General features: G+C 38.3%; 1 protein-coding gene and 1 long non-coding RNA gene across 2 annotated transcripts; both read left to right on the forward strand.

The window, feature by feature from the left end:
• The first annotated feature begins 42,906 nt into the window (after positions 1-42,906).
• On the forward strand, positions 42,907-99,018 carry LOC141748385 (uncharacterized). Its single transcript, XR_012588976.1, has 3 exons — positions 42,907-42,992; positions 43,254-43,333; positions 98,822-99,018. It is a non-coding gene; the product is annotated as an uncharacterized LOC141748385 (long non-coding RNA).
• A 42,463-nt stretch (positions 99,019-141,481) lies between these two features.
• On the forward strand, positions 141,482-143,661 carry LOC141748364 (transcription factor SOX-3-like). Its single transcript, XM_074600314.1, has one exon. It carries the CDS (start codon positions 141,879-141,881, stop codon positions 142,833-142,835), a length of 957 nt encoding a protein of 318 aa, XP_074456415.1. The 5' UTR covers positions 141,482-141,878; the 3' UTR covers positions 142,836-143,661.
• Positions 143,662-144,179: the final 518 nt, after the last annotated feature.

A 144,179-nucleotide genomic window follows, 5' to 3' on the forward strand; every position in this document is an offset into this window, starting at 1 on the left:
TTTATATAAACTAATTTTCATTTCCTTGAATACAGTCACAAAGATATTCAAGGTCAATGACTTGTTTTATGTTCCCTGATAGAATATTAAAAAATTACTGCACAGCCTAGAGTCTCTTGCTCTTCAGCAAAAGGATAATGTTCAGAAACATACAGAATTATTATTCTTATCACCTGGAAGGTCCCTGGCTTCCTCCTCTTTTCTTTTTTGATCAGAATTATACATATTATACAATATATTTATATTGTATATTATACAATATAAATATTACACAATATATTTAGGAGACGGATTGCACTGGCTATTTGGTCATAGTCCGTGGGGGACTCTCTTGTCCCCAGGCAGAATGGAAACAATCCCCTGTAATATTTAAGCGCAAGTATTATTTCAACACAGTTTTTGTAAACAAAGGAGTGTAGAGAAGTTCAAGACCTGGCTGAGAAACAGGAAGCCAATAGGCTCTAGAGGGAAAAAACACCACACTGCAGGTCAAAAGACACAGACTTTGTTCTTGGATCTTCTTTTGGTGTAGTGGGTGCTCTAGAGTAGTCATTTGACTGTCTCCTTTTCACCATCATAAAATGAATAATATCGATGTCTTTAAGATGACTGAAGGTATAATACATGATGGAAGAGAAAAGCATTGTCCTGCTCTTTCTGTTCTGTCTTTAAAAGCTATGTATTTGAAATAGTTTCAGTTAACTCCTCTAAAAGGAAGCAAATTTTCCCGAAGAGTTGGTGTGAGGCTTTATGTGTGAGGCTAGTCCTTGCAGGACTAGACTTTATAAGGAAAAATTGCAGAATAGGTTCAGTTTCAGACGGCATGATTCTGCAAACACTAGATTCCCTATTTAGCTCCACACCTCTGCAGCATCCAATAGGCATCAAGTGGAACACCCCTGTTCAGCAGATGTCTAAGGATTTACAAGACACAGGTTCTTAGCCTGCAAAGCAATTTGTTTTAAGAACAAAGTAACAAACAATTTTGTTTTCTACTCATTTATCACTTTTCTTCAGTACTGGGAATTAACAGAACTTCTGTGCTTTATGTTTGATAGTCACGGTCTTTTCTTGCTGCAACCCTATTATGTTTAAATCCACTGAATTTCATATTAAATGCTTACTGTATAATGCTGCTTTCTTAACAGAGTTATATTTTACAGAATAAGTTAAATATTAATTCATGGCCTAATCTTTTCATTTTAATTCACTTACAAGTTCAAATTTAGTCTCCAAAATACAGTCATTTTATCAAACACCTACAATTTCTGCACATCAACCACTAATATAATGTAGGAGTTATTTGAAAATATGCATTTTTTCCCAGTGTAATTTTCAAATGACACTAGCACATTTTGACTAATACCTAAGAAGCATGGAAGTATTATACATATACATTCACAAATGAGAAAATGTAATTTAATGACTGTATTACTTCAGGCTTCATTCATGAGCCATTTCTGGCTATCATAATTGAGATTCTTACCTTGGCATTTTTTTGGCCAAGGACAAGAGTGCTAATTCTAAGTCCCTGTGACAGGAGGTGTCTGAAAAATAGGAAGAAAGAATATTTCCCAGTAGATTTGGTGATAAAAATATCTGACATTATTCCATTCTTAATTGGAGGACATCAATATGTTTGGTATTCTAGGTCATGATGATAGAATTTCCCAACTAAGAGGAGGGGAGAAATGCCATAGATGTTTACATTCTGTGTAAATCTCACAAAGAAAAGGAAGTTGTGAATCTATTAAGAAGCTTACATGCATAATTCTCTTCAGATGAAATTTATAAAGTTATAGCACTGTGTCGTAAAGGGCCTGTAAGCAGAAAGGTTTTAAGCCCGTAGCTCTGGATGTGATGTAGGTTTAGAACGCAATGGATACATAAACCAAGAAAGCTAAGAAAGAAAGGAAGCAATGTAACTTCCTGAAGTATTGCGCAAATCAGAAAACAAAGAAAAGGATGCTTACCTTTCCTATAAATATTCTAAACATCTTTTAAGATACTGAAAATAAAGATCTGTGATGGAGGAAGAACAAAGTAAAGTTAGTTCTTTAGCTCCCTCCTTTAGGAGAAGCAGGATTTCTCTGGGGCCTTTAAAGCCATTCTAGAAAACAGAAAGAAATTGTGAATGCAGAATGTGAATGCAGAAGAAGCTCCGTAAGTTGACTAACCTTTGGGTGAAGAGGATTTGCAGGTGCCAGCTGCTAGGCCGGTTAAATTACTACCATACCTTTAGGTCTTGATGGAAAGCTGGTATGCCCAAAAGCTTCTCTACTTCATCCACCCCCATTAATCGGTGTAGTAAAAGACCTTGCCTATAAATCCTGGCTGCCCATAGGAGACTAGATACACTGTGAAGATTAGACTCATGCTATGCCTTATCAAGGGCAGTTTCCTAGTGGTCACCTTGATGAAAAGGATGCAGACTGGATTCATGCTCAACATAAATGACTGTATTCTGAAGAACATTCCTGAAAGGAGGAGTGATAATAATTAGCTTTTTAATCCTTTTTTAGTAAATGTGTTACCAACATTCCAAGTATATGTTTTAACTCTAAATTTGATAGAGCAGAATAAAGTTCTACTTCTATTTCTATTTAGAGATGTTTTGGAAGAAGTGTATGGTATTTTTGGTAAATAAAGTTAAGTGTGTGAAATATCATATGACTATGCCCTCTCATTGCCTGTAGCTTCCAGCTACCATTGATCTTGATTTGCAATTACTGCAGGAATGTTGGGTTAGCTATTCATACCAGAAGTATGCTGTAAACTCCTGCTTTAGTCATCTAACCTCTGACTTCAGCAGTTTTGAGCCAGTACTTTGGACATCAATGACACTGAGAGGGACTCAGCTTTCTCTTTTAATGTATATTTGGAATGGAAGAGTCAATAATATAAACAAACTGCTCATTAAAAACTCAAGTACACCCATCATGTTAAGGTCATTACAAAGCAGCAGTCAAATATATTGACCTAATATCTGAGCACTCCAATATCCCATTTATAAAGCAATGCATGGATTTAGGAACAGAAATATTAATAGGACCATAGAATAGTTTGATTTGTATGGGTCAAAAGAGGCTATTAGGATTTTGCATACTCCTGAGCCCTCCTTCTTTGTGAATATGGAATGTGTGACTTTGACGAGTTGCCTACGCAGACATGTCTGCAAGATCACTGCTTAAAATAACTTCTGGCAACTGAAAGGCTTTTCCTGCACTGAGACCCACTGCTGGAACAGAAACTCAATAGATACATAGATGCTGAACATCAATGGCTGTATTATGCAAAGGTGCTGCTTACATTATATAAACATGCTCTGTTGTCAACCTCTTTGTAACCACGAATACCTTCTTATCCCTGTAAGCTTTAAGTTTCCGCAATTTATTGGTAATAAAACTTTCTTTGGATAGGTAATATGTGCCCCACCAATACAGAGAAAGAACAGGACAACTTTTATAAATAAGCAGATGTTCGTTTTTTATTTCTCTCCTGCCAAAAACTGATTTACTGTAAATTCCCTCCATCTGGCAGGAAGCTAATCTGAATATGAATCAATCTATTCAAAAATAACTTCAAAAATTTTAGGCATTCATAACAGGGTTTTTTCTGTACAATAACATTTTTCAGTCATTCTACTCAGACAAGCAAGCTTTTCAAAGTAAATCAGGCAGAAATATTTTGAGAGGATTCTGCAACTTACGTTTTTCATGAATTCCATCACAGTAGTACCAATTTATTTTGATTTTTCTGCAGTCCCTAAATAAATATTTTCAGGGAAGTAAAGCCGAGTATTCCAAAAATTGGGACGTAGTAATAATTGTCTATATACAGTGTACATAAAGTAATGTGTAGTAAAACTAATTTAAAATCCCATTTTAAATATCAGTTTTATAGTTTTGGTCCCTCTTTTTCAAATGCTCTCTTCCGTCACTGAAATAGAAAGACATACACACACTCACTTTAATAAGAGCAGTTCAGGAACTGCTGTTGGACCATCCAACAACAAAATAATGCTATAACTAAAGCTTAGCTGACAGTTCTGTGTAAGTATAGGTTACACTTGTATATGCTGGGCAGGAATATCTTGTCTACGGAATCTGAGAATGATGAATAAATGCTGCCTAATGAGAAAATAGGGAAGTGAACTAGTACAACGTCCTCTCCTAATTATCTGTAAAAACACAATATCTTTTTCTGGTCAGTTACTGGAGGTAATTAGAAAAACAAAAATATGTTTCTTGTTGGAAAGAACTTAAAATCAGGGTTAAACACCTCTATTATTTAAACACATACATGTTACAGATTTGTGCTCAATATTCACTAAAGGTTTAACGAAATTTATAAACCTTCACAATCAGGCTGTTGGCCTCCTATTCAGGAAAATGCTAAAGGTACAATCCATTCTGAATTTTGAAAAGCATGTGTTTAAATTTTTATAGTTTAACTACTTGTGCTTTAAGTTGAGCATCTGCTTAAGCACACTGGAGTACCAAGACTAAAGCACTCGGCATCAAATTGAAAGCTTGTGGGGGAATACTTGAAGGGCAGAAGAGAAATGTATTCCTGAGGACCAAGAAGTGCATACCATTCCAGACAGAAACAGCAACATAAGCAAGAAGAAAAGAAAAAAAAAAAAAAAAAAGGACTTAAAAGGCAAGAAGCGTTGTAGAACCCAAGTGGGCAACAAAAGGAAATGCAGATGAAATGAACAGCACTCCTAAAGGGAGCTGCAGTATTGTGTGGGAGGAATATGATCACGGCAGGAATAAAGAGACACATAAATGAGAGTGGTTTTACTGAAGGATGGCAGCATGGGAGGTGATTGCCTTTCCATTATCTTGAGCCAGTGATATGGGCTCATATCATATGGCTGTGCAAAAAGAAGCACTGCTGAATCTTCCAACAAAATGTCAGAAGCGTTGGTAACAGAGGGGCCGGTGACAAGGTGATCACAGAACTAAAAAACATCACAAAATGTTTTTACTATATAGATTGGAAACTAAGTGCTTAAGAGGACCCAGAAATAACAGGGGTTTAAAGAATCATATATAAAATAACCTCCCTAGGATGCACAGTGGAAGCTACAGCAGTTGAGACTGGGGTGCTTAGGTACCTGTTTCTGTCATCCAGCAGAAAGAGTCATACAAGAGGCTGGAAGATTCTCTAGGTAATTAGGATACTCCTGCTTTGAAAGGCACTTGCATTGTGACCGGTATAAGCACAAGAGTAGAGGAAATGATTTTGCTCAGTTGGTTTTTAGCACCAACTTAAGTCATTTTTAAAGAATTGGGTGAATGTGTACTTAGTGCATAGAAAAAGCAAAAGAAAAGAGACCAGAGTGCTCAAACAGCCTTCTGTTTAGAAGGCTTAAACAGCCAACGTTATAAAATCCATCCTGTGACAATCCTTCCGTGACTCTCATTTTTCATGCACATTTTGTGATATGTCTCAAAGGCCCCTACATTCCTTCCTCCCAGACCATATTCTCATTTGAGGAAACATTTTATCATCCTAGAGCTGCAAAGAGGCATTTTCACCCTAGTGTCCCTATCCCTGTAAAGGCAGAGCTGGATCTCCTACTATCCAGAAAGACGAGCAGAGCAGAGAGCTGAAGTCACACAGGGCAGCTGTCAGGCAGCTACGAACACAACTAGCTCTGATCAGAGCTTTAAAGTTTCATGCTGGACTTCCCAGGCTAATGAAGGGATTAAATGGCTCCTATATTTGCCTATTCTTTTTGTTCAGGGCAGTTCTCACTCTGACCTGCTCGTGATTTCCATGAGAAACACAGAATTTGCACTTTCTTGCTCCACAGTTTCATCAGTTATTCACCTGATTCACCTGTAGCTTTGAACTATTTTGTTAACTAAAATCTAATCAACTAAAAGCACATTTGCAGAATCTAAACCAAAAACCCCCACCCGTTAAATAGTGGCAAATGACAAAGTAGAACCCCCTCTCCCATTAATAACTGTATGCAATTAAAAGATATATACTACAAAATCCCTGATGAACTATATAAAGGAGATAAATTTTCATTTAATTATTTTATTGGTGTAATATACTGTTGATTAGAAGTACTTCACAAACCACTGTACTTCACCTAGAGGTTTTACGTGTGCAAAATGGATTAATTACTTACTAGCTTTTCATGTGTTTTAAGACATTACATAACTTTGGATGAAAATGCAGGGATAAGCTAATTTAAATTGCAAACCCTATCATAACTCAAGAAACTCCTTAAAATATAACATAGGTTCTGATTTTTCAAATGAAAGTATTGCATAAAGGCATGACCCCAACAGCCATATTGGCTGTTCCTTTCGTGATTTTATTGGCCTTAGACGATATCCTGAAAAAATGAAGAATCTCCTTGGATTAGACATTCAGTAGTTTAGATTGGATAGCACGTTTCACTAAAAAAGCAGAAAAGTGTGAACAGAAACCAGATATTGCAACATTGTCTAGTTATACTGTCTCCAGAAGGAAAATACAAATCAGATTTTAATATAAACTTTATAGCAAAAGGATATTGTTAAGTTTTTAAATTCATATTAATATCTTTAAAGAAGTAATCACAATTCACATATAAGCTTTATCCCAAAAATTTTAATCTGCAAACCAACCTTTCTTGTAAAATAGAACTGGTACATTCAATCTGCTTGCATACTTACCCAATTTAAAGACTGCTCTATCCAGCTAAAAGTAATATCAAAATTTTAAACAGCTAGATGCAGCTCTGGTCACACCAAACTACAAACACCATGAAGCAGATGTGGGTTATTTATTCTAGAATGTAATTCAACACAGAATTATAGTTACATAGCATAACCCGCTATCTGCATGGCTTTCTCCTATACATTTTCTGTGTATTTTCAAGGAGAATGCTAGCTGAGTTATCCTTGCTCTTCTCTTAGTCCTTGAACACCTTCAATTTTCCCAGTTGCACTGTAAGACCTCTGAATTGCTGCCAACAATTTATGAAACAGTGGAATACTAAACACTTGCTGATTTTGATTAAATTCCTCACTAGCAGGAGTACAAACATGGTAATCACACTTAAATATGCCATGTTTGAAAAACACCGGTCAATCCAAGACAATTTGAAACAGCTAAAAGAAGAGTTTAGTTGTAATAGTCAACACCTTGAAAAAGAAAGAGCAGTAATGCACCAGGGCATTGGGAGATGGAGCTTTGTTCATAAGGTCTATTCCCGCAGCTGCTGTGTGTGCTGAAGAAGTTACCCTTCCCACCCTATGCCAAGACCCATCATTACCTTCAGCCGGCAGAGCTGCTTATACGGGCACCACCTAACACACATCAGTCGCAGTCAGCGATGTTAACATGAGCTATGCCAGCCAACATCAGGATTCACACAGCGAAGGCTAACTAAGGGCATTCTAAGTGCAACTGAAATTCAGCATTTCTCTAGAATATTGACTTTCCGCTAAAAGGAGCAACATCACATTGAAACACTCACATTTGTAAATACTAAAATTATGTTTGGAATTTACAAATCTGCTCCCTTGTGTTCCCATTCTCTTTGAAAGACCAGACTCCTTGGTAAACTATACATCTTGCATATAGGCATTCAAGTAAGGTTCTCCTTTCCCAAAGAAGAGCGACTGTAACGCATAACGTGTTGACCAATAGGCCTACAATAAAAGAGCTGATCAGAGGGACTCTCAAATCGCAACGCTTCTACAAGATGCAAGCAATGATGTCAAAATAAGCATCTTGTTTTCAGTGTGTGTGTGTGTATATATATGTATATATATATATAAACCAAAGCTAATTAGAATGTTTTAAAATAGGGAGTTTTCATTACTGCTTTAAAATTTTCCTTCCAGGAAGCAAATTACATCAGCTCTTGCCACAGCTAATACATCAATTGTCTCACTGTTTTGCTGTACAGGAAAAGTTGCACAACCTCAGACAGGTCAGATGGGATGGTTACACTTTGTTAAACTGCATGACATTTCTTTGGATTCAGTCACTGGTCATTCTTTCCTATTTAATTCTAAGTATTTACTGGTCAAATTCTACCTCATCATTTCACAGAATGCACATACAGTCTCTTTCATGCTTTTCATCTAGCTTCTACAGAATGATGTGGAAACTCCAAATACAAACTCTGATACACTGTCATCCCTTAGGAGTTTGGAAGATAATTTAAACTGACATATTCAGTGGGTATAGCAATGAACAAAAAGAATGAGAGGGGAAGCAGGTCAGGATAATGGTCAAAGAAGCAGATGTCACACAGCCCAGCTATGCACACAATTGAACGTTGGTATTTGTAAAGGCAAATTTAAACTAGGAACTTGAAATAATAAAGGCCTTAAGATTTGGTCCTGTGTGATCAATTGCAGAATGTTTAATCACATACATTATTAATGATAATTGTACAGTTTTGTGTACTTTGGAAGAAGCATAATCATTCAGTGTGGGTCTTCAGGCAATGTAATTGATTGTCCTTATCCAGGAAATCATTTCTGTATTCCTCACAACACACTGTGAGCCACAATTTTTTCTGCCTCTCTCAGTCTCTGTAACTAAAAGCTCTAGCTCTTCAAGCTCTTCACCTGACCCACTAAAACACAGGGAAGAAATCTGAGTCCCATCAATACCTAAATAATAGATGAAGTTTATTTTGAGCAATACTATTATGAATATCTCGACAAGCCAGAACGTAACTTCACAATCAGGATGAGATTCAGAAGCCCAGAAGCCTCCCTTATAAATCCCTTCTATAAGTGAGAGAACATCTGATGCTCTGGAAAAAATGTATTTCAGAAGCCTTTCCATGGCAAGGCAGGACTTCACTGGCACATGAAGGAGATCGTATAGCATCGCTGTCTGTGACAGAAGGAAACAATCAAGAGCCCTCAAAGCTTTTCTTCCCCACTAAGACACATCTAGGACTAGCAGAAACACAAAGATTTTTTACTGTAAGAATAGCTCTAATAGCTGGAATTATAACTAGTTTCTGCATGTAATGGTATGATTTGCAAGAATGATATGATAAATGCAACAAATTACCCATAGCTTTACAAATAGACCCGGTCTTAAAAGTGTGGCAAATTTTCTTCAGCTTTAGTACAGATTCCTCTCTTTACTAAGACTGGAATTCTAGTGAAACGGGCATTAGATGTATTTAAAATAGGAAAATTTCAGATCAAATTATTTAATTATATATTTTCTTCATTTTCATTAGATCTCATTTTCTAAGCAGATCTCACTTTTTATGTGTAAAAAAAACTTGCTGCAACATTAAAAAAATATAACAGATATCTAATCTGGGGCTTTTGTTTGGACAAATGGACAGATTCATGCATAGTTAGAGAGATATTAAAAGTTGTTTTATCCCTTTGAAGAACTGTAATTGAAAGGCCTAAAGGAACATTTTAATGTAATTTAGAAAAAATCCCAAAGTAAAAAGTGGATGCACACAGAAAAGTGCAAGAACCAAAATAAAAAGCACTTCTTAACAATCATGGCAAAACCCCCAAACTTTCATTTTCAAAATCTTGTGTGTTACTTTTAATAATGTTAGACAAACACATATCAGACACGAGTCTAATGTTCCAGTTAACACTGTCCTAAGTAACAAAATTTAGGAGGAAATGCACGTTTATAGCACCCAGAAATGACTACTGATGCAATTAGTCTCTAGCTGTTGGGTAACTGTTGTATCTAGCATTATGGAGAAAAAGTCATTGCAGATAATGACACATTTCTACCATTAGAGCACCTGATAGTTACACTTCACTATGGCTGTATTGCCGGTATTCTGATTAAAAATAAGTGAAATATCTTGCAATTACACTGTGTTTTCTTTGCAATTACACCAGACATGCTTTGCAATGCATTTAAATAGACTGTGTTGCAGTTGCTCTTGAAAATACAAGTGAAGAAACTAATAAAGAAAACAAGAATTTCTCTTGCAAATACATGAAGAGACAGAAATGACAAGTATTTTACATACAAGCAGAATCATTTTACCTTGTGTTGATCTTAAATGATGTAGGTAGATCTGTAAAAGTATAAGGGGGAAAAACATACATTCATTAGGTTAGCTTTTATAAAGTGTGACTGAATTTAACTGAAGTCATCAAGAGCTCACCCTGAGCATTCCCTATCCAAAATTATCTTTTCTTTCCTCATTGCATCCATAATATAGATTAACTCCTGTTGGGATTAAAATACCCCTTGGGCATAAAGAGCCTAATGTCACTCCAAGTCATTTCCCTCACCTGGGTCAGTTTCAGAATGTTCTCCTCACGCAGAATTCTGGCTGTTTTTTAAATGCTAGCTTTTTCTCAGAAAGGTCTGTGGAGGTTCATTAACTCTTTCAGATGATGTGAACCGATTCCCATTCAGAAAACTCAAAATGTACATTCCGTGTATCTACCTGTCATTTCTTTTATGCGCTTGATCTGTGCATACATTCCTATTATCATGTTAATACATGAGCATACAGTCCAAGTGAAATCTTGAGCAGTACTCAAACAAAAATATTAGCAATATTTTCCAAACACTACTAAATATTACAGCTTTGCAGCTCCAGGCTTGCAAGGGCAAGTTTGTTTCGGGGGGAAAAATATATTTAAAAAGTCAACAGACAATGAATACTGAAGTCTAATTATTCACTATATGCATGTATTTAAATTGGAAATATGCTCTATCACATGAATTACAAGTGTTTTTCTTCCTGATCATAGCTTGTCCAACCCTAGCATGGGAAGATGGCTCACTTATAAGATGTTTAAATCTTCCCAATGAAGCAGTGTCCAACAGCTTGCTAACAGTACATCTGTAACATTGTTTAGAATAAAAAATGCACAATTTTCAGAACTGCACTGAAACAGAATATCTAATGCAGTTTAGCGAGAAATTGCAGGTAGAAGTCTCACAGGAGAATGAAGAAAATAACTGGACTGTGGAAGAACAAAACTAATAATAATGAGCAACTTTACATACGTCTGGAGTCAGCTGAAGATTTATGTTAAATTGTATGGCTGTGTTATTTCTCCTGCGAGGGAGAAGAGTTATGAATGCTTTATTGTTTTGCTACATAAACCATCTCTGTGACTTTAATATTCAATGTCAAAATGTAGCATCAGTTAAATGGTCCATAGAGATAAAGAAACATATATCTGCTCCTTTCCCACTATAGAGAGGACAATCAGAACACACAGTGAAAAGGGGCCAATTGAATCAGTAATAGGAACAGAGAAGGCTGTGGCTCCTTACCGAAATAAAGCTTTTCAGAAGACTCACATAACATCACAGAGATAACAGCATGAGCCAGGAAGTTCATGATTCTCAGTACTCTATACCCCAGTAGCCCTGGGACCACTGTACATAGACATAAATTTAAACAGCCTAAGAGATACTTTAAGTTGCTTAAACACATGAAATGACATCTGCTAGAAGAATGGGTGAGCAGCAACCTCTTTAGTTTCATCCATGCAGATCCCAGAATGAGGGAACACGGCCTAGGAGTCTCCAGACCAGCAGGTAATCCTGTTCCACACAGGGAAGGAAATCTGCACCGATCTTCCTGTGCCAGACACACTGGGTTTACTGCCAGACTCTGCTGGCAGGAGAGGAGCAGATGCTGCATTCTGGTAGTCTGGCAGGAACACAGGGCTCTGTCCGTAGCGTTGGGAATTGAGTAGCTATATAGGAAAGATACTGTTACATAGCAAATACCAGAAATACATTCCATGCAGGCAGCTGGCATCATTAATTTATACTCTTTTATGAACTCTAGAAAAACAGGGTACCAGGGTGACTTAAGCAGTGAAATGGCTGCCATCCATTTAATTTTCATGCCCACATTTCCGCATAAACTGCTGCGCTTTGGCCACTCATTTTTTCATTTTGATGTCATCTCTTCTACAGTGCTGAATTCCACGCTGGCTTACAAGCTTGCTCCCTTGGCTGATCAGTGTACTCAGGATGCAGGGATCTAACTGCACAGATAGTCAGCCAGGATTGCATGTTAAGGACATTTCAACACTGTGCAAGGATGCACCATGCTATGATATCTCAGCTAATTCTAACACAAACCTCACTCCAGAACTGAAGTCATAACACTATCAGGATGGCACTGCCCTGGGGTAGCACGTTGGGTATACTGGATACAGTACACTGATCCCAGGATCGAAGCCAGTGTCTCTGCATGAAAGCGGACTTTGCTATGCAGACCTGGCAGCTCTCCCAGGGGTAGCTTAGGCATGAATCTAAGGGTGCACCCAGTGTAGACATCCCCAAATTGACGGCAGGTCTATCAGCATCACCAAGCTATGCCAAATCTTGCTGATTTATCCTACCAGCACTACAGTAGGTGAGTCACTCTGCTGAATCAACTCCACCCAATCAGACAAACTCTCTGAAAGTGGTAAATTCTGGCAAAATTAGGTATTGTGGGTAGAATACCTGAATGTGTAACTTCATGAAGTTACATCACCCTGATTTCAGGTATATTTTACTGAAATAACTTCTATTTGTGCAACATTTTTACAATATCATAGAATAATAGAAAAATACAGTGTTTTACCTTAAAGCTAGTACATAAAATACATGCAGAGAAGAATCAGGATGGTTTTTTTGCAGAGATATTTGCCTTTTTTACTTATTATTTTGAGTAAAATAGTGCTTCATTTCTCCTTACAACTTCTACAATTGGCTTTTTCCTCACATTCTTCATGAGGTATTTAATGACCTTTTATTGTAAATGGTTGTTCCAAGGCTAAGAAACACACAATTTGTTATAGCCATATCTGCCTCAAAAGCAGATACACAAATCAAGAATGCCATTTTTGGGGGTTTATCACTAACGTGAATCTTTGTGATTTTTTTTAGGAGGGGTAGATAATCATCTCTGACTAGCAATATCAAGAGCAGACCGATTCAACTTTTTGAATTGAAATACCTCCTATCTATCATGTTTAGTCAGGCCCTTAAATCATTCCTTCTCAGCACCTTGATTGTATTATTGAATTTTTCCTCCAAGGTAGAGCTTTTTTTAAGCCCATATAAAAGTTCTTATGGATACAGGAGCTAAATCTATCTTGCTGCAGACCATACTTTCCTCTGGCCTCACCTAATGAGTTTTACTGCATCAATGTGGAACTTCCCCTGGAATCCCCCAATCAAAACCAAATTTCCAAGTGTTCTCAAGACAACAGCATTGACAATCAAACACCAATTAACAACATTATATTGCTGCAAAAGAAAAAAGAAAGTCTTTCCTATAAAACATGACCTTACTAAAAGACAGACAACTGAAGCAAAATAGGTTGCCAAATATATTAATTTACTACAAAAAGGAAGGGAAATGTTATCCTTAGTACTTGGGTTAATGGAATGAAATAATGCATTTAAATTGAAACAGAAAGATTTATATTGAACATTAAGATAAGCTTTCCAAAGGTAAGGTTAGTAAATCACCAGACTAGAGTGGCTGGTCACTGTAGAATTTCTCCTACTGGTACTTTTAAGAACAACTTTAGTAAACATCTGTCAGGAATTATTTACATATCTGCTGACTCGTCCCTGCAAATGAATGGACTAAATGGCCTTTCAGGGCATACCCTAGCCCTTGTCCTTTTTTTTTTAAACTATCTTAGTAAATAGATTATAAATATTCACAATTATTATTTTTAGAGATATAATACAAGGACTAGTTAAGCTGAGAGAACAAATTATTTTTTTTATCCAGAAAAGAATCTGTCTAGTTTTTGATTAGTTTGTGATTTGGCCAACAAACAGTATCTTCTGCCTGAAAAAAACAAACAAACAGAAATCACACATACAGCTGAGTCTGACTATCACTGAATTTACTTCATTAATAGGGGAATAGAAAGCTAACCAGACTTCTACTCAAACCTAGCTACTTACTGAAAGCAAAATATTGAAAATTGTTATTTAGGGAAGGCTTGAGAAGTAATCATGCAGAACTCGTTGCTGTTCTTGGAACCCTTTATAAGTCCATCCTTTCATTAAATGACTTCTGAGAAGGTTTGTGCAGACCTCAGAGCTTTTAGTGCTTTTCTACGCAAGAGAAGTGGCAACTGATTTTGTTTGAGAGTGGAAATTAGGCCCATTGCCTGGTATTCTTAGGTAGGAAGTCCTTGACCAGCAGGGTTTATACTGCAAATAAAACAAGGCCTGACAGCTTTCTGAACATCATTGTGGTTCTTATTCTCAGTTTCAGGCTGATTGTGATGAAGGATTTACAGTAATGCTTTCAGAGTCTGGCAATATTATTTTATCCTGATACAAATCCATTTACAATATTGCTGTCTGCTTTCCCCTACTCTGACTTATAAGAAGTTAAAACATTCAGCCTTTGTACAGATAAAGTCAGAATAAGTGAATCTGGATTTTGATGTTAGGATGGCCCACCAGAGCTAGCTCAATAACTACACGAAATGTTCTTACCGCAAATTTAATCAAAAGGTCACACAAATAAAAATTACTAAAACTCGTGTTTTATAAAAGGTGGTCCACATTCTCAGTTAATGAGAAACAATTCTTTTATTTTTCATACTACCTATCAGCAGCGACTGCCTAATCTGTTAAACAGTGCATTTCTCCAGGCATTTACTGATGGCTCACAGGTGTGTAAGGAAATGAGCAAGTCCAGTGAGAACAGTGCAATGCTGTCCATCACACCTTCAGCACTTCCCTCCTTGGCATCACAGAGTGCAGCTCCAGTGGAAGAACTGAGGAGGACACACACCCCTGGCCCACCAGCTGCTCACATGCCTTCAGCAGCCAGCCCAGCACCTGTACAAGAATGTTCAAAGATGTACGTCCTTCTTTCTTGCTCTTCCTTTTGAAACTTAGAGAAGTAGATTTGGACTGCTTCTTTACTTCACTGTCCTCATCTCATTGAGTTTATCCCTACTAATCCTTATTCTGCTCCCTCTGGAAGGCTCCTTCATTTTCACGTAGCGCAACAGCTTGAAGGTAGGTGGGGAGGGTCCATCTTTATAGCTCATGTGACAAAAGGAGAGGACACTGTAGGATGTTGTAACCACAATGCTGTGGGTCAAAGAGTTTGAAAAGTTCAGTGAAACAAAAAAAAAATATTATTCGTCCCTATAAGACACAAGATTACAGGCCATTTTAAAAGTGAATAGCTTGTATTAAAAGATGATAACACAGTCTGAATGAATCAAGACTTTTCACATCTTCACCACTCCACTGCAAAATTTACAAAACGTAGCTTGCTGCAGCCCATGTTTTGGTGCTTTGAGTACTTGTTTTATGACCTTGGGCTGCACAGTTGTTAGACATGAACGCCACTTTAATATTTTTCTCAGTTTGGATTGTTCCTCGTATTATTGCTGTAGGCTGCTTTATGGCTGGGTTTAGGGACAAATATCATGCAAAGGGAAAGAAAAGATAGTGATAGGTGACACTGATTTTCCACGTTGACTTTAGAGTGGAAACGATTATCTTTAGCAATTAATTTTTTCTTCCAATAATGCATGGATGTCCCAATGAGACAGAAAAAGTAGGTCAACTCATTATCCCAGCTGCACTGACTCAGCAGCACTCTAGCCATTTTCCTACAACTAAAATAGGCACTGCACAGAGAAACACATGCAAATTAGGGTAGAAATATCAACACTGCATAGGTCAGCAAAACCATATGGTGTTTAGATAAAACACATGCATATTCAGAAATGGCTGGTATCTTCAAGCTGCATATAAAAAGTCAAAGCACAGATAACTTAGTTTTGCAGTCCTTGCTTCCTTTTTCTATATTCTGAAGTGAACTCAGAGCTCCTGGAAGATTCCGGACTGACAGCTCTGGATACCAAAGTGTTCGTGCTGCGGGCAGTGGCAACTTGAGCCTCGTTATGCTGTTCTGCCAGTTCTACCTGATTTGGAAAGATCACCTGTCTGGATCAGAAGGTATTTCAGTCTCTCATTGACCCACTGGCCTCTCAGTTGAAGCTGACGCAGGACACTACAGTGGTAGCTTTTGAAATGACAGTCACTGGGAAGTGGAATGAGACCAACCATTCAAAGAGCCTTCAGCAGGATTTCACAGTAGGTGTGAACAATGGCCCAATGGAAAGACACTAAAGAACGATAGAAATTGAAATACCTAGAAGCCCTTCTCTTATTTCCTTAATGACTCTCTAATAATCTTCTCACGACTGTAATATTAACTCTTCAATTCCTCAACATAAAACCACATTTTGTTGCACAGCTATCACTACTCCCAGTCTCAAAGGAAAGTTGGTATAGAGTCCATCAGAGCTAGGTTATTTCTTGTCACTCTGTAAGTCTGAAATCCTGTTTCTGCTTTTGTAGCACGCTAAGTGGTAGAAACACAAGAAAATTCCCTGTCTTCCTTTAAGCTGTTTCATTGCACCTCTTCCATCAGACATAAAACAAGACCCTCTTAACTTTTGTTAAGAGGTAACAATGTGGTTCTGGAAGGAACTCAGTTTTACTCTGGTCTGGTTGAAAAGCATCAAGTATGTCAGAGAACTGGGATAAATTTTGGAAAACATATGGCGCAGTCCTCAGTGTTGAGCTGTGAGTTAACTAAGCATTCTAAAACAGCTTAGAGCTGCAGTACCTAAATCCCTTAAATTCCTCTGAAAACCACACCTGAGCTCCCAAAGGAATCTAATAATATATTCTATAAACTACCAAACTACAGAAAAAGTAGCTACAGAGATGGAGGGCAGGTATAATACGGTGTCTCTGAAACATGGAGGTGCTCCCCTCTTTCTTCTGAAATTCCAGATGCAATTTCACTGTCTCATATAAAAAACAATGAGAAGCTGTAACTTTTCATTGCTACATAACCACATCATCCCTCAGAGCCATTAAAAAAGACATTGTGTACTTCTACTGCTTTTAATTTCTACTTGTTATTGTTTTACTTCTCCATCTCAGTATCTTTTAAGTACAGTGACTCACATTGAATTTTTAGTGTTGATGAGCAAAGTACTATAAAATTGTTTTGAAGACTGAGGAGCAGTTTTTCTTGTAGAAATATCATTAATCACTGAATGTAGGAGATAAGAGAACAGTTATTAAAAGAGCCAAAATTTAACAAGCTATCCCAGTGAAGGCAGCTGTGTGGTTTCATTCAGTAAAACCAGAACATATCATCCAGTAATGATATTGTTCATTTGAATGGTGTGTGACAACTTTTCAATCCCATAGAAAAAGTTTTAATTTTCTTTATCACCTTCTCTTTTTGGAGAGAAAAAATTACAGTGGATAAACTGACAAATTCATTGATGTCATAAATTCTAGTATGGTTTTATTTCCCTTTGATGTACCTTGCTTAGCATATAGCTACTAATAATGTATACTCACATATAGTAATGTTTATAATATCTGCTGACTGCGCAGGATCATACAGGACATGGACTGATCTCATGCAAAGCACCAGGGCTCAGTTCCCCTACTTCCACTCTGTGGGTCACAAGGCAAACCAGCAGAAGCAAGGAAGCAGCTTACAGGATTTTCAACAGGTATTAGCTGACTTGCTTGGAGTATCCTAAAACCATGCAATCATCCCTGCATCTTTGAACTGGGCTGTCAGGGGGAAGGAAGTCATCCTACAGCTGTTGGCATTAGCAGAATCAAGAAGAAATTGGACAAAGCAACCCACGATTTGCTGCATTCTGAGTGTCTGCAGAGGAACTGCAACTCACAAAGTTTTGAACTACTCGCATTCATTGCAACTGAGAAAGAGTAGGGCCCCAGCAGCTGGGATCTACATTAATACAGTGTACCATTATTTTTCCTGTAGATTGAAGAAATCTGTCAGACCCTGAGATGTGGCTCATAGGAACAAACTGGGAGGAGTGCTTGATAAGCTGGTGACCTTGAGAAGCTGCAGTTCTGGCTTGACAGGAATCTCATGTTGGAATATAGACAAATGCAGAGCTCTGTGCTGAGGATGAAAAAAAAATCCATCAATAAAGGCTGGGGGCCAAACAGCTGTTGAGCAGTTCCGCAGAAAGGACCTAAGGATCCTGGTGGAAAGTAAGGTGAATGTGACTAACCACACATCAGGCTGTGCTACTGGAATATAATCAGCAGGTCTAGAAAAGTGATTATTTGTCATTCATATGACTACATCTGGAATACCGTACCCAGTTTTGGTCTTCCTAGTACAAGACAGACATTTACAAACTTAAGGGAGTCTGGCAAGAGGCTAAAAGATAGCTAAGGACTGAATGTCATTCCGTAAATTAAAATATCCTAAGTAAAGTATAACTGAATTTTTGAAAGGTCAAATCCTGATACACTCATTGGCTTTAGCTACAGAAAATGGTTTGGCTTCAAATCTTCTGCTCAGAAAGCTGCTTCTCTGAAAATGGCAGAGAAAAAAAAAATCAGTTCATACATTATATATGGCGTATCTGGATGGAGTACAATGTAGGTTTGTTGCTTTGGAAAGTTGGAAGCCAAGTATTTAGGAAAAGGAAAGACTCTCTCCCATTACATGACCTGCTGTTCTAAAGGACAAATCTGAAAGAGCTCAAAACCACAGAAAGAGCCAAGATGACAAATGCAGACACCAAAAGGGAAAGGTGAAAGAATAAAAACTAAAAGAACGAGTCTTGAAGAAGAGATGGAGTTAGAGAACAACATGAACAATGCAAGAGCTACTTCAGAATTCCACAACTAACATTCAGCTGGGCATGTATATAAGTACTTTATATGTTATAAGGTACAAAATAGTAGCTTTCCAGGGAAGGATAAAATTTAAAAAAAAAAAAAAATGCAAGTGCAGTTAGTGGATATAAGTTAATTAACCATTTGCTTTATTTTGAGAGGTTTAGACAACTGTTAAGGGCAAAAAAAAAAATCTTTGAAAGCTGTTCTGTAGAACATTATCATTGTTGAGAAATATTTGTTACATACTGCCCTTTAAACAAGGTAGGGAAAATATTTACAAAAATCTAAACTTTCTCTGTCTTTAATAATTGAAATTTCATGTTGCAGAAAATGTTCCTGTTAAGGAAATATTTTGTATGGGAGATAGCAATGAAGAAATATCTATTTTTCCACATTCATCAGCAAACTTCCACTCACAGAAAAACACATCACTCATTGCTCAGAATAACAAGGAGATATTGTCCACATAAATATGCAGAGTCAGCTAGAACAGTTAAGAAATATCAAAGAATGGATAACTGTAATGGAGTCGTGCTTACTCATTCCCAGACAAGTTCAGAATTACTTTGACTGATGGGACATGTTTTTGCATGCCAAAAAACTGACACTGAGGTACTGAACAAGACGAAACTGAGGAGCAACCGCTCTTTCTGACAGCACTGGTGTATGTGGGATGATAATTCTAGGACTGGTTCATCTTTTATCTCAACCACGTTGCAATGCAAACACAGATGCTTCCATATTTAGATTTTTGTGTTTGTGTGGAGAATGAGAGTGAAAAAGTCACATTCCAGTCACCTAAATACTGAACTATTTCAGTGTTTCACTAGTAAGTCAACTGTTTCATCTGTAAGCAACTTTTCTTCTGTAACTCTCAGTTAAGCCCATCAAAAAGCTTTAAGTCATTAAAGCCTGTGAAGAACGTACTAAACCATGTTCGCAGTCATATTTCTTATTCTCACTCCTATATCATGAACAGGTCTTTTCAGGAAGAAAGCCTGTAACTGTGGTATGCCAGCTCTGAGACCCTTAAAATTAAGTACTTAAACACAGGATTTATTTCATTAACAAAGCTATGAATGAAACATCACTTTTTCCCAAATCAGACTGGATGTTTTGTTTTTTTAACTTGGGTCTTCATTTCCATTTTGTTTGATCTCTGTTTAGAGACAGAGGAGAGGTATAGCCACAGAGAATCAACCTTGATTCATTTTTTTGCTCAAGCACAAGCCTGATAGGATTTTGCTGTACAGACAGTAGGGTCCTTCTAGTGACAGAATGGGCATAGCAGAGCTAAACTTTACACGCTCTTCACAGTAACCTTCCTTCTTTTATGCTAGGGAAAATTAAGGCAATCATCACAAAGTGCAGTGACTTTACCTGGTGCTATTAGTGGAAATTCCCCATACGAAAAGACAATTCCTTGCTAAGTCTCAAGCAAGTTTCAGGCACACTTTACCTAAGCACTCAGCCCACACAAGCTCACCTTTTTACATGTTTTTTTAAAAGCTCATGAGAATGTCAGGCGTAATCTTCAGCGCGTTCTTTATCACCTTTCCTCTAGAGATATGTCAGGATTAAAAAGCATTCAAAGTGGTTTTTGTATATGCCACTATACAACGCATCTGTAATTTTGATATTTTAGGAAAATCATCCTTCAAAAGAGCCACACAGATTTTGTTTTTCAGTATCACATTTCAGTAGTTTTTTTATGCAGAGCTATTCAGTTGCCATCAGTGCTTGCTATTAGGTTGGAAAAAAATGCAATTGTGTGTCCTATTCTACTTTTACAGGAAATATAGTATATAAAATTAATTCCCAAATATTAACCTGACTTTTTTAAAAGTTATGCATGTATTATTAAGATTGACAAAAAATTTCCAATTAATGTATAGTTTGACCCTATTCCCAATTTAAAAAGGGGATGCAAGAATTTCAGTATTAGATTGGCACTTGCTTGGCAGAATCCTATTCCTCCCAACAGCCAGTATCTTCAGCCAGATGCTTCAAGGAAAGTGCAAGAAATGCTATCATGACAGATAAAGGTCAAACATCCTTACAAAAGGATTTTTAACCAGTGGCAGTAAGAATAACTGGTAGCAATGGCAGAAAGCAGCAGATTTCTAGCATGGTGCACAAAGGTTCACACATTTGATATTCTTTCTAGAAAACACAGGTATCATCTTGATTTAATTAATAAAAGTGGCTTTACTACTGACCTTGGTATAAGCAGAATTTGGCTCAGTTCCTGCTAGTTTAAGAAACCTTCTCCTTAAGTATGGGCACAGGAAGATTAAATTGACAATTTCATTTCAGTCCAGGCTATGAACACTGGTAATGGTTGCTGGCTGCAGCTGACTGCAGTCATGCATCCCTCCAGCAGAAACAGTTCTTGATGAATGCTTCTTCAGCAGCTCACCACTGTCACTTCTTTGAAGGGTCTTCTGATCATGGTGCACGCTACCATAATGAAAGTGTCTGTTTCCATTACATGCACCTATTCTCAAGATAAGATATTCCAGAGTTCAAAAGTTTTCTTCAGGCTACAGTTTAGGCTATCCTCACAGCATACTTGGTACATATAAAAGCATCTCCCTTGCACTACTAAATACAATGCTAAGCAGTTTCTAAGGGACCAGGATTCTACCTGCTCAGTCTGACAGTTCACCCTACCACGAAGATGAAGAAAAACTATTGGTACTAATTATTTGTACTAATACTTTCTCCTTAGCAAATAAATAGATTGAGTACTACCAAGAAGCACCTTCCAATTTCTAAACATGACCTGCATTCTCCTCAATATGCTCCCTATTATACTTAAATGCTGGCTTTAATGACACCATATTTAAGCTTCTCGTTGCCTGGACTACATCACTATTTCAACTGGAGCTTCCTGGATTCACAGATTCTTGAGGTCCAGAAACCATCAGCCTGACATCATGTGTAATACAGGGTACCGCAAAAGTGCACCCTCTGCTTGATTTATGATACATCTTTTAAAAGGAAATTACTTTTTTACTGACACAGTGAAAGTTCTAAATATAGCAAGTTACATATTGGAAACTGAAAGAAAGCAAGGAGATTTTTCAGGATAACTTGGAAAACTAAAATTATGCCTTATTTATTAGCAAGGAAAGCATAAAATTATCTTTGCCAATTTACAACTATATGGATTTCAGTGTGATGGGTACCATATTTCTGTTTTCTAGTACATTGACCAATATGTCTGGTGGCAGTGGTACATTTTAAAGACCACAGGCAAACCAGTGCAGAGCTTAGAAACGGACAGGAAACTGGGCTTAGGCTCATGCATGCATTTTCAGTACCCACTCAGCAAAAGCTTTGCATTAGTTAGTCATACGAAGGAGTTCGAATTTCAGCTAAAATCCCATCTCTCTTTGTACACCTGGAGGTATTAATCAACACTGATAGAAAAATAGGTCTGACACCAGCAGAAGTAGAGTCTGTGTCCAAATAATTCAGTTATCGATTCAAGCCACCATTCACTACCATGAAAAGTTTAGCACTCAGAGAAAGGAAAGAAGATGGGAGAGAGGTTTCATGACATTATGCCATTAACAACTTTTCGGGTTGTTTGACTCAGATATAGTATGCAAGTTATAGTTCCAGTTCTCCAGGGACTGAGCTTAACTCTCTTTTCTAAAATCTTTTGTGATCCTCCTTTGAAATAGCTGGGCAAATGCAAGTTATGATGCACGGATTGAACACAGTTCAACAGAAAAGAGTTATATTTTTATGTCCACCATCTAACTAAAGTCTGCAACTTTCTTCTCTTGACTTGAATGACTCATACATAAATAAGGTTACCAGGCAGAAAATCCATTTTAGAGAAGTGATCTGTAGGAGATAAGATACAACTTAAAAAAAAAAAAAAAAAAAAGTCAGACACTTATAACCTAGGACACAGAGATATGGAACAGAAACCTTACCTCTGACTCACACAATACCTGAATCTATACTGCAACCCTAGGGAGACTTTTATTTCACCAAAAAGTATAAGAAGAGTTTCTGATACTACTTGCCAGGTTGTAAACCATATAAAAAACTAGTGGACTTAGAGGAAACAGCTCTGAAAAACTGCTGTTTATTTTACACCCATCCTCATAATGTACTCTGAATCCCAAATCCTGTTTATTCATGATAAACAGAGTAGCACAAATTGGCTAAACACCGTGACTCAAAAATACAGAACAGAATTATTGTAAGTCAAGACTGAGATAAACATGAGCAATGCTAGGGGTATAAGAATGAGCCAACTTCTGGCCCAGTCAGCACTCTTCCAGTTTGCATATACTCTGTACATACTCAGATTGTACATATTGACCTACATCACAGCAAAAGCATTAAATAAATAATTTTCCTATAATCTTTATGTGTGTTATATGCATTCATTACATCTAAATGGGTAGTTGTGATAATGGCGTTAAAAATTTACATTAAAAACTTTTTTCAGTGTGAGATGAAGTAGAGATTGAAAGTAACAATAAAATGAAAGTATGAAAATAACATCCTTGTAGTTTGGAGGAGGTTTGGTTTTTTGCTTTGTTTCTATTTACATCCTTCTCTCCTTTTCACATTGGTTAGCTCTACTGTTTTTTCTAACTGTAAATAATTATTTGTAGAGGTTTAAAAATGTGCATCAAAATAGCTTCTACTTGGATAAATAACATAAGGTAAATTTTAGTATTCTCTTAGAAATGAAAGTTATCATTTTGATATTGAAAAATCCTGAACTCTTTTTAAAATAAGGCTCCTGCTCTGACAAATTCACAAAAGCCACAAGGATGCCAAAGCTATGACTAAACTTTAAAAAAATGGAAATATTCACGTCCATTCATGACGGAATATGCTCCCAGTCAAATAGACAAAAAGCCCAAGTCTGTTCAGTTTATCTATAGTAATACTGTTCTTTTCATTTGTTAGGAAAGAAAGCACTCACACCTTTTGTAATTCATTTTGTGAATGGCAAAAGAAACTATGCCTCTATGAAGTTATACAACATTGTAAAATTGCAAAAAGTGTAATTCATGGCTAGTTCCTTCCATCGATATGGCAGTCCTGCAGCCCTTTTAGGAACTTTTATGTATGCTGTTAACCAAGTCTTAGATGTTATTTATAAGTAATAGCTGAATATGAAATACTAATTTTTAACTTGAAAATATTTAAAATATTCAAATAAAATATGTAAGCATATATTCCATTTAGAATGTCAATTTAATGCTGATTTGCATAATTTAGTGAAAGAAAAAAAAAAATACAGTTTATTACAAAGCTTCATGATTCATTTCTAACCACAGGCTTGCTAAGGATATCCAGACCAGGTGCTTGACCATTCAGACCATCAAGTGAATGTTTAAGATTGTTTATCTAATCTGAAGGACAAAATGGTATGTTCTGGAATCCTTTATTATTTAGACATTTATCTTATGTATCCATGTAACTTTTTTTTTTATATATATCTTTTCAAGCTTTTTAATTGTTCATATGAATTTCAAAAGTAGCAATTCAATATAATTTTTCACAACAAAAACTTTACTTTTCATAACAGGCCAAATGTCATGCATTCTATTTAACGTGGCTGTTCCTGGGTTCCATTTGGGCATGCTCACATTTATGGTGAAATCCATACAACTGCAAACTGTCAGACACCTGTAGTGTTGTCGTTTCAGTATCATTATTCAATTAATGTACTTTACTGCATACGAACTATGACTCAAAAGACAGATGCTGACAGTGCCAAGCTCACAATCGCACGTACCATTTGTCTTTTTGCAGATGATATTGCCTTCTGTTATTAAAAGCATATCAGATCAGGGACACAGCTATATTGTTGTGTCAGGCAGTAGATCACAAAAGCTATTATAAAGCTATTTCCAGCAGAACTAGTATGTTTACCCATCTGGTACACCTATAATATGTTATCTAAATTTGAACTGATGCTTCATCAATTTATTTTATGCAAAATTATTTTCATAAATAAATTCTGTAAGGTTAGGAATCCATGTGCTAACTTTAGATTTCCCACACTTTTCACATTTTAGCAGACACGGTCCAGTACTGCTGGAAGAAGGTAAAGACCAAAGAAAAAGACACAATGTCTAAAAATCAAATAAGTTATTTTTTCAGGATGCATCTAGTCTTGTATTTCAATATCTGTATAGAAACAATATTTCAACTTTATTCCAGTGACTCAGAATAGAGGCAAGTGATTTTTTTTTAAGGTTCATAAAGGTATAACTGAGAAGAAAATTTGACCCTTTTATCACAAACAATCAGCCCAGCCTGACTATGTAAATGGAACCAAGCAACAAAACACTTTGTTACTTGGAAGTGCATGACTTTATCTCTTTGCAATTTGAAACTATTATGCTGACAAATACAACACAGTAGGGATCAGGCACCACTTGGAGATTAACATTTTTGAAGGCTATATATATCATAAAAAACCCACACTACCAAATACAGTCAAACAGATGGATCCTGATCAGAGACTAGCAGAGGTTGAATGCAGAAAGTACTGAAGATTGATACCTACTTACAAAGAAGCAATCTGGGCAGAGTGAACAGCAGGTTGCTACAGACATTTGGCATATTTATTGAAGCATTAAGGGAGTTCCGCAGTTCCATTAACATACATACAGGACTATGTAAAAACGATAGTATATTAGGCTTCCCACACACATAGAAATCTTGAATTACAATGTCTAGCCTACGCATAATAAAATTTAAGTGAAACCTGTTTAATGTGGGATAATCCACTGTCAGCACTGCAATTTAACAATACTTGTATTTTCAAAACTCGAATGATGTTTACAGCTCAAAATGCCTGGCCCACTTTTGTTCCCAATAGCAAAATCAACTACAAAACTCCCATGAACTTGGAGAGAAGCAAATCAGACACTGCTGTACCTGTTACAGTAAAGGTACAAAACTTTGACATAAAAATTCACAGTTTAATGCCCTTCTGAAGCAAAAACAATAGCTGAGAGGCAAAACATCTCTGCTGCTTCTTTAGAAACTTTTTACATGAAAACACATCATTTTACATGAAAACACATCATTGAAGAAAGTCTTGAGTTAAAGTTGAAAAATTAAGTAATAGTTATTAGGAGAAAACCAGAAAAAACTAACAACTTCACAGCTTCAAACTATTCAGCTGTGTTCAGAGAAACCTTGCATTCATCATCAACTGCATTGGAAAAGACAGATTACAGCCTTTAGCGCATACTTAAAACACGTTTGTCCTTCTACCTGCAATGGATTTTAAAAGAATTTTTGTCATGTAATTAAGCAGCTGCTGTGTTAGGTTTTTCTTTTCCTAAGCAAGCATCTTAATATCATTCTTGTCTGTTTCTCTGCTGTTCCTGTATTGTTCTACATCATCAACCTTTAGCTGTGAATTAATATTTTTCATCACAGCCTGATCTTGACTTGCCCTTTCTTTTTTTTTCTGAAGATAATCTAGTGTTTTAACTTGTAAACAGAACAGAAGTTTGCTCAAGTCTTACTTCCTTTACTTTGGCTGTTTTAATCTTGTTTGTTGTACTAAAATACCTGTCATGAGTCATGTTATTCTCTTTATTTGGGAGGAGTACATTACACAAAAATCTAAAGTTTGAAGGGGAAAAAAGAAAACAAATATTGGAATAGCAATGTAACTTTTCAGAATCCTCTGGGTTTAGTGACTGTTTCCTATGCTATAAGACTGCACCAAGATCTTTTACCAACCGTTTCATTGGCAATGAAACATAAAAATGGAAATATTCAGTCAAAGTTTTAGCAGCATAAATGTATGTCATCACCTAAGAAGCATGCAAAATCTACAACCAATAAACCAGCAAAGTAATCTGTGTTAGAGTCCTTTTGTGCCACCTTTGAGGTTGACTTTCTTCTTAAAATTGCAGATCACATTCCCTTGAGATACTCATCTTTTCCCATGATGCACTTGGCTGACAGAACAAGAAGCTTAGTGCACAGAGATGCCACTCGGGTTGACAAGCAAATTCCATCAGTATGCAGTGTTTACACAGTACAGTTTAGTAATAGCAGTTCACACAGTCCGTTGCCTTGGAACGGAATTATAATTAAGCCTTAAATCTTCAGCATTCAGATTAATTCTTATCACACAGGTCTTATACATTTTCTTGTGTAAGTCTGAAAATACACTTGTCACTAAAGAAAACGGCATACAACAGTTAACCAGCTTTGAAGATGATGTTGTTTGTAAGATACCCAGGTACAATATTTCTAGGACACGAATACCTAGCATTTTCCTCATTAATTATGAAGTTTAAAAATCTCATCAGAATTTTAATGTCTTTCTGAAGTCCATTTCCCTCCTCTGACGCTTAAGTGTGGTTAAGTATTAGCTGTAAGGACTTGGGAGCTCAGTTCAGTTTAGAAATATCCTCTGTGTTTTATCAAAAAGTATTCTCTAACCATTCGTAAGTTTGCAGCAAATACAATCTAAATCCAAAAGCTGTATATACTTACGAGCTTCTAAGAAAACATGGAGGTAAAATGCCAAAGAGATCCCTTTGAGGCTGACACATTCAAGCGAGACCATGCCATTCTCACACAGATCTAAAAGATAATTGTAGCACATCATCTAGCACAGAACAACCCCATTATATTGCCTTTTTTCCCCCTGGTGTAGTCCAGCCAGCAGACCACTTGGAAGAATTTTTCCCAAGTAGTCACAGGCAAGGGCAGCTGTATGGCCTTAACATGGAGGATACATCTCTCTGTCTCCTTAGACTTTTCCCCTTAGCATATGGGAAACAATCTCCTGTCTCTCCTTCATGCCAGTACAATAATTAACATTTTTTAAAAGTTACAAATCAGGTGGGAGGAAGGAAATCACCATATAAATTTGAATTCTTTATTGGACTCATTCTTTCTTAAATTGCATTTTATTAGCTCAGCAAAAAAGTCTCATGTTGCTTTACTACCCAAAATGCATTATACCAGTACCTCTGATCTTCAGCTATTATTTTTAATTCTTTTCTGCGACATATGCAGATCTTCATAAATATGTGTACACATTTTCCGTTAAACATGCATTACACTTACTGCATAGCAAGTAAATGTATAAGACCTGATATTTCAAAAGAAGAAAAAAAGCAAACATAAATATTTTAGTAACCCTCTTACTGCTCTAACATAGGTTAAGTCTTCTTGGATAAATCCCTCAGTTGTTACATTAAGCAAACAACATCATAGAATCACAGAATGGTTGGGGTTGGAAGGGACCTTTAAACATCATTTAGTACAACCCCCCTGCCATCAGCAGGGACATCTTTCACAAGATCAGGTTGCTCAAAGCCTCCTCTAACCTGACCTTGAACACTTCCAATGATGGAGCATCCACACGTCTGGGCAACCTGTTCCAATATCTCACCACCCTCATCAGAAAAAAATTCTTCCTATATCCAAATCAATCTACCCTCTTTTCAGTTTAAAACACCTTCCCATTGTCCTGTCAGTACAGGCCCTGGTAAAACGTCTTTCTCAGTCTTTCTTATAAGCCCATTTATATATTGAAAGGCAACAATAAAGTCTCCCCAGAGCCTTCTCTTCGCTGTGCTGAACAGAAAACACTGCACGTCAAAGAGGTATATGTTTACTCTGAGATCCAGTTTCTGGAGAATTATTCATACTAGTTGAAAAATCACTAACTAGGGGATAAAACAGGAAAAGGTCACAGATGCAATCAATGGTGAGGGTATACAGCAGATCCTACAACCAGAAAAACCCTGTTGGGCAGGGTCTTTTCTACAAGGAATTTTAACTACAGAGGTAGCCGTTGGACAAGCAATACAGCAGGACACTAATTAGTCAGCAGGTTCTTGAATCCCACAGGTACCTGTTTTTTTGATACAAATGGTGGTGAAAAGGAAAGTCCTTTTGATATCACACCAAGTGCAAGGACCAGGTTAAGGATGTGAAAGTGGAAGGTAACTAGGATGACAGTGATCACGAATAATAATACATTACACCACTAAAAACTAACAGAGAAAAATAACACCACAATAAAACCAATTTGCATTTCAGGAAGGCAGTTCTCATTAAATGCAACTGGAAGCAAGCTTTCCCAGAATGCTGGCAGCTCTTTAAAGAAACATTTTTAAAGGCCAAGTACAAACAATTCCATCACAGAGTAAGAGTGAGTCGTGGCTATCTTGTGAGCTCTTCTCTGATCCTAATACAAGGAAGCATGCTGGAGATGAAAATAAGATCAGATTACTGATGAAGAATACAAAGCTGTTTTGTATTTCCCCATATGAACCTGTAGGGAGAAATCCAATCAATAAAATTACATAGGGCCCTATGTATCTGAAAGTATGATATTAACTGATTCAGCCCTACATTCAGAAAGCAACGAAAGGCGATACAAGTCTGAAGACCCTGTACATCAGCCTGTTAATCAAAACTGAGCCAAAATATCCTTTTTTCATTTTTTTAAAAAAGCAGCTTTTAAAAAAAAATGGGGAGTCATAAAGCTTTCTTCATAATCTTCAAAATCAGTTAAAGCGTTACTACAGAAGCATATCTGAAATCTGAGACCAGAATCTGGACTTCTGAGTCCAGATCTCCCCCTTTACAGATACTCTACTAACCTCATATGCACTTCTGCAGTCAAGCATCCTACTAAGAACATACTGAGATCTCTCATACTGTCGTTTCATTCATTATACAACAACACATGCACACCTCAGTCTATTTGCCTGTTGCGGGATACAGGTGTTTCCCAGGGAGGTCAAAGGGAGTTATTTAGTTCAGGCCTTTTCCATGTGATCGTATTCCGAGAAAGAGATGTCTAAAATAAGTCTCAAATGAGACAATCCTCACACACCATCAGTGCCACCTTGTGGTGTGCAGTTTACTCGGCTATCACTACCCTACCGTTAAAATACTTGACTTGAAAACAGATTGGCAACAAGCAAAATGACGTTAAAACCAAATGTTTTCTTTTTAAATCAACTGAGTGTGCTTTTAGCATTTCCAACTTAGCATCGCTCTAGGGGAGTTAGAATGAAATGACAGCGCAGAGATGCATGTAAGTCTTAAAACTTATTTGTTCTTTGACTACCTAGACCCACAGCTGCAACCATGGGTTAAGTCAGTTTGAGAAATGATAATAGAATCTCCACTCCCTCTTTCTATTTTCGGACAGCCACTGAGGAATAAAGATCTCTTGGATTTTTTTCTTCTTTAAGAAAGTAAACAAGCAAGCAAACAAGCAAGTAAGACAAACAAAAACACCTTGTGATCATGACTCCAGCCTACCTGCAGGCACAAGGAAGCATGTTTCTTGACTGACATTTAGCTAATCTCCTCTGTTATGCCTAACCTCTGACAATTCCAGCCCCAGGTAGTCTGATGAACCAGTTTTAGCTTGCTCCAGAGCCTTGCTTTCTGGCGATAGCGAAGGGGCTTGCTGACAATATCTCTGCTCTCAACTAATCTCTCTGGGCAACCCCTGTAAACTGTTTAACTCATTCTCACAGACTGACGATACATGTTTTATATATACTAGACTTTTTAAACGCTGTTACAAAGTGGATTATTTGACCAAACCAAAAGAAGCTAAATATGGTTTGCTTGAAGTTGTCGCTCTTTACCATCTGCAGAGCTATTTACTCTTAGCTCTGACTTTCTAGGTTTGATTTATATTTCAGTCATGTGCTAACATCGTATGAACTGGCCAGTGACAAGTTAAACAACCTGTTTTGTCCCAGACTGAAAGGCTAGCCAGCAAAACTACATCTACATCCTCATTATGTAAATGAAGATGCAGATAATTTCATGTTTCATCTTATTGTTTTGATGTCTTAGAGCAGATGGCAGAAAATGAACCACACTGGAAGTAACCAAGTGAAATTTTTGCAAGCCATTACTTTCAATGACTTGCTACCGTTCTTCACATTACGGTCCTGACATTCAGTCTGTCCTCACACTATCGGATCGCGTGTGCTGCCAACCACTTCTTATCATCAGTGAGCAGAAACTACACTTTGGCCTCAATAAACTGCCAGTTCTATTTGCAGCCAGATTTTAAAAGAAGCAACTCAAAGTTCCATAATTCATGGAAACAGATGAGCCTCTCCTCCTAAATCAAGATGCACAAAACTGCTGTTCCTAAAGAATGCGTTAAAGTCACATCTTTTTGTTTGTCATTGCAGGAGAGAGTATTGTAATATGCTCTATCTGTAAACCACAGAAGAGATAAAAAATGATTGTAATCTTCAAATAAAGTATTTGTGCATTAACGTTTCTGTTGGTTCTTTCCTTTTGAGGAATTTTCTGTTTAACCTGGTTTACTATTATTATTACTGTTCAATCAAATACAGTATGTTGTATTTGTATACTACACAGAGGTCTTCATGAGAATATAGTTTTCCACTTAAAGGCTCAGATGAGTTTTCATAGCAACAAGGAAAGTGCTTTGGTTTGGAGGGGTGGTTATTAACAATACACTGCTTTTAAATAATACATGACAAATCTGATTACTTCATATACAGAGCTTTGTTTATTTTATTGCTCAAGAACATCTACTTAGAGAATAAATTTCACCAGCCATCCTCAACCAAAACTAAGTAGGCCAATTCCCGTTTAATAGTCCCAGCTATTAGCCAGCCATATGAATATCAGGTTGGTCTCCAAAGCGTGTTATTTTTCATACAGAATATCAAAGCAATACCAACAACTTTTCTGAAGTTGAAACACTGCTAACAGGTTTAATTTGAATTTTCATTTATCTATTTGACACCTAATGTCTTGGAATATGAAATATTTACTTTGCTGCTTCTAGTTCCAATGCTCAGTATTCTCACCACTAGCAATAACAGACAACATTTAAGTGTATATCTCCAAAATAGATTTCATTACTTCTTGTTCAGCTAAGGAGTACATTTGTCAACTTCCAAAAACCATAAACAAAATTTTACAATCACTGTGTGCGTAAATCTGTCAATAAAAGATTGCATTACTTTTTATTGAATTTGAGTCATTCCCAATGAAATCAAGACAAACTCATCTAAATACCTTTATAAAGTTTATACCTACAGATAATACTAAATATCTTCAAATAAAAATTAAAGTTGAAGCTTTATTCAGCATAATCTGTTGAGTCTGTAAGAGCTGACACACTACTCGCAAAGGTAAAAGATCACCTATCCATTCCTTTGGCTTTAATGGGACTTTCCGCAATTTTAATTTAGGATTAATCCAATAGAAGCACTTTTGCTTTTATCTTTCATTGATACATCGAGATCCCCTAATTTCTGATGCTTAGGATATTAGGTTCTCTATATTACTTTGTGGGTCTGTTCACCACACTAAGGTCATCAGAATTTTTTCACCGTGTAGGTAGCTTTATAGCAGGTACTCACAGTAGAAACCAGCGTGATATGAAAGACAGAAAAACTTACACCTCTGAACCACAGGAAATTTTTCTTCCCCAACTTACACACTAAGCAGAAAAGACTGTAGTAGCCATATCAGTGAGGAGGAGAGGCTAATTTTGTTACATCACTAATGCAGTGGAAGATTTCTACTACAGAGAATCTGCAGTATATGCAGAATCTGCTCATGTACAGTCTGTGCTGTATTTATGCAAGGTACCAATATCTTTTAATTATTGGGACGATTCTGTTTGATAGAGACATCTGATAAAGGTCTTAAATAAAGCTTCACTTATTCTTCAAAGTAACTTTTTTGTATTTGGATTGTGATGGTGAGGAAACTTCCAGTTGCTTCCACTTTAGTATACCAGAGTGGTTTTCAGAAGTCCTCCAGAAAATATACTCTACGTTTATCAATGAATTCTGCGTGCAACTGAAAAGTATGATCTTTTATTGGCCAGTATTTCTAAAGTACAAAGGTGTACCTTAACACCAATGATTCAACATTCATAAAAAAAAATTAAGTGTGAGAAAGGGACAAAGATTGGTTCTAAAACAGCTAAAAGCTTGAGGAGAGCATAAAAGTTTGAGGATGATGACATTTATTAAATTTGGATTCAATTTTGTGAAGTTTTGATTCAAGCCATGGCCTTGAACCTGCATCTCCTACGTCCCACAGTTAAGTCTCAACAACTAACCTTCTAGCTATTTTTAGTCACTCTTCCTCTTCTTTTTCCTTATATGAACTCAAGACATCCCAATTTTATTTTCACACAAGAAAACCCTAAAGCCATTTTCTTCCTAGTTCTTAAATTTCCATCTAAAGAATATGAAATAATACTTCAAATGCTGGACTCCAGGTAAATAAACCCTGAAACAGGTAAAGTATATCTACCTACTTACTAATGGTTTGAGCTTTCTTATTTTGTAAAGTATTTTATATGACTAAAATTTATTGCATAAACAAACTGTGCATAGTAATAAGTTCTTCTACAAAACGGGTGGCATTTGTCATGAAAAGCAACATGTCTTGGTGCTGCAGAGCAAGATATGCAATCATTACAGAGGAATAAAGCATACTGTTTGGGTTTTTTTATAAGTTGCACCTGAAATTAGAGTCATAAAATAATTCCACAACACTAGAAAACTGCTATGAATTAGATCTGAGCACAGTGCTAGCATTTTAGTGAAAGCATAATTTCTGTAATTTACATGTGAGCTTAATAACAGTACTTAGAAAAAGCCTCAGTATGGACTTAGACATGTCAGAGTTCAAGCAACAGTTCCAGAGGAGGGGGGTGAAGAAAATTCCAACCAAATAAGACATTGGTCTGCAAAGTGCTCGGACAATCATATTAAAATTCTTCTTATGCATAAAAGCTCACAACCCTAAGGCTGATAAAGCTTTTTTCCCTCCAGAATAACAGCTGTCATTTTGCTATATGTTGGCAAATTCCATAATAGGTAGGAAAAGTAGCAATATGAAATAAGACTTGAAAACAAACTGAAACACGCACAACCCTATGAATACGAATATACATGACAGACAACTCTATGAACTCATATGACTGATGGTTTAATTAACATATTATTCTGCTCTGTCCCCCCAACAAAACCTGTTGTCTTATAGACTTCCAAGCCATGAAAAGCTCCTGCACTGGAAGTACCTCACTGGCATCTAGGTCCAGGACAATAAGGCTAAGAGATGCTGCATGCTCTATTTATTTCTCTGCCCTGAGTTACTAAAAAGGGAGCACACAGAGGACTGGTTTCATACCTTCCATAGGCCCCAGACATAAGAGTAAACATAGAGTAAGACATAGACTCCAGACATAAGAGTAAAGCCAACTCTTCCTTCAAACAGAGGCTGTGAGCCTACTCAGTTAATTAAGTTTTCTTAAGCAAGAAAAGTATAAAATGAGTTGCACAGGGACAGGATTCAGACAGTGCATTGTAAATTATGTACCACCTTGGCAAAAAGTTCCCCACAGAATCACAAACTTCAAGTACTTCAAAACCAGCTAATGGCTGCGACAAGTAAAACAGTCACTGAGAGATGCATGTTTGTCATCCTGGCACTGTGAAGACTATGCAGATACTTAAGACAATTCTCTGTAAAACACTTCGGCAGATCACTGCATAAAGGAGAAGACAAATGTATACAGAAATACTTCTAGGAAGATACAGCACTTCTTACTGAGCGCATGTCATGTGTTTTTAATAAAATGCCAAGTTTAATGCTAATGGCTGTTAATCAGAGCCTTCTTCAATGTAATTTAAATATATTTCATTTCCTAATTTAAAGTTTGGTACTACACAATCTTTTAGATTCAGAACCTATGTTCATCTTGGTATGAAATATTCATTATGTCTTAACAGTATTAACAGCAAGTTATTATTTCAGAGCTTCCCTGGAATATTACTAAGCTTGGGAAATATGCAGACTCGGATATAAAGAGGCAGTTTCTCCTTGTAGCCTGGGAAAGTATCAGGTGGGTAAAAAGTTACATATACTAGCTGTAGCAAAAACAGAAGTCAAGATTCCCCAAAGGCTGGTTTAGCATTTCATAAACGTGTGTGGAACAACAAGGAAGTGACAAGGATGCTTCAGGGAACAAAGCTTTTTCCAGACAGATGCAGAAACCCATGCATTCCAGTCAACTGAGAAAGAACTAATTTCTTAAATATTTGCCTATATATTAGCAAATTTCAGCAAAACGCATAAAATCCAACTGCTGTGACAGCGCCCCATTCTAGAGCTCTCACAAGAGACTGTCTGCAAAGTACATGCACCTCTCTCTCTCTCTACTTTATGGAGGCTGAAAACAAAAGGCAACAATGCTTCTGAAAAACAGAGCGGAAATTTTTGGTTGTTGCCCCAATACAAAAGCAAGACAAAGTTCCACTTCATAACCTGACACAGTAGGAGTAATTGGGGAAGATTATGGGTTTCAAAAGGTTATGCTGAAGTCAGGAATCAGTCAAGTCTATTTCTTCTAGCAGTGCAAGAAGGTTACTTAAAATAACAGAGACAACATATTAGCCGAAAAAATCCCCCGAACCCTAAAATAAGCTTAACGGTCATGGCTCAAAACACAAACCATGCCTGACCCGCTGCCTTTTAAATTATTCTATATTCTCATAGCTCATGAAACAGTTTTGTTGTTTGGGGCTTTTTTAGTCATTTTTGCTGCCATAGCATACAGTTTTTTAGTTTCCCAGTGAAATACCAGCATGCAGAACCTTTAATTAAAAAAAAAAAAGTACTGTATGAAGAGCAGCACAACTGCTTTTTGCGGTCCATTTAGCACAAGTAGATGGGTATCTGAGTACACATGCAGGTAATTGCTTTTCTAGAGATCTGCATGCAAACCTTCAGTGTGTTTATTCACACTGCTGTTCAAACACACACATAATTAGTACACACATTTTTTGAATCTGAAATTTGGTCCATTTAAGATTTAAATAATTTTTCAGCAAGTCCTATCTAAAATACATGTTTCTCTTTAAAGCCCAATACTGTAACATAAATTCCATCATCAGCACTATCAACAAGAGGATCGTACCATTACCTGCATATCCGCACACAAATAGTGCCACACAGATCCACCTGCAAACATATTTGCACAAAAACATAGGTCCCTGTTGCGACACGAGTTTCTAGAGTACACATACCTCACCCACAATCCTCTGCCTACATCCACAGATCTCTCTGCAGATATCTGTATATGAATTAGTTACCTAGGTGAGCCTTGAAGCAAGTAGGGAGAAACATTGCATTTCTATGGCAATGTTCCTATGAGTCCGTGTTAGATATTACCTTTGAATCATGAGTCACATCACAGCAATCCACCATTTACACATCTAAACTGAGACTGACTCTTACACACTGTCATAATGCAAGGAAGTAATCCAAAACCAGAACCAAAGACGAAATTAAGTATATTCTTCTATTATTTCAGTCCTAGTTTCTATCTTGCTCAAAGGCCAATATCCAAAGAGAAAGAATTAGGATACAGTAGTGAATTCCACTGTAATATTACAAATTTGCAGCTTGCATTATAAATACAATTTCTCAAAGACTAAGTTACACAAGATTTGGGAACAGGTCTTCACAGAGTAGCGTTAATCAACAGGATACTGGTCTCTCCTTCCAACAGCATTGCTACTACCGGTGGCACTGTGTAAATTTTCAGTTACTGCTCTGAAGCTTACTAATTATATAAAAGAGACTGAATCTGCAAGTTGCAGAAGGTATTTTTTTTGGTAGGCATTAAATGCTTCTTTCCCCTGACCGGAGCAAAAGTTAAATAGTCTTGGGACCTTGCAGAATATAGACTCAAACACTCAAAGCTGGATTTATTATATTAACATTTTAAGCACATTTTTGTTCATGCTGTAAGACCAGAGTCACAACAGATATCCTGAAAAAGTGTTCTTTGATAGATTATCGCAGACAATATATTCCCAAAATACCACACAAAGGTCAGAGACCAAGCAACTCCTATTCTGCACCCTTTTTAAAGTCATCTTTACTCTCATCAGGAGTTTAGTTTCTTAAGCAAGAAAAAAAAAAAGAGATTGGGGGAAAAAAAAAAATATCTAAGTGGCATATAAGGACTGTATCTTCTTGTATCTTGCTTATCCCATTTTGCCTAGCATACTGGGGACTGTAACTGAAATACATGAATAGTGTTATTTGTGCTGCATATTCATGTAAAACTTACCATGAATGCAGGAATATAATATAGTTTCCTTTGCATGTAAATAAAATCCAAACTACCCTTGTTACCTGCCATTTTGATACACAAGATTAGCGAAAAATGTCAGGATACATGGAAATGTAAATCTTAATGAGATTTTAATCTTATACCCTGCCATACAATAATGCATTTATTAAAAATTTAAAGGAATTCACTAGACTGACCACTAAAAGGTTGTCTTTGTTTTCATACTGACCAGAAGAATAAAGGACAGTATTTTGGTGTGTAATACAACAATTGCCTGTTACACCAGCATAACAAAAGGATATAAACATTTAAAATTTCAGTACACATGCCTGCTGCTTGAGTTAAAAACTGTATATAGATTGACATCGCCCCATTAAAAGGAGACATGAAAAACTTTGCTGATACATTACAATTGTACAATATCTATCAGAACACCCAAAGGCAAGATGCACACTACTTTAAAACTACTAGTGACACAAAATCATATTTCTGCTTAATGAGGAAAATAATATACGACTAACCAAGAATAATGGAAATATTACAAATTGCAAAACAAGTCTTAACACATCTCTCGTCTCCAGTTAATATTTTCCTCTTCTTTTTTTTTCTTAATTAAAGCAAGTAAAGTGAGAACAAATAGAGCTATAAGGAATACTTATTGAATGAAGAAATTTGTCAACCAGTTATTTCTGAGCATGATTCTAGTGAGATAAATTTGCTGCATTATTTTCCCTTTTATAAGATGCTAAAACGAACCTTACCATCACACGTACGGATAAGACTCTCAAAAAAGGCCTTGAGAAGTTTAAAATTCTTCCCAAATTACATTAGTAATAGGAGTTTCTCAAATATACTGAACAGCAAATAGAACTATTAATCTCAGCCACTGACAGCATATATTTCACCCAAGATTTAACAGTCAGAGAGACAGGGCCACCTGGACTTGCTGTTCTAAGTGACCTTGCTGCTATTCTACACTTAACTGCATGGAAAGATATTTCCCTTGAAATGGATGGCTTTACTTCTTGAAAAAAGTTAAAGGCATTTGTTTCCTAAAGAAATCTCATAATAACCAATTAAATAAAGCAGAGCAGCTTTAAGTGAAACATCTAGCAGCTTTAAGCATTACATTACTGCTGTTCTCTGAGCAACATAAAATTAATCATAAGGTGGCGGAATGAGAAGTGTGGTAAACTTGACACCGTCGAAGTCAAAAGGGAACCAGCAGTTTCCGTAAATGGATGGTTTTACCACAAGCAGAAGGATCTAGCATAGTTAAATTAACAGCATAACCCTGAGCCATTCCAGTCATACTCATCCTAGTCATGCTGCCCTTTTCCCAAGATAAAGGAAAAAGCACCATCTTGCTGCAGTTATTCTCATCACTGAACAACTTATGACATTATGGTCAATGAACAGGATACATTTCAGCTCATCTTCTGTTACTTTTAATTATTTTGTTGTAACAGTTTCAGGCTAGCTTTTCTAACATTTTCCTATGCTTTAAGTACAAGCACTACATTAACAGGAGTACAAGAAGGTCAAGTAATGTTAAGCTATACAAAATGAATCAGCAATTCATTCAAAGGAAAGTAGTCAGAATGCATCCCAATCTGCTTCAAATGTTCTACTCATTAATATCATGTTAACACTCACTACAAAACACTACTAAGATTTCAAATGGTGATACTGTATTACAGTTAAATAATATTTTGCTGTGTCATAGCCAGACATGGGCAACAACATTTTTTACAAGCCCTGTCTTAAAAACAAGTAGTTTCTTCCTCCCAAACCCACTGTCCCACAGTGAATCTCATTGTTCTGATGTGCAGAACTCTCCTAATTTCTAGCCAGTTCACACCCACCAGCTTCTGGGCCAACAATTTTCTCTCAATTCTCTTCCATTCCCTGGTATCCCCTAAAGAATGACTATATCTTCTGCTAAAACAAAACAACCTCTTTTTTTCCCCTTTTTTTTTTCCTTTTTAAATAGGACAAAGCCTTCTTTCTCCTGAAAATTCCATGAACTTTGTCTGCCCGTTTCATCCTTTATTCATCATTCCTCAGCATGACTGAGTGGAATTTACAAAGTATCTCAGATTAGATCAGTAATTTTCTGGTAATGTTCAGCTGCAACTCACCTTGTGCTTAAAGAGCAGCAATAAATTAATACATCAAATTTCACAGAGTTTGTTCCAACTATAGGCTGAGTAAGAATAAATTAAGACTCATAGCTCACATCCTGTATTGTAACTTATTTTTATGTTAATTACCATTATCATAATAGCAGAACAATACACTAGTTTCTGTTTGATAAAAAGATGACACATTTCAAAATTATTCCTACATATCAATGACATTACTATTATGAGATTTCCAACTGATGGCAAAATTTTGTTCTCCATAACATCTGTGTGAATTATTGAAGAAGACAAGAGCAGAATATGCCCAGATAAACATTTCCTGAGTTCTAGCTCCATGGTCCTGAAAAAATTCTTTTACTATACAAATTTAAAGCAATTCACTAAATTAGTTGCACCATGAAATAAAACAATTATTTATTTCATAAACATTTAGAACTAAAGCTGCTTGGGACACATCAAAAAAGGAAAAGGTAGTTGGCAAATGCTGTTCAGCTGATGCTAAAATATTTCAGAGAAGTTATCCGTTCTGTTACTGGAAACATTTTTTAAGAAAAAAATTTTGCTATGCCTGTTTCAGCAGCCTGTGAGTTGGCAATGCCAAACTAAAGTTCCCACTCCAGTTCAGTGAACAACTGCAATGGAATACTGCCCTCATTCCATCTGAGCAAGGAATTCAACCTGGCTCTGCCACATTGCAGACTTAATCAATAAGCCACAAACATTGGGGGAAGAAAAAAAAAACCACCACCCCACTTTCTTCCAATATGGAGTGAAAAAACACCTTGAATCCTTTATTTTGAAGGTTTGTCACCACAGAATTATAAATCTGCAATTGTAGAACTACCATCCTGTGGGCAGCTTGAAACTCTGTGCATGATTGAAAAGTCATTCTTCCTTCCCTTTCCCAGTTGTCTTGCATACTTAAATATTATTGAAACCTAATGAAATACATAAAAAGGAAGATATTTTTCTAATAGATTCTCCTTCTAACTTAAGATCAGTCAACAGTATTGCATAAATTACAGTCTGTGGTATCAAAAGTAACAATTGCAAAGTGAAGACACTAATCTTAAAGTGATGTAAACCATTATCTGGAAAACAATAATAAAAAGTAGTTCAATAAAGTTAACAGGAATTAATTGGGAAATTTAGTTTTTCGTATATAAATCTTCTCATTATAATTGAGTTCAAGATATATGGAGAACATTTAAGCAGCCAGTGCTAACCACATAATTTGCTGCTTTCTGGTAAATGACGCAACCCAGAACTTCATCTTGATTATGATTCAAGCAAAATTAGAAGGCCCCTCCTTCATGTAAATGGTGTCACCAGAAATGTCACTGATCAGATAAAAAGACAAAATTCTACAAAATAAGGGGTGACAACTGGTAGAGGCAAGTTTGTGGGAAAATATTAAAAACCAGATCTTTTCATATATGTATATTAGTGCTGAGATATCAAAAGAACTGATGTGCTGAGATTTCTTTCAAGTACAATAGTGAAATCCTACTACCCTAAACTGTGAATTCTGTACTTAGATATTTGTTTGGTATGTGATTGATAGTTCTTTCTAAACTAACAAAATCATCTTATAAATATAGATGAAGTGTTACTTAACACAATGAAGAATCTCTGCAGTGAACAATGTTATCTGCATATAAATGGATACTGAAATATTCACATATCATACAGAAATCATTCATGAAGGTATGAGATTCCTCCTGGTGCTCACCTAGCAACTAGTACCTGAAAATTCATCAGATCTTCAAAGATATACTGTTCATTCAGATAATCAAGAGGGCAAGACAGAACTCCAAAACAGAAATTTTGGAATCACCAATTCCATCGTAAGTTTTAAGTGGGCTACAACATCAAAATCTTGGGGGGAAAAATAAAAAAAAGGGTAAAAAATTACATCAGGAGTTATCCATTCAATTTGGATATAACTCAAGTTCAAGATGCAGCTCAGACATAATACAAATTCTAGACCTGAAAATCAACTTGCATAAAATACTTTACTGACACATGCAATTCTAAACAAAGGTCTGTTGAAATCCCTTTTAGAAATACAGGCATCATACTAATAACAGTCAAGTAAAGAAAAGAAACTGAAGTTAATATTAGCTGACTATAAAATAAAGGATCAATATAGCAATTTCCTGCATATTTGCTCTGGTTTATAAAGTTAAACCAACAGCTGCATTAAGCTGTTTAAAATGGAAGACCTCTTGGCTATGTGATGTATTATGCAACACATACAGTGCTTGTCTCAGAATTAAAATGTGGGTGGAGGGTCAAAGTAAAGAGAAGATAAAATATAGACACTTTAACGAATCAGTGTAATAATACAGTTTAAATATATTCAAGGCATAGTGCATGAGACTGCTTTCTAAATTTCAATTTTTACTAGCTTCAAAAAGACAAAATCACAACTAGTACAAAGACTGTGGTTCTCATACTAATGTGGAAATTGTACTATTTCTGTTTTATACAAAATAAGTGTAAATGTGCTCCTGAATGTATGCTACAGTTTCTCTTTAAATGGAAATGTCATAGAAGAGTTCAGAGATGAATCAGGAGTAATGACATTTCTAAGCCCTAATGTGTTTGTAGGGGGCATAGGAATAATTTCTCTAGATCACAATAAAAGCAACTCAAGGTTAGGTTAACATCAGAGTATGTGTGAATCACATGCCATGAATAATTTATTTGAAATGTAGCTTTTCTCTTAATTGTCACAAATGCAGAAGCAGATTTATTTCTGTATGTAATATTTGCATTTACTGTACAAACATAATTTTGAAGCTCCATAGGTTGCCTGTGACCTTTTGAAAATGTAGGTTTCTTGCCTTGTTGTTATCAGTCAAAGACTGTAAGTTGTTATTTTTAAGCCAATTATAGATACAGAAATGCTTCCTAGATAAATGTTTACATTTCTAAATTTAAGCTTTGCTTTGGCAAGCTACTGCCTGTGTAAGCTGAAAATTCACTTTCCAAAGCATTTATACTAATAGAACTCACTACTTCAGGTAGTCACCAAAAGCAAACAAAAAGAAATCGAGCACAACCAAATGATACTTGTTAAATATCCAATTATTTTGTACAATATTTTCTAAGCTCTAAGTATGAATTAAAAAAGAAATAGCCTATGGTAACTATTTATTGCAATATTAAACTTACCTCTTTCAAAAGTATACACTGATCTCAGAAAATGATGCAGAGGCACACATATTCCAAAATACAAAAATACCACGTTTAAAAGGCTACAAAAGATCAATTAATTTATCTGATTTTGGACCCACTTGAAGGTTGCACACAAGATTAAAAGTAAGTGAAAGCAGCATGTTATCTAAGGCTAATAGCAATGTTCCTAGATAACTACTTCTGAAATAGGCGTTCTTAATCTTCTCATTTAGCATTTTAGAAAATCACCTGACTAGAACAAAATTAAACCTCATAATACTCCTACTCCTCACTCCCCAACCAAGTCACACGTACTATTAATAGCACTGCTTTACTGTTTATTGTTATTATATTAATCATTGTCATTATATTTTTTTGCTATTCGTTCTCCCAGCCAAAACTGCCGAGTCAAACAGAGAGAGGTAATCAGGTTGTTGGGTTTTGGCGGAGTTCCCCTCCACAAGATCTAATGGGATATTAAAGTCCTCTCTTGAAAATACAGCGGGAATGGGTACAGGCCTCCCTCAGCTCCCACCGCCCCAGGGCCCAGCCTCCCGCCTTCTGCCCCAGCTGGGCCTCATCAGCTCCCAAGGTCCTACACCAACCTCTCCCAGGCAGCATTCCGGGCACGTTTTCTGTTAGGAGGGAAAGAAGAAGTTCTGCTATCCTTCAAACTGTGTTAAAAAAGCCCATCAGACACTTACATGGAGGGCAGGCCCAGTCTGCAGGCTGAGGAGGCACAATGATTAGCTGTTAAAAGACGAGAGGGCCGGTAGCAGGGTGCTCTCTCCTCACACTTGAGCAAGAAAACAAAAAAGGTAGGAGACCGTCTCTTTTTCTTAATGTGATCTTCTTGTCAGGTTAGCAGTATTGCCTAATTAGAGCCAGCCTAGAAAAATTAGCACTAATTTCTGCCTGCTTTAGCTGCCCAGTCAAAGAGCTGGGAGTTGTTAGGGGGCTTTCCTCAGCCAGGGCCTGGGCCCTGGCCCCACAGTGGTGCCGGCTGTGGGGAGCTGAGGAGTGGTAGCCCTGAAGTGGTAGGGGTAATACTTGTCTCTCCTCGGGCTCTTTCCCCACAGACAGGGCAGGAAGTGGTGGCTGCTGGGTGACAGACCAAGGAGCTCTTCAGGCCTGTCCTGTTCCTGGGATGGAGTTGGAGGTGAGGAACGTGGGGAGCTGAGGCAGCCAGGGTGTAGGGAGGAGAGGGGCCGGGCCACCCTGTCTGGTGGGGAGGTGTGCTGGGGATGGACGGGCCCCAGAAAACAAGGTGTGAGCGGGTCGGGGTGCCTGTGGTGGTGAGAGTGACTGTGAGGCTTGTGAAGGCCTTCTGGCTGTGCCTCTGCTCTTGGTAGAGTGACTAATTAACTGGTAAAGCATTGGTGAAGAATCTTGGGCTGTTGGAATGCTTTGTTATGGTTCGTGACTGATTTTGAGAAGATGTAGGCACTGGGACTAGTTGTTACCCTGTGTTGTTTACAGACCTGTCTCAGGAGTGTAGAAGGGCTGTAAACTAATTAATCTTATTTACTAGCAAAATGATAAATCTAACAACAGTATTAGGCATGTCTGTATTTATTTTAACATCATCTAAATATTGTTAGTCTAAGAACTGTTGCTACTAATTATTTTGTGATCACATCTGTGAAAGGAAACACTGTGTAAAAACTCTGTCTGTAATGTTTTGACAAAATAGGTTTGGTAGACTATACAAAGGGAGTTTCCTTACAGCCAGTCTGGTTCTGCTGACGCACTGTGATACGTTTGAATCTCAGGTTGCAGGTGGAAAATGTTATGATGAGGCTTGGCAAATCTTTGTGCTTTTCTTTCATCCTGTTTCCTTTACCCTGGGGGTGAATTATATGCATGAATAATGAAGACAAAATTTGGCCTAGTATCTTTTGAATTACCTTTGCTGTGCTGGTAAAGATCTGATGTTTTCATTGGACTTGGTCTCTGCGTTTCATCCGCTTGCACTTTAGGTTGTGTTTTTTGGAAGTTCAGTGGCTGAAATTCAGAACACGCTATGGTGAGATGTGGACGTCTTTTGTGGGCTCCTGGGCCATGAAATGGAGCTAGAATTCATAGCCCCTACTTGTAATCGGACAGCTGATAGAGTTGCATTTACTGTTTTATTACAGTGGGTTTGATTTGGTGAACTTCTTACAACATGTTATTGGAAGCTCATTTCCAGCAATTTGTATTTTTCAGTGGCTCTAAAAATATGTTATTTCTTATATTACTGGAAAGTTTATTACCCTACTTTCATTGTTAATGATAAATACTGTTGTATAACTTGTTTGCTCTGAGCAAGGAAAAAAATTTGGTGGAATATAGTCATAAGAAAAATACTTTAATCAGTAATTTAAACGCAAAAAAAAATGTACTTCACTGCTGGAAAAAGGAAAGATATTTTCCAACTCAAGGACAAAAATGTAACATTAAAAATCATTAAACTAACAACAGGAAGATTTAGCTTACCTTTGTATTAATGTGAATAGCAACTGTAGGGTATTAACAATTTCAGCTATACCAGAAACAATGTAGATGTTTGCAGATATGGGTATAAAACCATCAGGCCTCTGGCTCTCATTATGTTAAGCTGCCTCACATGCCTCTGACTGATTTTCTGTTAAATAAATAAGTAAGATTGCCTTATAGTTTGTGGACTGCAATTAATGTTGGAACACACCAGATGTACTCCGAAATCTTGTGAGATAAATGGGTAGACTTACAAATCAATTAAAAATATTTGTTTTGATGTGTCCAATTATTTCCTAGAATATTAATAAATCCTTATTAAAATGTATTAATGCATAACCAAATATTATATCTGTATCAAGTGCTATTGAAATAATACTGAGTTAAAATTTTTCACTGCAGAATTCTCCTTGCTTTCTGCCTTTGAACTACAGAAAGGCACATTCTCTTCCTCCTGGTTGGTGTGTTTTGGGGTTTCTTTTTTTTGTTTGGTTGGTTTTGGGTTTTGATTTATTTTTTTTACAACTCGGTAAGGAACTTTCTAGGTATTAACTTGTACTGGTAATTGCCATGTTGACCTGTTCAGGTCTGCAGAAATTGTGCATTTCTTTAATTGTAACTGACAAAATAACCTGCAAAGCAGTTATGAAAATAAAATGCAGAACTTAGAAAACACAGCATTTGTTTTTTCTCCTATGTTTAGCTCATGTTGCTGTGCTTAATATGGTGATGAAACAACACTTGTGTCACCAGTTGTTGTAAAGAACATGTCGTTAAACACAGTCACAACTGTTGTAATGTATATAGAGTGTTTGTGTATAGAGTCTGCTGTGCCCCTTTCCTTACTGATTACAGAGCATATCTGTGGCCTCAGACTGGCTGCTTAAACTGAAAACACCACTTCACTCCTGCTAGAGGGTTTTAGTACAAATGAAAAACAGGTTTCAGGAAATTATTGGGTTATATTTCAAAACTGACACAGAAAATACAATTGCCAAGGTCTTAGCTGGTTATGAATGTATATGGAAGATCTCTGTCCGAACGTGATCCTCTTATCATATCAATGGAGTCTTTCTCACAGCATCAGCAGCTAGGATCGTGTCCATCCAGATTTGTTTCTCAAACTAAGTACTTGCATGAAAACTGGAAAGGGGGGAAAAAAAAGTTTCATAATGCTTACGTATTTACTGTCAAGAAAATAAAGGTAATAGGCTACTTGGTGTATACATCTCTCTACATATAAAATGCATAGACTACCATTCAAATCAGGAAGATAATAACAAGATTTTTTTGTGACAACATATCTTCTATTAGAAACAAACCTTTTTATAAAATAAAGATGCCTAGTTGTTTAATCAACCCTTTCATCATTAACTAAAATGTATGTGAAATCAAAATATGCCCTCTGAAAAAGCCAATATTCTGTTTTGGTCAGGTACTGTTGCCATAATAGGCTTTGATTGTAATTTGATGCCTTCTCTTTCTCTCTTTGCTGTCAAAGCATCATGTATTGGTCAGGACTGAGTCCAGTCAAGTAAGCAGAATTGCAATTTTTTCATGGAAAGCTTAAGCAAGAACTGTTTTAATCAGCTTTAGGTTGAAACATTCCTTTTTGATAAAAGTTTAGGAAATATTCTAATCTTGCTTTGACTGTAAAGCAAGCTGTCTTGTATTGTGATGCCAGATTGCTCCTGAATGTTCTGGCTCTGCATGCTGCATAGTTTCAACTGAGATTACTAGCTTTGGTTTTACAGTAGTGCACAGTCAGTATGTTCTTTTTGCACCCGAGATGCTTATTTATACCTGTTGCAGTATTCATGTTGCTTGCTTCTTGCAGTGCAAGGTTATAGAAATTACATTTCCTTTCGCCTTTAGCAACATAACGGCAAGTTCTAATGTAAAAGCTACTTGAAATTTTCTTTATCTTGTACTTGACTATAAAGTAAAAAAATTCTACGTTTGTTTTGTTATCGTGTAACATAATGGTCCTGCATATTTTTTTCCTTAATCATAACTTTTCCCGAAGGAAAAATCCACTAAAGAACCAATACAGTTAGAAAATGTCATTGTTAGCGTCCATTTTGACTTATGTGTAAATTCCCAATACCTGTACACAGGAAAAGCAGAGAGAAAAATCATTCATATTAGATCACTTCCAACTATAGGTCGGGAGGTTCAGAGGTTCTGAGGCTCAGAGAACCTGGGAGTAAACTCTGCTGGGTTTGGTCTGTTTATCTTTCTTAAATGCTGGTATCTCTGAGCAGAACATGCGACAGCTACTCTTTTACCATGTGTTCCTCTTCCGTGTCTTCTTAGTGTTGGAGCCAGTACCATCTACACCTGCCAAGACACATATGCTCTGTGCACTTGTTAAAGTAGCACTGTCAATCCAATTGCATTTTATATATAATCATCCTGTCTTAAAGCTGAATGTTTTATCTTCTCACCTGACATAAATACTGAGACTCAAAGGAAGTTAGGCATATTAGTTTAAGTGAGTCTGCTATGTTTTTCTAACCAAATTTTAATCCTGAGAGAAATTAAGCATTTGCTATCCTAGTAAAATGACTAGATGTTGTTGTAACTTTATACCTCTCCGTAAGGCTAAATCACATTTAATCATGGACGTTTTAAGAAATTTAGGTTAAAATAAATGGTTGCAACACCACTTGCCAAACTATTTCTGGGATAGCCTTTCATCCAAAAGCAGTATAGTGGGATTGGAAATTAAAACAATAAAACTCCAGTTACTATTCTGAACATGAGCAGGATTATTGAGAATCTGTGAGGGTATGTCAGATCATAACCTCAATCTGTGCTGTAAGGACCTGCCTCCATGTCTGTGTTTGGCAGTTAAGGCACGTAGTAATGCTCAGGAAGCTCCATGCACCTCTTCGCGTTGTAAAGCAGATTCGCATTCTGTTTGGCCGCTTCCACGGCCCTTCATGTCTTGAGACATAATTCATGTTGCTGAAGCAGTTTAAGAGCAGTACCAGGAATTTTCCAATGAAAACAAAAGCACTTGATAATACTGTAAAGTAGGCAGCCCAGAGAGCACTTAATCTATTTACGTTCTGACCATAACTAGGGACGTAAAGAGAATAAGAAGAGGTCAGGGCAGTGGCCTTGTTCCTGAGGACAGCTTCTAGTGATTTAACCATCTGTGCATCTGGCTCAGAGTAAGTATGCAGTTGCAGCAGAGCTGTATGCAAGTTCTAGGACTACCTGCTTTTTCCTGCCAAAGACATAGGATTTCTGGCTATTTGACAGTGAACGCCTCACTCGGGGATGCTTATGCTGATATGTGTAATGTTCTGTGCCAGCAAGTGGTACCAGGAAATTTTTCATACAAACTTCAGATCTTCAACAACCTGGATGGAACAGTCTCCTGTGTGCAACAAGTGAGAAAGCAGCTCCAGCTTAGCATCTCTGTCATTTCTTCAAGTAACAGAGAGTTTCATTTCAGGACGTGTGGCATCTTCTCATCTTACTGCTGCCCTTTGTGCAGTTCATGAAAGGGACTTAAATAGGCAATCTTTCAGAGCTAGGATCTTCATCAGTGAGCAAGCCTTTTCAAGAGAAGAAAAGATCCTCCAAATGACAAAGCGTGTTCTGATGTAGGTGACGGGGCAAGCTTTATAGTTTTTCTAAATTACTGTAATGAAAAACAGATATTTCCAAAACATGCTATACTGGAACCTATGTTGCTCCCTTTTTACATATGATCCAAATACCCCAAGCAAAATCCAAAATGAAAAGCACAACATATTTTATACACACTAATTTTGTAAACATATTATCTGTAGTTAGTTGTATATATGACGGTTTTGTATAATTCTTGCACTTTTTTGTATACTATTGACATGACTTATTGAAGACATTGGATTTTTTTTGTAGAGGGTATGGGAGAAATGATACATGTGGTAGCATGTAGCAGATTGTGTTTTAAATAAGGAGCAAACAAAACATGTTTGCAGTTTTTCCTGAAAGAAGACTAAAGGGGTTACCATGGAAATTATTCTAATTTGTGATCCATTACATCAACAAATACTTAACTTGTGGGGGTTTTCTTCTACCTCTAAATATCATTAGAGTCTTGCAAAGGTAGTCAAGAATATTGTAGTATCTTTTCATAGATTGTCAAGAGCTCTATGTAGCACAGACCCTCTAAGGGAGTAGCAGGTTAGCAGTGCAGTTCAGTTTTGCTGTCCAAATTGCATATAAAAAACTTCCAAATTCTTCAGACCTCATTCATAGTAGCTTTTCTACAACTCCTCTGGAAGAGATTTGGTTTTCCTCATTTTTTTTGTTAAATAAAATAGTTAAATTTTGATTTGAACCTCTCTGAAGTTTGAGGTGATTCATGTCATGAGCTGAACTTCATAGCTGAAACCCGTGTTTTATTAAAAGAGGGGTTTGTGCAGTGGTGGGATAAAGCAATACACTTGCAGCAATATGCAGCCAATTTCCACCTTTGTTGCCCTACCATTTCATGTAATATTGATTTAAGAAATATATTAATATTAAATAGTTAATCTTTGATCCTATATTTAAAAAAATTAGCCTATGCTTAAGAGCTCAGATCGTAGCCTAGAGCCACATTTATTATGCAGCCTGCGTACAGCCCTGCATTATTCTGCTTAGGAAAATTTTACTCAAGAATAAAGTTTTGTGGCAATAACAATATTGCAGATTATTTCCAATGAATTCATTGCAAATTATTTCTGTTTATTCACTATGCTATGATAACAACATCATTCCCACTTCAGCAGCTACCTTGGGGCTTTCAAAAATTTTACAGGTTTTTGAAAGCCTACTTTTCGAATTCTTTATACATTATGTCTTCTAGGGTAAGATCAATTGAGAAGTACACTTCCAGTTGACAGTTTTGGGGTGGGTTGTTTGGTTGGTTGGGTTTTTCTAGTAAACCATTTTTAAGCTTTCATTACTGGTTAAATAAAACTTAATATTTCCAGTAGAGAAGAAGAAGGAATACTAGCAAGGAAAGCATTTTGAGCATAGAATTAAAATAGATCAATTTCCTCCTCTGTTTGTAGCTATGAGAAGAATTGATTTTTAAATAAGGGTATTTCAAATGAGGTGGGAACCTTATAACTTCACCAGAAAATGCGGTGTGTTGTTGGAACAATAATTGCAATGTTTGCCTTAAAGTTCAATTATAAAACTAAGCATCAGCATTTTATTTTGTTATTTTCATTAGAAGCCTACTTCACTTTTACTGAAATATTTATTTAAAAAAAAAACTAATACAACTTGTTCATTTGCACATTTTTTTTATTTTATTTGCATAATATTACCTATAATAGCAATTCAGATAACATTCCTGCACTATAAAGTTGGACGTTAAAGAAAAATATCGGTATATAACATTTTCATAAGACTTTAATTGAGCTTTGCTGTGGTAGGGCCTCATTAAAGTCGGTGATGGCAGCATGTTATTTTTGCAAAGTGGCATGTATGAGCTCTGGGAATCTCTAAACCCTTGTTAATGTAAAAAGTACTGTTTTCCCCAAAGAATCTGTTTGAATTTGGTGGATTATTTGTTTGGGTAAATATTCCCACAAGTCCATGGGCCCCTATGGGATGCACCCAAGAGTGCTGAGGGAGCTGGCGGAAGTCATTGCTGGGCCGTCCTCCATCATCTTTGAAAGATCCTGGAGAACAGGCGAGGTGCCGGAGGACTGGAGGAAAGCCAGTGTTACTCCAGTCTTCAAAAAAGGCAAGAAGGAGGAGCCGGGGAACTACAGGCCGGTCAGCCTCACCTCCATCCCTGCGAAGATGATGGAACAGCTCGTTCTGGGCATCATCTCAAGGCATGTGGAGGAAAAGAAAGCTATCAGAAGTACTCAACATGGATTCACCAAGGGGAAATCATGTCTGAGTAATCCGATAGCCTTCTATGATGGCATGACTGGATGGATAGATGAGGGGAGGGCAGTAGATGTGGTCTACCTTGACTTAAGCAAAGCGTTCGACACGGTCTCCCACAACATCCTCATAGGGAAGCTTAGAAAGAGTGGGCTTGATGAATGGACAGTAAGGTGGATAGATAACTGGTTGAAAGACAGAGCTCAGAGGGTCATGACTGGGGGCACAGAGTCTAGTTGGAGGTCAGTGACGAGTGGTGTTCCCAGGGGTCAGTACTGGGTCCAGTCCTCTTCAATATATTCATCAATGACCTGGATGAGGGGATAGAGTGCACCCTCAGCAAGTCTGCTGATGACACAAAGCTGGGTGGGGTGGCTGACACACCGGAAGGCTGTGCCACCATACAGAGAAACCTGGACAGGCTGGAGAGTTGGGCAAAGAGGAACCTTATGAAGTTCAACAAGGGCAAGTGTAGGGTGCTGCACCTGGGGAGGAATAACCCCGTGCACCAGTACAGGTTGGGGGCTGACCTGCTGGAGAGCAACTCTGTGGAAAGAGACCTGGGAGTCCTGGTGGACAACAGGATGACCATGAGCCAGCAATGGGCCCTTGTGGCCAAGAAGGCCAATGGCATCCTGGGGTGCATCAAGAAGAGTGTGGCCAGCAGGTGGAGGGAGGTCATCCTCCCCCTCTGCTCTGCCTTGGTGAGGCCGCACCTGGAGTACTGTGTCCAGTTCTGGGCTCCCCGGCTCAAGAGGGATGGGGAACTGCTGGAGAGGGTGCAGCAGAGAGCTACCAAGATGATTAGGGGACTGGAACACCTCTCTTATGAAGAAAGGCTGAGGGATTTGGGTCTCTTCAGTCTGGAAAAAAGACGGCTGAAGGGGGATCTTATCAATGCTTATAAACGCTTAAAGGGTGGGTGTCAGGAGGATGGGGCCAGGCTCTTTTCAGTGGTGCCTGGGGACAGGACAAGAGGTAATGGGCACAAACTTGAACATAGAAGGTTCCATCTCCACATGAGGAGGAACTTCTTTCCCCTGAGGGTGGCAGAGCCCTGGCACAGGCTGCCCAGAGAGGTGGTGGAGTCTCCATCCCTGGAGACATTCAAAACCCGCCTGGAGGCGTTCCTGTGCCACCTGCTCTGGGTGACCCTGCTCTGGCCGGGGGTTGGACTAGATGATCTCCAGAGGTCCCTTCCAATCCTATGATTCTATGATTTCTGCATCAGGTAACTAGTGTACCATAGTTTGTTTATCTGTTTGTTCTTTGCTTATATATATATGCGCACTATAAAAGCATTTAAATCCATGGATTTTTTTTTAGAGATATATTGATGTTTTACCTTTCTCAAAGGAGCAATTATGTTGCAGCACATTAAAAAAAAAAAATCTACGTTTTTGAAAAAGCTGTTTTCTTTTAAATGCGTGTGCTGTTTGAATCTGCAATCCCAACAATAGATGTAATTTTAATTGTAATGTGCAGAATGTCTCTAAGGTAAATAAAGGTATTGCTCTTTCAAGGTCTGTCTAAGGGTCTTCAAAAGAAAGAAAAAGCAGTTGAACGGTGACATTAGAGGAATGGTATCTGTTGTAACTGTAATGGCATCACACTTCTGTTGCTTGTTTGTTGTCTGTAGTCAAGCATTTTTGGCTGACAGAATCACACTCTTTTAGCCAATAGCATTTCAAAAATAAATTTTTGCCCAGCAGATTCTTCTGTTTGCAGCTCATGGTCAAAGTGTATCTCACAAGGCTGAACCAAATCCTGGTAGTATGAGTGGCTATCTCTGTTTAGAGTACCTGTCTGTATAAAGCACCTAATAAACATCAAGAAGGCGGCCCAGTTGTGGCCCTAAGTGTAATGTTGGTAGCAGAGGGCAGAAGTAGAAGTCACTGTAGGGATAGAGCCAGCACCATAAGGATTTTGCATAAGTCTCTAGTCTCCCCACTGCTCCTTGTCTTAAAAAAGAAACACCACAACCCACCCAACCAACAAAAACCAAAACAAAAAACCAACCCTCTTGCTTTTTCTTTATTATTCAACTTTTTTAATGAACTGGCTTTTTCAAATAGTTAGCTGAGAGACCTGGCATGTTAAATGGATAAACATGTGTAGTTCACCAGGATGAATTAGCCTCTGAACAGGAAAAGTGCAAACAACAAAATCAGCTGGGTAGCAGAGTGGTCTCATGCTGCAATATTCATAGTAGGAATTTTTTTTTATATGTTATATTAGTCTGACTATGACGTTAGTTTTCTTCTCCCAATTAAAGGTGGGCTGCTTAATCAAAGCTCTTTAGTGCTAGAGAAGGGGAGGGGAGGAGAGGGGAACTATAACAATGAATGTGGCCATATCTGACTGCTGGCAAAACTGGACCGTTCCACCTTTTGAATGAGTAAAATCTTGGAGTATTCTTTCTGATAATCAAGAACCCACATTTCTCCACAGCAAACTCTGCGTTGGCTTTGAGTTGGTAATTGGGCTAATATTGAGATGTGACTATTCGGACCCCCAACATTCTTTTTTGTCAATATCCTTTGTTTGTGTTTGCTCTACTATGTCCTAATCCTACGCTATAAGCACTTTAGTGCTCTTTGCTTTGCTCATTACTCAGCGTTTAGATAGCAAGCCTTAATGAGGCCCTTTAAGTTATGCTATAAATGAAGTGTAAGTAGGAACAGACCTAGACCCCTTTAAAACTACACTTTGCTTCCTTTGCTGTGAACAGAGCAGGAGAGAAAAAGTTTACCACCTGGGTTTTGATGCATTTACTAGCTTACACAAGATGGCCATTAGTGCTCATCAGAGACAGTTTTTCTGGTTTTGTTCATTTTCTTTTTAATATGTTGTCATTTACGAAGAGATAAGCAGTCTGTAAATGTAAATCCGTGGGTTTTTTTTAGAATTCTTACATAAACAAGCAAAGCTTCTCAAAGCATTGAAGGTCATTAAAATTTAATGCTGTGTAAAGTTCAATGATCAATGTATCCATTTAGTAAACATACCTTTTTGTACAAGCTTTTAGCTCTTGTCTCTTATTAGTATTCAGGTGGAATCATTACTGAAGTATTCCAAATACATATTTTAAATGAAGCTTTTAAAAGCTTCCTCTGGCTTTTAAGTTTATACTCTTTAAATTACTAAAAGGTTCTTCTGTTATGTGATGTAATATTTTGCAATGTCTGTTTATATAATGTTTTTCTTTCATTCCACTCTATTTTTTTGCCTTTTGATGCAGTTGAAAAAAAAAAGTTAGCTGTCTCTAAAATGGAGAGCTTTCTTTTGTTTGGCCACAATATAAATAAGACACTTATAAAGGGCAAGACGAACTCTTTTATTGCTTAAGTATTCTTAATATTTAAGTCTAATAAAGATCATATTTTGCACAGCAATATTGTCATTAGTTCTGTCTGTTGTTCCCACTAGACCAAACTACTTTTATACCCTGTTGTAATACCCATGGCCTTATTAAGCCTTGCTACATAGACAGTCTTCAGTTTACCTCTTAAAGACATTATCAAGCTTATTCCAGGGTAGATGTTTTCTTCAACAGAGAATTTTAGCGTGATACTGGAGATGGAACTAATGTGTAAGTGTCCATCTAAATCTACCTTATCTCTTTTTCTTGTTTAAAACTGAAAAAATGTTTTGCTTTAGGATCAGATCTTATAAAAGGGTTTTATGAGCAGATCATTCCACTTTACTGGATTCTGCAGGATTGAGGAATCTGTCCGTAGCAGACTTCCTATGAAGAGTATATTCGATTCAGAATTTGCTTCTACTACTAAAACAAATGCTGTTCCAGAATCTTCCTGTGACCTTAAAAGAAGTATTCATTAACTAGACAAGCAATGAATTTAGTTTCCTCACTTGTCCATATATCTGAAAAACTATTTTTACATGTAATGCTTATAGATAGCTATCCATGTATCATTACTGTGTTGAGCTGGATGGTGATCTCGATTTGAACCTTAATTGGAAAGCTTAAATAGAAGAAATGCTAATCAAAAGGCTTGGTAGATGCTGAACAGAATGTGCATACAGAGAGAAATTACCCTCATCACTGAGTCGTTATTTAAGCATATTATGGTTCAGTATAGGTAAGCTGATGTTCTTACTCTGAGGCAAGAGTAATCATTTGGAGTGGTGATATTGGACTGACAGCTGAAAAGCAGAGCTTTCGTATTTCATATAATGTCTCTGAGTGACTTTGTGTGGCTATGTGCATGTATACATATACAAAGATATATCGAGAGATATAATATGCAAATGTACATACATATTTACAAATACCTGTTTTTAAAATTGATCAAATTGTATGTGTATTATCACAAATATACAGACATCATTGTACAAGAATGTATGTAAACGTTAATGAACATTCAGGGCAAAGTGTTCCAGCTCCTCATTATGCCTCCAGTTGTGACCATAAGCAATGGGTGGAATTTGGCAGACTGGCTTCCAAGTATAATCACTCAATCAGTTTCACCATGATTGATAATGAATGTTAAACTATAGGTGAAAATTAGAAGCTATTTTTCAACATTTGGTCTTGAGTTATGATATTATCTCCTATTTTAAATGGACTTTTTCTTTTTAATTAAGAAATCAAACCAGGTGTCACCATTTGAAAAAATCAATAGGAACATGTTTTTTATCACTGGGATGAAATTATTATTTTTCCTCCAGTCAGCCGTATTTTTTTCTGCTCGCAGTGAGTAACAAGGCTTTTTTTAGCCTGTCTCACAAACATGCACTTGCAGTTCTAATCCCTTATAAGAAATTAGCGCTCCGGTTCTATCTAAGTTCCAATAATAGATGTTTTCAGACAGCAGGCTTGGATAGTTAATTTGGCTAATCGTGACTATCTAGACTGTCTATCAGAGAGATTTATCAGTAATTCTTTCTACACCTGAATTACCACATAGTCAGAATTGTTTCTCAGGCCAAAAGAACATAAACAGCAGGGGTTTTTTTTGTCTTTCTCTACATGAAGTATGTACTGACTGCTGGCAGCGATGATCCTTGACATGATACCACCTTTATTTGGGCAAGAGCACAACCTGCTGTTTGAGTTTTGCCAGATTCTCTGTTTTGAAGGTTAAGTTCTGTCCATGGTTAAGGCATTTCAGCATTTGTGATTGAAATGGACTTGGGCTATTAAAAGCTCCATGATTCAACCGATCTTATGATACTACCATGCTCTGTAGAGAGAAAATGCCAAGAATTTGTGTGCTTTGCTGTCTGTGCGCAGAGTGCATTAGGAGTTTGAGGAGTCTTTCATCTGTCCTATAGGATCATCTCCTGTAGGATCATGCACTATGTAGCAATGAGGAATGAGCATCCTCTGTGAGTACATGCCGGTATTCACTGCAGAATGATTTATCATATCAGTAATACTTTCTTTAGGCTGTGCCCAGGCTGCTGCAGGCAATTGTTTATTCTTTCTTCTTCTACGCCTGATTTTTGTTTTGGAGTTTGCTTGTACTGAGATCCTGCATTCTCTTGGATGGGTTTTGTTCAACAGCTCAAAAGATAGTGGGGCCAGCAGTGCCTGGAGTCACCTGAGAGCAAGGTTTCTTTCTTCTAAGCTTTAGAGATAAGCAGCACCTGTATTATATTCATTCACTTTCTTTCATTGTTTTCTAGATTAAAATCAGTGTGCCTGAAGGTCATTGAATTACTCGATGTGTGAATGTGCAGTTATTTCCTCTCACTCTACTGTCGCTGTTATTGCTAAATGAAACACTCTTTTCTTGCTTAAATTTGGGAATTCGTATTACAGTAGTTTGCTACATGACTAGAATTGGATTCCCTCACATGCAGCTTTACGAAAGTATAGACTGGTCTAGAGTCCGATTCACCTGGTGTGGGTATATTCTGTCAGTGGAGAATGCGTGAGGAATCTCGTTCCTATATCTGTTATTGTTATTATTACCTATCTCCCTGGATCTTGGATCATGGATATAACCTTGCATTTGCACAAAACAAAATTTATCTTTTTCTAGAGTAACTGATGTGCAGGCCAACACCTCAAAGAAACTGCTTTGTACTGAAGTTCAAGAACTTCATTCTGAGGCATTTTGTGCTTGAGGCTAGTTCATGCTTTTAAATAACTGCCTGCAGAGTTGTTAAGCTGCGCTGCTGGGGGAAGCAACAAGGAGAGGGAGACCTCAAGAAAGAAGATGTGAGATCTTGTCAAAATTCTATTTTTATGTGTAATTCTCCAGTCAGGATTCTGTTGCACTATCAGAGCACACCCTTCTCTTCCAGTGAAGACTCCTGTGTCTTCATCCCACTGATAGGTATGAAGAGACTGAGAAATTTACGGTTAACACTTTAAAGTTAGCATTAGGATCGTTTTCAAAGAGAAACAATATTTTTCATTTATTATGCAAAATAATTCTTGCAATAATACCTTGTATTTTGTTGCATATCCTGTTGCTCTTGAAGTTGGGGAATAGATTTTGTGGTAGAAAAGCTTTCTCTGAGTCCCCTGTTGCTTTTAGGACCTGTATAAAGACTGCTATTCATGATCTGTGTAAGAACATTTATCACTGGCTCCAAATGAGGTTTGGCTGATTTTTCTGGCTCATCTATCAGGAAAAGATTAGGCTGATCTTGGGGGGGGGGGGGTTACTATAGTTGAAGTTTTCCAAGATGGTGAAATATAAGGCAGGATGGGCTCTCTATAAAATAAAAATGTAAGCACAAATGAACGAGGTGGTCAAAACTTGATGAATTCTACCATTTTTGTTACCTTCTGTATCCAGCTCCAGAACAACTGTCTTGAAAATTTCAGTTAGACACTGGTCAGTGAGCTGTTTATCCCAAAGTGCTTTTCGGCATATTAGAATTGATTATCCAGTAGAGCAAATGATAATCCTTAAACATGCCTGTGGGCTTTTTCATCTACACTTAAAAATTATTTTCCTTTATTATTTTTTTTTTCTCCTGGCATTGATTTAAATAACTTATATATAACCCAGTAACTTTGGAGATCTGTTGGGTGCTCAGGTGATTAGAAAATAAATTATTCCAGATAGGATCCCAGAGTACATAGATGTTAAGAGATCAGGCTCTGCTGGCTGCAGTAAGGAGAAGGGCAGTGCTGACAACAGAATATTACTGGTGGCTTTGATACTGACAAAATGTTATGATATGAGAGGGAACCATGGTGATACTGATGATATTAGGACCTGGCTTGCTGACAGTCACATGTCAGATAGCTCTAAATTACAGATCTGTGCACGCTAAGCTACTTTGTGTGTGGATAAGAGAACCCAAGGATTTTCAGACCAAGACAACCTAGTTTCATCTTTCTATCTTTGGGAATAGTGGTGCTGAACACTACTGGGAGTTCAGCGGTGCTGAGTGAACTCTTGTGGTGTTCAGCTGGTAGTGCCTATAAGGCTGCACTTGCAGCTTGGTTATGGAGCTAACCACAACCCAGCACTCTCAGGCTTTAATACAGGTGCTGGCCTAATGCATTCAAATTTTAAAGACAGCATTCTGTTCTCTCCAGAAAACTTCTGAGGTAGGTAGTGGAGTGGTTGCACTTTAAAAATAGGTGATAAATTTTTATTTTCTGCTAAACCTGAATATTAGTTTTGGCACAAATAGCATAAATAATTTAGCTAATGGTATAGTTAAGTGAAATCAATGATGCCAGCAATCAGGAAGAGCAGGCAGAAAATGGGTATGCAACCCAGACAGTTTTGTCTTATCTAAACTAAAACTCAGAGTTCAAGGATTCTTTTTTCCTTTGACTGATCCTAGTGCCTACATTCTTAAATAGCATATGCACCCCATGACCTTGCCTGCCTTTAATTCACCTACATGTAGGCAAATACATTTTTTTGTGCTTTGGTCTAGGTATCTGTCAATTGTATCTGAAAAATCTCTAAGTCCGTATATTATGTAAATGGCTGCAATAAGGGAAATCTCTGGATCTCAAGAACTTGAAAGCATGTTTCTCAATAGTGTTCCACAATTCAATAAAATTCTCTGTTTTCTATGTTGCTGACCGCAAAGTCAAATGCTGAGAAGCAGGGTGCAAGACCTAAAACTAACAAGTTCATTCTCTTATTTAATTTAATGTAGACCAAACGTTTCAAAAACTATCTCTGTCTGAACCAGTGAGAGTGGAGAGGGAATTTATTACTCCTTTTTAAGATGCTTGGACCTACAGATACATGCAAACACTATGTGAATAGGTATGCAAATTAGTAGGCAAAGTACTACTACAAGATGCCTGAGAAATAATACTCATAAACTCCATGACTGACCTAATAATAATTTGGTGTCTTTCAGAATTTTCCCGTAAACTTTTTAATAGTATTTTATAGACTCAGGAACCTGCTAGTGGTTAGTTTGATTTGTGCTTATCTCTGTTTTCATTGAATTAATACCTAAGAAAGTGACATTTCTGTACACACTTCAAATAGCAATCCATAAAGGAAATGGAAGAAAAATCCAAACAGTTTTATGCGGCTTACTATAACTGATAGTCCTTGGGAGAGGACCGAATAAATAATAGTAGACTAAATCACTTTGTAAACTTCGTTCAAGAAACTTTAAAATGATAAAATAAATCTCATTCTCTCACAATTGATGTTTGTTTGTTGCAGTTTTTTTTCCTCTTGCCCTTGCAGAGGATGTAAGTCGTTTGTTACGTACAACAATAGTCTGCTGACGACTTTACCCCAAACAAACAGTCTTTGTTCTTACCTTTCAAGTCTGCAATCTGGTAGGGTAGATGTGCATGACAGGTTTTTGATAAATAAATGCATAATAAAATGTGGTTAGACTTTATTTTCCACCAATGTTTTGTGGTATCAAAAAGAGCTTGGCAGATACTTTAACTTTACTGTGGCAGGTATGCACATAATTATACCTCATCCTTGGAAATGTAAAAAACAAAACAAAACCTGAACCACTTTGGTGTTGGCCAGGATTAAAATTGAATCTTGCCTTGTGGTAGTGGCATGAGGGAAGGAGTTAATTCTGGTGGTATGACTTTCATTCACTCAAAGTCTTTAACAGTTTTGAAAATAAAATTCAGGGAGGCAGGATTTTTTGAAGCCTCCGTAGCTCTCATTTACCTTCTACTGACCTTACACTCAGGAACTGCATCTCTCTCTCTTTCTTACTGCTGCTTTTGTAATATCGTATTACAGGGACTGTCACACACTGAGAACAGAAATATCTGCATTGCTGTTTTCTTTAGAATTATGCATAAATAAAATTTAAAACTGTAATGCAAGGACTGAACAGATCATTAAAGACAGGAGAGAGAGAGATGGGAATTTCAAAGCTACTAAATAAGCTGGAGTGGAAACCATTGATGTGCTGGGAAGTTAGCAAGAAGAGAAGGTGGAGGGATGACAAAGGAGAAGTGATGGTCAGGGTGGTGGGCAGAGACGGTGGAGGTGAAAAATCAGAGCAAAGCCTTTACTGACAGAACAGCTGCATGAATGACTAAACCTATAGTGAGCAAGAGCCTCAATACAGGGCTGAGAATCAAGTGTAAGATATCAGGAGAAGGAGACTGAGAGTTTTAAAGCATGACCACTGATACCCCAAAGTAAAGTATTGCTATTATGAATAGAAAAAGAAGAAATGGGAGACCAAATCAAAGGAAAATAAATGGGGGCAGTAAGCAGATTGGCAGAAGAATTTGGGAATTTAGGAAGACAGATACCTCACTTAAAAGAAGCAGGAGATTAGTACAAGAGTTAAAAGAAGGTGGGAGAAAAAGACACTCTTACAAGAATCGGGCAATAAAAGAAGTATCTGTCAAGAAGGAGATAAACTTTTATGCAGAGTGGGAAATGCAAACAGCCTTGGGGTGCAGCAACTCTGAGGATTCCAAAACAAAAGGAAGTGGTACAGGTCAGCTTGAGGAGAGGCAATTGGAGGAGACTGTCAGAAAAGATGTTTTGTGATTTGTATGACTTGATGTGATATAGAATGAGATTCAATAGCTCAATTCATGTTACCTCACTTTTCTTTGTCCCTCATTTTAATTCCCCACTTTACTCCCTGCTGCTCTTCAACAAGATGTTTTCTTCTCATCTTGCTTTAGCCCAACACACTGCACTGGCTTAGCTAGAATCCCCTTGCCTGCACTGGGTGTTTTGTTTGTTGGTTTTTTTAACTTTCCAACAAAGACTGATGCCATTTTATGATTTCACTTTGTAATTAATGTTGTTTTGTTTTGTTTTTTATTTAATTTCTGCTGAGGAAAGAATTACCTTTTTCTTCCAGTAATATTGAGACTCTTAACTTTGTATAAAACAAAGCAGGTATACAACACAGCAAAGTGATCCAGAAACTGCTGTTAGCAAATATGAAAATTCAGAGGTTAAACAATAAGTAACTTTTTGTTGGCAGTAATGAAACTCTTAACTTTTCATCACTCAAAGCCATCCTCTCTAATGCAAGTATCCTTGTCATAAACAAATTGCTGCTGATACACTGTTAGTTTAGTAAATGGTTTGCTTTAGTTCAAAGACTTCATCCTTTATGACAAATTATTTTTGTAAGTGACCAAATCTACTTTATTAGCTTCCCAAAACATGAAGCAATTATTAATTAGAGACATCTTTTTTTTTTTCCTTACCGATAAATAATCTATTGCACGTTTTGTTGCAGTGAAGTCTTAGTTATACTAGCTTCTAGCTTTGATTTCAGAAACTACCTTTCTGTATATGAAAGTGATCCTGGGAACCACTGAGCAATTGTGACCTCTGCTGGAAGCCTTAAAATTGATTCTGATAGATAGCAACCACTGGAAATCATTATTATGGTTACTTTAGGCACTGATCTGCAGTGTGCTAGGCACTGTACAAATGGATTAAAAGATTGTACCTACTCTGAGGAATTTACAGGATAAATAGAAAAATATATAAATAGAAAAGGCAAATACAACATAAATAGAAAATATAAATGAAACCAAACAGGGTGGCAAGACTAAATAGAAAATCTGTCTGCCTCTTAGACTGCTTGTGCTACCTCTAAAATAATATAAGATACTGATGAATGGTTACCATACTTATGGACGTGGCTATAAGTCTGATAAGACGAATACTCCACGTTCATAGTTTGAAACAATATTCCTTCAGGAGTCAGTATAATTATTTCTAAATACAAAAGGGAAACAGGAGAAAAACTTTCTTCAGGAAGAGATTCAGTGTTGAGTTTCTGCTGGAAACAATATGACAGTCATACGTGTATTGACGGAAAGGAGCCTTTTATGGAAGTACCAAGAAATATATAATCATTGATCTGGAATTGCCTTGAGCCACCCATTCATGATTCCAGCCCAGAGTACATCTTGAAATCCTTGCAACCCCAGTGCTACAAGTGATGCTAGTTTAAGGCTGTGCTTCAGCATGAAATGTACAATAAAAAACAAATCTCATTTATATTCTTGGAAAGAGACATTTACATTTGACAATTTACAGTGAAGAATGAACTGATTATGGAGTTTTGAAAAATGTAAATTAATTTACCACTTTTCTTAGGGTGGAACATTTACCGTCCTGAACATATGGTTCATTAAGGCTTCAGCAACTGTTTACTGTGGTTAAAAACAGGGTTGTGGGAATTCTAAAAAGCAATGCAGTAAGATCAGAACTCTTGATGTCAGAAGGCCCTGAAGCCAAGGCTGTCTCACTTTTCCCAGTACATCACTGCCTTCTGTGATGATCCGTACAATGCTCTGCCTGTTATTTTTTAAAATATCTTTATATTGTGATTGTGTTAAAATCCAGGCATAATAATAAGACTGTTTTATGTACAAGCATCATATAACGAAAAATTGGCCTGCAAGAAACTGGTAGTGAATTAGCAATAGTTTAGCACAAACACTTACACTTATTGGGTGTCCAGGCCTGGTTATCATACTTGAAGGAACCAGTTCATTACCCAAATTAAACCTTTAGGCACTATTCAAATAAATGGGAAAATTTCCACTGATTTTGGCGAAGTGATGAGTTTAGCCCTAGATATCTTACGATCTATAAATAGCTCTTTTAAAAGAAGGAGAAAAGAGGTAGTGAAGAGTCAAGAGATGAGATGTCTGTCTATAATAGGGAAAGAGCACTATGATCCCCCTGCCTATTCTTTATTCTTTCAGCAAAGCAACTGGGAATGGTGTTGTCATCTCCTTAAATTCCTGGAGAGGAAGAATATTTTAGAGAATACTTAAGATTATTTACTGATGATAGAAATGAACTGGGAATGTTTCTCTCTTTCTCAGAAGAATAAATCTTCAGGCTGTCATTTTGATGAACTTAAATGAAATATAAACCAAATACAAAAATAATCACATTCTTTATTTCCTGGGGATTTTAATTTCTTACCCATCTGGGTTTTTTTGTTTGTTTGCTTTCTCCAATGTGTCTGTTTAACCTTTCTTGGCATTTTCAGGGACCTTCAATGTGCTTTAGTGTCATACCCTTAATAATCACACTTCAGCAATACGCTCTGAATCATTCCAGATCCTTCCAGTACAGCTGTAGAGGTAATATGAATCAGGTGATGAAATTGTGAGCCATGAGGAATGTTAGTAGAAGTTCTTGTTTGTTTATTTGCAAAGTCCAGAATTATTGGGGTTTTTTTAATGGTTCTTAGGTTTTCCTGGGGGGAGTATCCTTAAAGTCCTAGTGGAACAGTTGAAGCAGGATTCACGGGAAAATAAATTAGTCTTCTTATTTAAACATTTAGCAAAGATTGCTTTGAACTGTTATTATTACAGTGATTTTGAAACACTGTGGACCAACTAGAAGTTACGGTTTGACATAGAGCTTAGTGCATGTAATTTTATAGCATCTGTTTATGCAGGAGGAAGAAATGATGTTTTGTGTGGATTCTCTTGCCTTTGCAAAAATACTAAATAATTAGTATAGACTGCACGATAGGGGCCATAACTGGTGAAGATGGTTGACTGGATTACTGGTGTCCACAACCCAGTTTTATTTTTAAGTTTATTTTTACATTTTTAATACAAGCTTAGGTGAATCCTGAAAATATATAAAAATGGCTTTTTGCCCCCATCATTATCTTTCAGTATATTTCCCCACCTAAGACTGGCTGCTTTTAATACCGTTTCTCCAGATATGCCCAGGGTATTTTAGAATAGATGGACACTATTTTTCCTATATCTGTGGTAAAGTGGAAACATACATATCTCTCTTGACCCACTGCTTTTTAATCCAGTAGCTTCATTCGATAATTTGCAGTCTTGTTCCTTTTCCCTGGGGGAAAGTATTCAAAAAACAATTTCACACAATACTGTAATTATTTTCTCCCACTGTGTCTTTGAAATAATTTGCTTTTGTGGGTAAGGTCCGTACTTTGACACAGTATACATGAGAAATATATATAAAATATTATTTCTGACTGGCTATCTCAAATATATTGCTGTGCTTAGATGAAATGGGCTTTTTAAAGTTTCCTTTCTGTATTCTGTCCTATAAATTCTGACAGAAATGACTGTAGGCATAGTTATCTGTGGGTGTAAAAGCAGTCTTTTCTTTTGAGTACCTCATTATGTAATGAGGAACTGAACTATCAAAATTACTTAGCCAATGCCACAAAATATCACCTACTGTTGATAGGTTTGGAAGGTTGCAGGAGATACTTTCATTCAAACAGTGTACAGAACGAAGGAAAGCGGACAATTTGTTTCTAGGCAAACAAACTAATAAATGGCTTGCATAGTAATAGATATACTAGTTTAAACCAACGTTTCTTCTCTTCCCGCACCTTTCTGTGCTAGTAGCCAGTAAAGTATGATGGAATGAGAGCTGCAGGGAACAGCAAGTTAGATTATTTCTTGGGTAAGTCCTCCTCGCCTTCATCCATAAGAAGTCCAGGGATTTTTATATCTGGAAGCTGTTGGTGGACCATAACATTTAATAGCGATTGAAGGACATTCTTTTGTGAATTTCTGTTACCCTTTTTAAGGCATCAATTCCTGTTGACTTCCATGACATACACGATTTATGCTTAATGTGAAAAATGCTTTTAATTACAACCTTCAATTGTTTTAAAATCCACTGCCTGTTAACTTTGCTGGCTAGCTTAACTGCTCCATGTTTGCTTTTCCCCCCGCAGTTTATTGATTTCCTCATCTACCTCTTCTCTCAGAAGAGGAATCCTAGGCATTGCATCCGTCTAAGTGAAGCCCATTAGTACTTACCGAGTCCAGCCTGTGTCATATCCCCTAAACTGAACAGAACCATGCCTTGTCCAAACTGAAAATATAATCTCTAAACTCACAGTGAAAAAGAAAGAAGTTGTGTAGATGTAGATAAGATTGCATCAGCACCCTAACACGGCAGAGGGATTAATGTGGTGTGAACACGCTGCTTTCTGGCTGAAGTCTTGGTCACTTGTCACCTCATTTATAAATATGTCATCACACTTTTTGATAGGCCAGTGGTTTCAGCCTCAAGATTTTGGCTAACTTCCAGATTACGTAGAATTTCTTCATCCTCTTAAGCAGATGTTGTATATTCCATGCTTCCTGTTCCAAAGCATTTATCTGTATAGAGGAGCCAGCACAATTATGGTGCTCTAGTCCTGGTGTAGCTAAATGGATGGGAGCAGGAATATCACTATGTGGCTAATGAAGCTCTTTTTCATTTTGGGGGGTGGATTTGTATGTAAAATTGTTAGTGTTGTTACTTTTGAATGAGATTCTCATATAAGGAATTAGACTACCATCATGCTGAAATGAATTACAAATCACGAGATTACTATTTTAATTATTAACGTCACTCATTACAAAATAGAAAATTTATAAGGGTTTGGCCTACAAGGTATTCCAGACCATTATTCTTCTTCTTACTGATTTACTCTGCCTAATACCCTTTTACTAAATGTAAGGAGCAACTCGAAATTTTTTTTATGTACCTGTGTCAGTGACAGCCTGCAAAGTGAAAGGTTTTAGAAAACCTTTTTAGAAAAACGGGACATATAGAAATTAAACAGTAATTGTAGTGATCATAATTTGTAGCAAAATTTTTGTCAATTGCTTGATTAAAAAGCTTTCTCAGGAAAAAAATTACTTCTCCAAACTCATTTTATAGGTTTTGATATGCTTTACTAATGAATAGATGACTCAAGTGTAGTATGGGAATTTTTGCTTGACTTTGCAGGGGGAAGTTGTTTTCTTGCTTGTCTCTGCTTTCACACCAAGGAAAGTGTTTCATGCATTGGTGTCTTACAAGGATGAAGAGAAGGAATGCTATACCTTTTGAAATGTCAATGAAAAGCCAGCAAATAATTTTTCTTTCCAATAAAATACAGCATAGCAAAAAGAATTGAGTCATTTCAAAGTGCATATTAAAATAAAATTCTGATCTTTTTGAATTTACACTGGCATTCTACTAAGCGTTTGAATGGAGAAGGATATTAGTCCTCATTTCTGCAAGAATGTATGTTTTGGAAGACGTTTAGAGGTTTTGCAGTAATTTTATTAGATCCAGCTTTGAAAATGGAATTTTTCCAAATCAGAGACTCTTGATTTTTGCCATAAGCTTGGGTGCTGAACAGACAAGTAGAATGAGATTGGAGTAGCCTGATGACATACTTAAAGTGGAAGAGTAATCATGTCAGGCTCCCTTTTGGAATTACTGGGGAGGAAAAAAAGTCTAACCCAGTCTTTGGAGGAGCTCATCTGTCATTGAGCCTACTGTGACTGCATGCCCAACTGGAGTCCGTTTAACTGACGTGCCTGAATCAGAGTGAATCTGACTCAAAGTCTGTAGATGAAGAATATTCTTGGAGATTTCAAGGCAGGACAGTGCTTATGTTTTATTGGGACTGCGAATAATTAAAATGCTTGGAAATATAGGGCCTCAGTTTTCTGATAGCTATAGGATGTGTAGTCCAACCTAACATAGGTTAGGTTTTTGCCACAAGCTGTAAAGTTAACCTTGCAGATCAGCAACTGAAAATGTGATTTATTTATTTTTCTATAAAGATGTACTTTCAAATCGTGAGCAGCTGTACTCATTTAAATCTGAGAAACTACAAAGTCTATGTAAAGTCTTAGTGAACACCTAAATACTCAAAGTATGTATTGTGCACTATGATAAAAATTTGCAGTGGTGGGGGTGAAATATTCAAAATTGAGAAAGCTTTGTCTAATGTGAGTTATGAGACGGATTTTGACTGACAAATAACAGAATTGGCATTAAACCCTCAGCAGGTGAGGAGGTGGGGTGGAAGGAAGTGCATTTCTCAGCTTGTGGGTACATTGCCTGAAGCGGAATGCTGAAGGCAGTAAGTACAGACTTACCTAAGTAATATTCTATACACAATACTACTTTCCCTAGTTCCAGTAGGTTATTACATTAGTATTCTGAGTCCTCTGCACCCCCTTTGTGGAGGAAGTCCTCCCTAACTTTAGCAACAGCAGTTTTCCAGCTCTAAGCCTAATAAAAAGGAAATGCAAGAGAAAAATCTTTTATTTGTTGTGCTTCTGCTGCTGGAGACCCAGCAGAGGGAGCTTCAGTAACAAACCCTCTTCCCAGTGCTTATTAATAATACAAAGATACACAAACAAGTAAACAAAAGTCTACCATGATAACCTATTCCCCGTAGGAAACGGGATGAAAAAGAAAATCAGCAGCTGTTGAATGGAAAAGGATAAAATCAGTAGGGAAAGGAAATTTTTCTAGTAGATGAGAAATGCACTAGAACTAACAGCAAGAAAATTAGTTTCTTAAAAATCTATGAATCTTCGTCAAATTTATAGACATAAATGTTATTGCTGTGTTTTTAGACTTTTCTCCATGCCCAGGAAACTTATTGTTGAGCTTGTTTACTTTTCCTTTTTTTTTTTTGTGAATACTCAGATTTTTAAAAAGCAAAGAATTGACTTCTTTCTTTACATACCATTGACTTACAGGTCCTGTGACTTTAGGAAAAATTCTTGGGTTATGTTTGCACTGTGCTTTCTAATGCATTACAATAACATCCAAGAAAGCCCTAAGTCCTTTTATCTCTTCACCTGTCTCATCAGGGCAGTCAACTGTGTAGAAAGTAAGAGATGAACAAACAGGAAAATAATATCCATTATCTTCTTCAAGGAGCTACATGAGACCTCTCAGTATCTGACTTTTTCAACCAAGGCAAGCAAATACTGTGCTCCAGGGTCACTTGTCAGATCAGTGACGGAGCTGGGTGAACTCTAGTTCAATTCGCATGACTGCACCTACCAGATCTCCTATTCACGTGTGGAGGCTAGTGCACTTGTTTTGAATGTCATGAGCATAGCGTCTTATTTCAAGTGTATAAAGTTTTGCCTATTGTTGGCATCCTTGAGGAACATAATTTTGGGAAAGGATTTAAAGGTCTGGAAGAGACACAAAAAAGAATCACAGGAGTGTTCTGGGGGGGTGTGGGGGTGTGGGATGATATTTTGAAATGTGTGTATTTTTATGCTTAATATTTATGGCAATATCTTTGTTATATAAAGGCTGGGAGTTTAATCAAATTATTATATCAAAGATTTACTAGGAATTGGTGGCTTTCTAGGCAGACTGATTAGTATTGAATAAGAATTTTCTAATAACAACTCTGCTGTTAGAATCCAATATTGATTGTACAGTTTGTTGCAGAGCTGTCTACTGAGCACATTGTAAAATGATGTCCTCTCACCTAGTTTCTTTTACTTGAAGCATATTAGAGAACAGTTACTGAAACAAGTTCAGTGATCTATAGGTGTGTTGGATGTATGGTTTATTTCCAGCTACACGCACACATGTTTATTTAATGTTGCCGCTTCTAAGCGCCTAGTCTGGGGGTGTTCTGCTTAGAAATGCAAGCCTTTCAAGTTATGCCCACTGTTCTGATTTGGTTTTCATCTCCATAAATAAATTTTGTTTATGGCTTTGATAACAGCCGTAAGGTAGACCCACTTCAATAAAAATTTTCTCAGATCCTTTCCTCTTCTTACAGGTTGATACACCACTTGGCTGCCTGCCTCTTAGCAGCCAAGCAATTAATCCCCTTCAGAAAAGTCTCAGGCCAGTTTCCCACTTGCTGTGTACTTAATAATTGGCCCGGTTCATTCCAGTGTCAATATGACTTTCTTTTTCCAAGGTGATAATCTCTTTACAGTAGTCCTAAAGTGTCATCTTGTGGCTAATACTGGTTATGATTTTATATCTTCAAGAGAAAACATACCCAGCCATCAAATACAGAAAATCTGTAAGTTCTTCACTGGGTATTAGTAAGATTAATTTGATGAGTCAAGATTGTTTTATTTTAACTGAGGTTGCATCATTGGGGTTTACTTTGGAAATAACTGATGATAGGTAATAACAAAAATCTACTAAGGAGTTCATAATCCGCTTGGAAGCTACTTATAGATTTTTCTATGGTTAAAGGCTTTTATATGACTTAAGAATGCATGAAAAACCGAGTCATAACAAATTATTGTATCTTTGAAATGCTCATCTGATTGCTATGCAATACATCTTATTTTCATGCTTTAACTATTTAACTTCTAAAGATATTTCATTTACGTTTGCTTCATTAAACTATCACGCTGGTCCCAGGATAACAAATATATATGTAAAAAAATATATAAACTGTCTTAAATTAGCATAGAGCATCCCAGCTTGCTCAACTACACAATCAATCTGATGTCCCTTTTGAGGGCATTAAGAAGCAAACTGCTTCTTTGTATTTGTGTATTTGACTGAAAGATTGCAACTTCTTGCATCATGCAAAGGAATCCAGGTCTCTCTTAGATGAATATCATCTGAGAACTTTGAAAAATGGGGGAGGAACTTTGACTATGTTGCAATATTTTTGTCTCAACACATTTTCAATGACACTTCTGTTGCCATTTTAAATTACTTTGTTATGAATGTTTAGTAGGAATAAAACATTTTTACATTAAATTTTTTACAGTTTAAGTTGTTTCTTTTTTTTTTTCCCCTAGGAAATGAAAATTTTCTGGTTTAATCCCAATTCAGAATTGTGGCAAGCTCTGAAAATGTGAAATTTGAAATCCTTTAGATAAAAAAAGCTTGTGTCCTCTACACTTATCTTTGCGTGTTACATTTGTAAATCACTCAGTGATACTATATAACCTATATTGGGCGGGGTTCCTGTATTAGAAATTCTCCTTCTAAAAAAGACATGTATCATTTCTGCTTGCTGCAATATTGTACAGGATCCAAAACTATTTTCAAACAAGCAAGATGAAATTTCGTCTCGCTCGAATGTGAAACAGTTCATTTGACCTGAAATGTAGCATTTTATTTTCAGGCACTTGTAAAAAAAGTGATGAGAATAAGTAGATTCATAGAAATGAAGTTGAACTTCCACTTTCTTATACAACAATTTTAGCCTTGCAGCTCTTGTGTTGTATGAGAACAATCCAAGTTCAATTTCTTTTTCTTCCTCGTGGGCTTAAACAACTATCCCTTTGTTCCAGTTACAGTTCTTAGGTTTAGCGTTTTGGACTTCAGGAATTAGGATAGTTCTGTGCCCACTGTCTCCTATTAGTAGTGTTCCACTTGCTTTTGTTACAGAAACAGACACTAGATCTGAGTTTCCCACCTCCCATGTAACTGGTTTGATGTCCTGATATTTGAGTCATTCTCTACTACTTCACTAAGGTCTTGGTGACTACCTAATGTGTTCACAAGACATGGAATGATACAGCAAGAGTGTCCTGATGGCTGGAATGCACCTCTGTGAGACCTTGGTTTGCCTGAGCTGCATAATGCATGGATTTCTTGCCTCACAAAGACTATTCTAATGTCTGGTGTTCATCTGGTTCGTGATTATACAGCATTGCAGAATCTCTGTATCAGTGTCTCAAACTAGCATAACTGCTGCAAGAGTCTAACAGAACTGCCTGTCTGCAGTATCTTGAGCTGTCTGCAGTTCTGCTTTCTTACACCATATTTATGCCTGTTATAAAGAAATCATTCCTTCTAAACTGTTTTTGCAAAGGTCTATGATAATGCTATAAATACAGCTAAATTGTTTGTTTTTTTCTGACTACTTGAAATTAAATCAATTAAGATGATAATCTTATTCCTGAAACTGAACAAGGGCTTGAGTCAGAGTTAGCAGTGTGTCTTCAATAAGTAAAATGTAGCAGTCTGCAGTATATGCAAAATTAATTGTTAGAATTAGTAGAAGGTAGTCACTTCATAGATTAGAGCTGCTACTGTGTCTGTTCATGATGTATCTCAAGGACTGAAGTGTTGCATGACTAGTCATCCTCCAAATTTTGGGCCATCTCCAACATGTTCATAAATGGTGGGAGATAGGAATTGTATACAGGTTTATGCTACAGATGGATTCCCCAACAACAGACAAACCTCCAGCTGAACATTTTCAATGATCTTTGTACTGTTTGCACTTTGTAAAGCAGACCTAGGCATTTTGAAGTTTTCTGGAAAGAATTTGCAAGGAAAGGCACACAACTGATTCTTTGTAACAGGCTTCTATTTTCTTCATGGTTCAAACTAAATCCAGTGCAAAGTAGGCAAAGCCTTCTTGCTTGTGTTAAATATCAGGTTGTTCAAGTACATACCAATATCTGATGAGCTATCTTGCAAGAAACCACAAATGGACCTACAAGGAAACCTTTCTACTGCTCTTTGGCCTCTAAGAGGTAGGGAGTGTCAAACATAAGTATTCCCTATGGTTTCTAGCACCAAGGATTTTGAAAAGTCATGCATGTTCTTAGATGTGTCTGTAATAAAAATGGTATCCCACATTTATTTATATTGCAGAGATATTGTGAGATGCCACAGTTGCTAAATTATTTTGAGTGCAAAAAGTATGCATTCCCTGCCCCAGAGCACATTAAATCTAAATTAATTTGCACAAAGGGCAGTGTACTTAATGCATAGGCAAGATGATCCCTCTGAGCTGAGAGTTGCTAAAGAAAATAAATATTCCTGTTGTTTTGAGGAAAGTGTTGGCTATTTGTAGTGAGCTCATTTGTGTGCAATACTCTCTGCTGCAGAACATGTCTTTAAAATAGGTATTTGAGTTACAATCTGTGAATGAGCTAGCAGAGATACCCAGTCTAGTGATAACTTCCAATGAATTCTGCTTCTGAAGTACTGCTAAGGTAAAGGAGATATCGATTTCTGACAAAATGGAAGACTTGTCTTGTTGCTGAATTTTGAATCTTACAGATTAAATAAGAATTTGATAGCTGATGCTAAAACTTATTGTTCTTGTGTTATAGATGTGTCTGGGGTCCTAAACTGAAAGGTTCCACTGTGCAAACAGTTAAAAATATCCCAGTAGAAGGAGGATGGGGGGGAATGCAGTGAAATACAAATCATTTGGGGTTTTTCTCCAGAGGCTAAAACTTCCTGGGTTGAACCTTCTATGCATGGTCATGCAGGAGCAACCAAACAAAAAGATGACCTTGGTTTTCACTAGAGAAAGCCCTGGAGGGCTTTCTAGTCGTCTTCATATTACTGGTTGATTTGCTTTTACAGTGAGGAGCAAGTATCTTTAAATGAACTCAGTCTCAAGAGTTTGGAAAGACAAAAGTTTAATTTAAACTTAAGAAAACATGATGCTAGGCATTAATAAAGCATTAGTTGGCTATTACAAGGTCTTGATTTAATTTTCTCCTGGAAGCTTTGTGTAACTGTGCACGGGTTTCTCATCACTTGTCTGACTCTGAAACGCCATCCCAGGCACTTGCATCATCAAGCTGGGGGAGTGCACTCCAACCTCCGAATTCTCTGAACCTGATTATTCTCCTGGAGTTTTAGTCTTTTGTGAAATGTCCACGTGCGTAATTTACATGTCATGATGGTGACGGTTACATTATATGTTCCTAAAAGGGATAGCCAGCTAGACGTCTTTTTGTACTTGACTGACACCATTTAGTAACTATCATTAGATGACTGTTAATTAGGTTTATTGTATTGCCATTATCATGAAAAGAACTGAGCTATTATAGATGGATAGAACTAGTGCTGTTTCTAAGCGGAGCTATTTTTAACATGAAAACTTTCTCAACTTCTAGATGATAGAAGATGTGTATACCCATCACTTCAAAGTCTGAAATACTAAGCTGTGTTTAGTTTGGGAACAGTTGACTAGTCGTGATTTCTTCTCCCTTCTTAGGGAAAAACAGACCTGAGTAACAGGTACTAAGATTTATTTTTGTAGCTATGTAAAGACAAAAAAACTTACTGAAATCAGTATTTAGAAGATTAAGTGGCTTCTCCCCCTTTCTAAATTTCATCAGTGCTGCTTGCTTTTTTTTTTTTAATCTTCACATGTTCAAATATCCTGGAAGCCTGTCTGGAAATGTCTTAGCCACTGCACAGTGTTACCTTTCTTTTGGTTACCAGACCAGAGTTCTTACTGCATTTTAAGCGTTTTCTTTCTTGTTCTAGCTATCTCTTGATGAATGAATGATGTAGGTAGCTATAAGATAAATATCAGAACAAGATATGGAGTTTAGCTTCAATAAATAAAAACATTCTGCATGACATATTTTACCTCCATCTGGCAAAAACCCTTTAAAAATTGTACGCATTGTCTCAAAATGAGAACATTTACAATTTATTTCCCAACTGGTTCTTGGCACAGAGAACGTTTGGACGTAAATAAGAAAATGACACCTGGATTGGTTGCCCATTTTCTGATTCTTCCTGACAAGTAGAAGTCCGTGTCACTTGCTTGGGTAGATGAACACTCCTTTGATGCAGACTGCACCAGCCCAAGGGGTAAGGTGCAAATGTATGTTCACCCTGTTAACTCTGCTCTGCTGACTCCTCGAGTGACGACTCTGAAGTGTTTCCTGGCTTGAATTTCCGTTTTGCCAAACCATTTGCTTGGGCTGTCAGGTTATTTCTGATATATGCAGTAAACTAACGGCAGTTGTGATTGACACAGTGATCACACACTCCGGTGGATTCCTAACTGGTTGACATGGTTCGTGTGCTGCGTGGCTGTGCTGGGAAGCAACATGTTAAATTCATTGTTACTAAATGTCTGTTATCTGCAAATCTTGTGTGTTAAACCAGGCCAGGCTTTCTGAAAAAGCAAGAGAGATTTCTGAACCAAGAACTTTCAGTAAACAGTTACTTGATAGTTTAAGATGAATGATTTAAAAATTAACTCTGCAGCAAAAAATAAATATTTTTCTTCACTGTTTTGTATTTAACTTCTTTTTGTAACACTAAAGTTATAAACCCTGTGTGAGGCAATGTGATAAAATTCTGCTGAAGGTCACTAGCAATGGCGTAACAATACTAAAATTATTTATGTCAAGCAACACAAAGTTAAGTGAGCTGGACCTGGAGTTCAAAGAGATGATGTGGTTTTAATGTAAATTAAAACAGATTCTTACTGGCCACTAATCAAGTGTTTACCTGTTTCCATTAAAACTGCATTGAATTTAATCAGTATGCTTTCTAATGCATGCATTTCTCCCTAAATAAGAAGTGTATTTGTCATGAATATTTAAATTGGATTTTAAACCCATGAAAGTTTAATTTAAATAAAAAGTGAGGTGTTTTTTCAGGGTTGAAAGTTAGCATCTTCAAATTCCATTCAAGACTTGTAAACAAATTTTAAAGTTAATGGTCTCGAGGGAGTTTTTCATACCGTTTGGGATTAAGTGTCTTTAATTGCAGAAGGGTTAAATGTAACTACAGTTTATGTAATGTTATCTGTACATAAAACTTAAATTTTTGTTTCATGTAAATAAATAAAACTAGTAATGACTAATTCAGAAATTGGAAGAATATAGAGTATTTTAAATATAAAACATGTAAATAAGGCAATAGGTTGTAAGACCTGTTTTGCATTCCTTACTGTAACCACTGAGTAGGATATGGGAGTGGTTTTCTTTATGTACAATTCTGTCATGATGTGTTCTTAAGTTTTCAATACACATGTAATATAAACACCAGCTTTATTTCTGTGATTCCCATTCTTATCTCACAGAATTTTTTTTTGTTTCCAGCTTGTTTGTTTTTTATAGTAATAAATAATGAATTGAGTCTTCTACAGTAGTATGGGTATGGGCTAAGAAACCAGACCTTAATAAAAATTTTCTGTTGATTTTACTCGAAGAGAATAACAGAGTTGTCTTAAACCAAAAAAATCTTCTGCTTGCCGATTTGTTGAATTAATTGGGCACCGTGAATCCTTCTTGCAAAACTGGGCATGTTTAGGGTCTTAGCTTTCATTGTAGGTTGCTTATCAGTTTATTGATAAACAATTCCATTCTTGCTAGTCACCTCTTTATTGTTCAGAGCTGTGCTCCAGTTATTTTCTGATACTTTGCAGACATTCATGATTCGGACATATTTATTTTCTTTGCTGTTGATTTTTGTTTGTTTTGTCAAGTCTTCAAATACACATATATTTGAGGAAAGAATCCCCTTTATAAGCCTTGGTGTTGGACCAGGGTTTTTTGGAAGAGCACACTGCAGGTAGCTTTATTCTCCTTTCGACCAGATTTTCCCCACTGTCCTGGCAGCTGTCAGCATTGGAGCTGGTTTCTGATACGTTCAGAGCATCGGTGTTTGAGCAAAGACAATTAGTTAACTGAACCTAATGGCACCTTACTCAGATCTCTGTGGGGGGAAAAAAAGACTTGCATATGTTAATTTCTATGAATGTATATTATAAGTATATAAACACACAAAACCCCAGCATTTCATGCTGCAAATAGAAACCAGAATACAAGGAAGCAAGGGGTTGGCAAATCATGAATAAATAATAATTTCATCTTCTTTAGCAATTTAGAGCACGTACTCTCCTGTGTTACCCTGTCTCTTCACAGTAAGCGAAAAAGACCACCAATAACTGAACTTCCTGTGAGTAGCTGATGTTTTAAGAAATTTGAAGTGAAGCACTTAGTAAAATCCTGGTTCTGTTGAAAGTTGATTTTACAGTTATCATGGACTTGAATTAAGGCAGAAAGATGCCCTTATTTTTCCAAAACCAGAGCTACATTCTTGTATGGCTCTGCTGGTTTACTTCTATTTAGCCTTCAAGGTTTATCTCAGATGGAGTTGTATTGTAGGTATAGCATCATTCATGATGTTCTTCAAACAAGCATGGAAGTGCACGTGGGAAAGGCTCTCAGCAGTCTGGTTATTACCTCTTGTCCCTGTCACAGAGGTCTCGTATTACTGTTTAGTCACTGAGTCGGTTAACTGCTGCTGGAAGATGATGGGTTGGATCTAAATGATGTAAATGTTCATGAACAGATGCATTGTACCATGATACTGTCTGTCACTCAAATTCACAGAGTGTAGAAAATGGTATTCCAGAGGAGCATAGTTTCAGCAGTTTGAGGGGTTTCTCATTGTTAAATGCTGATGCATTCTAAAAGACATGAGAATACTGCGAAGAAGTTATCCGAGGAAAAAGTAGCAGGCATGGGCGGGGATGAACTTTTAGAGAGGTTATTCACACCACAGGCAAATGAAATCTTGAAAGCCGTAGGGATGAAGGCAGAATGCCGTGAGGCATTAATGTAACCAGGGTTACACCCTTGATACCCAACCTGGATATTTGCCACTACCAAGTTTTTATGTGTACTCCTCTCTCCTTCCTTGCCTTTCATTTCAGCAGTGGTATTTGTGTGTCTTCGCAATAGAGCAATACAGCTGCCGCCATTCTGTGGGTGAAGGATTTGGGCAGAAGTCTAGCAACAGTCCATGACAGTCAGGGAACAAAGTCTTGAATGTTACAAATACCGGTCAATGTCTTCGTGACTGGACTGTACTTCATCCTCTGCTTTGCTGCTGGAATCCCTGTTTTGATGTTGGAGAGTAATTTGCCTCTACATTAGCTGATAACTGAAGGTGAAGTTCAGCTACTTTTGTATGAATTTATGATGCTATTTTTTAATAATCTCTTGAATAATTAGAAACTGAAATGAGCTTTCAGACTAACCTGTTAAAAACATTAAAGAGTAAACTTTTGGTGAAGTAAATAAGTGATTCAATGTTTCCTATTATTGCTTTTTCTAGACTTGTGTGGGACATGATATATGCATGCTTCCTTTCTGTTATATTTGCTTGTCTATAAGGACTGTTTTCCATACTGGCCTGAGTGCTTGAATTAGAAACTTTTCTCCTTCACAGGTTTCATCCGTTCAAGTGCTTTTAATTGTGAAGTTTTCTTGACCTCGTCCTTAAACTTATTCACTGGCATCTTGCCTTAACTTTGCTGATTTCACTGTTTTGTTTTTTATCTAATATGGCTTTGTCTTGTTTCACTTGTAACTGTGCTCTTTGTGATTGATTTCATTGTTGAATATTTTTTAATTTATAATTTTATATATATAAAAAAATACATGCCTCTTTGACATGCACAGCTATTTTTTCACGTGTTACTGTAGAGGAATGTGGTCTGTGCTCTATAGAAGGTAGCTTTTAGGAATGATTAGCAAATAAGTATACAATTTTCTGCAAAGCAGCGTGACTCCTGTTGTCAGGCAGAGCATGTCTACGCATTGAACAGCTTCTGCATATACTTCTTTGTTCCAATAACTTGAGTGAACTTTTCAGTGCATATTTAATGTCCAAAAATAGAGAGAAAGATGGGTTTGTGCACTCAGCTTGGACAGATTTAGTCTCAGTGACAGACAGCCAAACTGCAGATGTCAGTGTGTAGCATGGACAAAAAGTGTATTTTTCTAGAGTTGTCAGGAAAATCATAGCAGAAAAAAATCAATCACCTATGAAAGCTATCAGCAACATGCATGATTGTATCGCACCCTCTCAGACCACTGAAGAGGCTGCACCTTATGCTCTTCTAGTTGTTCTCAAGCCAGTTCAACAGAAAACTCATGGCCTGTGTAATAGGTGAGGCATATATGGAGGTGATTTCTGCACTGTGCTCTTTTGAGGGATTGAATTGACTTTTGTTCAATCAACTTTTGTTGAAACAACCGGCAATGCTATAAAACATGATTTTTGTAATGTGAAAAGGCAAATAAAAGAGAGCTGCTTGTGTGAGTCAGTGTTCCAAATCTGACCATCGCATTATTGTAGATACTAACTGTGTGATTGGAGAATTGTGATTTGGTAGCATTGCTGGTGGCTTTGTACAGAGAAGTATGGCTATATGGAGTTCAGTGCAACATAGACACTTGTTTAGTACCTGTTTCAGCATACAGGCAGTAGCAAAGCACTTGGTTTGGATTTACTTCCTGCAGAACAACCTAGCGGTTGACTTAGCCTCTATCGCCACCTCTCTCCATCAGTCTTCCTGAATTTTTAACAGTTTCACACAGGTAAATAAAGTTTTAGGAGAAGAAATGAAAAGGATTGTCTTCTGGTTTTGTTGGCAATCAGCATTGCAGAAAGACTGCATCTTCCAAAAAGGATTTTCTTGTCTTCATAGTTTCAACATTCAAAGGGTGTCTTTAGGCTGAAAGAATACCATTGCCTTTTTTAGACTGTTGGAAAGGTTTCCTTCCTCTAATTTTATTTTTAAACAAAGGAATTCAGGGCCAGAATTTTGAAGTTACATGCTTGTATAACAGAGGTCATTTGGTTTGTTTTTTTTAAAAAAGCATGTAGCACTTAGCACTTACCATTTCCGACAGTATCTCTTGTGGACAGAGAATCGGAAGATAATTTTGGAAAGATAGGAGTGCATTTGCTGGCTGGGTGTAAGCTAAGAACTTTTGATAATTCTGCCCTGAATTCCAGTTGTTTAAACAATATCTTTGTGTAGAAATTCTTAAAAATCAGATTTTGTTTTCTTTGTCATCTATACACATTTCTTCCCTACCCCAAGTAATTTTGGCTTGGTGTTTACATTGTTTGTTAAATTGACCTGAACTGTTTCAATCAAGCGTTGTCTTAATACAGTGGAGAATCTAGCCCATTTCCTGTTGAAATAATAGCTCTATAGGATTTATAAAAATTGTTTTTATTCAGTAATTATATTACCTCACATTTTTATTGGGAATTTCTCTCTTAAATTCTGAAGCATTTTACCTGCTGTGTCATCATTTTGGAATTGACCAGCAGCTTTCCCTCACTGGCAAGAATGGTGGTATAAGAATCAGACAAGGAATGACAATGGAGAAGTAGGAATATTCTTGTATTTCTACTTTTTAATACAATTGTTAGTCTCTAGCTTTCAATTTATGGGTCCTTCCACAAAAAGAAATAATAAACATATGTTCATTACTTTCTAATTTAACAGTTAGTTTCCAAACTACTTAGAATATATTTAAGAAATAAATAAAATGCTCTCAATTTACACACACACACACACATATATCAAAATGCAAAAACCAGAAACTACTCAGGAAAATAGCCCCTGTGTTTCAGAGAACCCTACCAAGTTTAAAGACAGAGAAAGGAAAACTATTTTGAGTCTTGAGAGAAAGAACATTAGATTTCATAAATGGTTCTTGTAAATGCACCTTCCCCGTCCCAGGGGCTGAAAGAACTGACTGCCCTGCTACAGTCGGAGTACGAGATGCCTAAAGCGATCAGAGCTTGCCATCTAGTGGCGCATTCGTGAATTACCACAGTTAAATTTCTTTAAATCAGTTCGGGGTGACGTTCATTTCTTTAGGAGAGGATTCCTGTTTCCCCCTTCATCATCCCGCAAAGTGAAAGCCAGCTCCTAGCCCTGTGCTGGATGCTGTTCTATAGCGTGTAGTAGAGAGGTGAAACAGGTGATATACGACTACTGAGCTTGTGGTGGACCAGAGAAAATATGATACATGTCAATAGTGAAAAACATGAGACATGTCAACAGATAAAACAGGGATACCAGACACAGCATCATATATTACAGTCATATTTTAAATTTAATTATTTTTACTTAGTAATATTTTTCCCATATTATGTAGAATATTCCTTTGCTCTTTGAGTAATGTCTTTGCTTTCATACAACTGCAACAATGCTGGTTGTGTTGTCAGTTACTCTGTTATTTCTATATCATTAATTCATGTGACAACATTCAAATAAGGTAGTTTGCAAACAGGAAGACAAAGGTTACTTGCAAGAAATGTTCTGAAACTGCTTACCCTCTGGTGCAAATCTCAAGCAAAACATTTGAATTTACATATGATGAGCTAGGAACGATGTCATCTTTGCACAAAATAAGTTACTTTATCCAGGGAGTGGAAAACAAATTTTTCTGTTGCAGGGAACCCACAGTTGTCTTATCTCTTGAAAATATGTGTGCTCACTTGTCCCGTGTTCTTGCTTGTCCTATAATAATGACTTGTTCCCGTGATTTGTGACACGTACCTAATACAATATGCCAAAATACAACTTGGCACAGAAACGCCATACCCTGGGACTGGTTTTGTTCAAATAGAAATAAGGTAATAAGCTCTCTAGCAAAAGTACTATATCATGCCAAGGAAGGTGAGGTGAATATAGTCTTATGTGGCAGTTAACAAATGGAACTTCTATCATTACTGTTAATCAGAGTGATGTATATACAGTATGTTCCTTATGATGTATAAACTTAACTTACTCTGTAGCTTCTTGCTGTTCAGATTACAGAAAATGGAAGATAGCTAGTCTCTGGAGCCCCAAAAATACTGTACTCAAGAGGTGAAATTATAAGTGAGTGTTAGGCACTCTCCCAAGAACGCAAAGCCAGCATTTCTAATAAGGCCCAAAAGGCACTACTGTTGATGTGCATATGGCCATACCATGTTGCAACTCCTTTGAAAGAAGATAAATGTCAATTAAATGGCAGCCCTGAAATACGATCATTTGAATCTAATGTGTAGAACAAACTGTTAAATTATAATGGGTCACTTTTAAAACTGAAATGTAGATACCTAGTAATACAGATGCATATTCAGCTGTTTAAAGGCACTATGAGACATGCACACAAAGAGAGACTTTCTGAGCTGTGGTGAACAAATATGTGGTAGCTCAACAGTGGCCCAGCTGGATGCAAGCAAGGCTTTGTAAGAAGACAAAAAAATCAGTTCTCCTGAGCTGGAGCTGAAGCTTACTAAAATTGTAATGGATTCTGTTTCTCATGAACAGAATAACATATGTAAGAAAATACACCTTGAAATATGAAATGGAACCATCTTATACCTTGGCCAAATGGGTTGTTGGAGAAGGGCCAAGGCATGTTTGATATATAGATAGGGTGCTTTTTTCCCTTTTTTTTTTCCATTTCTATTTTATCATAGAAATTAAATGCTGTGGGGAATTTTCTCTTACCTTAATTCCGCATCTCTGATTATGAGCAAAATAATTTTGCCGTGCTTGGCTTCACTGAATTGTGTAGTCCAGAGTATTTATTAACCAGTATTTAGTGCTAGGGTACATTTTTGGATCACTAACTGCAAGAAGTCCAGGATAATGAAGAAATGTGCTAGGCCCAAATCCATCAGCAAGCCTTGTTGAATCAAAGCATAAATCTCAGATATCTATACGTACGTGAGCCGAAATCAAAATTAACCAGAATAGGCTCCTGTTAAAGTAAACTACTAACTTACACTCTAGGAAAAAGATGACAGTGTAGTAGGTGTTTCTTATTTTCCTTCATCTCCATTTCAAAGACAATAAAACCAGTTAGTAAAAGAGGGATGAAAAAAATGTAGGCATGTACAGTGCTTCTACATCTGACAGTATAGTGAGGTCCTGGATTCATAATGCTCTTCTACATGAGGTCCTCCACTGACTGCAATTTGCACGCACCCAATTAGGCCATTGCTAAGAAAACAGTGTTCATGGTTCCAATTTCTGTTTAATTTTTACTTTTCAGCTGAAATCGGTGAAAAGTTGAGAATATTTCAAATCAAGAACTTTAATACAGCACAGATTTAGCTTGTCTCATCCGTTAGGTCTTCTGGATTCCTTAAACAGTTAGATTTTGCAAACTTGATCCTCTACTGAAAATATCAAAGATTATTTTTACTTGGAGAAAAATGGATGGGCAAGGAGTGCAATTGATTGAGATGAATTCTCATTAAGGCCCCTGTCATCTGTTTGAGGAGAGGGGTAAAAGGCAATTACACATCATGTTAAACTTTGCAGATGCTTCTTTTGTGGGAAAGAAAAGTAGAAAAGAGAGTATTCAGATTATTTTGAATATTTTAAGCATGAAACATTCTGCCGCATTTAACAAGTGATCAATGTTTTAAGATTCTCTTTGGAATGAATCCATATTGGTCTCCATCCAAAGTTACCGACAGTAGTCCTGATTCAATTCTAGTAATGGTAAGATAGGCTTGTCACATAGATGTAGAAGCTTATTTAATAAAACACTGGACAAAGAAAAAAAGAGGCAAAAGCAATGTGTAAAGGTTTTAAAAGACATAGTTCAATTTTTGCTTCACTGTGGTATACTCTATAGTAACATAGAGCGTGTTTATTTGCATCTTTAAATAAAATAATCCAAACAATGCTATGCTTTCCTATGTTGGGAGTTAAACTGGCTCTGCCAGCTCAGCTTTAAATAAGAGCAAAGCAGTCTGGAAAGTATCTTTACATGTGCTAGCAACTCCCAAAGAAAATCGCTCTAGCTAAGAATTGCGTAATACCATAGCTCTACCATGCCACCTCCTCTGTGCTGTAAGGTTAGTAAGCCACGTGGCCAGGCTTAAATTCCTACCAAGAGTGTACCTGAAATGTAAGGAAATTCTAACTTGGCTGAATAACTCTGGTCAAGTTTAGAAGCCTTGAGGAACTCAAAGGAACGTATTAGATATTGGAATCCTGTCCCTCAGTTGCTTTAGCCATTAGGTGAAGACTACATCATAAGTCTTGTCGATATTGCAATAGCCTTCACATGTCTGCTCTGAATTCATTAATGGTACTCAGAAATTTTCTAGTCTTGACTTACTGCTTGAATTGAAGTGGATAAAATCTATTTCCTGCATTTTCCTTTGAATATACCATTGCAGATATGCCTATTATGCAATTTTTAAGGAATGTTCCCAGTTCTGCTGAAAACAGGGAATATTGCCAGTTCTCTAGTCTACCATGAATCTTCCAATGGTTGTTCTTTTCAGTGCTCTGGCTCTTAATTTGATGTGTCAGTATGTAGTTACGCTTCTTACTTCAGAAAAAAACCAACATTAAAAGCATCTCAAGTGAATCTACATACTTAAAAGACATGAAAAGAGTCATACTTGCATGTGCCTGGTATATGCATATATAGATATATGTAATACGTAGAGCTATTTGAACCCCAGCACACAAACCTAATAGTACTGTTAAGAAAATTAATAACATACAGTTGTGGTCTGAGTCATAGAGTCTTTATGTTTTTATTTTCAGTAATAATCTATTTAAGTATCTCCATGTTCCTGAGAGCTCATGTTTTATTCATTTAGTCAGTAAGAATCATTTTCTTTATATGAACAGTGATCCAAAACCAGCCTGGCTTAGCAAAGATTTTTGTTACTGGTTTTGTGGACATCATTCTTCCACTGCTGTGTGGAGGTGGCGTGTGTGTTGGTGTTTTTTCTAGTAAGTATGTAGTTATCGTGCAGTCTTGTCAGAGTGTTAATAGGATTATTTGCAATCATATCTGAACAAATGGACCTAAGCACAGAGGGGCACCTTTGCTCTCCTCTTATAGGCACTCCATAGGAGTAAGAACCTAGTTAAACAAATTCAGCATCAGCATCAAGTCTAAGGTCATTCTAAGTGCAATTAATAAATATACTATGGTTTTTATGAGGAAAGAAGTGTGTAAATGCACGTCAAGTGAAATGGGTCTAGACAGAGAAGAAGGAGTAGGGTAGCCAGTACAGGCAAAATGTGGATGAAATTGTGACTGGTAGGGGGGCTTTATTTAAAAAGTAATGTTGGGAAATGTTGGGTTGACTTGCTTGCTCGTATGTACTGCCACAGTCACACCTGATACTGCAACTTCCCTACCAGAGAGAAGACTTCCAGCAAAATGTAGCAGGAACATGCAGTTGCTGGGGAGAATAACCCCAAGGTATCACCTACAGTTCTCCTTGCTCCTGCATAGCATAGAAGTGCAAATTTAAAACTTTTTAGCAAATGTGTAGCTCAACAGAATTTTGTTTTCTCAGTGATATTCCAATTGCTATTATTGAGATGGAGGGGGCTTCTGCTTTGTTTATTTGTTTCAATAGCAATAAAAAAGCCATTGCTGCTTGCTTTCCTCTCTTCATTAACACATCAGGTTTTGACTTCCCTAGTGAGAAAGCAGACGATATGCCAAGATGAGTTTCTAAATGTCTGTTCCAGCACTGGGCTCTGCTGGACTCTTACTTAAGCTGTACTTAAAAGGTACAAATTGCTTTCACTTGAATATACAGCTTGAAACTTTTTCAACAACATTCAAATGGCTTCCTGAGCCTGATAACACATCAGCTTATATCAATTTTGCACATGTGCCCTTTCACTTCCTCCTAATGTATATGAAAATATTTGAGAACAGAATACAGAGATACATCTTGTTTCCAGGATTTTCTTACATCCTGATACTGAAAGTGATTAAATCTTCAAATAGTGGGTTATGACATATCTGTCCAGCCAGAATTCATTTCACAGTAAAATTTTTGAGTGAAAATGATGCTTCTTGAAAGAATTTGGGGAGATATCCTTCCACAAAAGTTAGGGTGAGGAAGAGTAACAAAAACATACAAATCATATAATGATAGCTTCTGCTTATCAAAACCACCGGATTTCTGAAAGCTTTAAGCCAGAGTAAAAGTGTTTGGAAGCAAGAGATTAAAATAGCTGCAAGTTCAGCTGTCTTTTTAAAGAAACAGATGGATATGTTTTTCAAAGTACCTTATTTCAAATATATCTCTATATATATGTACTATGACAGTAGTGTAAAGCCAGGGCATGCTCCTGATGCTCTATATCTGAGTAAGGACCCTGCCCTAAGTGAATGTGTAAATACAGGGGTATTAAGTAGAAATTCTGTTCAACCCAGAGTCATATATGAATTGTGTAACAAAGGCAGTTTTTTCTTATGCTTGATGGCCATTAACTTTTGAAAAGCCTCTTCATCCGGTAGCCCCATTGTGACATTTATAGTATATTTTCAACAGGACTCACCCTCGAAGAGTAGCCATTTAAGCTTTTTTGAAAATCTGCCTGCTTTTGATGCCTAAATGCAGAGTGTTCTGTTGTGTCAATCTGCTCCATCCTGTTCACAGAATAACGTTTCATTTAATAACACTACAATTTTGATATCAAATTACAATGACTTAAGAAGTTCTTAAAAAAAAAAAAATACTAAAAGCCTTCCAGAAATTCTAGTCCTAAAGTGTCCTCTCTTCTGCTCCCATGTTGGTACTAGCTGTTGATTTGTGCGGGATGAAGGGCAGTTCTTTTTCTTGCTGTCACACTGATGAAGAAAGTCAGAATGTTGACACTTCATCTGAAAATCCCATCTAAAATTATTCCATTTTTGAAATGGGTCCCAGGGCTTGGAAGCTGGATTGGCAATGAGAAGCACAAGACTTATTGTCAGACCCTTGGAAAGCTCAAAGAATTTAGCTTTTCACATGTGATTTACTGTCTGATCAATCAGGAGGTTCACTTTTTTCTACGAAGTTCCTGAGTGAGCTTTGTAGATGAGCTGCTGTAGGGTGATGATCTGTGAACTGTTAAAAATGCATGTAAACTTTCCCTTGAACAGGCTCATGTCAATGTATTTTTCAAAATGGAATAGTTTATGCAATCACAGACAGGCATATCTTTGCCTCTCTGTGTCTTTATAACCTGTCTCCATCAGTGTACCAGCATGTTGGTATAAAAATTGGTAGCATTTTAAGTATTCATTGGATTGCAGATAAGAACCAGAGGACTTCTGTCATTATAACTGGCATTGGCACTGTAGGATCAGGTACCAACTGTCTGCCTCTAAGCAGTCTGTAATTCTAAGGAGGGCAATTTTCTTTCTCTATCATTTGTATCATGATGAAAAAAGTAAATTGGGTATTGCAAGGTAGTTACAATAATTTTCTGAACCCTATCAAAGTAAATGATTGAATGAGCATCAGTTCAGTAGGTAGCCCAAGAACCCAGTGAGACTTCCTACTTCTGAGAAGTAAGGACAATTAGACTCTGCCAGTTCTTCCTGTTTCCTTCATTATCATACCTCTTCAGGTCTTAATCTATGTTAGATTTTAGTTTTGAAGCCCAAGAAAGATAAAAGAAAAAAGGATAAGAGAGGGAAGCTTTCCAAAAAGGAAAAGAACAGGAGGAGAAATGATACCTGTCTGAACCAGATAGGAAGGGACAGCTGAGCAGATGACCATTCAAATGTCAAGTATTAGAGACCTTAACCTTCTGTGAAGTTGGTGAAGTGGCGTAGCTTCTTGGTGTTTCCGTTCCCTTACCTTCAGTATCCTTATCCCCACGTACCCTACATAATGGTTGGAGACTTCAGTGTTGCACAGGTAAAGATGAGCCTTAAAATTGTGATGTGGACAGACTTGTATAGAAAGTGGCCATAAAAAAAACTGTAAGTAGGTTACTGTAAATAAGGTTAATATTAGCTGTGTGTGGTCATTGAGGCTATGAAGGGAATGATGAAATGCTCTTAGTTATGGCACAGTTCTAGCAGAGACTTAAACCATCCTGATCTGAAATAAGGGAAGAATGAGGTTTGTTGTATCAGCTAAAAAGAAGAGCAGCCAAATTGTGTTCCTCTTCAAGGACACTGTGATCAAATCCTCAAGCAGGGAAATTATCTTGGTAGTAGTATGCTGAGTGATCATTAGCACAAGAAGTTAGAGTTTGTAGAGCTTCCAGGGGCAACGATTTCTTAGTAACAGCCTCTTGTGTTCTCTTTCCCATGGAGAAGCCTAAATGCTGAATTCATCAGTGCTGAAAGTAACCCGTTTCTTCCTTCATTTATTTCTGATCTTCCTTCTCTCCCCTTTCCCCTTCAAAACAAAAACACTGAACCTCATAATCTTTGTTTCAAGAAATTAACAAGTTCAAACACAATAATAATACTAATGATAAGTAAATAATTATCTGTGTTTGCCATTCTGGAAGGGTGAAGACTGCCATGTAAATAAGTTAACACAATAGAACTCGACTCAGTCGCTGAAATCAGCGGGCAGATCGCTATTGGTTTCGCTGCTCTCCAGATGAGACCTCGGGCGCCGTAATTACATACCATATCACTGACTGCCTTTTCTCCTGCTGCTAATTGTTACTTCTTGGATAGCTGAATACTTAATAGGGAAGAAGATCAACACCATGTTGTATTGTATCCCTTTAAATTTTTTGTCGTTGTTCTTTTCCATTTGGAATAAAAGACGTGGCTGTTGGCAGTGAGATTTGTAATGTCACATCCAAATAAGCGAGGTCTGGCAGAATAGCTGTGCCGTTGCATGGTATAAGAAATCATGTGCTTCAGCTGATGTAGAAGTCTAAGAAGGCATGAAAAACTGATATAGTATCAATATATGTTGACAAATAATGCTTTCTGAACATAATTCAGGAAAGGAGTCTAGATGCATCAACAGAAAAAATTTCTGCTGGCATGTGCTGTATTTCCACAAGAGGGCTGTCAGTGTAGCTGTAGTGATAGCAAAGCTGTGCTCCACTACAAGAGAACACCTTCATGTAACTGGGGTCGCATATAAAGCCATGTGCTGGATTAGACTCCCTGGATGGGGAAGCAGAAACTCACTTCTATCACTACAATATAATTATCTCATGAAGTCTTACTAATATACTGTAAGAGACCGACTATCAGCAGTGCCAGACGGGACATACCTTGCCTGTCTCTGCATCTCTCCCCTAACACCTGCCTTCTGCTCCCTTCCCATCTCCGCTTTTCTCAGTTAAGAAGAGATATTCTTGACTGCTCTTTTTTTGATTCCTTATTTGAAAATAAATTAAGCTCATTACATTTCATCCATTATCTGCAACAAACATTTAAGACTGACGAATGCTCACGGTCCAAAATTGTTGAGAACCACTGAACTAGATATTCTGTTCAAAATTCCTCCTGAACAGAACAATTTTGCTCTGAATGGTTGATTCGTCTTTAATACTGAACTTTTGAAGCTAATTCAAACATACTTGTTAGGAATTTCCATTCCAGTGTTACGCCGTGTTGGGTTTGCTCCTTTTGTGGTTAAGGCTTTCCTTGCTCCTCTTAGGCTTTTGCATGCAATCATGGAACGCGACCACAAGAGGTCAACAGTGACACGTAACCGCTAATATCCCCTTATTTATACGCATGAAATACATTATAATAGAAATACATAGCCAAACTAGATTTTCCGTTTGTTTTAGATAAGATTTTCTCGTTTTCACAAAAATAATGATAATAAACTTGTTAACAATCTCTTTTTCTAAACATGTTTGAATGATGATTATCTAGTATTATTTCTAGAACATTTATTTGCTGTTTGCTTTTAAACAAAAACCAAGTTATCAAAAACTAAGTAAATTGCCTAGAAATAGATGTTTTTCCCAAATGACACGATTGTCTTTACTCATATAATAATAAAATAGACCTGCATTCATTGTGTGAAATTTGTTAGCATATCCAGGAATGTGCACATTTACTCGTATACCTAGGCACTGCACTGACCTTATATTGTTCCTCGGTGCAGCTCTGCAGATCCCTAGGTGTGTTCTCCTGAGGTTCAGAGTGCAACTATCTACGTCCCTGTTCATAACTCCAGCCAGCACAAACTGTATGTTTGGGGTCTGTATTTTGTGCCCCTGTTACTTAGCACCTTCGGTACCACTTAGCCCTGGGACTCCTTGCAGATATATGCAAATATATTTCACTGACCTGTTGAAGTGGCATGTTGACTTCCTTCTTAAAAATTTTATCTGTTGTGTAGGGCTAAGGCTTACCAGCTGATCACTGTATGGCAGCTTTTACTGCAGCTATTTGCATTGATATAAAGGAAACATGTACATGTGCCCACCATTTACTTTATTGGCACCTGAACTTCACTCATTCACTGTCTGTGCAACTGGAAATTGTATTTTTTCTTCACAACCTTTTTTTATCGTTCTATGTTTCATAATCAGCTTCTCTTTAAAAATCAGATTAACACCTCAGAAGTAACAGTTTTCAAAAGAGAAAAGGTTCATCATGGTCGTTTGTGATGAAGGGAAGCAGAGGTCGGCAATGTGCAGCATTCTTGTCTGTTCATCTAAAATGGACTCACGCAAATTGCAGATTGCATTCTCATTAGCAGCCCACGCTTCTCTGAATGAAGGTAACGTACCAAAGTTTTAATGGGCACCAGTTGTGTTTCATGCTCATTATAGTAGCATAGTAGACAATGGAAAGTTTATTGCAATACTTTCCACCTGAATGGCACTAGTATGATATTAACTAATGTAACTAGTAGTTGCTTTTGCATTTTTAGTCGTTTTGCATGCACAGGTAACACAGAAAGTTACTTTTAGGTTCTAAAAAGGAAAAGGTTCTGGTGTACGTGCGTTCAGAAGCTTTAAAAATAGAGGAGGCCTTGAATAAAGAAAGTTCAATTAAAGGAAGTCATTTCCAAATATAATTGATAATTTTTAAGTAAATGTGGCCTTGTAACAGAATGCAGATGGCAAACCCACTATCCAGCCGACCCCAGGGTGTGATCGAGAAACAAGCAGGAGGTGCAATACATTCTATTAATTATTTTCACTGCTACAGTTGTTCGCTATATAATACAGGTCAACGGGGGTTAGCCTGAAGCTTCTCCTAATATATTAGTAAATAAATTTGAACAGATTTTAATTTGCTAATGGAAAGGTCTGAGCCAGTTGCAAATAAGAGTGGAGCTACTTTGTCTTGCTCATTACTATGCAACATGGCTGCTCCCAGCCATTCATACAAAATGTTACATTTCCATAAAGCACAGTGTAATTTGTCACAGGGAGAAGAAAAAAAAAAAAAAAGAACACAACTCTGTAAACTATATTAGATTAAAGATAAATGTGTATCATGGAGCAATCATTCTTATGGAGTCTGTAGGATAATTACATGTTGAACACCTGCCTCTGAAGGCTTGCCAAATAATCCAGCATGGTATCTTTGTAATACTTCTGTTTCAGTGAGGAAAAAAAAAAAAAGAGGTATATGCTATTTCCAAAGGATATAAACAAGAGCGAGCCTTTTTTTCACTTGCCTCCTAATGATTTCTCACCCTGTTTTGAAGCCTTGCTACGCCCCTGTTCCAACACACACGGCTCCCAGTACTGCGCATTCACACAATTGTAACGCGGCACCAGCTGCATGCACTGTTTGTTTCTCACTCTTTTTCTTCTCATAATAACAATCCCAAGGGTGTGGGTTTTTTTTTTTCCCCATAACTCCTTTGTAAACATTTGTAAATAATATCATTTTACAGATGCAGAAACCGAGGCATAGAGGTCTGTGTCTTGCCCAAGGTCTAGGTTGGTAGTAGCAAAACTGGGAAAAGAGGTGAAATTTCCAAGCCTAGTAGCATTGTCTTGGTTTTCCTGCCCCTTCCTTTACATTGCTTAGAATGGGACTGCTGCAAGCTGAGAGAATGACCACTATTTTTAAACACTGACAGCTGATTTGGAGGTATAGGCACTATACTGCTGACAGGTGTTTTAGCCCAGCAATGCTACCTTGTTGCTTCAATTCACTGTTTGTGCACCACAGCTATGGCACCTGTCCTCAATCTCAAAATTTTTTAAACTAGATCATGAAGCTTCACTCATGTACATCACTAGTTCAGTTGCTTTAACATCTCCCCCTCTATTGTAAATTTTAAAACTTAAGTTGGCCTGGTTTTCCAATCCATTCTTTCCACGTTAATGAGATAAACAAGGCTCTATAAATGCTAGAGTGATCAGAAAAGCTGCTGTCGTTGATGCTTTCTTAAGACAGGCTTCTAAAAAGGAGAAGGACAATTTCTTGTCTAGGAAGTTTTATACAGACAGGCATTTGAGGGTTCATAAGTTGGCAGCTTGAAATGTATGTCCTTAAATTGTATTTGCCTTAACTGCACACAGAACGTTTCTTGCCATCAACCGTTTTCTCCGTGTTTAAAGTCTTGCTTGGTTTTCGTGGGTGTGTGTTTTTGTGGGGGTAAGGTTTCTGTGGTTTGGTTTTGTTTTAATGGCCTCCTGGTTTTAAATATTCCACCTGTTTGTATTACTCAGATGTATGAGGTGACAGGAAGGGCTGTTAATGTTTAAACCTTTGCCATTTTCACCTCTTCTTCTCTCTTTTGTGATGCAAGAAGTGGCACTCGATTTTAAAATGGGCACAAATGAAGAAGCATCTAAGGATTAGTCCCTTAATTACAATAATCCTTAAAGGATTATTCAGAGATTGGCCCTTACTAAAGTTTTAAACTTAGCCATGCATTTTAAATCAGGAGCAGACTGATCTCTGGTCCAGCAACAAAAGAGAGGGTTCAGGTTTGAGCATTGTTTGCATAAATATGTTTAGGTTGAGAAAATAGTCTACCTCAGACAACACAACTACTGATGCATGTTCTGTTTGTTACTGGTAAACTGCTTGCCCAGCGAATCTGAACATTTTACAACAACAACTTAAGGCAAACTTATAACTTATTAAAGTTTATAACTTATGCCTAATTGCCATAGAAAAGCCTCAAATAAGCAAACAGAAAGGGAAGCTCCCTGGCTGCTAAGGTCAATGGCATGACTTTTCAGGCAAATTCCTTTCTACCATTCCAAATCCTTGAATATGAGAAGCAGGTAAAGTCCTGAGGGGTTTTTTTTTGGTCATGTGGTTTCCTACAATCCAGACGTTTCAGTTGCTGATTTCAGTAAACTACAGATTAAAAGAAAAGATCTTGCAAACCTTCTAAATCACAGTGCCAACTTCGCTGACTGGACCAGCCTGGATGATGGCAGCAAGAAACATTTACAGGACTTCCACGAGCAATGGACTTCATACATATTAATTAATTAAGACTCCATATTTTTCATGCTGAGGGTGGTGAAACACTGGCCCAGGTTGCCCAGGGAGGTGGTAGATGCCCCATCACTGGAAACATTCGAGGTCAGTTTGGACGGGGCTCTGAGCAACCTGATGTGGTTGAAGATGTCCCCGCTTATTGTAGGGGGAGTGGACTAGATGACCTTTAAAGGTCCCTTCCAACCCAAACTATTCTATGAAAACAACTCAGTCTGTATTGTCCTTCACAAAATGCTATTCCCAACCAAAATGAGGGAGCAGAGAATAATAGTAAACATCCTCAAGTATTGAAACTAATTTTCCTATTCAGATTAATGTTCTGCCAGGATTCTCTTCATATGCTGCCCTGCGTTATGCCAGAGAATTTTTCTGCGTTTATTTCCACCCAGGAATGTCTTTGCCTCCAAAAGAAATTGTACTGTCCCTTTGTAGTTGCTGAATACAGCTACAGTTATTATAGAGCAGCTTAACCTGAGGGCTGTGTATCTACAATTTTAATAACTTCATTGTACAGGAGCAGTTTATATTTTAGAGGACTTTCTATTTCCATTTCTCTGCAGTATTTATGGGCAAACCAGTGCAAAGAAAGACAGCCACCGTAAAGTTTCTAAAGTGTCATTGTTATATCTCAGTTCAATAAAACAGTTATATGAAAATTGAACACCAACAAGTATTGAGGGGAGCAAAATTAATTTCAAGACTATGTTAAATATTAAGCTTATAAATTATTGTGTTCAGAAATGATCCTGAGAGCTGTATCTCCAATGGAAACGAATCATTGTACGATCAGAACTTTTTAATCACTAAGCTTGTTAAATTCTGAACACCGTGCCTACGCACTTGTTCTGCTGCAATCTTGATTAGTTTTCTGCTGCTTTGATTACCTCTTTTGAAAGCTTGCATGAAGAGGTTAGAAGCCAAGAATAGCAATAAAAATTAAAAACAAAATCTACACAGCTGAAGCTCAAGTATTTGGGTTTGTAACTACGATAAATATTTTATTACACATTAGATAGCGGGTGAATTATTTTGCTGAGAATAGAAATTATTAGTTTGAATGTGTCAATGTAACACATTGGATACTCTTTCCTACATTATTCCACAATAAATACTCATTAGAAATACAGTGCTAAAACACTGACATGATTTTTGTGAAAGTATTAGAAGTTACTTATATTTTTGGCTTGTATACAGGGTAATAAAGGATTTTATGCTGGGTAGTAAAGGAATTGCCTTTACTTATATTGCTCAAATCTTAAGAATGAAAGCAGTTGCTTTGGTAATAAGCTTGAAGAAAGTTCTTTTGAAAATTAGTTACACATCAGCTACTTACTTAGGATAAAATTTCATTCATTGATTCTTGAGACTAAGGAAGAATAATCCACACATCCACAAGGAAATCTGCATTCTAGAGAGCATTTCCCCTACACGTTGCAGGAATCTAGAGGAAGTATGTGGGAAAGGCAACAAGCTTTTAAAAGCAAAACTTATTTTAAATGTCCTTGAAAGCTATACAGTAAAATTCTGAAGACTTTTACTGTGTTATTGTATGCACGTAAAAAATTAGTGGCATATATCTTTCCCTTATATAATTAAAGAAAAATGCAATCTTAAGGCAACCTTACATTGCTTTCAAAATCAGATCATGGTCATGTCTTTTGCTACAGAAATGCTTTGCTTTCTAATGTCAACACACAAATATTCAAATCAAGTTAAAATATATTTACTATGATTATTTTTTGAAAAAGCAAATTACTTGAAATTCACTCATTTTCATCATTTTCTTGTATGTGTACCTAAAATGTATTGCTTCATTTTAAGCAAAAGATGTGGGGTGAATTTTTAAAACAATTAAAATTGCTTATCTTTTTTTTTATCAAAACTTTTTATATAAGAGGTCTTCTTGCACTAAAATTATATTTATGGGCATGGTTTAAAGAGCTTTCTTTCACTACCCAGTTTTCTTCTTGTTAGAAGCATTGTCCGTCCATCCAGTTTCTGCATTAACACTAGATTAGAAAAGAGAAGTAAATAAAAACACATCATTTAAATGGGGTGACAGGGAATGGTGTGGATCTGAGCGTTGGGGTGGTTCTGAGGTTTCTGGCATTGTTTGGGAATCCAGATTACATTACTCATCCCAGCTGCTCACCTGGCAGGAGACGCGCGCAGGCTCCTCAGTGAGCTGCAGACTCGCACCGGTTTGCATAAAGGTGTTCAGAAGCAGAGTCGAGTCAGCAGTGCGCTGCTCGAACAGGCCACATCGAATACCATGAAGGGTCAGCAGTGATTTTAGGACTGGCTCAGCCCTCCGCACCTGTTTGGAAGAAGAGGTAATACTAGTAGCTGCAGACATTGCTACACAGGATGCTGTCCACCTATGTTAAATGGAGACTTTGGGTTAAGGCTTATCTGTAAGTAGTTGTTCCTTATCAGCTGCTGTAAATCAACTGTATCTGTCCACATGTTGCAATAATTATTCTGAACAAGAACAAGTAGTTCCAGTAGCAGTAGAATGTCTACTTACATTTCCAGTGTGAAATGCTGTGGGAAATCTTTGATGTCTGTAAAAGATGACGGCTGATCTCTCAGTGGGGAATAAGGTGTGGTCTTTTTTCGCTGGCTGTCTTCATCAATGAAAGCTGAGAAATGTAGAACATCTGAGAATTCTGCAACTGTGTCAGATTTGTCTGAACTTTGAGAGTAGGAAGTGAACTGACTGATCGCTTTTCTCTAGCCTTTTCCGTCTCACGCACACCTCCACAGACAGCACACTTGACCTGAAGATTTATTTCTTGAGGAAAGCAGGCTAAAACCAAGATAGCAGGAAGTGGATAAGATCAAGAATTTCCATTTTCCAAACAAGTAAAGAAGTTTCTGTTGTCAGACAACCATTTTGAGACATCAGAGAAAAAAAATGCAAAATTTAGTGGCTCTGTTAAGTGCGTATATCTTTCTTGGGTATGGCACTGATTTGGGACAGGGAGACAAACTTTATTTCCTGCTTTGCTGTGTGTCTCCTGGCAAACCACATCACCTCCGTGTGCCCGTGCCCCTACTTTGCCTGTCTTCCATAGGCCATAGGCTCTTCACAACAGAATCTTTCTCATACTGTTTGATTGTGCAGCATCCATCACAATAGGATTTTGATTTTGGCCGGAAAATCTTTTTAAAAATCTATTGTAATACTAGTAATGATAAGAAATAACATGGAATATGTAGCTCCCTAGGACTAGAATAAGAGGTTACTACAAATTCGCTACATTCAGATATGCATGTCATTTGCAAATTGACAGAATACAAATAACGTTTTTCCTGCACTCCCTGACCTATTTTCTAATCTGCTTCTGCTTTCAGAAAAGACATAATAACTGTCTTATTTTTACTCACCTTTCTGACCTTGCTTCATCTGTGCTATTCCTTTTGTCCTCAACAAATCAGCTTTGGTATTGAGAATGACTCCTTAAAGAGGGGACATGTCCTGAATGTGTTGCTTTTTCATTCCAGGCTGTCTGTGGGTGTGTGTGTCTCCATCCCCTTGTCTACTGTGACAATTAATTACTTTTTTTGTCATCTGACAGCAGAAATATCAATGTCAGTATTCATAGGATTGATATCCTTTAATGCCTCTCTTAATTTTCACTATAGCTGTTAATTGTCACCGGACTACTCAGCTTTTTGTAGGAAGACCATTTACTGTGATGAACACCTCATTATCTCCTGGCACTGTCCTAAACATTGTGTGCCAGTTTCCTCTAAAATTTAACTCGTGATCCAGGAATGCCCATATGATACCTAGGACATTAGAGGGTGAAAATGCCCTGAGATGATTCCTAAGATGACCATCAGTGGTAAGAGATGGACTGCCTTTGTGCAATGGGAGGATGCACCCTTTTGTTTCAGTAGTCCTGTTTTGAGTTTTAACTTCTGGAGAAATAATATTGTTTTCCTGGCTTACTGTCCCAGTCTTTCTTATTTTTTGTTTCATTTAAATATTTTCAAGTTTATTTTTTTAATTCCAGAATGCTACTCATTGACTCCTTGCTTGGGTGCCAGAACAGAAGGGTGTGAGCAGGCCAGAAAAGATTCTAACTGAATTTTCATATCAAAGTTAGAGTCTTGAAGTACTCCAAGTGCTGGCTGTAAATCATTTCCCATGAGGTTGTTTGCTTAGTGAAAATAGCAAAAACCTGGAATGATGTCCCACTCTGACCTCAATGCAAAAGATGGAGGAGAACTGGTGCTAAGTTAACTCTTATTCTTGTGGTGATCAGAGCTGGGGGGGGAGGGGGGACATATTTTAAAGTAATTTTAATGTGGGTGTCACAATTTTTAAGGAATTTCTAACTACCACTCATCTTTTGAAATCTTGGCCTTATTCATCTAAAAAGCACCCATGGGTTTATCCCTGGTCAGGTGTAGGCATTTGAGTGGTACTTCCAAACTGGTGGACTACAAACCCATTTCAAACCACGAGTTTATACGTTAGCCCATAATCCTATCCAGTCCTACGTGCAGCAGCCTGATTTGAGCTGTTATCACCTAAAAGAGCAAGTGGATGTAGTGTGTGAGTGTCACTGTTTGCGTGTGTAGATACAGGTGCTACTTGTCACAGATTAAAAACACTGGAGAGCAATGAAGGGAATATTCCCCAGTTTTCACAGGAGAGTTGAGAAAAATTAAAGAAATATCACCAAAGTGACTTAATAGCTGCCTCAAGATGTGATGCCATGTATTACACTTAGATGAGGCACGTTACTGCAGGTGACACTTGAAATTATTTCTGTGAGCAAAAAATTTAGGGGGTTTGGTGCTGGCCTGCCTCACTCCATCAGCCCTGCCACTGCCCATGTTATCCTCAAGTGGAAAGTTAATGCCACTGATGCATAATCCATGAAACATTTGCACATCATTTCAGAAAGTAAGACCATCAAGAAGTTCATGTTAAGTAGACTGCTCCATTCAAGAACAAAGTCACATAAAGCACCAACTATTCATTCAATATAAACACTTAAGACAGGAGGCAAAAGTGCTACAGAAAAGCATGTTTTGGCACAAGCAGCTGTAGCCACATTTTTCATTTCATCTTTCACCCAAACCTTTATCATCAGTGCGAGTACTATTCAACTGTTACAGGAGATCGACTCTTTCCTGATAATGTTTTTTCAGCCTCTTTGCTGATGTCAAGAACACTAAGCTGCTATATCTCTCTATTGCACCTTGAAGGCCAATAAAGGCTTGAAGTCAGCCTCTTCTGAAAAAAACAAAACATACACATTTAAAGAATCTTTTATTTTAAAATGGACTCTGCTGTATTAGTCACTGTAGATGCCTCAACTTAGCTCTCCATTTATTTACAGTGGGATTTTTATTTTACTTTCCTGTGCTAAATCAAGTAAAGGAAGGAACTTACAAAAGGCTACATAGCTCAGGGTTTCACGGAGTTTTAGTTTCTACATTGGCTGTGGTTATCATCTGTAGGGGATAAACACTGTACTGAAGTAGAATGACAAGAAATTATCTGAAATGCCATTATGTGCATCTGATCATCCAATAACTTAGGTACCATATCTGTTTCTGGGAAAGCCAATATTCCTACACAGAAACTAAGCTGTGTTCCACCCTCTGCCCCCAAACAACCCATAAAATAGGCAGAAGTCAGCTTGGTCTTTTGAAGTGTTTTATTCACCAACAGTCCCTTCTTGTTGCTCCATTTTTCAAATGGAGACTGATACCCTTTCCCCATAGTGTCATGGCAAAGAGAAATGGAGGTTGTGCAAGCACTCTCATACTCCAGATTTACAGTAAACTTAGTGTGAATTGCTTTGCTGAATTAGTTATCACCTTTCTTCGGTTTTGCCCTGAGTCATTCATGTTTTCTTAAAATAGTTTGATAGATGTGAAAGAAGGCCCATCTCAAAGGCAGAAGTCAAGAAGAACGAGAGTCAACTGCCTAGAAAAGGAGTCATCAAAGCAGTTGGATGGACATCATCTTTCAAAAAGTGTTTTTCCCATTACTCTCTTAAAAAAGAGTTGGGTGAAATTCAGTGCAATCCTTAAGCTGCCTTTCCTGTACGTATTACCTCAGCTCTGGCCCTAGGTCAGCAGTGCTTGAAAAATCCTCACTTGTTAGAGGCTGTGCAGTGCCCTGTATCAAAAAAGCTGGTGTTCCCAGTTCAGTCCTTAATGGACAGGTGTTCACAGCACAAAACCCTCCATTACAATTCGCCCTAATTAGCACCTTTATCAGCAGCCTCCCCAGAGAGGCCAGAGAATGAACGGGCTTGGAAACTGAGCCGCCAGCCCGGCTCATCGCTAGAGGTGAGCCCTCCAGGTCAAGGTTGAGGGGCAGCGTGAGGAAGCTTTGCTGCTACTGCCTGGGCTCTAGCTGCTCCGTGAATAGAGGACTTCAGTCTCAGGACTGTCAATCTGGCACCTTTCAAAAGCGCTAAATTCACTTAATTAACAGACAGGAAAAAATAGCCTTCCCTAGCAACTCTTGCATCAAATGGCACTTATGTTACCTTATATTCTGAGCACCTAACCCTATTAGCATTGCATTGTGTGTTTCTGTTGGAGTGCCTTTATGTACGCACCAATCTTAACATATACACTAATGTATACTGGGAGATTTAGCAGCATTTTAAATTAAACTGACGTTATCAAGTAGAATTTATGGCTTTTTTTTATTTTATTTTCCATTATCTGTTATACCCTCTTAATTTCAAGAAGAGCATTTTTCCCATGTTAATATTACTTTTTTCCATGCAATTAAATCACTTTCTCCTTTGAATTTCATGCTTTCCCTGATCATTTTGTCCTTTCTTCTTTTTTTTCCGTTGGCACAAGGCAACATTTTGCATTGCTGTGTTCTCGTGATAGCTCAGTCTATTGTCTGTTAACTCTACAACACAGCAAAACCCTCATATGCCTAGTTTTCTTTCCAGAGAGATTCAGGATATGCGAATTTGTACAATAACGTAATACAGAGATAGAAATTATCTATTTTTGCCCTGTCCTGAGTGTGATTGTTCAGAGTTGCGCAATTCCTAGGGCTACAGACGTAGCTTTATGGCATGAATGAGTCTGCACTTTACAAATGTGTTTTAACAGTATTCTGTAGGTAAGTGGAGTTTTCCTGGTACAAAACTCTCCTTTCTCAGAAATCTCTTAATACAGTCTCTTAATACTGTTCTAAATTTCTATATTTATTCCAGCAGATAATGTTTCCCAATGATAGTGTGCTGACTCTTCAGGTAGGATTAGATAATCGTGCTCTGAATTAGGTATCGATTAATAACTAAGCTATACATAGCAACTTTCTTTTCCCTCTTAGAACATCCTTTCACATCTCCATTTTTGTTTCCCTTCTTATAGCTCTTTCTGGATGATCAAGACCGTGCCAGTAAAGAAGCACCCAGAAAGGAACCAGTGAGGTCTTTCTCAGCTGCCTGTGACCTCTGTGTAGTCACTGTCTCTTTCTCTTAGATGAAAATCTGGAAAAATACATTCTCAGCTCTGAAAGTTTTAGGTGAAAACTACTCTGAATATACAAAGTAATTTTGTGAGGCTGTGTGGTCTAGGCAGTAGGCATTCTATGAGTTAAGATTTACTGTGCATATGTGTATCTGTGTTTTTCCTTCTCTAGCGTCTCTTTATCGAGAAGTTCAATTGGAAGTTCTGTGGATCAGGAAATCTTTTGCTGTCTGTTTGTACAGAGTCTGACATAAAAGACTCCAGGGTCACCCAGACCACAGTGCTGTGCAGTCCAAATTAGTCTAGTAGAACACCGAAGTATTCCAGATGAGTTGCAAAATATCTGCTCCCCACCTTTCTTTGTGTAAGGAACCCAAGCTGGCTGCTTACAGGTGTATTGTACCAAAACCTCAGACATTCTTTTCTGAGCAGTGACAGCTGTAGGGGGTTTTCCTTCAAGAAAGCAAGGTTATCTTCCAGATATTTGTGATACATTATCTTAAAGGTGACAGGGTAATACTTTTCTCAGTGAAGCTGCTTGCGGTTGTGGCCAAAAAGCAATCAATTTTTTGCACTATTCCCTTCAAGTGCTCTTTCAAAAATTACATGTAGTTATTTGGGACATGTGGCCAGATCATTTAAAACACAAGCCAGGTTTGAACTGTTCGTTCAAATTAGAGCATTGTCTTAATTCAGAAACAACAGAGAAATAAGGAAGAGGAATACAAACAGGAGGGAGAAGATGAAACATGTAAGGCTGCTAACAGAGCTGAGTGAAAGCTTTTTATTCTTAAGATTGGATTTCAGCTAATATTTCCTGTACTTTGTGTTTCTCCTATGATGTATCATGTTTTAATTCATCACAAATAAAGCAACTGGCACCTGGCTAAAATCAATGGATTAGCACTGCTAACCTACACCCATCTGTTGTATTCGTACACAATTTTTCATCTGTCTGCAAGCAAATGTGCTGATTACCTTTATTACTAAGGCTATAATTGTTGTTCGGAGTGGACATGTGAAGTGACATTAGTCTTTCATGCTCACTTTTGTGCCTGCATTGCAGCCAGTAGTCTCCAACACGCATTTCTGCCCAAACCGTCCTGGCTCAGGAGCGACTTGCTTTGCCTGGTGCTGAATGAATGAATGAATGGATGAATGAATGAATGAATGAATGAAAAGTGGCTGTGCTGGAGGTTGGGTGTTGTTGCTCCCCAGGGCCATTTCCCAACAACACACATTGTTTCTACCTGCAGTACCTAACACATATCAGAGATCTTGAGGGAAAATCACAACCAATATAAGGTACGTTGATTTTACTGAGTAATAAACCTAGGTGTGCCAGCATTGACCCTCAATGAGTCAACTCTGGGACCAACTGGACCTAATTAGATTCTGATCGTATTTTCTTTAATGACCTGTCTTCCTTTTTATTTTTTTTTTCCTTTCCCTTAGAAAATCTGGTTTACATTAATTAATCTGGTGTAAAAGTTCTATTTATTTTTAAGCAATGGTACCAAACTGTAGGAATATACTGTCACTGTTACAACCCACTTCCTTCTCTGGGAATTTATACACCAGAGAGGCTTCAGTACTAAGAACAAAATTCTTTGAATTATGTTGTAAAATACTTGTTAGTGAATTTTAGTTAGTGAATCATTCCTGAGTTGATTCCAAGGCTTCCCAGTTTTACTTGGTATTTTGTCAGTATTGTTCAGTAAACGGCCATCAAGAGTTTGTTCTGAAATTTGCCTTGGCTACCCGCTTATGTTCCAGTTTTGTAGACGATTATGTCAGCAATATGTCTTTTGTCACAAGGCCGGGCGACAGCAACATTTACATTTGCAAGAGAATGATCAATGAGCTCTGAGTAGCATGCAACAGGTTTCCAGAACTCCCCATCACTGGCACATTTTCAGGGGAGGCAGCCAGTCTACCTGTCTTCCCCGGCAGCAGGAGGAAGTATGCATGCCCTGCAGCAAGAAGAGATTTCCTGCTGTCCCAGGCATTTTCCCTTCCAGGCACAGCAGGATTCCTGCGGAAAGGTTACAGGCAGGACTTCAGCGGAAAGTAAAGCTCCCTCTTCTAAGATTAGTCTTTTTGCAAGAAGCCCCTTAAATTATCTTCGGTTGCTCAGAGACTTTTCCTCTCATCCCTCATTGCTTCTATTATTTATTGTATATGTTGTATACAAACGTGTCGTGGTCCAAATCTCCACTGTGCTGTTCCCTTTGCCCCCAATATTCCTTCTGGTTACTTACTGTTCGCAGTTCTCTCCTTTCTCCTGTCTTCAGTTTATCCTAGTAGATAATAGCACTATGAGTTAAGGAAATAAAATATAGCGCTCAATTGAAAACATCACTACAGTAACTTTAAAACATAGTGAGTCTAAAATAGAGCAAAATTTGCTGAAGACTTGATGGAATGTCACGAAAAGTCTCAAAATAAGTACGTAATTAGGCAAAGAATGCAAAAAGCACTTTCATGACATGTTTGGAGAACAGTTAATGAACAAAACAAAGCAGACACAGTAGTGATTAAATTTTATGTGTAATATTGAACCAAAAGTATGTTGATAGGAAAACTGGGGAATTATCTGATAGATATTTCCAAACACATCATCTATTACCTAAGTATCTGTGAAAAAACAAGTCGTAAATGTACTGCAACAACATTAGAGGTATTACGTATCTTTTGTTTTAGGCTATTTTCTAAATTGTGTTTCTGTGAGACTAATTGAGAGCAATCTGGACTCAATACCATCAATCATTTTAAGCACTTTATTGTGGTTAATATTTTTGTTTGTTCATTTTTAACTTAATTTGTGCTTGATGTAATTCTGTGATTCTAAAAGGTAAATAATATAATAATCAAACAATAACGTCCAGATAACTCATTTATTCCTACACATGAAATTCATGTAACTGATGATTTTAGCAAACGGATGCCTTGTATAAAACTGGGTATTGTGAGCAAACACTCTTCTAGCAATAAGCACAGGTCTGGGCATTGCAGACCTTGAGAGTTAGCTCTAGCTGCACCACGTACTTGATAAAATCTAAGCTCACTATAGATACTTAACCCCACTGTACAAAGCAGGACATAGTTTTATTCCTAAATGAGTTGTACCAGCTTGTACCAGGTTATCAGTACCAAAAGCTAACTGGTTTCTCTGGGTATTAGCTTTCCTCAGCACCAAAGACAGGCTTCTGTAGGAGTCTCTGTTGGTCCATTCATTTCACCACTGCAACTTTCAGTAAATTGGGAATGAATTTGGTAGCACAGGATATGTGCATGTTAAATCAAAACTGTATACTGCAATTTAGGGAAAAAGGGGATTCTGATTTATCTCCAGTAGAAGGACTAGCAGAATTCAACAGACTTGCGCATGTTGCTTTCAAATGCGATTTTTTTTTTTCTTTAGAGCAGAGCAGTAAGTTAACGCATTAACTGAATTTTACAACTCTGGAAATTATTAGAACTTTTCTTTAAAGCAGCAAAGTCTAAGAGTGACCAATAAAAGATATGGGGTCTGATCAGCTGGAATTGCATACAACTTTGATACCGTAGAAACCCAAGAAATGAGAATTTTATGCCTGCTCTGGGCTTCTTTTGGACTGAAATTGGATGCATTCTTCGATCAAATGGGTCCCAAAAGAAGAAATATGTATATGGTTCTGATAAAACAGCTTATTTTTAAGTCATATTTATGAATGTGAGTCCACAACTGAAAACAAGGCTGTGCTGTAGGAATGAAGACACATATTTAACATAAAGTCAGAATAGGTTTCTGAAAATAAGAGATTGTTAAAGTTATGGTGAACATGTGCAAATTGCAAAATATCAGCAAGTCTTCTCTGCTGCAAACTGATCTAAAGCAGCTTTCCTGTTTCCCCAGCAACCTTGAGCAATGCTAGCTTGTTTCTTTGGAAGTAAATTAAATGTGACTTTCAAGTAGTTCATTATTTCAGTAGCCACAATGCCTTTCAGAAGCAAGGACATTCGATAAATCATATTAGGATTTGCTGCAGTTCTGAAGAGAGGCAGATAAAGGATTTTTGCAGAAATAGTTTTCAAATCTAGTAAATTTTTTAGAAATTACAAAACTTATGTTTCTACTGATACAGGGAAAAAAAGAATAAAACATATTTCTCGTGTAAAGAAAGCTAAATGTTGTTTGGTGCTGCACTGAAAGCTGGCATGTCCTGCTTCACCTGCATACAGCCAGTGCAGACGCGTACAGCCCCTAGATACAGCGCCTCTTGAATTGTGTAGCTTGAAACCTCTGCAGAAGGGCTTTAACAGAATGCCCACACCCAGCCCAGGCTGTGCAGTGTTCGGTAGCCGGCATACTGAGAAATCCACAGCCTTTTCCGTGACCCAACCTGTATACGTATCTCTGAACTATAACATCATACTCTTCAGAATGTCTATGATACACAAAAATGGGTATAAGATTTCTGTACTAATTTGTAGGTTGCTTCTGACGGCAGTGCTAGAAGAAAGATATGTATGAAATATGGAGTATACAGATGGAGCTACCACTACGCAGTACCGCTACAACAGGCAGACGTTCTCCTAGTGACTTTCACAGGCAGAAGCCTTTCAATTTGATGACTACATATTTTTTAATTTGGACTTCAGGTTTACACTATGTGAATATATTGCTTTGCCTGTCCACTTGAGTTTCCACCAATCTGTAACTGCTGCAAGTCAAACCAGTGCTTTTTTCAGTTTGTTTCAAATTTGACTATGACTGTTTTGCTTCAGGTCTGGTACGGAGTTCAACAGAACTTCAGGACATCAGTTCTGATTTAGCTTTAGGTTGGGGAAAAAAAAAACAAACCTGAAGATTCAAACTGGGTTTTGCTTGGTTTCACTGGTTCACATTTGTATTGATTTTCAGAAAGTTAACAGAATCATCCTGGTAGAATCATCTGTCAAGCAACCAAAGCACTCAGCTTTGGTGCTCTATTTTAGTGGAAAAGGCGGCTGTTAGAAACTAAACCATTTTCAGGGGGTTGGGTTGTTTGGGTTTTTTTTCCCCAAAAAATGGGTTTGGTGAAAAGAGTTTATGGTAAATACGTTTTTTAAAAGAAGACAAAAAACTGTCATAGAAACAAGGTATTTTTTACCAACAGAAGTCTGTGTAATAAGAAAGCTATTTTCCACTGAAAGCAGTTTCAAGGAAATTAGCTTATTGTCAAACTGGTGTGGATCATGACTGTTCCTAGCTGAGCTGATCACGCTAGACATGTTATTTCAGTTAGTTCAGGACATACGGTATTGCTATTCACAAAGACCTTGAATGGAAAGAACCACAGTAGGGAATGGAGCATCCATTACATCATACAGCACAGAATACTAGATCTCCCATCATCATAATTCATTACTTTTCAAAAAAGTTTACTGGGCTGGACTCTTGCTCTGTGTGATTACAAGAGCTGTTTTAGTAAGAATCATCATCATCGGTATATTTTCCAAAATGTGCTTTGTCTAGAAGACATGAAACAGGAACTGAGAGAGTCTTATACGCATGAATTTTCTGTTTCAACATACTTAGGTAAGAAATTTCACAGTTATCAACATGCCTTTTTTTTCATAAATAACTTCCTTTTCCTTCATAAGAAATACAATTTTTGAAAAGACTGAGAAATGTTTACATAAAAAATGAAATAAAACATCCCAAAGTCACCTAAAGATTTGAACTAAACTGCGTATTTTTCAGATTATTGATGTGTAAAGATTTACAAGTGTTAAAATTTCCATCTCATTTGGGAAAAAATGTTGAAATATCAAACTGCAATGAGAGAGTAAAACAATTTGCCCTGCAGAATGATCAGTCAGCTGGTAAGTTAGCTGATCAGTTAGCGACTGCTGGGCCGTGTGTTGCCTATTAGTTCAGCACAACAAATGAACCTGCACAAAACTAATTTCTCCAGATTCACCTTTACAGTCCCTGCTGTCTACAGACACGGGTAACTCCATTTAACATTTCATAATAGTGGGTTTGGCCATTCCCCTCTTGAAAACCATTAAGCTATGCTTAGTATCTGCTACCACCATTTAGGAGTTAGGAGATGGGCTGAGAAAATACTGCCGTGCCTTCAGCTCATGCCTTATAAATGCATCCAGTTCAGAGGTATGCACGTGTGTGATGCACCTCCTAACTGTCATCCCATTTCAAGTCCAAACATTGAAACTGTGTCCTAAAAAGAGAAGGAGGTTCCAGAAAAAGATAATGCGACTGCCTCACCTTCAGCTCCCACAGATAAAGGGCAGCCCTTCAGGTGTTCAGACAATGCCGGCACCTTCTCCCAAAGAAAGTCACTCCAGCCCCTGCAATACAGCTCATCGATAAGAAATGTCTGCACTTTTTCTTGGTTGCACATGTTTGGAGCTGAGATACCAGGTGAAGGTAAATCTCATTCTGACACATGGTAGCTCAAACAGCCATGTTGCCAAATGCACTTAACTAGTGAAAGCCCAGTCGTGGGAAGCCCAAGGGAAGAAGGCCCTCTCCAAATTGCACTGTCAAATGGCAGTTGGATGGCAGCAGATCCTCCCCCCTCCCTCCCTCACCCTCACCCAGAAACCTCAAGTCTGGCGGTGTCCCTGGGTATGAATATTTTTTTGTAGTGTTATAAGTGATTGCTTGTGGCATCTTATAGTCTTATCTCAGCTTGTGCAGCCCCCTCATGAATATTCTGTACATATAGAAGAGTTTTCTATATCATTGCCCATTAACAAGGAGGATAATCACTCATTCAGTTATCAAGAAGTCAGTGAAGGCCTTTCCTTGAGCCCTTAGTGCAAAGAATCATGGGACATCAAAGGAGGTTAAATGTGGCTGACATTACGATCATTACTTTTTTTCTGTGTAATTACTGTATTATAATAAAGTTGATCTAAGATAAGGAAAAGGGGTATTACAGTCTTTTAGAGCTAAAAGACCATATTAGTGACTCTTTACCTTTTTTAGGCATGGGACAAAATGCATATTTCAACTGATACATATAAATGAGCATTCTTTCACTAAAACCACAGTAAGGTCACAAGTGTACACACAAATGATATATTATTACAGAATTGCTTTTAGGAGAAGTTAATCCAATGTAAATGCAAAAGGGGAGGGGAAGGTATAATGACGTATCATTAGTAAAAACAGCAACACTGAATTTTAGGTTCAGGCTGAAAAGTGGCTTTTTAAATCTCTAGAGAATTTGAACTTTTTCATAATACATTGGTGATTTTTACCTGCCTTTTCCTAGCTGTTCCATCACAATTTAGTTGTGCTTTCAAAAGAGAGTGCACTAAATGCATTCATACACATTGGCGGAACTCTGTATTTACAAAAGCAACTTGCCCTGTGCAAATGGTACCAATGTAATACCAAACTGGCTCGTTTACTCTTCTTCTGCCGGTTCTGGATGTTACCAACACTACAGCAGAGCTAATGAAACTAGCTGACTGTATCCACTTAGGATTTTAACACAAAATCAAGTTTTCTTTAAATTTCTTTGCTTGACCCCAAAAAGGAGCAATAGTATCTAGCTGCAGAAACATCACCATTGCTACAGCTTTTCCTACTGTAAAGCTGAAAAAGGGCCATCAAAAGAGAAGAGAAACATACTGTTTCTGGCATAAAGCAATCTCGTTTAGCCAAAGTGAAAAATATCTCTTGTTTTGGAACCTGCAGTTTTCAATTGTTAGCTCTAGGGTCTTTCCAAGTTATCCTGCTTTTTATCTGCAGGAAATGTTTCAACTTTGTTGTGCCTGTTTTTGACTTTTTTTTTTTCTTGTGAATGACTATTTGAGTAGAAACTCATGTTTTAAAGTATAAAGTTTGAACTCGCTTTGCAGTATTTCCCTATTTCACAGGCTTTAAGAAATTGCCACAGGATTTTGTTTCTTGTATGTCTCTTACATCTAGCATATTTTTCAGTTTATTTCGGAAAATAGTAGACTGCTGATTTCATGAGTCACCTGATGCAGTTGTCCGCTGCCCATCTTTAAGAGTGTTCTCTAGGGCACGTAGGTTATACCTGATTTCTTCATACACAATGCCTGCCAGCAGCAATTTTCAGTGTGTAAAATCTGTTCATAATTGAGGGAGAGAAATATGCAAGTTATTAAAGCCATACCTGACTAGGAAAGCTTTCAGGAGGAACAGAGTAAAAAAAATTGTGAATATTTCCTAGCAAATATGGCAGTCTTTCTTAAACAGGGATCAATGGCATATAGTAACTCGGGTGCCATGATACCAGAAACAATATTAAATTTCAAGTCTGAGGAAATGATGAAGTGAGGCAAACAAAAAAAGTCAGAGACAACCTGAAGTTGCCCAAGTTGACTGCTTAACTTGTAGTAACTTGGGACAATACACGTACTGTTTCATTACACCTCTACAAGTAGAGGAGCCTCATCTGAGAGAGGTAAGTCACACGTTGTCCCCTTTCCCTCCGTGGGTAACCTCAGAGAGGCACTCCTTTTAGGGCATGGGAGTGCTTCACTGCCCCTGCTATTACCTTAGGGGAGTAATTTATAGAGTTTGAAGTTCAGTAGACTGTCTGCTCACAGTCTCTATACGCTTGCTGAGTGTAGTTTTACCTTCTTGGTTAGCTGTCCCCAAAATGCTTTATTCAATTTCCCAGGTTTTTAAATATTTTTTTCACAAGCTTTTACTTTTGGTTCTTAATCTTCTTTTCCAGTTTCTAGTCTACCATTTGTGATATTAAATAACTCACCACATGAACTAGAGAAATCACTATTCATTATTTTTCACATAAAAAAAAACACAATCAAAAAAACCCTTCAGTAAGGTAGCAAGACCATAGATAAGTAAAGCAATATTTAGTAAACAGAGCAGGAAAAAAACCCATAACAATATTGAAAAGAATGAGTCAAAAGTCTCAGCTATGTCACCTCTTCCAGGAGCTACTGGGATAAAATGCAAAATTTGATTAGGTCAGTTGGCAGGCAGATTGAGCACCCCTATACAAATAATTTCTGTTCTTAAAATATGCCATAATCAAATTTCATAACTATCTGCAACTTCGAGGCTCCACGCACAGCTAATAGAAAATGAGACTCCTTTAACAATGTTATCAAATAACCTTCATCTGCAGGAGTATTAGTGAAGGTCTTCTTTCTGATAAAGGGAAATAGTAACTATGTGGCTATGAACTGCTTAAGATTGCAGACTAGAAAACAAATACTCTTGAATTCCAGGTTTTAATATAATTATGAACAGTCACTTTCCCAACCAGTGTTATTGTAATAACAAAAAGTTCAGATGTTTACCTGGCCCTACAGGTCTTATGTGATCTCTACCACAGCAGTCTGCCGTTATATAAGTGAAACACAGGAACTAGATTCTTTTCCTTTCAGATTGCATCTTTCCTGCGTTTCTTCCTTGTTTTACTTCAACGTTCAGGATTAAACTACATCTCCCATCAAGCAATGCAGTTGCCTCCCTGGCTAAGAGAAGGGCGCAGGACAGCAGTCACAGTAAAGATTTTTTTCGGTTCATCTTTTATTAGAGATTCGAATTCATCTCTCAAACTCTTGGATTTGGAAATATATTTTCCGAATTCCTCTCTCTTATAGATTTTCTGTAGCATACGTAGGCAGGTACACAAGAACATATATTAAATTAGGAGAGCTAGTCAGGGAAGCAGAGTTATGTGTGTGGCTAATTAACTCTGCCTTAAGTGTTAATAATGATGACAGGTTGGTGTGTTTCATAGGAAGATACATACTAGAAAACATAATGTGATAATGGGTCGGAGGCCTTTTATGTACTACAAGTTCTTCAGTAGCTCTTCCGTGTGAATTATAGTTAGTCAAATGTGTATTTGCCACACATGTAAAATTCAGCACAACTTTGCACAGTCATGCAAATCTCCTGTTCCTAAGACAGTCACAGACGTTTGGCCTGTTTGAAAAGTTTGGCTTTTCATATTCCTGCAGTTTTATACCTCATAATAACCTCTGGAAAACCATAAAATAAATATTTGTCAGTAACGTTCAGGCTAACAATTTATTGAGAATCCATTTAATTATTTCCATTACCCATTTCTGTAGTACTAATCACTGTGGTGTCAAAGTACGTTTTATTTTTGCTTGAAGCATTTATGTAAATAGTTGCCAGTTTGGGACGTTGGTTTGGTTTGGTTTTTTAATCCTTTAGTGCTTCTGATGGGGACCTTTTTTCTCTGACTTTTCAACATGCAAGCTGAGGAATACATACAACGTTGTACTAGTCTCCTTGCCTCGCCACCCCACACGTATTCATTGCCTGTAGCAGGCACTAACTTTTTGGACAGTTCTACTTTTTAAAGTCATAAGTCAGTGGGGCTGTACTCACATAAGTATTCCATGAAAGCAAGACAATCTGATGGACTGGTCTTCAAATACTACTTTTGAAATGCTAGAAGTTAAGAAACATAATTAAACTGCAACTGCATTAACATTTATATAAAATATAAACCAAATGCTTATCCTGATTCACCAAACAAATTACAGTTTGAACATTATAAAAAAAAAAACCCACCCAGCTACTTATCAACGGCACCATTTGAAATTATTGCTAGTACTACAACTCTAAATGCATAAGATGCCTTAAATACAAACCCTGAACATTTACATACTGATTTCATGAGCAAAGCAAAAGGTATTTGCCAGTAACAGTACAGGACTCAGCATTTTTATTGTCTGAGTAATCCTGGTTTGCTCTGATATGAAAATTCAATTATTTTAGAACTGGTCGTCTCATTAAATTTTGACAAGGAGCACAAGCTCAGTACCAGCTCTAGCTCTAAGAGGCTGTGGGTGCCTGACAGCTCCACGGTGAATTTTAAAATGTAGTATTTTTACAGGACAAGATTATCTGACAATTTTATATTAAAAAAGAAAAAATTAATCAAATACATTGTAATATCCAACACTGGTAACTTGGCCTTTTTGTAGATATTTTTTAAGAAAATTTATTGCAAAAAAAGAGTCCACTGTTTATTGCATCTTTTCCCCCAAGCCCACCTTCAAGTCTTATGCTCCACAATTGTGCTAGAAAAAAAAGCATGTCTTTATGTGAGCAGCAAGTATTTACCACTCATTGTTAGCATTTTCTACCTTTCCTCAATCGAAATGAATTTGTAATAATTTTTATAAATATGATTTCTAACGATGGAACGTCTTTTATTTAACTTATATATACACACCATTACTCCTATCGAGGAATGTTTAGACAAAATGTTTTTTCATCAGAAAATGTCAGTTCATTGAAACTAAAACTTTTCACGGGATCATAACACTTCTGTAAGGCTTTCACTGTAAAAGGCTTCTCAAGTTTAAGACGGAACAGCAGATAGTCCACAGGCTGTTGGAGTATTCAGACTTAGGGCCTGAACCTCTTCTACCACTGACCTTTCACCACCTGGACAATTACAGCCTGACCATGAAGCTCTTGCTTATTGTATCATAGGTTTCCTCTAGTCTACCCTGTTGCACGCTTTATAATCCAGATAAAACAGCCAGCTGTGGATGTGCAACGTGGAATGGAACAAGCCGAGGACTAGATTTGTGAGAGTATAAAGAATTATACAGTCTTCTGTCAGAGTCTTTCATGCCGTGCTTAGGTCATTCTCTTGAGTTGTAGTAGACCTACATACTAGTTCCTACGGAAAGAGTATTTAATTAGTTTGCAAAGCTCCGATAAGAAAGACGAAAGTATGCCATCTCTTAGACTGCTTATAACATGGTGCTTGTGGTAATTAGCTCTGATGGAACAGACTAGGAAAACAAAGATTTAAATTGTTATTTTATATCATGAGTAAGTGCACTAATACCAGAGGGTTGCTTTTGCAGGAGGCTTCAAAGTTCTGGGGTTAGAAGGTGGAGGAGAAATTTAGCATTTTTTCCACTCCAATCTAGAATGTGAAATTTGGGAAAATATTGAAACACTTTGTAGAATGAGAAAGTTATTTCCCTATTGAGCTCTGATAGTTTCCTTATTCTCTATAGGTCTATGCCTTTTCAAGTAACTTATTTTAGCTGTTGAACAGTTAGTAAGCAAGGAGCGTACGAGAAGTAATTTGCTTCATGTTTGAAAAGACATTGCAAACAAACATTGATTTATTAGCTTATTCATTATAATTTCTTTAATATTACTTTAAGACACTCATTGGATTTTCAGTCTGTGATTTCTTATAGTTACTGTTATTCCATCAAGGAAACAAAACACTTTGATTTATGTGTTACATTATTTCTAACACTTTGTTCTTACTGCTGTGAAAGAATTCAGTAAACTAAAGAGTCTCTAAAATTATTACTGCAAATTCGAGATAGTGGCATTAAGGAAAGAAATTATTAGATAGTATTGCAAGGTTAACACAAATGTCCCATTTAAGATCTACCCAGGATTTCTTGAAAACAGACAAAATGCTCAAAGTCTAAAATGTCACATCTGGACCGGCAAAAGAAAATTACCTTTAAGCATGTAAAAATCTGAGCAACAGAGGGCATCCTCACTATGACGAGCTCTAGAGGGAAATTTTTCAAGGGGACCTTGTATGGGGAATAGCAGACATATTGGACTATCCCGTCTATTGCTTAGGGTCAGGGACATTTGAAATACAAGCTTCCTAGAAAAAAAGCAGTTTGAATTTTTTTATCCATATTTTAATTAACTTATGTGAAGGTCACACATATCTCTATCTCTGAAATGTATAGTGTGTCACTCATTTTAAAAATCTGGATATTTAGCATTATCTTGCCATTATAGTGCAACTTTTTTTATCCAAAATTTCACTGTAGTGATCAAATTAAAAAGATGACAAGCTCCCTATCCTTACAAGCTAAGCATTTTATGTTTTATACTCAGATAGACTCTGTGTGATATAAGATGAGACTTCATAATGGGATTCAATGCAGTTGAGTGCTAAATTGTAGCAGGCTTATATCACAGAACATTATAACAATGGGAGAAGAATTCATATCATGGCTTTAGTAAGAGGGGAAAATTAAGACTTTGCAATTAAAGTAGTAACCCAAAACTTTAAAATAATTTAAACAGTTACTGAATACATGTAATGTTCTATACTTATCTGGCAGCAGGATTGGCAGTCGTTTGAAAGGATCCAAATGAAATGCGGACAAGGTGTATGTTATGTCCTCAGGACGCAGATCTGTCATTTTATTCATTGTTCATGAATACATTGGTATTGAATATCTCTTTCCCACAAATTCACAGGCTCCATGCAAGACTAGAGAGAAAACCAGTGTAATGTTATCGTCAAATTGATGTTGCATACAACTTTATGATAGTCCTGACAACTGCAGTTTGTGAATTTGCCAAGAGCAACCTAGTAAGTGATTTTCAGAGATGAACACTGAACTATGTGGTAAAATAATCCTTTCCTTCAGAAGGGTAAAACTGCAATTTTCTTATAGACATAATTTACAGAATTATTACTGACAATTTTAGAATTCCACTGGGTGAAACACTGGGGGTTTGAGAACAGAATTTCTTATCCTTTCAAGAACAGAAAAAATTTAAACAGACAGTGTATCTATCTGTAGCATCTGTGTAATAACACAGGAGGAACCTGACCTCGAAAACTAGTGGTGGATTCCTTTCCTTATTAAAATCCTCTGCCTTTTGAAAGCTAAGGTGCTCTGTGATTCATAGCCTTGGATAAGATGTAAAAAGAGCCCAGGTTCATATTCTGATTTCTTCTCACATGCCTTTGGTGTGCAGCCGATTTAAAATTAGGTTTCCATATGAGCACTACTGCATAAAAAGATCTTGCCACAGCTCTTTAGATTTCCTGCTCTGATGAAACTTAGAAATTTATGTAAATGTTTAGATTGCAAATCACAGTGCAAAGGAATCATTCTAAGAGTCAAGAAGGAAGGAAGGCATGTAAAAAGATATTGCAAATTACACTGATATTTGATGTTTAGGTTTCTTGATGAAAGCTGTTTCAGCACATGAACATTTCCACTGGCATCAATGAGCTAACTGGAATCAATGCAACTAATTTCAATGAAACAGTTATGTATCTTTGCATGACTCAGACTGGAAGGCCAGTTGTAACGCAAATTCTGGGTGCCTATTTGATTTTTCTTGCTGATGTAAAAGAAGGCATCAAACTCGGTTCTTTTTAACTTAGAAAATTTCTTTCATAGTGGGCTGGACAACTTGCAGGATTTGATTGTCTAGAATGAGTTAGCTTTACGAAGATCAATGCAATTATATCTGTTCTGTGTTCTTAGATTGTAAATTCTAACATCCAAGGATCTAGCAGATGAGCTGCTGAGACACTTCTAGCTACAATGATGTAAAGCCCAGTAGTTTTCATTCCCACTCTCTTGGCTTTCTGTGGTAAAGTGATTTGACCGCTTCTGTTTACAGCTTCTGTTTGCAAGGTGAGGGAAAACCTGGTTTATAGTGATGCCATATAATGGACTTTGAACCACATAATGGACTTTGAAGCAAAGAGGCTTACATTCAATATATGTCCACTTTTCTGTTTGACGGCAACTTCTAGAGAAAGTCAGGATGGATGATTTGTCAAATACAACTTAAATGGGGAATGTCTTCTAGAACTTCCCTAGAAGGGCCTGTGAACATGACAATTGAAAGGGCTGTACCGATGTTGTTTACAGGAGTGCCAAGTATTCATCAGCTGGTTTTGATCCTTGCCTCTAGGAAGACATTTTAAGGGGGACCCAGGTAACAGTCCTTCACAAGGATGTACACAAGCCTGCTCTTCCCTGCTCAGGGTCCCTTCCCTGGCACCCTGCTCAGAGTCATCTGTTGATCGGTTCTTGCATTAGTCATACTCACTGGCAAATATGGGTTTGCTGCAGGGGCGGACAGTATTTGTAGGAAGCCTGATTTCAAGTTGAACTCAGACTGACAAAGAGGACAATATACAGGCTTGGTGCCAAGTGTTGGACACATCTGGGCTTTCAGACTTTCCCTGGAACAAGCAGCTCACATATTGCATAGACAAACCAAGGAATATCTTTTCTTCAATGTAGGTGATAATGTAGGTGATGTCTAAATTCTGGTAGCACACCTAATCGGACTAGCTAAAAATGAGAAGGAAAGATGCACTATAAAATGCAGTTACCTTCCACATTCTAAATTCAAGATCAGAATTAGTGGATAATACAACAGGATTAACAAAAAAACCTGCCAAATTACCCACATTCATCATAAACTGCTTGATATGGCTTGAAATAATCTGACAGTGTTCTCCATTAAAAAAAAAAAAAAGAAAAAAAAATTGGAGAAAGGAGTACTGAATATAGCATGGGTGAAGCAGAACACAATGAAATCCAAAGCGGAGCTGGAGATAACCATGCTTCTGAGTCACAGAGTGAAGTAGAATGTTTTGCTGGAATATCTAGATGATCAGGCAATGAAACTGTATAAGCTTGTTCTTTACTGATTGCTAACCATAATGTTTTTAATACGGTCTACACAAGGTGCTTCAGGTGTATTAGTAGAAAAGAATACAATTCAGTTTTTCAGAACTATACAAGGTAGAATTTTGCCCCATTGGCACTGAAGCCTTAGGCAATACAAACATAATACAGTTGTTAAAAGAAGCCATTATCTGAGATGTGTAAGATCTCTAAAATTTTGTGAAGTTCTTCAAGGGCTGTAGTGGACTTAGTGGTCTGATCTCTTCATTGAGGAAAGAGAGGGGTGGGTGATAATAACAGGAAATATAAATACTCGATCTTTCATCATTTTAAAAAGTATTTCACACGAATCCTTCTTCTGCTATAATGTCTGAAATTTAGGATCTCCTCAGCCTAGGCAGATGGGTCTAACAATTAATGGGAGGATCTTTCAGTGATTTTGCAAATTCCTTAATCTACATTAGCGGATGGTATAAGTGAACCATGGAATTATATGTGTCTTTCAGTGCCAACATTTAAAACCACCTAGATTTTAATAGATGAAAAAAATGATGGTTCATATTTTATTCTTCCTTTAAAACTGGTGGAATTTCAGCATGGTTAATTGAAACATACAAGGCAATTAAAAATAAGAATCACATATTTATTGTCCATTTTTTATGGTTTCTCCTTTCTGAACCCAGACTCCAGGCCAGCCTCCTGTCCAAGTTTTCCTTCATGCCTTATTGTCTATTCTGTTCAGCTATTTAAAAAATGTTGAATATCAACAATGGCTTTCAGTAGTGTATTGTCAACTTTTGTATGAAGCAATCTTGGTTGAATGAGAAGATCCCAGAGCTTATAGTTCTATCTACTGTGCTGCACTGGGTTTCTGCTTGAATGTGTGTGACTGATAACAGGACAAATTTCTACCTTCGTTATTACATTTCAGCTACATAATTCATTTGCCAAAATCTTTTAGGAAATATCTTTGTAGCATATTGCACGAGACATCAGGTAAGTGCTTGTAACGTAAAAATAAGTAAAGATCCAGCAACTGCCTTGTCAAATTTGTTTGTTAATTGTAGATCTGCTTGTGCTAGGTTGTTTTGCAGACTTTTACAATTTTGTGGGTAGCTGTGTGCCCTGAGACATCTCTAGCAGAACATCTTTGCTCACATAGAGAGAAATTCATACTGGATCTGCATTGCTTTTAAAGTCTGAAAGCAATATTTAGAAATATCTGGGGGAAAATGCTGCAAATGTGTGCACAGCTTATGGATTTTCAAGTAACAGATGTTGTCAGTGTTGTTGTCAATATGCAAGCTTGTTTCTGTCTAGAATTTGTAGTACTAAAACCATTTAAAGCATCTTTTTTTTAACCAGTTGTTAACCTTCGCAGTCTGATATAATTTTATTTTGCATACGGGATAATTGTAATTTAACTTACATAAACGCAGTGACCAATGAATCTTTGAATGGAAGCTAATTTTCCAGACACTGTTTTCAGGAAATCGAAGGATTCCCCAGCAGTATTCAGTTTATTCATTCGTTTCAGTTAACAGGTGGCAAAACAGGTAAAACACAAGCAGCTGTTTTCCTTTCATTCTCCATCTCATTTGTTGACAGTTAATGTCACTTTGAAAAGGATTAATTTGAGAGATCATTTTTCTAAATGTTTTGATTGCTACAGTGACATAAAGGGATGGGACTGTACAGTACTCCATGCTGTTGGAAAAACTGAAGCAGGATTTCCATTGCAGCCTGTATTTTGCCTAGACTAGGAGAGCAGGATCTGGCCCATCATCTTGTACTAAAAATTAATTAATGCCTTCACCGTGTATCACATTTAATATTCTTTGCTTAAATATTGTAATCTTTTTTCCAGTAAAACGTAAAGACAAATTCACAAAAGCAAAAAATTATCAATAAGGACTCAAACGGTACTGATTCTGAGCGGTCTGAGAAGCAGCGATCATGGAGCAAATTGATACTACTGAGTACGGGAAAAGATCTTACATATCAGACACCAGAGAATGTGTGCTGTAGTAAGACTGGCATTATATACCAAATAACACCAAACTGGGACATGGAGTACCCTTCTGGGTAGAATATCCAGATATTGAACAGCGTCCTGTTTGACACTGTGTTATCAGTTTGCCATTAATTCATCTGCTTGTCTCTTTGTCCCGGATCCTGGACTCTTTTCAGTGCCTGTGTCTGCTTTGTCTGTGTTCTGTCTGCAGACAAACAATGACCATTAAATACCTTACAGTATATGTGTGCGTATGCGTGCGTAAGCAAAGATGCAGCATAAAATACATTAACAGATTGCAACCTTTTGGCAGATACGTAATGTACTCCTTGTTTGTAGGTGCTTACACAATTACATTTTTGTCAAATACATGAAAGATTTCTATGTATTAGAAAGTGTATAAAAAACAAAAGGCAATTATTTTTAGTGGAAATTAAAACTTTAGAGATAAAACCTGTCATTTTTATACCTGTACTCTGGTACTGAACAGCGACAGCTGTATTTTTTGAAGGAGTATATTAATAATGAAGGTCTGCTTCCTACATTGCTCGTTGGTACCTAATATGTTTACAGTTTTAATAGTTTTGGAGCATTATACAGATGCTAATTCACACCATTGTTATACTGATTACTATAACAGTGCCTGTCAAAGTAAGAGGATTTAATGAAAAACTTCACAATAAAATTTTACTTTTACCTGAAAGGGTTAGGTATTTTTGTACAGACAGCATTACATAGATGGCACAAGCAATCAGGTAGGGTAAAATGTAGGACTATTTTACATCATAAATTAGGAAACAATGATACGCAGAGTTTGAAGAGAAGAATGAAATTTTAACTTCTGGTTTTGCCTTTTGAATGACTTGAACAAAGCTTTCTTTAAAAACAAACAAAACAGCAATTCCTTTTGATTTTAAAAACAGACTTTCTTTATATTTCACTCTTCACCTTTAATGAAAGGAGATTCAAGACTGAGGAAGCTTAAGAGAAGAGTTTCATGAACATCTTGAGGAAGACGTGAAAGCAGCAGCAAACAAAAAGGTACAGTGCCCAGTACAGCTGTCACGTTTTTCATACACTGTATATAAAACACTCCATCTTTCCACAAGTGCCCAACCCAGAAGTCAATTTTTAAATTTATTGCAAAACTGTCTTGCTGGGTTTAATTAAGAGATTGACTACTTTCTGAGTCAGTATCTTAGCATTTCCTTAGCACTTTGAAATCATTCACATATCTCCTGTATCTTATGGGTATTCATTAGCTGTCATAATGAAGACTGTGGTCCAAAAAAAACCATCCTGCCAATGATAGTTGTGATGAGATTTCGGGTTTTTAAGAATTTATGACTTTTCCATGGTGAAATAATAGGTTCTTCAATGATCTTTTGATTTCAGTGGACACTAGAACTTATAGAACTTTATCAAGAGGATAAGATAGGTGCTCCTTTGTTGAATCTGCTTTACTCTGTACAATATAAACTATGAAAGGTTTCTAGTTTGTTTTTTCATTTTTAAAGATCTTTTTAGTTGTATAGTGACAGGTTAATTCCCTTTCAAAATTAAAAAGCTCATTGTGGAAAATGATGTTTAGGAGGCATAAAGTTTTAATCACAAAGAGATTCTCCTGTTCTCTTTATCTAGAACCCTACATGTGACCAGTGTTAGTTGTCCAGACGATATACTGGAATATTTTTCGTAATTAGGCACTGTCCATATCCAGAAAGGATGCTGTTTAAGCTCTCTGTGTAACCCTTGGTGATTGCTGATCTTAAAGAAGTTTGGCTTTTCACTGCAGGCATGAGACTGCCTCTGATTCTTAGAACTCTCAAGTCAGTATGTTGCGTTTCTATAGTTATTTTCTACAGAAGTATCACTTACAGGCATTAGAAAGTACTCCTTATAATTATGAGGCAAATAAAGATGTTCCTTTAATTTTACAAGAGAAGGAACTGAAGTATGAGGTTTACTTGTCTGAGATCAGCCAGTCAGCTTGGCAAAACAAAGAGTTTAGATCTCTTTTGATAGCGGATGTGGGTGTTCAGAATCGAGTCATAGAGTCCCTCTCTGCAATGGCATGTAGTCTGTACTCCCAGTCATGGTATAGACAGGAAAAGGCTGTTTTTCCTCAAAATGTCTACACTGCCTCACTCCACATACAAACTTAACATACGTATTTCTTGCCTTTCCAGTACTCTTCCCCGCCATGTAGTCTCAAATATATTCTGTGGCAGTTTTGTTACAGTAGAGGGTGATATTTCACCCAAGCAATATTTCCCTCAGTCTAAGGGAATGAGGGAAGCATTTTAAAGTATCAGGTAAGCACTTTGCCAGCTGATCTGCACCCAGTCATGCTTTCTTTATCCATATACAGCCATGGAGGTGGGAGGGCCTCCTGTATGCAAAGGAGTCATTCGCTTGTTTACACAATGATTTTTTCCTTGTAGAGGAGAATAGAAGGGTTTGCAACTTTGGGGGGCATGTCGTAGATGTGTAAAACCAGGCTTTTAGGTGTGCATCTGCCTTATGTTGCAGAAGTTCTACTACTTGGTAAGGCAAAGAATCCTCACCAAAATTTGCTAGGAATCTCAGCAGGACTAAGAGGTCAGGAAATACCATCTGATACACTATGACAGTTTACGCAAGTTGAGAATATGAGCCAAAAGCTTCCCCTTTCTTCTGAATTCTACACCCTTTGAAATAAATCATGCACACTGTGTGTTTTCATCCCCACGAGGTGTGGCAAGCAGGACAACCTGCCCACCATAGTGTCCTTCTGCTGTAGCTGGTCAAGGTTACTATTTTGCTCTTCTGACACATTATCAATTATCCTGCCAACATACTGATACCGGACCTGTAGTTTTCTTATAAAATAAAAAACTGAGTTTAATTAAATCATCAGTAACTTGGACCTAATTATTTCAGACAGTATTTAATTAATGTTTCATGGTTACCTAATGTAATTAGGGTTCCTTTAATAAGACCTTCTATGACATTAAAATATATGACCTTTATCTTTCTTATCATCCATAGTCTGACAACTCAGATTTGTCATTTTCACTATAGGTATAGTTTGATTAAATAGAACAGAACATAAAATTAATCTGGCAAATTATACTTGTTTGTTTCTCTTTTTTTTGCTACTTAAAGACTAATAAGTTAAGTCTTTTAATTAGCAGTGTCGGTACAAGTGTTCATGCTAGCGTTTTACCTTCATGTTTTTTCACACTGTCTCTTTTGTGTATCATTTTTTTATGACAAAAGTAGATAACAACCAGACTTTATTAATCATAGTGAAGGGTTCAATCTTTTAGATATGAAAAATAAGGAGCTATTCTTGACAGTAACAATGACTAGTAATTTTTTAAAATTTAAGACAATTCTGCAAAGGACTTAACTTTTCTGGTCACAAACTTCCCAAACATAAAACTGTAGTTTTAATGTGAATGAATTTAAGTGAGATTACTAGGCTGGTCCATGCTTGCTTGTTAGGAGCTACAGGTTCTCTCTTCTTTACTGTTGTTTTTGGGTAGTTATTCAAGATCCAGTGAAAGAGCATTTCTCATACTCAAAGGATATTATAAGCTCTCTTGGAACAACACTCATCTGATCTTGTTTCCTCACTTCACAAAGAGCTTTTCTATCACACCTTCAAAAGTAGACCTGCCACAGTGGCTTCACTCTTCTTTGATTAAATTCCACTCGCTGAATTAGAGCTTACTAATGTATGTAAAATTTAGCACATAGGTAAGAGTTTTGCTAAGTCATAGCACTGACATTCATAATCCTGTTACTTTAATTGAAGAGCAGGACAGCTGCCTCAAGGTATGGAAAAAAAGGCATTAGAATTTAAACAAGCAGAATGCAACCTGGCTATCTAATAAGCTAACATGAATGCTCGATGCACAACAAAAATATAGGTAGAAGGTACAGAAGTCTATAAATGGAATAGTTTCAATTTACTTTTATTCATGTTTTTGGTTATTTTGAATGTCGGATCTTTGGAATATGGATAGTTTCCACCAACTCTGTGTCCAGTAAAAACAAATCAAAAAATTAGAACTGATTCTTTCAGATGTTCAACAAAAGGTTTATGTAAAATTGTAATTAGAAAAACAATACAAAGCTCAAAAAGTATCAGTGAAGTATAGTGCACTTATTTTCATTATGCTAAGAAGAAACTGATGAGTGATCCTCTAGAGAAGGGAAACAATTTATGTTGTTTTCTGTTCTCCCACTCAATAAAAACTAGAAGAACAAAGAGAACTCTTGGCTCCACACCAGTGCAGATGCTGAGGTGGAATAGCTTTGCTTTGTTTCCAGTGGAGAATGTAGAGAAGGGAGCAGTTTACTGACTCATGCTTTTATTCTCTTCTTAAGAGTTTTAACACCAGAGATGTTGTCCAGACAGAGAACATGTTAAACAAGTTGATGAGCACTACAGAGTAGATTTCAGAAATAGTCTTTGAGGAATAGGGGAGTTTTCCTCTGCTCCACTCCAGAAAAGGGCACAAACTCATGCTGAATTTTAAGCCTATGAAGAATCCCATTTAAATCTGTGAAGATATTCCCCCACTTAAAATTAAACATGAGCTGAAGGGTTTTGCTCCATAGGCAAGGAAAAGGCTTAGTGAGCTATCTGGTCTACACAGGGTCTGTTGAGGTGATAAGGAAGCATGAGCAAAGAGCTGTAGTTGTGGTAATTAAGGGTAGGAACACAGTCTGAGCAGCCTAAAAGTATAAAATACTGGTAAACCCTGGGCATCTCATTCCCTTTGATTTATCCCAATACTCTACCTTAGCTACCTGGCATAGTTAGCAGTTTAATATGTGCGTAACCCAAAATGTAACATGAGGGTTATAGAACAGTATCACCTGGGTAAGATCACCGATACTACATCTAAATTTCCTTCTTCAACTTTGAGCCTTTTCATACTAACATATGAACAGTCACAGTTTCAGATCTATTAATGTCTCTAAAGACGACCTGTAACGTTCCAGTAAGTCCTGTTTACTATAGAATTGTGGATATTTAGCAGGGCCTTCAAGCTAAGGAAATATATGATGTCCAAGAAATATAAATAAATAAATAAAAGCCATCAGATACCAGGGAGAAACAGTATCTGAAAAAGTGATAACTGCAGCTTCTTATAAAAAATTACAGAAATTCTTGTATAGCGTCCGTGATCTTCTTCCCATTGAAATTAAAACTGTTACATTCAGCACACAGCAACCCCTGACTTCATACATTAAAAAAAATTGCCGTGTTAATTTAATAAGTCTTAATTAGTACCTATATGTTGTTTGCTGATTGCAGACTATGATTAGTGTTGAGAATACAGTCACTCACCAGTACTAGCAGTATTCAATTAAGATTTAAAAATCTAATAATGTCAGTAACCAAGATTCATCCCACTTGCATAAATTCCCAGTAGGGGAAGAGGATGTGAAGGGGTTAAGCCCAGAAAATTTATCACTGCATAAACAGGCAGCTGCAGAATTCCACTCCTATTGCTGTGGTGAGTCTATGCTGAGCAAAGCCTCCCGCTGAACAGGGTTTTGGGGACAGAACAGAAAAAAAAATCTTGCCCCTAGCCCTTTCTGATTCACCTGTCTTAGAGTCTTTGCATTTGATATTGTCCTTTGATCAGCTGATGACCTGATGATTCTCTCCTTGCAGTTAGTTTTCGATATTTTACATCACACATCTTTATATACACCACAGTTAGATTTCACTGTTTTCTTCATTAACACAATGAAAACTGAATCACAGTGAGCGTCTGTCTGAATAGAAAACACCTAATCTATCCATGGAGATTCAAGAGAAATATCATTAATATAGAAAAATGTACTGGATAAAAAAATTTTGATCCAAGCATGTAAAAATAAATTGATCTGATTACACAGATTACTGAAAACTGGTCACCTTGGCTACATTAGGACCTTTAAAAGCAAACACAAATCAGTGAATCATTTTAGTCAAATTTAATTTAGATTATACACTTTCACATAAAATCTAATTTAGTTGGAATTACTCGGTCATGACTTGTCTGCTCCCCACAGGACAAGGTTAAAGAGATTACATTTGGGTTCATGTCAGCAGCATCTGGTAGTTAGCCTTCTGAATGCTGATTTAATGAGAGAGGTTATGCTTAGTCTCTTGGAAAGACTTCTGGTTTAGGCAGGTGCTTGAGAGATGTTATTAATTTAGTATGATACAAGGAGTGATATTATCATACTTGGAGAACTCTTGTATTGACATTTTCATGTGTATAAAATACCCTGGTGGTTTTGTTTACATCTGTTTAGCAGCTTTTGAGGGTTTCCCTCTAATCTGTCTTTAATACACTGCTTTAGAGAGATAGAATGTTCCTTTTAAAGAAAGAACAGCTTTTTTACTATGAACAATTATCTTGGGGCTTGTCTGCAAGAGGCAGCAAGTGAGCATTAAGCTACAATATGAATTTACAGAGTACTGGAAGGTACCAAGGCTACGTGCAGGCAATGCCTTACTGTCTCTCACCTATGGAAAATCTACACCTACAGCCAGATCATTCACGAAGAGCTCGTTGGGTACTAGCCCACTTGCGCTGCAAACAGACCTTTTATTTCTGTGTATTCAGCTATCCTGAGCCACATTCTATCCCCCTTTGTTAGGTAGCACCGAGTTTTTACATTGAAATGAAATAGGATGCATTGCGGTTAGTTACTAATTGATGAAAAAAAAGTCTAACTGAGTTTAGCCTTTGGTATGGAATGTAGAGAGGGCAAGGGCAAGCTCCATTCTGATGGAGCAGCTACTTTGCAGCAAAAAGAGGCAGTGGTCACTATTTCTACTTCTTCAGCCCCATTGCAGAAGATAAGAAGGTGAAAATAATTGTGAAAACCTGTTGCTCGGTACCTCACTGAACCAGAAAATTTACAATAGCATGACGAATCGCCAGGGTTGACAAAGATACGTCCATGATTCTCCAGACAGAAATCAGTGCACAGGCACAAAGTGCAGTGTGACTAAGACACGCTTACTCAGGTGTCTGCTGCTTCTCTGACCTAACTGCTGGATGTGCAGAAATCAGAGACAAAAAGGCTAACTTCACTAATTCTTCCTGGACAGAATTTCCACAAGGAAAGAAAGGACACACTGAGAAACTCTGGACATGTGTAACCTTAACTGATTCCCTAACCCAGCAGATAAACAGTGGACTTAAACGGACTTAACCGTCCTAAAGTATGTCCCTGCCTATCCATGAGCTTTTCATCCTAAAGTAGTTTCCTCCCACACATAGAAAAGATGAGCCGGGAATTCATTCAGGGTAAATCAGAACCATTTCACTAAAATCAATAAGAGTTGCATCAATTTTAGGCATACTGCATGTTTTCTGCTGTTTTTGTAAGTACTGTTTATGGTTCTCTGGAAGGAAAAAAGTATTGGAACTATTAATCCCTGAAGTTCTGATAAAGAATTTTGAATAACAATTGAAATTCATTACAAAATTTTACTGTTTTGATGCATAATTTCCCTGGTGGAGGGGCTTAAAACTCCCTCTGTAATTACCATAACAGCATAAGGGTCGAGCCATTAAAATAATCTCTGGCAATTCTGTGTGATTCATGTTATTTATGAAGAATGCTGCAGACACAATGTTCTTTCCTACACCGTCTGTTTTCTTTATGTCTCTCTACCCTTTCCCTGCCCCTATGGATGAATGGTCAATTCTTATATATGTACTAGAAGAATCTACATCTCCAAAATTAATAAATCCACCCTGAAGAAATATCATTTATATATGACATCCATAATCATATCAAAGAAAACTGTGCAAAATTGAGAAAAATGGGGACATACCTTATAGCAATTACCTTCTATTCTAGCATATTTTTCTTATTAGCAGTGCAGACAAAAGGCAGTCCCTCCTATTTTATTTTAAATGAGTCTGATAGAAGTATCTCATCCACTTCATTTTCATATAAAATTGCACTGTGGAGCCTGATCCTTCTGCCTTTGCTCAGACAAAATACCTACTGCTGTCCCTGGAAACAAAGTCTGTGTAAAGATTATAGGGTTAGGACCTGGTATTTACACTTTTGCCCTGGCTAACCACCGTTATTGATTCTGTGTTGCATGTGGTATTCCCAAATCATCCTTCAAAGAAGGAAGTATGCAAATGATGTACTGAACTTGGTCAGCCTTTGATAAGACAAATATGCAGTGATTTCATTTAGAAATGGCATGGTTCTGTAGCAGTCGTGACAAGGCAAGGACATGTTAAGCTTGTGTGAATATATTTCCTAAGATGGCACTAGTGTTGACATACCAAATACTTTTTGCATCCAAATTACCTATTTGAGTTTAAAGAAGTTCTACATTCACAAAATGCTAAAATTTTCTGCCAGTGCCCTACAGATACGCAGGCAAAGCCTTGGCTGGCTGAAATTTGTGAAGTGCCAACAAAGACAATAGAACTGTGCAGTTTCACATAGCTCATAGGTATGGCCAGAGACAAATGGTAATAAGAATTCCTGGTTCTGATGAAATCAGATGAGTCTGAATTTGAAAAAGTATTCATAAATATGCTACACAAACATTGTGTGCCTAACACAGCTATCTAGCTGATTATCTGTATAGAAATAAATTCCAAACTTAGTTATGTTTGTGTAATCCTGATACAAATGTACATCACTTACAGCAGTCCCTGCTTCCCTGAAATGTGCTTCTATCCCCAGAATTCACCCAAGTGAAATTCAAAGAGGCAAAAGGGAAATAAAGTGAAACACAGTCAAACCGTGCAGTATTGCATTCTAAATTAAATATCTTATGCACTGAAAAATAGATTTTGATACATTCTGTATTTGAGGCATAAATTTCAATGTTGGAGCAGTATAAAGAAATGAATGCAATAAAAAATAAAAACAAAATGCTGACCCTAAGTGTGCCAAAAATCGACACAGTTCATACTGAGTTCTAAACGTCCTGATTTGAACCTCCTTCTATGAAATTATCACAATAAACACACAGTCCAATCCAAAATACAGTAGAGACACAAAAAACCTCTTGCTTAGTTCAAGCTCATGAAGGAAAGATAAATAGCATTGCCCCTCATCAAAATTAAGATTTTTAGTAAACTGGGAAAAAAGTGCTGAGTTTAATTACCCCTTTTAATTAGCTCACCAGATAGCTCTTTAATTCCTATGATTACAGACGGACAAGCAGAGCCTTTCACGTACTGTTTCTGTCAGAATTCTTCAGATGCAGAAAAACAATTTTTCCTGCTATTGCGGTAATTTTTATTTATAGACCATTTCTAATGCAAATATTGGCCTAAAATCAAGTGCTAAGGAAGCTGACTGACTTGGCAATGGAGATAGAGTAGGAATGTAAAGGATTAGAGTGCTTAATGTACTGGAAAGAAGTTTATCAATACTGACAATTCTCACAGTGCTTAATCAAACATTTAAGACAAGTGGAGAAGCAGACAGTAAAGACTTTGGGGCTTTTGAACAATAAAAGCAAACAAACTGTCTTGTTAGAACATGTCAATTTATGGTGGAATAAAGAAACGCCTATAATTTAGTTACTCTTTTCATATAGATAACTGGTGGCTTTAGGTAGCTAGCTAAAGCATACTGGCTTTAAAATGACTGTAACTCCCTCCTGAGAAAAATGAAGTATAACTTTTGTCCTTTTTTAAATCGAATTTTACTGTTAAGCTTCATTTACAGTTTTATGACTACTGAGGGAGATTATGATTTTTTTTTTTCCTTAAAGGCAATTTATTAATGGAATTTTTAAAATCAACACATAATAACAGACATAAGGGTCTGATCCTTCAGTGACACATCTTGCGTTTACCTTACCAGAGCTGGAGGCTGTGCTAGAGACAGGACGAGGACCAGGACCAGAGCTGGGAGACATGTGCTCCTCTGTATGTCTCTGCAGGGTTAATTTGGGAAAAGCTCATAGACCTAAATTGCCCGGGCTAGATCTCAAATTACCTTTTTTTTTTTTTTCCTTTGAAATTTTGCTGTTGATTCAGGATACCTAGAATCCTATCCAAAATGCCTGATTAAAATCCTACTGTAGTTTTGAGTGATATTCTTAGTGAAAATCTGGATCCAATTCAAAGAGAAAATAGATTCCAGTTTCTGGTTGGATTTCAGTGGTACTGAGATAAATGTTAGGTAACGCAGCGGTAGTCGTGCTGTATCGTTGGATTTACACTCATATCAGGATGCTCTTAATATGGCTCTTGGTATCCTGGTATCAGAAATAAAGATCAATAAGTATTTTTAAGAAAACAAGCGCTGTAAGACCAGGAATGTTGAATTCCTATGTGACAGAGCAATAGGAATATACTACAGATTATGAGAGCAGAGAGAAAGTGAAGTTACTTCCTTGAGATAATCTCAGGGGCCAACTAAATAATTAAAATAGAGATGATTGCTTATCAAACTACTGGTAATATGACACCTACAATAACATATTTGTCATCCGGTAACGTAGTGAAATTTAACTCTTGGAAGAAGAGTAGAGCGGGACCCTGAGCTGTGTTAGCTAAAAAACAGAAAATGCGATAAAAGATGTTCAGTTCAAGAGTGAAATTAACTGGGAAGTAGTAAGGAACTGAAAAGCAGTAAGAATTCAAGACGGCGTTTTTATTCACTTTTTTAGAACTGAGTATAATTCCAATTATCTTGAGTTCCTTTATGTAATTTGCTGCTTCGAGCAAATATCCTGCGCCTACTACCTCCCTACCATGCCTGAAGTTCGTGGAAGTTGTGTGTCAAATTCCCCCAAAACACTTCTGGCATTTTAAGTTTGTATCTATTAGTCTTTAACTACGTAACACATGCAAGCATTACTAGCTTCCAGTGTAGTTACTGTTTGCTACTTGATATCAATTATCACTCAAAAACCTTAGTTGTCAGGAGGCTAAGCTCCTGTTCGGTTCCTGTTTTTCCACAAAACTGGATGATGATACTCCAAATATAACTGTTCTGATGCAATTGATTTTGACTACGTGAGAAATGTCCTAAGCTATAATATTTTCTCTCAAAGAGCAACAACAACAAAAGAGATAATTTACCTAACAAACAAGATTAAATTCTTCATCTAGGCAGAATGCATATTTGAACTTTCTTGATATTGCTATCAGACTTTGCAGATATACATCATATCCCATTTGTTCATCAATAGTATGTAAAGTGGTAGTTAGCTGTAGCCTGATTTCAATAATTAAAAAAATCTAGTATGCGTTTTGTCAACCTAGTGATAGCTGTGTTTACATCAACTCTTCCAGTTTAGAATTTAATATGACTTTGGCATGTTACACTTGTAGGTCTGGTACTCAAAACTTAAAACTGCCCTGGCTACATAATGAATATGCAGATGTGAGCTTAATTTGTGTGTCTGTTTACCATTCTCACACATGCAAATAGACAACTACCTTGTTGGCCATTCGCACCTGCTAATACCCCATATGCACACACAGTCGTGGTAATCTCACATGCAGATTACAGGCACCGTTGCATGTCTTGAAGACCGAAAAATCCCACGTAGTGGCGATAGCACTTTGGTATTTGTACTAAAATGGTTTTACCTTATTATGTGTAATCCTGTTCTTGTTCAGCTATTTACATTTTTTATAGGAATTTATCTGGTCTACACTTACATGGACACATCTGGTTTTTTAGAAAGAAGCTATTGCACAAAATATTGCACCTATTGCACTAGTCCGTTAGCTGGAGTAACATCACTAAATACATTCATGTTACACAGAGTTAATACCAAGCAAGTGAAAATATGCTGTGTGCAACTTTTTTTTTTTTTAATTTTTATGTTGTGGACACCTATTTTTCATAGGGAATATGCAGGTGGACACATCTATTAATTTAACCAATTTTAATCAGTCGGTTGAAGCCACTTGTAAAGTCATACCATTAGTGTTATCCTCAGTGAATTAAATTATCATTCTTCTATTTGTTTTATAAAGATGAAGTAAAGGGGCTACTTATCTGTTTTCTGAAAAGAAAAGCAGCAGGTTTTATTTTCTTATGCTGTAAATTGCAGAAGCAGTGAAGTCAATGGTATAATGACATTGTAAAACTTATATCAGTAGATAATTTATCGTGAAGACTATATTCCTTATTGTCTATAATTTTGATCATGTTTGTCTTTAACTACCCTTTCCCCAGAAATGCAGCAAAGAATAATTCATAATAAATTCATAAAAAATTCAAAATAAAAGGACAAATCTTCTCAAACTTGTCCTACTCCTATGCCTCAAACTTTAGAAAAGATAATGCAAACTGAATTGTTTGCAGAACAATTTACTGGGAAAGACTGATAATTGTATATAATATTACCTTAACTCTAGGTGAAAAGAATGTCAGAACAAAATATATTCTACCATTAATACGTTAGGGTCTATGCTGTATAGTGCGTAGGCTGCAACTGCACTATTATTTTAGGGGAATGCTGATTCAGTCTCAGACAACTACCACATAAACAAAATAGGAAAGAGATTTTCCAGTTTCGTCTTGTTCTTGCTCTAAGTTGTTCAGCGATTGTGTCTACCAATGCGTATGTGCCTGCGTACATATATATTTGTCCTACCTGTAACATTTTTATCAATCTGTAAACAGTAGAATTTTGGGAGCCTGACAGGCATAACACGAGGAGCCAAACAGTATTGATCACACTAACAGTCAGTGCAACCAGAGTCTATATTTGATCAGTGTGTTACAAGTACCTGTTATCATCATCCTTCAGATATTACATGACCTTGAGATATATAGGCTATAATCATCATGATTCTGAAACATCTTATTGAGCAAACATGCATGACCTGGCCTGATGCCATAAACATAATAAATAAAAATCATAATTTAAAAAAAATATCTCTCATTTTGCAAGCATGTAGCTGACAAAAATGGCAGGTGTGTGATTAATATAACCATTTCAGCTCTATTCTAGGCAGTAAACCCAGGGTCAGGTTTTTCTTCAAGTCTATAAATAAATAGTTCATGTTGCTTCTTGTCTAATTAGCTCAATAGAAAATAGATCAAATGCGTAGTGGTAGCAGGACCAGAAGCTGATAAATGACAAGGAAAATCTGAATGCTACTTTATATTGTAGAAACAGTTTTTCTTATATAATTCTGAATGTGGAAATTTTGCTTTTTGTGTATGGTGTTAAGATGGGAATAGGGAGAAATACCTGATTAGCAATTTTTTCAACTCAAAAGTCCTCTATTTCATCGCGAATGTAATGGTATGAACAGAAACAAGACCTGTTTATCCACACTTCCCTGGAAATTTAACTTGGAGGGCTCTTTATGTGCAGAAGTGCTATGTACAGTCCCTTTACCACAGTCAGTTCATGATAACTGAGTTATAATTACAAGTTATTGAAGAGATAATGATACAAAAATGAGTACCGAGTAAGAGAACGAAGGATTTCCAGCTCAGTGTGCAGAAGCCATCAGCACCTTCCAGAAGTAGCTATTTTCTTTTGTAACCCTCTGGGATCAGCCCCAAGGACCTAGAAATAAAGGGTTTTCTTTTGACCAGTTCACGTCCTCGGTGCCATCTTGTCCTTTTTTGAGGAGGAAGTTAGCACGTGTCAGCAAGCAGTGGAACTTGGCTTTGCTCTTAATCTTCAAACAAAGTTTTTTAAGTAAGCTGTAGCAGCAAAATCCTGTGTAAATCCAGCAGGTCTCACATCAGCCTTCAATCTGGAAGTGTGCAGGTTTCCCTGGCATAAGGTAGTAAACCTTAAAAATGTGTAGTTGGTTCAAGCTCACGTCTTTACTTGATTAATCTACAGTCATGGTGTAATAGTTATCAATGGAAAATGATTAGTCTGGGAAGTTTGATTGTTGCTTAATTCTGATTGTCCATTTTCTTGCTATACAACAGTGCAGACATTTTTTCTCTGTAGCTCTCATTTCCTCAAACACTTAAAATTAAGGAAATCCAAAGGAATAATAACACTGTAAATTTAAATATGTTCTATGGCTCGTGATTATTTTTGAATAGGAAAAATAGTAACAATTTTCCCTTACGTGACAACGTTCTACCTGGTAGCTTTGCATCCTGTGGCAGTGTTTGAGAAGCACCTGAACGCTGCGGGAAGCGCAGAGTGCCCTCGCCTGGATTAGGAAATCGTCCCCTTAACCAAGCAGCGCAGGAGCCACGGGACCTTTGCTGAGGAGGGACATGGGATTACTGTTCTCGTTTATGCTGGTACATGAAGGTGTAGGGTTTCTGTGTTTCAGTGGACATCCTAGCTGTGAGCCAAGACCATCTGTCTTAACTCTGTCTTGCATGAGCTTGAAAAAAATGGTTTTTTGCAGACTCTCACTTTTTAGGAAGTTTCATCTTTTTTTGCTATAATTACTGTAACAGAATATTTTCCATGCCACTCTAGTCAGTCCCCAGCTCATTCAAAACATATTCTTTACATATTATTTAACCAAGTTACAATTATGTAGAGCTTTAGATGGGATTGATAACATTTTTTCCATTCTCTGGATTCTTTTGTCCTGGTGTTTCATTTGGACTGTTCCCAGTGAGTTACAAAATGTAGATCTGACTGTTCCCTTTCCATTAGTTCAGGTTCGCTTTGAGTCCTTTTCAGCTCGTAATATTTATGGGCATGATCTATTAGAGATATGCAAGTTGATCAAGCGCTGGGCTAATCTGATCTAGCCGAAGAGATCTGATTCCACATATTTCCTGTATGTTTCAAAAAGTTTTCATGCATTACGATGATGCCCACTGTCTGAATCTCTCATCTGTAAATAGAGCTAGTACTTCCTTACCTCACATGGAATGCCGGTCAGTGAAAACTACGCTGATTATTGTAATATATTCAAGTACCACGATAGGAAGAGCCGTTAAAGTATCAAAATAGAACCTGCAGTTCATTCGATTTTATGGAATCTGGAGAATGGAAGAGTTAGGTCCTCATTTTTATTTAAAGACCGTATATGAATGTTGCAATGCTTTGTGTGAGTTAGCTGCCATTCTTCATGCAATTTAGTTTGACTGAACCTGCAATGAGAAGCAGCATCGCTGCTGTTAAGAACAGTCTGATTTTTCCATGCACCACTAGGGCACAGCTACCTCCCACTAATTTTCCATTAGCTTTATTGGGAGCCACTAGTGTGCAAATAGTGCAGGCTTGAGTCTTTATGGAGTTTTTGTGTAGAAATTGGAAACCAGATACAGAAATGAAGTCTGCATTAGGACTGATTAAAATCATAAATAGCAAGTGTTTTCTTATCAACATACAATTATTTTTCAGCTCCAATCCAAATATCCTCTAATAAATAAATAGGACCAGACAATCCTATGGATTAAATAACCTCTGTACAATATACTTCTAAATCCTAATCCTAACACTTCACTGGACATCCTTTAGATATGCCTTGTTTGTGAAGTCTTCAAATCAAGTTAAATCAAAGTCGGGTATGACAGTTATGTGAGATTACAGTATTTTCCAAGGGGTCTTGGAATCCTTTTCAAATGAGACTGAACCTTATATTGATGGGCCATTTTGCAAAAGCGTGAATGGGGTGGGCCAGGAAGACAGTGGCAGCTGACAACAGGAAAAGATAGCAAAAGGGAAACCAACCATGACCCAGAGAACACAAACTGTCCTACAGACTGCATGGTCTCCCATCTGGTTTCCCTTCTCTGCTATTAAATGGTTCCTTTTGAAGCCTTTTCTCCCTGTAGCTTCTGCATCACACAGCATCCTCTTCCTCACTTCCTAACAGGGTTCTTCAGGTAGTAGCCTCAGGACTGCATACCAAATCCCCTCTTTTCCCTCCATGGTACATTAATTTTTGTTTTCTTCTGCCAAAATAAGGTTGTGTTTGGTGGGGTTTTTTTTCCTCTTTTCTAACATGATGAGGATCCTGTGACCCTCACCCACATTCAAACCCAATGTCTAATCCACCTGGAACCGCCCTACACTCTTCTACTTCATCACTATCCCATGGAGCAAGAAACACCATCTCCCAGTAATCGCCCTGCACACGTTCCTGATAGGTCCAAAGACAGGGATCTATTGGAATCAAAAGGGCCTCTTAACCAAGGAGAATTGGGTTTTGATTAGATTCGTTGACTCAGAAATGCAATGGGTGCTCCAGCAGTAAGATCCACTGTGTCCTTTAGATGCACATTGTGTGACTGTTTGACCTGTTTCGAAAATGGCTTTGAAATACCCATTTCACAAGTCCTTAACTTCTATATCATTGTATAAGTTCTTCCTCTGCAAGTGCCAACTATACTTGCCCTCCTGGGGGAAGAGGTGTTGTCTACGGAGTCAATGAAGAGTTTGACCACTAACATAGGTACCAGGAACCTTGAGCATCTGCTCCGTTGTTCACAGCCCTAAGCGATCAGTGCATCTGTGAGTAAGCAGTTACAGAGGATTCTGATAGTGGTTAGTCACGAGTCATTGCACTGTTCAGCAAGACTGGAAATTGAGCAGTTCTTGGGAGGTACCCGCAGTATCAGGTAATTGATTTGAGCTATTATAGAAATAGGGGATGAATGCTGAATATTAATTTAAATGGTGTAGGTATTTGTGACTTGTGTTCAGGTCAGAAATGTGTTTGTGCCATCAAAACAGTCCATATAATAACTGTTTTTTCAGCGAGTTCCATTTGTGTTATTTTATACCATTTATGTTAGTTTATGCATACCATATATGTATATACATACCTTTCGTTTACAAAGGGCTGTGGAGCACTTATTGCCCTCATTCATCAATATATGTTAGGAAAAAAAGAGCAGAAAAGATCTTCAGGTCTAGTGAGTTGCTCTCGTGGCCAGAGATGTCTTCTCCATGGTGGACTGGGTGGGCTAAAGGAATTGAAACCTCTCCCTGCTAGCACTGAGCTTCTATTGATGTCTTTTAGATCTGACCACGTCCCACCCCTCCAACATAGCCCCACTCACAAACTGTTCACTCCACTTTTCAAAGCTCTTTAGGTTCCCTGCTTCTCTATTCTTAGTAGAACTGTGCTCCAAAATCTCATTGCTCTCATACTTCAACAATTTTAGGTGAGATTTCCAGATTTGGAGAGTCAAGGTCAGTTTAGATTCACTTGTTCTCCTGCAGATAGTTCTTTACCCTCCACTTGTTTACAGGGACTGAAGATGCCATCATAAGTAAAACATCACTGTGAGGTCTGGACTGAGAATCGCAACACCAGTACTGGGGCTTCCAAAGTTCTTCATCTCCTCACTGATGCAGATCTTTATGTAGGTTTTGTACTGTGAATTGCAGAAATCTCAATGACACTTGAGCTGCCTATTCGCACGGAGGGAAGTTTTTCCCACTAGCTATTATGGGTAACTTTTCTCAGACAAGTTCATTTAAAATAAAAAGAAATGTTAATTAAGAATTTACAAAACAAATGGAAGTTTTGTCCCAGTAAAAAGTGAGGCAAAGACTTGCATTAATCATAATCTTCTAACTACTCTCGAGCAGGGAGATTACTTCAAATACTGACATTAGTGACTGCAATTTTTGAGTTAGGAGATCATTCTTAGCAGATTGAACTATTTCTTATTGTTTATTCCTATATATCACGGGCCAAAGCAAGAGTGAAAGGGGACAGAGACACTGAAAAAACCCTGTCGTTCATATTTCATATTAAAATCACTCCTAGGCAGAAGATGAATGTGATTTAGTTTTCTGAACAAGGAAAGTAATTTTTATTCAACACTTGTTTGTTTGAGGGTGAAAGACACCTTATCATAGCAAAACCAATTAATATATATTTGATCACCCCTTTGAATTAGCCATATAGCCTTATTTCTAAACAAATAGCATGATAGGGAGAGAGAGAGAAAGAGAAAAATAAAGATAAAGGAAAAGGGAGAAAGAAAGGAGAAAGAATAAAAGAAAGATAAATAAACAGATAAATAGGAAGAATGAAAAACATAAAGCAGGGAGGAAGGAATCTCTGTGATTTTATGTTATTTTTTAGAGACCTCTGTAGTCCAACTGAGTCAATATGAGAACAGGACTTGTTTACAATAAATCTTTGTGACTATTATATGTTCAAATCATCACTGAAAAATTATTTCAATTACATTATATTGCATGGCTAATAACAAATTATCTTCCACTTGTTACACCTAATCATAAAAGTATGGCTAGGGAGAAACGGTGGAGGAAGAAAGGTGTGCTTTTATGATTCATAAGAAAACTTATATTAGTTTTATATTCAGGAGAAATAACAATGTTCAAAAATAATGTCCAAATGAAATAATTTGAAAGAGAACCCATATTTTGAAGTTACTACACAATAAGTTAATTTCAAGTTTTAAAAGTAAGAGTATAGTTTCTAAAGTAACTGAGATGTATGACTTAAAAGTAATGTGGGGAGAACATGTCTGAAATAAACTCTGAGTCCTGACTATAATGAAAGAACATTCATTTCAATTCAGAAGAAGTGGAGTTAGTTTTTTACTATAACCAAAAGGCAGCAGAATGTTATTCAGCATTTTGTTTTCCTCAAGTTCTTCAGTCTTGTTTTGTTTTCTCTGAAAAGGGCATACAAGAATGAGGTGGATATACAAAATTTATTTTTTGATGTGCAGTGACATCCAACTACGTAATTCTCATGTTTTGCTAGTTCCTTTACTGAATGTAGTCCATCCTGATTGCTTGATTGACCTAGAGAACGCTATACTGGGTACTCTGGGGATTATAAAATATATCCTATAGTTAACTGATTATAATAAAAACAAAGGGAAATGGGAAGACTGCCTGCCTGCCCTATCCTGGGCTTTTTTGGTGCAACAGAGTTTATATCCCCTCTGTGTTTTTCCACTTTCCTTATATGAAATGAACAGCTGTAATTGAAAAGCAAGAAGCTCCATGGTTTATAGAAATAGGTGTTGTTAAGAGCCTTAGCCATCTAATTTTCTTCCTATTGCAGGGCAGGCTTCCTATTGTCTGTCCTTTAGAGCTAATTTCTTTTCTGATCAAAAGGCCCACATCATTGAAAAGGTAGTAATGACTATTCATTTGGTTGAAACCTCCATTCTGCAGCCTGCAAAGCTTTATTTAGAAACTGCTATTTCTTTCTAAAAGGAAAACCTCATTTGTGTCCTCTATAATGTCAATTAAAGTAGAATATATTTTAATTATTTATCCTGGAGAGAAGCCTTTCAGGATCTCAATTTGCTGTGCCAGTGATACAGGCTGTAGTTTGAAACAATATGTGCCTTCAAAATTGTATGTCAGAGAGTAGGAATAAGGTGTGTTTTGGTTTTAATTTGCCACTAATTAATAGTTTATTTACAGCTAATTAGCAAGTTAGAGTTTTACAATTAATGTCTGATTTCTAATCTAACTCATAAAAAGGAGCCTAGCCATCATTACCAGTAAATACGGTGGGTTACCGGATTTGCATAGAAAACATTGTAGGAGAGATTCACGAAGTTTTAAATGGGCAAAACAGAGATGATTTGGTTTGGTTTTTTCTGAAGGAGGAGCGCAGCGACGTCTCAGTTGTCACCAGCGCCAAGAAAAGAGTCATTAAAGCACCGCAACAAGTAACCCGGGCTGGGGGACACACACGTAGGAGGGCTCCCGGCCCGGGGAGGGCCCTGGTGCTGCGGCAGCTGCTGCGGGCGGCTTGAGGCGAGCGGCCCGGGAGGCGGGCAAAGGACTTTTCTTTTCGGGACCCCCCCGCGAACGCGCGTTTTGGGGTGCCCGCGGCAGCCGGGGCTGCTCCCGCCCGCGCCACCTCCCACCCCGGTGCCGTCCCGCACAGGGCTGTGTCCCCGGGCCGCGGCGGCAGAAGGGGACAGCGGGGCCGCCAGCGCGCAGGGCTGCTCCTGCTGGAGGCGATCGCCTCCCGGGGGGCCGGGGCAGCCCCGCTCCCGCCGGCACCGGCGGCTCCAGGGAGACCCTGAAAGGAGAGCGCTAGGAAATGCCCGGTCCCGTGTCCGGGGCGGGAAGGATAAACCGTGCGGGAGCTGAGATGTTAGAATGAGAGAATCATCGAGTCCGACCGTAAACCTGACACTGCCAATTACCACTAAAGCATGTCCCTAACCGCGCCACATCTACATGTCTTTTAAATACCTCCAGGGATGGCGACTCAAGCACTTCCCTGGGCAGCCTGTTCCAACGCTTGATAACTCTTTCAGAGGTGCTGTACAGTTGGTACTGTAACAGCAGAGGGAAGTTGCAGAAAGTTCCGATTGCAGTCTGGACTCTTGGGAAAGACTTTCCTGCCGGGCTCGGCTCAGGCCGCCCCGCAGCAGCTGGCGCAGGGGACAGTGTCTTTAGCATCATGTTTTGTGTTCCTTTTTTCCTCAGTGTTTTCGCGTGAAAACACACGAGCTAAGTCTATCTTTTTTTTCGGGGCTCCACAGTGAGCCCTAGCGAGTTGTCCTGTGCTGGTGGTCCCCTCTACAACTCTGTTAATTAGTAACTTGGAGATGGAGAGTCCTTATTAGCAATGTCCTCCTCCCCCCCCCCCCCCCCCGCCCCAGCATCCCTCCACGCCTACTGAAGCCAACCCCATGAGGCGATTGCCAGGAGGAGCTGTTTGTCAAAGGCTAATAAACAAATTCCTCGCGAACACCTGAATGAACGAGGGCCAGGAACAACCCAATTAAGAAACGGAGCTACTGGTTGTTTTTTTGTGGCGGTGGAAACAATCCGGGCTCGAAAAGGGTCTATTCAACGGGCGCTCCGAGAGGTCTGTTTGCAGCCCGCTATTGTTGTCAGAAGCCAAATAAAAGTTCAGCTGAGGGGGAAGAGTGATTAAAAACAACATTCGCCGCTGCCCCCTGAATGCACTGGGAGGCTCAGTTCAAAGGAATCGATCTGTACCCAAACGACGCTGCACGGGTTTTACCCACGCACTTCAGATTTTTGTTCTTAAATGTTGCTATTTTTAATGATGTCATCAAAAGCATCCATTGCTTTTCCGTATACGTGAGCAGCAGGGACAACAGTAGTCTCCAGTATGGCACGGAGATCCATGTGGCGAGGTACTGGGGAAGTCACAGAAAGGAGTTGGAGCTCGTTTGTCGCAGCTAATGATTTGTTCTCCCTCTCGCTGGGCTGGAAGGTCGGTCCGGCCATGGCAGCCCCGCAGCGAGGCGGGCAGCCTCGCAGGCAATTTGGAGCTGTTTTTTTGACACGACACTGTTAGATAGGGAACAAAATCTCCTAACAACCTTGGGCTGCAGAACCAGCCTGAAATGACCCATGATTTAACAGCCACGTTACCAAGCTGGAAACTTCTGGGGGAGGACGTGGATTCGAGCCTAAAACAGGGATCAAACCAAGAAGCACGTGAACTTCTATCTTGCGTGTCGCTAAAAGCCTGGGCATTTTTGGAGGATCATCCTAGCGAGGGTCAGCAGGGTCCAAACGAAAGGGGCGCGCAGCTCCCTTGTCTGGGCAAGTTTTGAAGACAAGCCCTCACTGATCTCGGTCGGGAGTTAGGCTGGGGACCAGGGGAGATGTTTTAATAATAGGATTAAACGGGGCCGGCTTGGTGCATAGCATTATTCTTTAAAAGCCAGCGATCCTCTCTGACACGGTTCCAAGATTCCCCCAAGCTCTACTGGAGCTGCAATTAACATATATTAATGGCTGTCGCTTATTAAGCGCTGATTGCGTAAGAAGCAGACGGTCCCTTTCAAATGTGCCTTTTCAACCGTGGGTTTTCTCTCGCGTTCAAGTTGGATTGTGCTGTAAACTCCTGATTTCGGCTCACGCTCCTTTGTCACCAGAAAGAGGAAAAAAAAAAAGGAAAGTGGAATTCTCTACCTTTGACAACTGTATTTGCACAACCCCGAGCGTTCCCCGACCCCCACCAGACACATGGGGCTCTCCGGCCCCGGACAACTTCTCCCCTCGTCCCGGCCGCCGCCGGGGAGTGAATTTAAGAAAATGGCTCCAGGCATGAGGCTTCCCCCGCCCCGTTTACTGCGCTGGCCGGGTCCTCTCTCCTGCTTTCTGCCCCTTCCCTACTTTACAGCAGCTCCGGAGGCTCCATCCCCTTTCCCGGGATACAGGACGGGCAGCACCGAGGAGCAGGCGGAGGCTTGAATTCGCTTGTGGCTGCCGAGAGGATGGTGGGATCGGACCTTTTAAAGCGCTCTGCAGGTAACTTTAGGGAGCAGCAGTCGGTATAGCGGGACTCGCCCCGCTTCCTCCTCTCCCCCCCCGCCTAGCCGGCCATCTGTAGTTTTCAGGCGAGGTGAGGGAGAAGGGAGCTACTTCTCCCTCCGGCCCCGCTCGCATTTGCGGGAGCGGTGGGGTGCCAGCTCTGGAGGTAGCTCCGAGCCTCCCTTCCTTGTCCCCCGTCCTCCATGGGGGCAGCCGGCTGCAGGTGCTGCCTCGCCGCGGGCTGTGCTGCACCCGGAGAGCGGTGGGCGGCTGCCCCGGCCAGCTCCGCGCCCCGGTGCGCAGCGCCCGCGGGGCCGCGCCAGGGCAGGGGACACACCCGCCCGGCGGGGAAGGAGAGGACCCGACTTCTGGCTCTCCTCTCAGGCGCTGAAATCGCTAAAGAAATCCTACCCGGAGTTTCCTACATGCACCCGTCGCTAAGGCAGTGGGGTTCCAGCAGCGTGTCCCTGCTCACCCCTTCTTCTGAAAATAGAAGTCAACCACATTTTTAAGTGTTCTCAGAACACGTGCGGCATGGGAACCTTAGCGCAGTGGGAGCATTGCAGGGACCTGTGAAGTGTGGAAATGCACGAATCAATAATTTTTTATTCAGTCAGGTTCAGTTCATCTAGAAGACTAGCGATATATCAAGAGAAATGCCTTACTTTGAAATAATACGGATCGTAAAGTGTTAAATAGCGTGGCCTTTGGAAAAAAAGTGAAATAATTGGAGTCTCAGGCAGCGGAAAGACAAATTCAACGACAAAGTAAGAGTCTGAAACTTAACGTTGTAATATTTATTTAAACATCGAAGGAAACATCGTTCACGAGGCTTTCAGTGTGTCCTCTAATTCCGTATACCGCCTCATTTTTCGTTGCATGCAAGCGCGTTAAGATTCTCCCGTTTATATAAAGTAATTTCAAAGAACTGTCAGGGTATATATCAGTCCGCTTTCCAGCCCAGCCTGGCACGTCTCAAACCTCGGTTAAAATATTTGAAGGGGTCTGAGGTTAAATACGGCTGTCTGAAGCTTTTCTAGTATGTTGCAAAAGTTACAAGCGAACTACGCCCGAGGTGCGATACCGCCTGAAACATCACCTTCCGCTGTCACCCTGTCCTCTTGGGCTGCAAAATTTTGGCTTCACCCAAGAACACACTAGCAGCAAACCAAACAAAAACAGAGACAAAATACTGACTACACTACAGCTCGTCGCAAGTGGTATTTATTTCCCCTTCGACTTTGTTCAACAGATGATTTTGTCAAAAAAAAAAAAAAGAAATCCGTACAAAACCAGTGGCGCCTTAAACTCACAGCAGTGCTCAGATCCACGCAAATAAAAATCCCACCACGACACCGTGCTGTTTCCAGAGTACCACCTCTGCTGTTTTAAGCCGGCTCGTTTGGCTCCCCCGACCCCGGGAAGCGCTGAGCGGGGCTGCACGGTGCCGGGCGGAGCCGTCCCGTCCCCCGCCCTCCTGAAGCCCCCCTGGCCCGGAGCCCCCTCCCTGGCGTCCGCAGCGCGGCGGGCTCGGGGCTGGCGGCACCGGCTCGGGCAGTGCCTCCCTGTCCAGCCTGGAGCCCTGCCCTAGAGTCGTCCTCTCCCCCTGCACCGATTACCGTCGTTATCCTCGCTGTCTTCTCCTTGGGGCAACACCAGCGGCTGCCAAGCCGGGGAGCTGCACCGGCAGCATCCCTCCTCACCGGGCGCCCCCAGTACGGGACGTGATGCCCGGACACGTCCCTACCTCAAGCCCCCCCGACCCCCCCCTGCGCCCCACAGGCCCCCGGGGCGGTTTGCTCAGAGCTACACGGGCGGAACCGGCCGTGCTGCCCACCTCCTCCGGCACCGGGGCTCTCCCAGCGCGTCTCCGAGCAGATTCCAGGCTCGGTTTGCCTCTCCTCCCCTCACCGGGAGAACCGTCCGGCTTCCCCGGACGGAGCTGGAGCGGGGCGGAGGGGAGAGGATGAGCAGGGACAGGGCAGCGCGACCCGTCTGCCCGCCGGCCCCGCAGCAGCAGGGCGAGGAAAGCCGGGTAGCCCCACGCCCGCGGTGCTTTCAAGGAGCTGCCAGCCCTGTCCGTGCAGGTGCCGTGTCCGTGCCTCTGGGGAAGGAAGGAAGGGAGGGAGGGAGGGAGGAAAGATGGAAGGGGAGGGAAGGGACGGAAAGGAAAGCCCATGATTGACAGCTCTGGTGAGCCCCACTCCACTCACACACCCTCCGCCAAAGTTTTCTTTCACACGGAGCGAACTTTGCTGTTGCCATGAAACTTGGGAGTTTTGCAAGCGCCGTTCCCTCCCCATCCCCCCTTCTCTTTGGGGCAGCCGAGTGGAAAAACTCAAGTGGCAACGCGGTGGGCGTAGGTGGGGAAGGCTCGGAGCGCCCTGCCGGCAGCCAGCCCGGCCCCGCTCGCTCCGCTCCGCCGTCTCCCCCGGGCTGCGCCGGCGTTCTGCCGCGGAGCAGCCCCTCTCCCGCCGGGACGGAGTGCCCGGCGGCCGTGCCCGGTCCCGGCAGGGCAGTGTAGGTTCTCCCCCAGGAGAGGGCTCAGAAGTGGAAGAGTTGACTCCGTTACCCCTCTCTGCCCTTCATCCGGGGGAGGTGTCCGTGCAGCTCGGGGTCGCTCCGTCTCCAGGCAGCTTCTCCAGGCTTGGCACAGGACTGTGCATCCACCCGGGAGCCCCAAACCTCTTTCTGCCCGGCAAACTCACGGCTCCCCCTTGCAAGCACAGTGTCCCGCCCCGCCCCTCCTCCCCGCGCCCCCGGCGGGCAGCCCCGACCCGCCCGGCCCCGTTCCTTCCCCCGCCGCGCGGCCAGCGGGAGCCCCCACCGGCCCCTCCGCACCGCGCAGCCCTGTCTCTGCCCCGGCCCGCCGCCGGGGGCAGGTGCAGGGCCCCAGGGATGCGGGGCAGCGGCGCCCGGGGACGCGGCGAGGGGGAGGAACGGGACCAGCAGCCCCCAAACGCCAACTTTTTGGCTCCCCCCGCCCCCCAGCTGGTCAGTTACCGGCGTCGGGGCTGTCGGGAACCGCCCGCTGATTGGCTGCCGCTCGCTCATTTATAGCCCGTCAATCAAATACCCCGGGACTGGTGTGCGCATCGCTCGGCGCTGCCCGCGGGAAGCGCTCCGCACCGCTCTGCAGGCGCGGCCGCAGCGGCACCACCTCGGGGAGCCGCGCCTCCGCCCGCCAGGCAGAGAAACTTCCTCCTCCCGCAGCAGCCGCCCAGACAGGTTCTTTTCCCTTTCCTTTTTTTTTTTTTTTTTTAAATTTTTTTTTCCTAACTTCCTCTCCCCGATCTGGTGCCCGCCTGCCCGCCACACTGGCGCACCTCTTGCCGGCTCCGGCCATGTACAGCATGCTGGAGACTGAGATTAAGACGCCGCAGCCCACGCCGGGCAGCGCCGGGGGCAACCCCGCTCCGGGGAGCAACGGTAAAGGCGGCGGAGGCGGCGGGGCCAGCAACGGCACGGGAGCCGGCTCGGACCAGGACCGGGTGAAGCGCCCCATGAACGCCTTCATGGTGTGGTCGCGGGGCCAGCGGCGGAAGATGGCCCAGGAGAACCCCAAGATGCACAACTCGGAGATCAGCAAGCGCCTCGGGGCCGACTGGAAGCTGCTGAGCGACGCCGAGAAGCGGCCCTTCATCGACGAGGCCAAGCGGCTGCGGGCCGTGCACATGAAGGAGTATCCGGATTACAAATACCGGCCCCGGAGGAAGACCAAGACCTTGCTGAAGAAGGACAAATACTCGCTGCCCGGCAATCTGCTGGCCCCGGGGGGGGGCAACGCGGTGAGCAGCCCCGTCGGGGTGGGACAGAGGATTGACACTTATGCCCACATGAACGGCTGGACCAACGGGGCTTACTCACTGATGCAAGACCAGCTGGGCTACAGCCAGCACCCGGGCATGAACAGCCCCCAGCTGCAGCAGATGCACCGCTACGACATGACGGGCCTGCAGTACAGCCCCATGATGTCCACGGCCCAGACCTACATGAACGCCGCCTCCACCTACAGCATGTCCCCCGCCGCCTACGGGCAGCAGCCCTCCACGGCCATGAGCCTGGGCTCCATGGGCTCGGTGGTGAAATCCGAGCCCAGCTCGCCGCCTCCAGCCATCACTTCCCACTCGCAGAGGGCCTGCCTGGGAGACCTGCGGGATATGATCAGCATGTACCTGCCCCCGGGGGGGGATGCCACAGACCCTTCCGCCCTGCAGGGCAGCAGGTTACACAGCGTCCACCAGCACTACCAGAGTGCCGGGACTGGCGTGAATGGTACCGTACCACTAACTCACATATAAACTTGGCTGCTCCGGACGGCTCCCCGTCTTAATCCCTAACCCCACCACCGCTCCCTGACTGCACCGGGACGTACGGCAGTGTTGCTCGGCTTAGCAGACTTAATACTAACTTTGGAGAAACTTTAAAAAGGAAATCCGTTAGTTGTGTCTTTTTTTTTTTTTTGTACAAAAAAATAATACTTGAGCAAGCTGTTATTTTTAATAGAGCACAACTCCTGCCTCCTAGAAGCCGCTGTGAAGTTTTCAAACCACGGCAACTTCTTTCCTGGTTTCTCCTAGGTTGGGCACTGTTTTATTCGCTTAAAAGTTTTTAGAAGATCTTGCATCTTCCCGTTTGATTTCTAGTGTTGCAATGACATAAAAGAAAAACCCGGCGGGCTTTTGTTTTTAAACTCAATCGTTGTGGTTTCATAAGTGTTTTGTTCTTCCCGTTTTACCGAGTCTCGCTTGGTTTCTATCCACAATCTGTAGCTTTCACGAGTTTTTAACTTTAGGGTTTTGTTCCTTAAAAAAAGGGGAGGTGGGAGAGAGCTGTGCGGGTCGCAAACGCATTTCTTTTATTTATAGTAAGTTGTGTGTCTTGGTTTTTCTAAAGCTGTAAACTTATGTAAATTGGTTTGTGAATTTTACTGTGAACTATGTTTTGACATATCAGATGAAGAAACGTTTTAGTTTTGTTTACCGGATTTCTTCGTAAGAAAAAAAAAAAAAAAGGTCATCGAAACACTCCTTCCCTCTCCCTGACCCTAGTCCTCGTTTGCTTCCTTCTTCCAAAAGAAGAGAGATCAATAAATTTTATATCAGGCACGTCGGCGGTCTCCGGGAGCTTTGTGCGGGGGCGGGCGCGCAGCCGGTCCCTCCGCGGCGGCGGGGAGCGCGGAGCGGGGGCGGCAGGCGCCTCGCCGGGGGCTCCGCGCCGGGGCTCCCCGCAGCAGCCGTCGTCCCGCCGCCCGGCCGAGGAGCCCGGGAGCTGCCATCGTTTTTCGGCCGGGTTTCTGCGGCTGCCGCGCTGCGCTGTATTTCGGTTGGAGGGTTTGGGGGTGTGCTCCTTCGATTTGGTTTTCTCCTAAAGAAAAGCTGGACCCGAACCGGGAAAACGTCGCTGCGCTACTGAGGCTGCTCCTTTCCCGAGCCGCCGGCCACTTGTTGCCGCTCCGCCCGGCTGGTTTCCCCCGGCCGACGGGGAGGAAAGGGGGTTGGTTATACGTGTGCGCCTCGGTTGTTTTTTTTGTTTGGTTCGTTTTTTTTTTTTTTTCTCTGGAGGATTTGCCTAGAAACCCGAGCTCATCTGAAATATTTACAAAAGTAAAACCCATTGGGGAACTCTTAATTAGAGTCTATTAA

Source organism: Larus michahellis, chromosome 9 (assembly GCF_964199755.1).
Source record: "Larus michahellis chromosome 9, bLarMic1.1, whole genome shotgun sequence".
NCBI lineage: Eukaryota > Metazoa > Chordata > Aves > Charadriiformes > Laridae > Larus > Larus michahellis.

Coding starts and splice junctions, on each gene's coding strand:
- LOC141748364 (XM_074600314.1), top strand. CDS start 141,879: ATGTACAGCATGCTGGAGACTGAGATTAAGACGCCGCAGCCCACGCCG.